Source organism: Camellia sinensis, chromosome 1, assembly GCF_055761805.1.
Source record: "Camellia sinensis isolate YWXY chromosome 1, ASM5576180v1, whole genome shotgun sequence".
NCBI classification, from domain to species: domain Eukaryota; kingdom Viridiplantae; phylum Streptophyta; class Magnoliopsida; order Ericales; family Theaceae; genus Camellia; species Camellia sinensis.
Window position 1 is genome coordinate 247609820 of NC_138961.1, and position 144179 is coordinate 247753998.

General features: G+C 33.0%; 7 protein-coding genes, 4 long non-coding RNA genes, 1 other non-coding gene and 1 pseudogene across 15 annotated transcripts; 3 read left to right on the forward strand and 10 right to left on the reverse strand.

The window, feature by feature from the left end:
* The first annotated feature begins 3115 nt into the window (after positions 1 to 3115).
* On the forward strand, positions 3116 to 11313 carry LOC114309249 (uncharacterized). 2 transcript variants are annotated; one of them, XR_014347932.1, is made up of 4 exons: positions 3116 to 3477; positions 8856 to 8966; positions 9039 to 9264; positions 9413 to 11313. It is a non-coding gene; the product is annotated as an uncharacterized LOC114309249 (transcript). The 2 variants fall into 2 exon arrangements; XR_014347931.1 differs by lacking the exon at positions 3116 to 3477 and having other exon boundaries at positions 8766 to 8966.
* Positions 3473 to 7167, forward strand: LOC145790870 (protein FAR1-RELATED SEQUENCE 5-like). The gene is made up of 3 exons (XM_082869819.1): positions 3473 to 6769; positions 6856 to 7038; positions 7093 to 7167. The coding sequence occupies exons 1-3, from the start codon at positions 4451 to 4453 to the stop codon at positions 7165 to 7167; spliced, it is 2577 nt and encodes an 858-aa protein (XP_082725945.1). The 5' UTR covers positions 3473 to 4450.
* On the reverse strand, positions 8177 to 11650 carry LOC114259177 (uncharacterized). The gene is made up of 3 exons (XR_014347930.1): positions 11322 to 11650; positions 8613 to 8766; positions 8177 to 8526 (listed from the first exon to the last, which is right to left on the reverse strand). It is a non-coding gene; the product is annotated as an uncharacterized LOC114259177 (long non-coding RNA).
* A 42-nt stretch (positions 11651 to 11692) lies between these two features.
* On the forward strand, positions 11693 to 22519 carry LOC114300491 (SAGA-associated factor 29 homolog A). Of its 2 annotated transcripts, none has more exons than XM_028245357.2 (10): positions 11693 to 11908; positions 11994 to 12134; positions 18495 to 18588; positions 18823 to 18914; positions 19685 to 19794; positions 19993 to 20078; positions 21090 to 21146; positions 21638 to 21788; positions 21935 to 21948; positions 22224 to 22519. In XM_028245357.2, the coding sequence occupies exons 2-10, from the start codon at positions 12017 to 12019 to the stop codon at positions 22327 to 22329; spliced, it is 828 nt and encodes a 275-aa protein (XP_028101158.1). In that variant the 5' UTR covers positions 11693 to 11908; positions 11994 to 12016; the 3' UTR covers positions 22330 to 22519. The 2 variants fall into 2 exon arrangements, with proteins under 2 accessions (XP_028101158.1, XP_028101166.1); XM_028245365.2 differs by having other exon boundaries at positions 11773 to 11908; positions 19688 to 19794.
* Positions 22520 to 22655: 136 nt separating this feature from the next.
* LOC114300484 (GDSL esterase/lipase At5g14450-like) lies at positions 22656 to 25912 on the reverse strand. Its single transcript, XM_028245351.2, has 5 exons — positions 25344 to 25912; positions 25026 to 25235; positions 24737 to 24909; positions 24377 to 24650; positions 22656 to 23115 (listed from the first exon to the last, which is right to left on the reverse strand). Exons 1-5 carry the CDS (start codon positions 25588 to 25590, stop codon positions 22874 to 22876), a joined length of 1146 nt encoding a protein of 381 aa, XP_028101152.1. The 5' UTR covers positions 25591 to 25912; the 3' UTR covers positions 22656 to 22873.
* Positions 25913 to 26683: 771 nt separating this feature from the next.
* LOC114300442 (GDSL esterase/lipase At5g14450) lies at positions 26684 to 29165 on the reverse strand. 2 transcript variants are annotated; one of them, XM_028245317.2, is made up of 5 exons: positions 28491 to 29165; positions 27885 to 28094; positions 27630 to 27784; positions 27239 to 27512; positions 26684 to 27145 (listed from the first exon to the last, which is right to left on the reverse strand). In XM_028245317.2, exons 1-5 carry the CDS (start codon positions 28777 to 28779, stop codon positions 26889 to 26891), a joined length of 1185 nt encoding a protein of 394 aa, XP_028101118.2. In that variant the 5' UTR covers positions 28780 to 29165; the 3' UTR covers positions 26684 to 26888. The 2 variants fall into 2 exon arrangements, with proteins under 2 accessions (XP_028101118.2, XP_028101124.2); XM_028245323.2 differs by having other exon boundaries at positions 27885 to 28010; positions 28491 to 28972.
* Positions 29166 to 32149: 2984 nt separating this feature from the next.
* On the reverse strand, positions 32150 to 41051 carry LOC114300827 (U1 small nuclear ribonucleoprotein C-like; annotated as a pseudogene).
* Positions 41052 to 52722: 11671 nt separating this feature from the next.
* Positions 52723 to 53308, reverse strand: LOC145790749 (uncharacterized). Its single transcript, XR_014329867.1, has 3 exons — positions 53267 to 53308; positions 52931 to 53162; positions 52723 to 52899 (listed from the first exon to the last, which is right to left on the reverse strand). It is a non-coding gene; the product is annotated as an uncharacterized LOC145790749 (long non-coding RNA).
* A 1849-nt stretch (positions 53309 to 55157) lies between these two features.
* Positions 55158 to 58190, reverse strand: LOC114323126 (U1 small nuclear ribonucleoprotein C-like). The gene is made up of 4 exons (XM_082922060.1): positions 58131 to 58190; positions 57832 to 57873; positions 57490 to 57748; positions 55158 to 55800 (listed from the first exon to the last, which is right to left on the reverse strand). Exons 1-4 carry the CDS (start codon positions 58188 to 58190, stop codon positions 55538 to 55540), a joined length of 624 nt encoding a protein of 207 aa, XP_082778186.1. The 3' UTR covers positions 55158 to 55537.
* A 16792-nt stretch (positions 58191 to 74982) lies between these two features.
* LOC145790751 (uncharacterized) lies at positions 74983 to 75737 on the reverse strand. Its single transcript, XR_014329875.1, has 3 exons — positions 75523 to 75737; positions 75187 to 75418; positions 74983 to 75155 (listed from the first exon to the last, which is right to left on the reverse strand). It is a non-coding gene; the product is annotated as an uncharacterized LOC145790751 (long non-coding RNA).
* A 1746-nt stretch (positions 75738 to 77483) lies between these two features.
* LOC145823068 (U1 small nuclear ribonucleoprotein C-like) lies at positions 77484 to 80516 on the reverse strand. The gene is made up of 4 exons (XM_082922066.1): positions 80457 to 80516; positions 80158 to 80199; positions 79816 to 80074; positions 77484 to 78126 (listed from the first exon to the last, which is right to left on the reverse strand). Exons 1-4 carry the CDS (start codon positions 80514 to 80516, stop codon positions 77864 to 77866), a joined length of 624 nt encoding a protein of 207 aa, XP_082778192.1. The 3' UTR covers positions 77484 to 77863.
* Positions 80517 to 97053: 16537 nt separating this feature from the next.
* Positions 97054 to 97808, reverse strand: LOC145790753 (uncharacterized). The gene is made up of 3 exons (XR_014329888.1): positions 97594 to 97808; positions 97258 to 97489; positions 97054 to 97226 (listed from the first exon to the last, which is right to left on the reverse strand). It is a non-coding gene; the product is annotated as an uncharacterized LOC145790753 (long non-coding RNA).
* A 30392-nt stretch (positions 97809 to 128200) lies between these two features.
* On the reverse strand, positions 128201 to 130851 carry LOC145823072 (U1 small nuclear ribonucleoprotein C-like). Its single transcript, XM_082922072.1, has 4 exons — positions 130792 to 130851; positions 130493 to 130534; positions 130151 to 130409; positions 128201 to 128463 (listed from the first exon to the last, which is right to left on the reverse strand). The coding sequence occupies exons 1-4, from the start codon at positions 130849 to 130851 to the stop codon at positions 128201 to 128203; spliced, it is 624 nt and encodes a 207-aa protein (XP_082778198.1).
* Between the last annotated feature and the right edge of the window lie 13328 nt (positions 130852 to 144179).

The following is a 144179-nucleotide window of genomic DNA, read 5'->3' on the forward strand; positions in this document are numbered from 1 at the left end:
CATCTGGAGTTTGCCCATCGATGGCGGACTGTGGCAATTCTTCAATATGTGCCATTGTTTCTAGAGAGGTAAAGCTTGATCAAGAGGTTTTGTCCTGTCTATTTTTTCCACAGACGGCGCCAATTGTACGGGAAATAAATCAACCTTCTCGTATAATCCTGTTGACCAAGTCTGCGCTCCTCCGTACGACATCGCCTTATCACCTGAAAACACAAATGTGAGCTAGCCGGCGGGTGCGTGCCGGAAACCTCTCCGATGCCTGAGTCAGCAAACTTGACAAATAGACAAAGCTCTGTGTATTCAGAAAGCAAAGTTGTGTGTTATCTCTCCCAAGGTGATGTTTGTGAGCTTTTATAGGTTTTGTGTGGCACAATCCTAGTAGGACTTCTACTCCTCCATGCAGAGTCCTGCTAGGATTCATACTCCTAAAAGATAATGCTTATCCTTTAACACCCCCCTCACTGCTTAAACCAAGTGAGATGGTTTTTACCATAGCCGAACTCCATCATGACCGAAGTAATCATGGCTATGCTGAACCGCAGAGCAGGCTGAACTAACCTTAGTTCGGTTCTTCCTTTTACTCCTCCTTACCTCAGTCTTCTCATGTTCAACCCATGGCGCGTTCAGACCGAGCTACCGAGTAGCAAGATTGTAACCGTTCTAACCACAATACGCCATGACTGGACTAACTCTGAGTTGCTTCCGGGCCGGAGTAACTTTACATTTCTCTCGGGCCGGAGTAATCTTTTACCTTTCTTGGGCCGAAGTAATTTTACGGCCTTTTTACCGAGCCCTTCGTACTTTGGGCCATAACGTCCATCTCATAGCTCGGCCCAATTTTCACCAAAATTACCCTCTCACTTGAGAAATTATATTGAAATGAGAAATGAGAATTCTGATTACAATGGGAATATTGAAAGTGGAATAAATATTGCATTGTATTATTAATCATTGCATTGGCATATCAATTCATTTGATGATGATGAGCTTTGAAATTTGATTTGAAAACTTTGCATTGAGAAATGAATGTTGGGAAACAAATTTTCATGAAATGATTTTGGAGTAAATACGGTGGTAAGTCATGAAAGGTGGTGTAGATTATATGTGTCGAGCCTTTCAGTTAATACTGGTAAAAATGACAGATTACAGGTGTCGAGCCTTTCAATTAATATTGATAAAAATGACAAATTGGTAGTACTTGTATAATCTACTTGCAGACACCAGCCTAGGGATTACCTGAGTCGTATTTACTATATTGGAATTTTATTGAAATTATTGGATCAATGTGTTTTCAAAATGGCATTGTGCGTAAGATTTTCAAAAGATTAGAAAAATATTTTGAGTATGACATGGCATGTGCATTCATCTCATAAGACCGTATAAAATGAATTTGATGAATTGTTTAATTATTTGATTCAATTGATAATGAGATAATTGAATAAATTGAAAATGATGTCCTGTTGCTATTGAAACCTGTTTATTTATTTAAGTTAATTTGTTATGGTTAATTAAATAAATTGGATTTAAGAGATTATGTGTTAAAATCATATGGTTTTGATATGATATGATTTCACGTATATGTATGAGTATTTTGGTATCCGCATATCTTCTAATGTTTTAATATGAAATTGCTTTGTGAGCTAGTGGTTACTCACTTCCTGCCTGTACATGTGTACATGGAATGCTTTTCGGATTTGAAGATCAAACAATGATTTTTACCATTTCATAAATGTAATGTAGTGATGGATTGTACTACTTCATTTGTTGTTTGGCTAAGTGCTATTTTTTTTTGTAAAGAGTAGTGTCCTCTCTTTTATTGTAAACCTCAGGGCATTTCTTTTATTTGTATGTAAATGTTATTGTTGTGTAACGAGATATATATATATATATATATATATATATATATATATATATTTAATTAATTATTTAGCATTTCATCCAAGAATGAAATGTTATTTGTAAATGGACTTAATTGATGAATATTGGTAAGGTTATCTGTGGATAAGTGGTTTTGGGGATACTCTTCAGATCCTAGAGGACGCTTTTGATCCTCTTCTAGTCACCTGAAAAATAATGAACACTCCGGTCGGGGGTGCCGGAATTAGCACTTCGACGGGCAAGTCAGTCTTACACTCAAGATTGCTTGTATTCTAAGTTAAACACAATAATTTTCACATAACTTTCTCAGTTTGCTATTCCTCTATTTAAACTCGTTCCCTGTGCCTCAGGGCAAGGCCCACTTTTCACTCATTATCCTTCTGAATAGCCTCTTCTTTGGTTGTTGTTAGAAAGAGTGCAACCATTGTTAAGTTCGTCGAAGCTATTCAGAAGGTGTTTATGCATTAGTTGGTTTCGACCGTCGTATCTTGGGAGACAGATGCCGGCGTACCTCCAACACCCATCGGGAGGCGGTGAATCTGTTTTAAAGAAACTGTGATATCACACAGATTTCGATTCACATCTTTTATCTTTTGTTCTTTAAAGTTTTAAATTTAAATAATTTATCGTATTTTATTTTGTATGTCCATTAGAATCCATCTTATAATATGTTCTATGATGTAATATAATTCATTTTTGTATTTTTTTTAGTTCTATAGTTTATTGTATATTTCATTCTTTAATAATAATAATAATAATAATAATAATAATAATTACTTTGTCATTTCTATTTAATTTATTTTATATATTTTTTTAATATTTTTATAAAAAATACTAACAACATTATGATAAATGATTTGACGAATTCCACACATTTCAGAAGCAAGAAGCTCAGCTCATTAATGACTTTCTTGTGGGATCAAAGAATTCATCGATCTAGAGTGATTTTTAAGTAATTTTATAAGTATTATTATATATATATATATATATATATATATATATATATATATATATTTTGTGTAATATTAAATATCAAATCATATAAAGAGTTACTCTAAGTCATTTTAAGAAAAAATCATTTTGGAGAAATTTGGGATTCTTGTTGAGAGGCTTTGTGGGATTTGTTCCGAGGTTTTTTTTTTGAACGATCTTAGTCGTTTAAGGTTGGTTAAGTAAATATCCGTACATTAAAAAAAAAAAAAAATAATCCAAAACAGAGCCTTGGAGAGTGAGAATATGCGTCCGGATCCTCTAGAGTTAGTCTCTAGAGTGATCTCCTGAAGTGGATGATCGAACGGCTGTGCATCAGCCTCACCAAAACGACGTCGTTTTGGTGAGGATTTTCCAAAAAAAAAAAAAAAAAAAAAATTTTCGATTTCAAAATTCCCCCCCAGGCTGAAGAACGCGAACACAGATGGCGGGAAGAAGCAGAGCCGTGAAAGAAGGAGAGAGGGAAGAAGACTGAGAGAGCCTGCTACTTCGTGCATCCCGTCGCTCCACCGTCGCAGTCGCCCCGCTATCGCCGCCGTCGTGCCGTTGCCACTGTCCTGCCGCCGCCGTGGCCGTCGCCCCTGTTCCAACCGTGTGAAGAAAATATAGGTATTTAGAATGTTTAAATATATGTTTTAAGTTCAATTTTTTTTTTTTCTGGTCTCCTCCAAATCAATCCCAGATGATAGGCCTATGGTTGAGAACAAAAAATTTTTTTGCAATATCTGTGTTGTGCTGAATATTGTTCAATCCGTGGATTAAATCCATTAAATCTATTCATTTCAAATCCATGTATCGAAATGGAGCCTCAAGTGGTAGGGGGTTTGAACTATGAAGATATATGCCAATGTTGAGTTCTGGGTTAGGTGGACCAAAACAGGACCTGATCCTATACTTGAAGCTGGATTCTTACTTGTTGACAGACGAAGCAATATCTGTGTTGATTATTTAGAAAAATAGTTTAGATATATATATATATATATATAGATAGATTTAGAACAGTGAACAGTGGAGATTAAAAACTTCCAAATCCAGCTTCTTATAGTATTCTTATGCAACTAATTAAATTTCCACAATCCAATCAAAGCCCCCTTGTTGCTTGATATCCTTTAAAACTTGGCTTACTAAAACGGCATTCATGAATTAAATTTTAGCAATCCTTAGGGATTTGATATTAATTCCTCAATCATGCAAAACACAAAATTAGACTGATCAGTGCTGCAAAGCAAGTAACCCAGGGCTTTGTATTATTGTACAGTCATAAGAACACAAGGTCACAAATTAAAATTGACAACATATTACCTAAGAGTGCAAATGCTGGATGGTCATGTATATTAAGCAACATATAGTGCATGAATGCTTCAAAGGACTCATTTATATTTTTTTCTTTTGAATACCTGCTGTAGTGCACATCTTAAAACCACACTGTGGTACATAACAAAGACCATAATTTAGTTTGTATTATTCAGTTTGTTTTTCGTTGATTATCTTATTCAGTTTGTATTATTTTGCAAACATAATGTACAGTTTTTGTGCTAATATTGAGCACTTCTTTATTTTTTAAGTGACTTGCCACATTGATATGGAACCTAACAATCATGAGAATGACGGGGGTCAGTGTGATTGGAAGCCTAGAGTTCGCATGACATTTGATACAGAACAAGAAGTATATGATTTCTATAATAGTTATGGAGGAAGGTTGGGCTTCAGTATTAGAAGGGGTTATGTAAACAAGAGCAAAGAGGGGCAAATCACTTCAAGGCAATTTGTTTGTAATAAGGAGGGATTTCGGGTTGTCGACAAGCGAGATTCATTAACAAAAAATCCTAGGCAGGAAGTGAGGACTGGTTGTCAAGCCCGACTTGTTATTAAGTGGGATAGGAACATACAGAAATTTTTTGTTAGTGATTTTGTTGAACAACATAATCATATCTTTGTACCAACAGAATGTACGCATATGTTACCATCCCAAAGGAAGATATCTGCATCACAGGCAACCGAAATAGATTTAGCTGAAAAATCTGGAATCCGTCTTAATGCTGCATTTGAGCTCATGGGTAATGAAGTTGGTGGAAGGGAGTCACTTGGGTTCACAAAACTAGACCAAAAAAATTATTTGAGAACGAAGAGGCAAAACAGTTTAGCATATGGGGAGGCAGGTAGCATTTTGCAATATTTTCGTGACAAATCATTAGAGAATCCATCTTTTTTTTACTCGGTCCAATTAGATAACGAGGAGCAGATTACAAACATATTTTGGGCCGATGCTCAGATGATCATGGATTATGGCCAATTTGGTGATGTTGTGACTTTCGACACTACTTACAAGTTAAATAGTGCACATAGACCATTTGCGTCTTTTGTTGGATTTAACCATCATAGGGAAACTGTGATATTTGGTGCAGCTTTGATGTATGATGAGACCGCCGATTCTTTTGTATGGCTTTTTAGAAGATTCTTGGAGGCAATGTCAAGTAAGGCTCCAAAAACAATTTTTACAGATCAGGATGCTGCAATGGCTAAGGCCATACCTGTTGTCATGCCTAACACAACCCACCGCCTTTGCACTTGGCATTTGATGCAAAATGCATTAAGGCATGCAAATTCTATCTTCAAGGATAAGGCGACGGTGAAGGATAAGGGGATCAAGAGTGTTTTATCCACGTTTATGTACGACATTGAGGATGAGGAAGAGTTTACGTTAAAATGGGAGGAAATGCTTGACAAGTATGAAGTAAGAGATAATCATTGGTTGAAGTTAACATTTGGGGTGAAGGAAAAGTGGGGTTGGCCATATGTTAGAAATGCATGGGGTGCGGGCATGAGTAGCACCCAACTTAGTGAATCCTTTAATGCTTTCTTGAAGGATTTCATTCAGTCTGATCATAACTTAATGCAATTTTTCATGCATTTTGATCGAGTTCTGTCTGAGAAGAGGTACAAAGAGTTACAAGCCGAATATGCTCTATGCCAAAAGTTGCCAAGGGTGAATATTAAGGTGAAGATTATGGAGCAAGCTGCAGATGTTTACACAAATAAAATTTTTGAAGAATTTCAGGATGAGTATGTCAAGTCCCTTGAAGTAAACATTGAAGAAATTGAAAATGATGGTGACAGTACCGTTTATACGGTTCTTGATAGTGATGGTATAAAGGTGAGGAAGGTGAGACAGGAGTGTGATGATTTAGTCACTTGCAGTTGTAGAAAGTTTGAAATGAAGGGCATTTTGTGTAGTCATTGTTTGAAGATCCTTAGAGAAAGACTCAAATTCAAAGAGATTCCTTCACAATATATTCTGAAGAGATGGACTAAAAAAGCAAGATCTGAAAATGTGAAAGATAGGTGTGGACATGATATTCAAGTTGATGTAAGATTGCATCAAACTTCACGTTATAGGTCATTGATGGCAATATTCAGATCAGTAGCGTGTAGAGCTTCGGAAAGTGAGGAAACATATAATTTGACGGTTGAGAAAGCGGATGAATTAATTGCAGACATTGAAACCATGTTAAGCGCAAAATTCAACATGCCTTGTTCAGATACTATTCAAGAAAGCCCCCCCGAAAGCTTTGAAGTGGATGGTGTAGCGGATAACAATGTAGTTCAAGCAAAAGGACTCAAGAGAAGAGAGTGCACTAGCAAGGGACGAAGGCGGATAAAAGGTGGTTTGGAGCTTGCGTTGGCAAAGAAAAATAAAACAAGTTCATATAATGCTTCTCAAACTTCCATGTCTGTTACTCCTCAAACTCCTCCCTTATTTTCGACAAGTGCTCCTGAAGCACCTCCCTTATTTCATCAGTCGGCTCCTTTATTTTCAAGTGCTCCTCAACTTCCTCCATTCTCGCCGAGTGTTCCTGAAGTTAGAGTTTCTTCGTCTCAATTTATGTATCCCGCCTATGATGTAAGTTAGTTTAATAAGAAGTTTTAGTACAGATTTGTAGGTGACTATTATCATTTGAAATTGATATGTGTTTGTTATTGTTGCAGCCAAGTTTTCCTCATCACAATATGCATTTTTCCATGCCATCAATGTATTCCGTCCATGGAACCTATCAAGCATTGCTTAACAATGCAAGTAGTTATCACTCGCAAGCCTCAAATAGTCCCGCATGTAGTGAAGTAATTTATTTTTCACCTTTCCTCTTTTATTTTGTCTTCCATTCATTTAAAGTTACAATTTATTTTATGGTTCCTTTGATGTAATTTTATTTTATTTTTTTTTAGGTACTATATGCTCGTGGTCGTGGGCGTGGGCGTGGGCATGGACATGGGCATATGGATCACACGTCAACATCTTAGCATTCTTTTGTTTTGGGAATTTTTGTGAATTTTTTGTTGGATATGTAATATTGAAAACCTTTCATGAAACTGTTGCTGAAATGTTGCTGTAATGGAGTTTAAATGCTCCTGAATTTGTTGCTGAAATAGAGTTGAAATATTGCTGAAATGTTGCTGTAATGGAGTTTAAATGTTCCTGAAATAAATGTTCCTGAATATTGCTGAAATGTTGCTGTTATGGAGTTAAAATGTTGCTGAAATGTTGCTGTAATGGAGGTAGCATGTTGCTGAATTTGTTGCTGAAATGTTGCTGTAATGGAGTTAAAATGTTGCTGAATTTGTTGTTGAAAAATTGCTAAAATAGAGTTCAAATGTTGCAGATTTTTTGGTTGAATAATGCTCAAATGTTGCTGAAATAGAGTTGATGAAATCTTGCTGAAATGTTGATGAAACTGTTGCAGATTTTTTTGGTCAAATAGAGTTAGAGTTGTAGTATCTCTGTTTGCAGCTTTGATGGATTAAAATTCTGCTTTTGTAATGCTTAAATTCTTGCTTAAATTCTGTTTGGATGATGCAAGGCAATACAAATTTTTGGTTAAATACTTGACCGATTTTTTGCTTCAATTCTGTTTGCAGATTTCATTCTGTGTGGATGATGCTAGGCAAGACTTAGAATAAGGTTTTATAATTCGAAAGATTTAAAATTCTGCTTTGGGAAACCTATTATACAACATTGAACATTTCATATGACATTGAACATTTCAGAAACCTGTTATATAACATTCAACATTTCAACACTATTCAACATTTCAGAAACCTGTTATATAACATTCAACATTTCAACAGTATTCAACATTTCAGAAACCTGTTATATAACATTCAACATTTCAACACTATTCAACATTTCAGAAACCTGTTATATAACATTCAACATTTCAACACTATTCAACATTTCAGAAACCTGTTATATAACATTCAACATTTCAACACTATTCAACATTTCAGAAACCTGTTATATAACATTCAACATTTCAACACTGTTCAACATTTCAGAAACCTGTTATATAACATTCAACATTTCCAAACCATCACATATAATACACATTGTTAAGCAACCAAGTACAAAAGTAGATTACATTCATAAGATGTTCGAAAACCTAAGAACTGAGTCATTTACATGAAAAAGTACAAAAATACACAAAATACAATGACATAAGTCACTGCCTTCAAGATGTTCTCAATCCTTTGAAGCCTTCTATCATGCTCACCAAGCCTTGAAGTAATGTCGTCGTCGTCAGCATTGCCACGGATTGATGAGGTAATGTCGTCCTCGTCATCATCTGCGAACCACCTGAAGTAATTGCAGTGGTCGTTCGAATCCTACAATGGACAAGAATCAATTAATCAATGGAGGACAAATGAAATTTGTAAAAAGTAACAGATTCATTTATATAACAGGTACTTACATATTTTCTTGGGCAAACAAAATAGACACGTCCTTTATTTCCATTCGCATTGGTTCGTACAATACGCATGGAAGCTATTCTTCCACAATTACAAAACCTTTGCTTTAATCTTAAGTTCGTATTATCAATAGAAGATGAAGCCATTTTTTTTTTCCTGCATAAAAAAACAAGTTATTAACAAGTGTGTTAGGAAAGTCAAGTTATCACAGTATAATTCTACAGATTTTCTTGAAACTGTTGCAGACCATTCCATCCCATAGCATTAATGCACCTCAACAATATAGCATCATGGCAAGGAATAAAAGTTGCTGTGAAAAAACTTGGGGAGGAAGTGACTGCTGATGAGGATAAAGTGTGAGTTGTCCATATGATGGCATTTTCATTTTGTTTTACATTATGTTCTGAATTTTTGCTGATTTTGTGCAGGAGGGCTTTCAGAGATGAGCTTGAATTGCTTCAGAAGATAAGACATGATCCTTTCACTCAACTGACATGATCCTTTCACTCAACTGACATGATCCTTCTCGTTTTCATAGACTTGTTCTCTTATCCTAGTGCTATGTAAATTGCAGGGTGATCTTTGTGATTTCTTAAAGAGAAAAGGAGCCCTAAAACCTACAACAGCAGTGATATTTGCTCTTGATATTGCAAGGTTCATTTTATGTTTTGTACTGGATTACCATTGCTCAACATGCCTTGTTTAGAAGATTTTGTCAAATGGTTTGAGCTTGTTGAACTTGACTAATAGTACTAATAGGTTGCAACAGTATGTTTAGAATTTTATGTAATTTTTTTTGTAGGGGAAAACAATGCTGAGTAATGATCCTGCAACTGAAGACTGGATCTTGGATTTATGAAAGAAAAGAAAAGAAAAGGGAACAACAGTCTGTGAAAAAAAAAATTTACTTTTTTCTTTTTTTCTGAAACTTGAGGTGATGTTTACCCTATTATAATAAATTGCTAGTTGCCTAACCTGATGGAACCTTAGAAGATATGATAAAGCAGTTCACATATGCATGCTGTATATATATAAAAAGGCGATGAAATCTGGTTATATATATATTGGTGGCAGGAGTATATTGTTGGCAGTTCACAGTTCACATATATTGGTGGCAGTTCACAGTTCACATATGCATGCTGTATATATATATTGGTGGCAGGAGTATATTGTTCTCCTTTCTCTTAATTACAGTTTTACAAACCATTATGATTCCTGTATGTTCTGCCCATGAAATCTGGTTACAATAATACAAAAGAAAGAGCATTGAGGAATTTTCTTGCTCATCCTTGAGCAATAGATGGCTTAAAGGATTAATGTGTTTTTAATAACTAGTGTATTATAAACAGAACGCCAAAAATGGGGTGAAACATTTGCACACCCAAAATCCTGAATCCTATAAGCTATACAACCACTGGCATATACATATCTCTAATAAACAGAATTGAACTCAATCAGCGTTTCTCTCATCCAATTACGTAGGGTTGGGTACGTAGATCTATTTCCTCCATTTGGTTGTTTCACAATCATATCCTCAGTTTACTTCAACATAGTAATGTTTGTTCTTATCACCTCAATTAATAGGACTGGAAAGTGGTCAAAAATTGATCTAGGAAATCCCCATTGTTTGAAAGAAAACTCCTCGACCCAGCTATTATCCAATAGGAATCTGTCTATCCTACTACATCTCTCCCCATCTTGTGCATTACACTAGGTAAAGCTTCTACCCCTCATTGGCAAATCAACTAGGCTCAGTTGATCAATCATATCATTGAAGTCATTCATGCCTCTCTCCCTTCTTCAGCATCCCTTCATTTCACTTAGAAATCTAATTTTGTTGAAATCTCCACCTATGCACCATGGATTAGGAAAGGAAAGTTCAATCTCCTTAATACTTCCCAAAGCTGCCTTCTCTTGCTAACATCACTTGGAGCATAGACATTCACCACATAACACTCAAAAGATACACCAGCATACCATGTCATTATCTTCATAAACAGATCTGTATAACACCCATACTCCTCCATTGGTAGTTCAGACTTCAGCTACCCGTGCGCCTGCAGCAATCCTCTCCAAATTACTACATTCTAGCTGGATTATCTTCTCTACCACGTTAGCCTCATTTCCACCAAAATCTATTCTAAGTGATTTCCCCATCTGGACAGTTGCTTTAGCCTCCTTAATCAGCCTTCCCCTTCTTCTATTCGATTCATTATTAAATGATAATGAATTTCAGATTGTAGCAGTAGTTGCTCTAAAGATGGGAAAATTCTATGAAGTAGTAGAACAACTGAGATGGGAACAGAAGAGTTCATTTAACAGCTAATGGACTAGAACAAATAGTGAAAGTAAGGTACGATTGGGCGTGATGTGTGCACAGTTCGAAGGAGCAAATTATCAAACAGTTGGTGTGTGAACATTCCAACTGAGTGAGTAAGACAACAATGTTGGTGTTTCCCTTCTTTTTTTTCGTTTTCCAGGTAACCAAACAGAAATAAAGGGTGCAAATCAATGAACAAACTCATATACCAATTTCCGAGAGATTATTGAGTGTAAAATCTACAAGCAAAACTGAAATAAGATTGAAATACATATATATGTGTATAAAGGGTGCAAATCAACGATTTAAGCAATACATGAAATACAAAACCCTAACTTCTTAGCAAGATGGGGCGACGGGATAGGGAATGAAATGAGGGATCGAAGCTTACGGCAGAGAGAGAGAACGAAGCTTACGGCAGGACAGTGGCGACTGCGACGGTGGGGCGACGGGACGGCGACGGGACGACTGCGGGACGGCTAGAGGATCCGGACGCGCCTCTCTCAGTCTTCTTCCCTCTCTCCTTTAACGGCTCTGCTTCTTCCCGTTCGTCTGATATACCTCTTCAGCCTGGGGGGGAATTTTGAAATCGAAATTTTTTTTTTTTTTTTTTTTTTTGGAAAATCCTCACCAAAACGACGTCGTTTTGGTGAGGCTGATGCACAGCCGTTCGATCATCCACTTCAGGAGATCACTCTAGAGACTAACTCTAGAGGATCCGGACGCTGAGAATATAGACTTGTGATCGAAAAGTTACAACCTACTTGTTCTTTTGCCACGTGGAAATATCAGGTGCCGATAACACGATCAGATCAGAGGCACACGCTATCCTCGGTTCCCCCGATTAAATTCCATGATTTAAAAAAGTTGATTAAAAAAATAAAGAAAAGGAAAATATCATTCCGTTCTTCAGAAACAGAACGAGAAGTTACCAAATCATCATTCAACTCAAACTCATACAAATACAATTATTTCCAGGTAATATCAATTATTTATTTTTGTTTATTCTTTCTTCCGCAACAACGTTCCAAAAGCCTGATCACTATTTCAACTCTCGGAGAAGGTTCTAGAAGGATCCACCCAATCATGTCGTCTCCCGACATTGCCGTTATTTTGGAAACATCCAAAGAGCTCGATCGGTTAAGGAAAGAGGAAGAGGATGTTCTCTTCGAGATCAATAAGATGCACAAGAAGCTCCAATCCAGTCAGTCTCTCTCTCTCTCTCTCTCTCTCTCATCAATTTTATCACTTACCCTAGATTTATGTTATGGTATTCATGAACATGTGTAGTACATTTATGAAATATTACTTGAATTGGATGTTTAATTGTGCTGGAAATATTATTATTATTATTGGGTATACTTCATGGGTTTGTTTCTATTTGAGAAGAATATTGCTAAACAAATTAACAGATCTTATATTATTGAAGTGGGTCATGTTTGAGATTATAAAACATTTTTCTATTCAGAACATGCATGGGTTTTGAAATGATGTCAGATTAGTTTCATCAGCATGGAGTTTGTGTATTTAATGTCCTTGGGGTTTCGACATTTGGCAGGCCCAGATAGATTTTTTGTTAGGTTTCAAGATGTCGTGTTTTGAATTGAAGTAAATAAGGAACATGGTTGATCTAGTGCACCTTGGCTGTTACATTGTGGGTTTGAGGAGCCTAGATTGGTTGATTGACTGTAGTTGCAAAGTTCCACAATTTGTTACTGTTTACAGAAATTTTTAGTTATGCAGAATTGAGAGACAAGTGCTGAAATAAGGCAATGATTTGATCATGAGATGTTCATTAGCGATGGGTTTGTTAGTTTCTTTCAATTAACGTGAAAGGAATCAAAGATCTGGTGAAGATCTGCCACCCACTTATTTTTCAATATCCAGAGTGGTTAGCATTAATCATTGTTGTTAAATCACTAATCGAATCGCAAATCGTTTTGCTAAAATGGTAAATCTTGAATCGTATTGAATTGTGAATCGTAAGATTCACTTTTATTTAATATACTATATAATTTTATAGGATCTTGCTAATGACAGCCCTTAAGACTGTTCACATTGTAAGATTTCTGAAAGCTTTTCTGTATATTCAACTTAAGTATGTTTACAAAGAGTGCATCAGTTATATAGTCCTAATCTATGACAGAAAAAGGAAATACAAAGAAAAAGAATTTTCTAATTCGTAATATACAATATATATTTTTACACCCTCGCTCAAACTCAAGGTGTTTTAGCAGAAAATACTGAGAGTTTGCTAAGAAGAAATTGAAACCAAGCGGTAGTGTGAGTCTTGGTGAAGAAGTCCGCAAGTTGTAATGTCGATGAGACAAAAGGAAGTGAGATAGAGCCAGATTGCAGATGCTATCGGACAAAATAACAATCAATCTCAATGTGTTTCGTCCGTTCATGAAAGACAGTATTGTGGGCAATCTAAATAGCATTGCGGTTGTCACAATAGAGGGAGGTTGGAGAAGATTGAGGTATACCCAAATTAGAGAGAAGATAACGAAGCCAAACAAGCTTAGCAGTAGCCTGAGCCATAGCACAGTACTCAGTTTCGGCAGTAGAGTGAGTAACAACAATTTGTTTCTTGCTTTTCCAAGAGATCAAGGAATCGCCAAGAAACGTACAAAAATTAGAGGTGGACTTGCGATCAGTAACATCACCAGCCCAATCAGAATAAGCATAGGCCACCAAGTTTAAAGAGGAAGTAGACGACAACAGCAAGCCCTGAAAGATGGTATCCCGGAGATAGCGAAGAATGCCAACCAAAGCAGACGAGGAGCAGAAACGAACTGACTAACCACATGAACAGCATAAGTAAGATCAGGGCGAGTGACAGTCAAATAAACTAAATAACCCACCAGCTCGCGATAGACCGTGGGATCATCCAGAAGGACACCATCAGTAGCGTTGAGCTTCACATTAGGCACAATAGGTGTATCAGAAACCTTAGTATCAGTAAGACCGGCATGGTAAATAACCTCCTTAGCATACTTGGCCTGAGACAGAAAATAGCCCTTTGGAGAAGAGGCAACCTAAATATCAAGAAAATATCGCAATAGACCAAGATCCTTCATTTCGAAAGTGCGGAAGAGATGTTGCTTGACCTCAGAGATAACATAAGAGTCAGAATCAGTGATGATCATATCATCCACATAGAGTAGGAGACCAACAAAACTAGCCGAGATATATCTCAAAAACAAAGCAGACTCGGAAGCAAAAGGATGAAACCCAAGTTCGGTAACGGCAGTCTGAAAGCGATCATACCAAGCATGAGGAGACTGCTTCAAACCATACAGAGCACGCCGAAGACGACAAACCTTCCCAAAGGAGTGGAGAAGACCAGGGGGAGGACGCATGTAGACCCCCTTAGTGAGATAACCGTTAAGAAAAACATTCTTAATGTCCATCTGATAGAGAGGCTAATGTCGAACAACAGCAACAAAAATCAAGGTACGAACAGTAGTTATCTTGGCAATAGGGACAAAGGTCTCCTCCTAATCAATACCATGCTCCTGTGAGAAACCCTTGGCAACCAAACGAGCTTTGTGGCGCTCGAGAGAACCATCAGAATGAGTCTTGACTTTATAGACCCATTTGCAGCCAACTATATTCTTGCCAGCAGGTAAAGGAACCAACTTCCAAGTGTTAGTCTTCTGTAAAGCAAACAACTCATTCTCCATAGCGTGAACCCAATTAGGATCCTAACAGGCCTCCTTGTAAGACTCTGGTTTTGAAAAAGAATGAATAACAGACAAAAAAGTATGATAGGAAGCAGAAAAACATGTATTAGACCAATCTGACCTGTTTGAAGGACGACGCTCACGAGTAGGATGTTGATGTGCAGCAGGATCAGAGTCGTTAGAAGTAGAAGGAGCAGCAACAGGAGTGGAGACAACTGGTGGTAGGGGAGCCTGATGACGAGAATAGACCAACAACGGAGGGGAAGAAGAAGCTGAAGGATGAGAAGGAGCCATGGGTGACGCAGATGGAGAAGTAGGAATGGCCTCAGGAGGAACAGTGAAGATGTACTCATCAGACGGGACCTTGGAAGGAAATGGGTCAATGTGAACCAAATCTTCTTTGGAAACGGGAGCAGTAAGAGGGGGAAGCTAAAAGTAAGATAGACGTTTGAGAAAGGCAACATGACGGGAGACATAAAGGCGACGAGAGACAGGGTCATAACAACAGTAGCCTTTTTGAGTAGGACTATAACCTAAAAAGACACAGAGGACAGACCGGACACTAAGTTTGGTCCTATCTTTGCGGGAAAGAAGGACAAAACAGGCAGATCTAAACACACGAAGGAGGGAGTAGTTAGGAATTTGGGAGAACAAAGCCTCATAAGGAGACTGACCAGAAAGAGTGGGAGTAGGCATGCGGTTGAGAAGAAAAGCAGCAGTAAGAACTATCTCTCCACAGAATGGAGCCGGAACTGAGGTAGAGAGAAGAAGAGACCTAGTTGTCTCGATGAGATGATGGTGTTTACGCTCGGTTCGACCATTTTGAGCAGGTGTATCTGTACAGGAAGTTTGGTGAATGGTACCTAAATTGGCCAAATACTCACAGAACTCATTTTAAAATATTCTCCACCCAAGTCAGACCGTAATACTTTAATTGTAGACCCAAATTGAGTAGTAATCATAGACTGAAAGGTACGGTAGATCTGATAGAAATTGGACTTATGAGTCATAAGATAAACCCAAGTGTAACAGGTGCAGTTATCAACAAATAACACATTGTATGCAGAACCCCTTTTGGTGAGAACAGGAGAAGGACCCCAAACATCAGTATGAACGAAAGAAAACGGTGTATCAGATATAAAAGTACTTTTACGAAAATGTAAGGCTGTCATTTTGGCTAGTTTACACCCCCGACATTCAGTAAGTTCACTAGGAGAAACTTTACCTAATATACGTGACTGAGTTAAAGACTGTAAACGGTCAGCAAACAAATGCCCTAATTTAGAAAGCCACAAGTAGAAAGGATTGAATAGAGAATCTAACTGAAAAGAGGAAAATGCAATTGGAGAAGTTGTCATAGGTAGATGCAAGCTCTCCACCACATAGAGGTCTCCAATTCTGCGGCCAGTCCCAATCTGCTGCTTGGACATCCGATCCTGCACAGAATAGATAGAAGAAGAAAAGATAACATCAAAATTGGAGGCATCAAACTGACTGATAGATAATAAACTGACAGAAAACTGAGGAACATAAAGGATAGATGGAATAGAGACAATAGACATAGCAGACGGTAAGACAGATCCAACGGATATAACAGATATACTAGACCCATTAGCAGTATTAACAGTAATGGGTAAGGGAGGGGGAATTCAATTTTGTAGTAAGGAGAGATGATGAGTCATATGATGAGAAACACCCGAGTCAAAAAGCCAAACAGATGAAGAGATACATGAAGAAGGCCTAAGCAAACTTGAATGAAGAGAGGAAACAACCGAAGCAGACGAGGAGGGCTGGGAGGTAGACAGTATATACTGAAGTTGACTAATCTGAGCCCTCAAGGAAGCTAAGTCAGGATTAGGAGTTGGAGCAGATGCAGTGGTACTAACGGAGGGACGGAAAGTACTCAAAGGAAGGGCTCAGGATTGGGTTTGAGACTGTTGAGAAGATGTGGCAGGCAGACGTCCCTTCTTGGGACAGTGGTACTTCCAATGGCCCCTTTGATGGCAGAAGGCACACTCATCATAATCCAAACAATCACCAAATCACCGTAATATAATACAAACGCTTGCACTGATGTGGTCAAAGTATAATAAAGACAAAACCTGGTGTACTAAGATCAGAGAACTAATACGAAAAGATAGAGCTTTCTGATCAGAGACCAGAGACGAAGAGAGAGATAACTTCGTCCACACCAACAATGAAACTGTGAGAATATATATTGTATATATTGTATATTACGAATTAGAAAATTCCTTTTCTTTGTATTTCCTTTTTTTGTCATAGATTAGGGCTATATAACTTAGGCACTCTTTGTAAACATACTTAAGTTGAATATACAGAAAAGCTTTCAGAAATTTACATGGTATCAGAGCCGTGTTCAAAAACCTAAGGTCGCAATCAGTCTTTGCGAACCCTAGCACCGTTGCCTCTCTCAGCCGTTGCCACTTCTCAGCCGTTGTCGTTGTCGCTTCTCACGCCGTCGCCTCACTCAGTCTGCTTCAGCATCGTGATTGATTCGCGACCTATCTCCCTCTCTGGTTCTCTCTGGTTCCGCTAATCGACCACACCTCGTGGTTTGTTGGGCTGATTCGATCGACAGTCTCTGGCTTGATCGCGATCACAAGTTTTTGACTCTCTGATTTTCTAATTCGTAATATACAACATATACAATATATATTCTCACACACATATCCCAAAACACTTACACACATCACACTTTTTCAATACTAACAACTGTCCTAAGGGCTGTTTTTGGCATTTCCCTTTTTATATATTTATATACATATTTGTCAATCAAAAAAATAAATAAATTATATACATATAAAAATTCATTCATAGTGTTAAAATTCATTCACAGCATTTCCCTTGTGCATTGAGTCACCTTCTTTTTCATATATATATATAAATTATTGTGGAGAACCTTGGAGACCATGTATAAGATATCAAGCACGCTCAGTGGCCAGCTACCATTTGATTTATAGCACATTTATTCACATTTTAATTTCTCTTTGGTGGCAAGAATACAATAAATTTCTATAATTTAGAGAGTTGTGTTTCTACTTAAATCATTTTTTCATCCTTTAGCTAGATTATCAAGAATCATTTCAAGGGGTTAACTTCAACAGTGTGTTTTCTCTTTCAATGACTTTCTCCGTTTTGAGTTCACTGTAAGTATGATTGACTAAAGTGTTTAATCAATATTAAATGTTTATACCATTAAATGAAACACATTGAATTTTGAACCGTGTTTTGCCTATTCAACCATATACAAGGCGGGAATGAGGATTGTACGTATGTACCATGATTACTTGCGTATAGAAGTTGATTGGCCATTCACATCACTATGGTTGCTTCTTGTAGACTGTCGAGAAAATTATAGATGAGACAAAAAGAATACGAATACGCTTTTGTGGTAAATCTCCATTCTTTGTATAGAGTTTTATTGGCCTATTTCTTGTTCTTATTATTTTATTTTGAGTTCAAAAAAGGGAAAAAAAACTAGATAATGGTGGGACTCAATCCTAGGCCTCTGGTAAAATCATGAAGAGATTGCTAGCTATCTAGCTGGCAATCTTCAACTGTTTTTTAAACTTCTTTCTCCTATCACTTGATGGATTCATGGCCTTGAAATAAACAGTTAGGCTTTTAATTTTCTTACTACTTTTGGCACTTTCTATTCTCTACGTGTGCTGTTGACTGCTAACTAGAGCTTCTGATTAGCTTTAAAAGTTTTTAGCATTTGGTCAGCATCATTGAGTGCAATGCCTGTTTCTTCTATATATATTTATGAACAGATTTTCTTTTCACATCTCCTTGTATGCTCTTGCTTAACTGATATAGCTGGGTTTTTTCTCTGTATGATTTGCATGCTGATGCAGCTCCTGAGGTGGTTGAGAAGCCTGGCGATAATTCTTTGTTGAGGCTTAAGATGTTGTATACACAAGCCAAAGAACTTTCAGAAAGTGAAGTGAAGTATGTCCATTCATATCTTTGATGAAGTTGATGACTTACACCTTCTGTTCTATTTTGAATTTTTCTTTTTTCATCTCCACTTAATTGGATGTGGTAAGGAACATAGTTTGAAGCTGGGGTCAGGAGCTCATCTGGAAGCTAAAATGGGGTCTAACCCTTAAGTTTTCATTATATATGTTTGCAATTTTTATTTTTTTTTAAACTCACCATGCCAGTTGCTTTGATTGGCTGCAGCATTTCAAATCAGTTATTAGTCCAACTGGATGCTCTGATTCCTTCTGGACCTCGGCAACAACGAAGAAGGATAGGTGTATGCAAGAACTTAGGTAGGGAATTATGTCTTATAAAAAAACTGGGTATAAGCATTTATGTTAAGCTTTTTACACATTATAATTTATGTGATGTATGTACAATTCATTGTCCTTGGCTCTTGGAAAGTTGGTTTTTTTGTGCATGGTTATCTATGCATATTCATCTGCTCCTTGTGCTTCTGTTTCATTTAATTGTAGCGTTTTCCACTTTAATTTTTCCTTTTTCCATTTTTTTGAGCAACATACCTTGGAACTTGACATTATAAACAATTACCAGAAAAAAGACACTCTAAGCTAGCTGAATGAGTTAAACAAGTTTTAACTAAAACAGTCAGACAGTTATTGTCTCAAATACCTCAGGAACTTGACAATTTACATGTTTTTTTTTTCCCTTCAGTATTTTTTTGTCTTTTCTCGTCCTCCCTCCCTTCCATGGACTCTACGTCTTCCTTTCCATTTTGCTTGTCCAAAGGTATTGAAGGGTAATATCATAACAGACAGACACTACATAATTATTTTATGATGTATCTTGTGAGCTGTCTTACCTTGAACTGTATTTTTATTTAGTTTGTTGGAAATGATTGATAGTTAATGCAGTGAATATGTTTTACCAGTCACAAAAGGTAACGAATTTAAGCAACCTTGTACATCTAGGCCAATGAGTAGAAAAATGCACTTTTCATGCCTTAAATTCTGATTGTTATGAGTGAAGTTTTCATACTTAATGGTCATGTTGCTCTGTTTAATTTTGTTGGAGTGTTAAATTGGGTATTATGTACATGCAGAAGGTAATGAGCAGAAAAAGAAACGAATGAAGGCTGATTCAGATATCCTGAGGCTCTCTCCATCAATGCGAAACCAACTGGATGCTCTTGCTAGTCTGAAGGGTGAACAAGTAATAATCTAGCTCTGAAGTGATTTCTTTCAACATTTGTTGCTCTATATAGTGCCTCCTATTCTTTTCTTGCCCTTGGTGTTAACATTTATCTGTTTTTTTTTTTCCTCATCAAGTTGTTCTTTAGGCAGTTCCACTGTTCTCTTTTATGCTGGATGCACATTTAAATCTCTTTCTAATGCCTACTACAATTTTCAGGTAGCAGCTAGGGTCACACAAGAAAATGCTGAGAAAGATGAGTGGTTCGTTGTTAAAGTTATTCATTTTGACAGGGAAACTAAAGAGTAAGTTTAGTTCTATTCCACCTAACATGAGTTTGTGCTTCGGGTGCCTCTCCTTCTCTGATATCCCACCCCCCACCCACATACACAGACTTACACCCCTTATCTTTGTTTTTTTTAATTCTTTTGGACCAAGGAAAATTAGAATTCCAAAGTTTAATTTGAAGACCTATGGAGAATGAATCACATTGCAGCATATTCTATTTTTGCTTTTCTGTTGATAGGACAGTCTGGTTTAATATGTTTTGTTGAGGAAGCCGTGACTACTGCTGCTTGTTATATAGTGTTTTCTTCGTGAAGTATTTGTTATATAATTTAATGAATCCAGATTGATTGACTTTCTTTGTGAGTGACTAGTTTAATTTTGTCTGCAGTAGTGCTGGCTTCTTCAAGAAAATACTTCTAATCATATTGGTAACACATATATATCATATCAGCGAACCAGTTTAGTATCTCTCATTCAAGAAGCAGTCATCACTATTTTTTTTATATATAATTACTGGAGTGAAAGTAAGAGCTCTGTTTAAGCTCGGTTGACGTTGTCAATTACTGGTCTTCTTCTATTTGTATGGCTTCTAGAGGGGACATTTTTTCATCTTATTGATGAGACATGCTTGATATATCATCCTGACAAATAGCTTGCAGTAAAGATCACTACTATGGACCACTCAGATCGGATATGGACTAGTACACCTTATCCCTTATAATTTGGGGTAAATTATATATAAAACACTATTATTTGAGTGTGTTCTATAGCTTTCTTTGATCTTGTCAGCCTTTAAATCATGCAATACATTAGTAGGATGTAAAATAAAGAAAAGTGGAGGCTTTGGTTGTTTGTGTTCATACTATTTGATGGCGAGAAGGAAAATGATCTTTCTTATGCTGGTTGTGGACTGTGGACTTTAGCATGACTGGATATGGTTTTTGGATTTACCATTTTTTGTTGTTTGTCAATTGTTTCTTTTATCTTATGACACATTCAATCCTTGTCTAACATATCTCCATGTGCAGATTTGAAGTACTTGATGAGGAGCCTGGTGATGATGAAGAAGGTGGTGGCGGCCAGAGGTAATGTTTGTTTGACTTCCTAGATTTTTCTCTAAATTACTACACATTAACCACCTCGCTCTTCCATATAATTGTTTGTGAGGTTTTACATACCTACAAATCACTTGGTACTCATGCAGTCAGGTACTTCAAAACAATAATTTTTTTAATTAGCGATCATGCAATATATTCTTAGCTGACTACAATGTTGTTCCTTCTATTTGGAAATTCAGTAAATCCTACAAGTTTGTTACACTGATTCTAGTAGGTGTTTGGCATGTACTAAAAAATTGTACTTTTTTTGCATACATACACTTACTTGGGTTACATCTATCAACATCTCCTCTCTACTTCCCTATTTTCTCTACTTTTTTACACATTTTTTTTTTTTATAAAAAGTCAAAAAGTGCACTTATTTAAAACATTACAAACCACCCTCATTGTTAATTTGATCAAATGTGGGCTCTATTGCTTCATCTGATTTTGTGATTCTCTTGTATTGATCATTTCAGAAAGTACAAGTTGCCCGTGTCGCATATAATACCTTTTCCAAAGCAGAATGACTCCACAAGTGCTCAAGATTTCCCTACTGGGAAGCAAGTTTTGGCCGTATATCCGGGAACAACCGCATTGTATAGAGCAACTGTAGTCCAACCTCGCAAGGTAAACAGTTCATCCATGCGTGTTGTATGCAGATTGTTACTCTTGTGTTCTTGCATTCAATTTTTCCTGCTTCTTGAAACCGAAACTGATTACTTTTGCATTTTGCATGTCTCTTGACGTTCTCAACTATTTTCACACATTTTCAGAGGAAGACTGATGAGTAAGTAGCTTTCCCTTTTTTTCCATTTGAATATTGCAGAGTATAAATGCCAAATGACGTGATTATGTATTTAGTTAAAAAAGTAGCCAGTTTTTATTTTTATTTTCTTTCCATTGGATTAGTTTAAACTTTTCTGACCTTGATTAACTGGCACTATCTTAAATGCTTTGAAAACAAATAAGCTAAAACAGTTGGGCTACGTTTGGATTTTAGATTTGTAAACCGCATGGAAATTATTCCATCCTCATGATCAAAAGTTTTTATAACTGTGGCAGGTATGTCTTGGAATTTGACGACGATGAGGAGGAAGATGGATCTATGCCTCAAAGGGTTGTATCCTTCGACAGGGTGGTAGGTCTCCCTGAAGGACATAGGCAGTGAATATACATACATATACATTGTTCATACACGTTTGTAAATTTATTCTTGAGCCACAGATTATGCATTTGATATATTAGGCAATCTGTGTCAGGGACGGTAGTGCTAGTATTTTCTCAGTTTGGCGTTGTTGTATAGCAGTTCATCCTTGCTCTATTGTTCACTTTTATTTACTAGTTTTCTTGTAGCTAAAGCTTATTTTCTCTTGCTTGCATAATGATTTTCTGCACTCAAAAGCAAAATTATGAAATGAAATTGATAGGAACATGATTAAACAATTTATCAAAAACAAAAAATTGAAAGAAAAAAAATACTCGAAAACACACAAATTTCGAGAATGAAATTGACAATATTAAAACTTGAAAGGTGGAAAGTGACGCTGCTTATTCTTCTTGTAATGATATTGTATTCATTAGGCCTAAAACATATGCTTTACTTTACAGCCAAGATGCTTATTGTAAAAATTACACAATGATTTCAGATGAGGGATAGCAGACTTGTTCTTCTTCTGCATTATGAACCAAGTAGTAAACCAACCAGGTTCCATTTAATATGGTTGCTGAGTAATTGAAATGGGTGGGTCTGAAAGTGAACCATTGAGGATATGATTAGCAACCCAAAAATTTGCAGCCTCAGTGTAGTGTACACCATCCCAGCTTATGATTGTTGAAGGATCTGGACATGAACCACTGTAGATTTCAGTACCATTTATGATTCCTTTGTTTCCGCACCATATGCTGACTCCCCTTTCGTGATGCCCGCAGCATATCTTGTGTGCCTCCTCAAACCCTGTCCTCATGTCCATATCATACATATAATTAAAAACGTGTTTAAAATGGTGAGATTCGAATCGGAAATCACGTTTCTCATTCACCCTTTGTCTCCAACCAATCATGTTACTCTAGGCTTAACTCGTATTTGGTTGGTTAAAAGTTCATTACAAATCAACTCATTAAAGTTTATAACTCATTTTAAATTGGTTTAAGTTTTTCAAGAAAGATTAAGTAACTTACTATTGCTTAGCTCGAAAAACATACATGCACTATAAAAAACTAAGCTACTCGAGTTTGACTTGTTAAAAACTAATTTAAGATTGATTAGTTATGTAATTAAATATGTTTTGAAATTTGTTAAGTTTTTAAAATCAAATTTGAACAATTTAATAATTGGCTCAACTTGACTTGTTTGCAGCTCTATGGGTAATTTTTTTGTAGTCTTGAAATATCATGTGATATTGTCAACATAGTGCTCCAAACTAAAACTAAAGACGTAAAAAACTTTACAGATTAAATGATACTGACCTACTTCTTTCTGTTTAGTTGATAGTGTTGTTGTGTAGTTCCTCATTTGTTAGAAATATTACATAAATAATATTATATGATATTCCAAAACTATTTAATAATTTTTCTAAACTAACAAGTTTTTGTTAATGAACACGTTTATTTTTATTTTTATTTTTTGAATTCTAGTCACAACTGGCCAGGTTGAGTCCAGGGAATAAGATTTTTTTTGACTTCACAACCGATATGTTGTATCTAACTTAATTTAAGGTCAATTTAATCATACTAAGATAAGAGACTCACGTGGACTGTTTTTTTTGTTAACGACAAGAACAAAGATTTATTATTTAATATTCAGAGTGTGATCTTTGAACCCAGACTGATGTTTCTGAGTTTGTCTGATTTGTGGACTAAAACAATTTCTTTACAATCCTACTAATTTAAAAAAAAAATAAAAAATCAACCCCCACTCAATTTGTGGCATGAAATTGCACCAAGTAAATGGTATCGCCACTTTGATAATGGGGATTACACTGCTGTCCATCATGCATTTGTGTCAATACACTTACAACTATTAAATAATATTTCAAGATTATGATATCTTAAAATTTGAACATGATTTAATAATTGAAAGTATATTGAAACAGAAAGGATAGTGAATTTTAGGAAAGGATAGTGAATTTTAGGACAGAGAATCGGTGACCATGATGTTAATGGTTGAAATTATAACTTGGAATATTGGTTTAAGTGGATAAATAATAAAGAATCACCTTGACTCTTTGCATTGCTGATTAATCCATACTTTGCAGCATAAACATCCACATATGTTAGTGCAGCTTGTGGTAGCTCTGTTCTTAGTTGGACCACTCTGTTATTGAGCTGTTTATTGAACTCTATTGCAATCTCATTCTGACTTCTGACACAGCCATTCTCATCTAGATACCCTGGCACTGGATTATGAACACTCACAGTGGTTACTGGTAAACATCCAATAGGTCCTGTGTTATGTATCCAGAACACTCTTGCCCCTTCTTTATATAATTGCTGTCACAACACACCCCAAAAAAAAAAAAAAAGATTCATGTTTGATTTTTGTTTTTTTAATTTAAAAACACAACTTCATGACTTACTTGGAGTGATGCAGCAAACTGGTTAACAATGTTTGGTATGGCAGCTCGAAGCTGTTCGTCGGTCATCTTCCTAAAACCAGTAGCAATATCATTTTGTCCAATATCGAACGTGTAAAGAGCCTTTGAGAAGTCCTCGGGCTTTGGGAGACGGCTTTTCAGGGATGTTTCGTTCGCTGAAGATTATAAACACAATTAGTTTTTTTCTTTTTCTTTTTTGTATCAAAACAAAATTTAAACATGTTTTTTTTTTTTTTTTTTTTCTTTCTTTTGAAAGAATTTTTAGGATCACCATTGTTGTAGAGATAAGTCGATCGCGCTTTGAACTGGACGTAATGCTCGACCTGAATATCCAGAGGGAATGGGCTTGCACCATTCTCAAACCATGACTCGTTCTGTCGCCTAATTGTTGCCCCTCCTGTTGCAAAATTTGCACCGTGCTGGAAATTGGTTCCAACAGAATCCAAGTATGCACTCAAGTATGGCAACTTTAGGTGCTCAGCTGCATATTGATAATTCTGTTAGATGCATAGCAAAGATCTAGTCGTGCACGGTTCTGCGATTTTTTTATTTATTTCTGTGCACCTAGAGTTAAATGAAAGTTTCTTACCAATAAAGTCGATGATGAGGCGGCCGTCACTGCCCCTGCCAGACGGCCTGTGGAAGAAAGTTTCACCGCATGGAGCTGCCATGGGAAAAAATGCCGCTGCTATGCCACCAGTGTCTGAGTTTGAGTCGCCAAAGTTGTATATGGCCGGGACGTCACCGGGGGCTAAAGTCATCGGTTCCTCACTTCCCACCCTCAAAACCGATGAAACCAACAGAGTCCAAGCAACCACAAATCTCAAAATCTCCATTTTTATTCCTGAAATAAAACTGTACCTTCTGCTACTTGTTTATGCAGACACAAGGCTTGTTATTGAGGAGGGTGATTGAATTTATTTCCTCTTATAGTAGTGGGTATGTACTATTCTCACAGTAGATGATTTATGTTTTAGATAACAAAACTTACTTATTAATTGTGTAATCTTGACGTGAGATCTGTATGATTCAATTTGTTTTTGGTTTAATGGCTGAAAATATAAAAAGGGTAGTCTTGGAGGCTAATATAAAAACAATAATGATGTAATAAATTTACTTATTTTGAAGTTTTAAAAGATGATTAATCAGAGATATGACAAAGACTCACTAACAGCAAGAAATTTGCTCACTAGACTCCATCAAAAAGTAGTCAAATAATTTGAAAGTTGTAGGTTTCCTTTCCCCTGCTGGTAGGGCCCTATTCTAGCTATAGGAGAGAGAGAGAGAGAGAGAGAGAGAGAGAGAGAGAGAGAGAGAGAGAGTAGCATGATGATGGGAGCAATCACAAACAAATGGAACTAGCAATTTCTTGTCTTCCTTCTCCTCCAAAACAAGCAAAGCACACAAATTCTTTATCTTCTTCTCTGATAAGCGATTCAGGCTCCTCTTATGGAATGCCTTCCTGGGATTCTATTCATCCAGACAATAATCTGATTGATTTCAGCATAAATTCTAGGAGATTTCATTCCTAATATCAGTTGGTGGAAATATCTTCTTGTTCAATTCATACACGAAATGGCGAGTTTAAGAAGCTTGTCATTATCAGAACAATAACAGTGAGAGAATGTTGCAGACAAAACAAGCCATGGATGTGGGGGGACACTTTATTTTTTATTACAAAAAGGGCAAATGCAATTGAATACTTCAATCTGATTATGATGTTACATCTGTTCTTCAATTGAGTCCATGAATGGTGAACTCATGGAACATTTCAGCCTGGTTTTGCCATGACATCAGGGAATGCTAATTTATCCGCTGGTACATGTCAGCCTTCACCAAGCTTTCTTATTCTAACACGAGGTCTGTTAAGACACTGATTTGAGGTGATGCAAGTAATACAACTCAATTGCAAACCATCAAGGCACAGACTTGAAAACAGAATAATTCATGTTCAACGAGTTTTTTGGCATTTTGCTCTATTAAGTAGGTAGCAATGATCATACAACAAGAACCAAAAGAGAGATCATTATATAATTATCTCAAATAATCGTAGAAACAGTGCTTCCACAGGTTCAAAACATCTGATACTAAGTTTTCCCTAGTGAGATTCTATTACTCCCATATACCGCTAGCATTACAGGCCTGGCTGCTTATAACAGGCATGGGTAATGGGAACAGGTGGTTCAGACAATGAGCCATTGAGTATATGATTGGCAACCCAATGATTTGCAGCCTCTGAATAGTGCACTCCATCCCAGCTTATGTATGTGGAAGGAGTTGTACATGAAGCACCATAGATTTCAGTACCATTTATGCTCGCCTTCTGCCCACACCATACGTGGACATAATTCTCGTGATGCCCACAACAGACCTTAATTGGGTCAGTGAATCCTGTTCAGAAAAAAAAAAGCATAGTAGTCGACAATTAGAATCATTCATGACAAAGTAAATTGGTGAGATCAATTCAACAATGTTGGTTGTTACCTTGGCTCTTGGTGTTGCTAATTAAACCATACTTTGCGGCATAAACATCAACATATGTCAAGGCGGCATGTGGGAGCTCTGTCCTCAGTTTGTTGACTCTGTCCTTGAGCTGTTTGTTGAATTCCACGGCCATGTCATTCTGGCCCTTGATACAGCCATACTGGTCTAGAAAACCAGGTTGTGGATTTTGGATATAGAATGTGCCTACTGGCAAGCACCCGATAGGGCCTGTGTTATGTATCCAGAATGTCCTCGCCCCTTTTTCATACAGATGCTGACATACACACACACACACAAATGTAACAATTAATTGATAATTATTTGTAGTAGCAGTCTTTATATATCGTACATTAACAAGCAAGTCAATTGTAATAGAGATAGTGAAACATACTTGGACTGCCGAGGCTAACTGGTTGACTATATCTGTCATTGCAGCTCGAAGTTGTTCATTACTCAGCTTTCGAAAACCAACAGAAAGATCATTCTGCCCAATATCAAACGTGTAGAGAGCCTTGGAGAAGTCCTCAGGTTTGGGGAGTTTGGGATCTGTCAGAAATCACTGAAAATCATTAAAAACCAGAAAAGAAACAAAAAAAAAAAAAAACTTTATTGTCAGACAAACACATTTGATAAGAGAAACAGTGACCTTTGCTGTAGAGATCATGGGTTCGGGATTTGAACTGATCATACTGCACAATCTGCATATCAAGCGCGAAGGGGCTTATACCATACTCAAATATAGTCTCATTCGGACGCCTAATAGTTGAACCACCTGTAGCAAAATTGGCACCATGCCTGTAATTGGTTCCTATTGAATTCAGGTATGCACTCAAATATGGTAGTTTCAACTCCTCAGCTGCATACACAGTAACACTCATAGCATTATGCAAACAAAGAGAAACATTTACATATATATATATATATATATATATTAGTCCCCAAGTACAAGTTTTGTGTCATTTGATAATCAATATTTAAATTGGATCAATTTGTTTATTAAGATATAAAAATGTTTCGATTTGATCCCAACCTAACTCGGCCATTAAAGTAGGAATAAATACATAATTATCAAAAACCAAAATGACACATACTATAGTGAATTTTCACACTAAACGTGTAATTTTTAAGTGAGTTTATGGCGAATCAAAATAATTCTGATACATTAGAGACTAAATTGATATAATTACTAAAATAACACAAATTACATACTTTATGCATATATATATATATTGTGTGGATATGTAGTACTTACCTATGAAGTCAATGATAAGGCGTCCATCGCAATCTCGGCCGACGGGCTTTCGAAAGTAATTGAGGCCGTACGGTGGGGGAATAGGGTCAAATGCAGCTGAAATACCGCCGGTGTCAGAATTGGAGTCGCCGAAGTTGTAAATCGCCGGAAAATCACACGGCGGCGAACCCCTAACCTCCACTCCTCCCACCCTCACAACCAACGCCCACACCACTATCCCAACCGCCATACTCCTTAAAAACTCCATTTTCATTTGCAGCAACAATGCAGCAACCCGACTCATATACATAGATAAATTTGTATATACACAGAGAGAGAGAGAGAGAGAGAGAGAGAGAGAGAGAGAGGCTTAAGGTGAAGTGAAGTGAAGATAATTGTCGGTTTGTGTGTGTATAGGAAAGAATGCAAAAAGACAAAAACAAAGGTAGAGGCATTTCATGACAATCATGTGCTCTGAAATCTGACTCTGTTTTACCTTTCCCAATTTAAGAGAGGAAGATAGGCTTTTTATGGTTGCTCTCTTTATTGTGCTTTTTATTTTTTACCTGTTTTATTCGCTCAAATTTCTCTCTTAAATCTCCAGAATGTAATAAGTAAAATCTTAAAAAAATTAATCTATACTTCAATATTATCTTAAAATTTACATTCTATCTGATCACTTCATTCAGCAGATTCGGAAAATAAATGTGTAACACTACTGTCATTTTATAGGACAAAAATTACACTTATCTCACTTTACACTTAGAAAAAATATAATAATTTTATAATATTAATACTATTTTTAATATAAACTAGTAATACAAATAAAATTTCTTTTTAAAGTAAAGTTAACGTTATGGGCCCACAAACCACAAATATCAATGACGGTGATCCTCCAAAGTCCAACCTATCAACGTCCACTTTATTTTAGAGGGCCGCTATTAGTATTCATAAAAAATTTTTGACCTTGTATTTCTTTGAATCCTAACCATAAATTTTAAATTTTAATAATATTTTTTTGAGTATCCCACTTATTACCAAACCTACTTATATTCATAATATTTTCACAATGAAATACACATTTACCTAATTTTTCATCCCTCTCCTTCCCTGACTCACTCAATCTTCAAAGTTTGAAGCTTTGGTCCAGTATAGAATTCTTGGATCCCAACCCTTCATTACTCTCGTCGTCGTTCGGCCGTCAACGGAGCATTCCGACGACTCTCATCTTCTCTAAACGCTCTCCGTATCGCCGAATTAGTAACCTCTCTCATCCTCTCATCATTATCTTCTTTTTTGTTGCTTTTTGTATCTTCGTCATCGCTGAGATCGATCGAAGATACTCCAATTTCTATGGGATTTGTATAACCGTTTGCAAGATGAGGAAAAACAGAATCATCATCTGAATCGCCATCAGAATCATCGTCTGAATTGCCATCAGAATTCTGAATGTAGCCCAAAACAATTTGTTCACCATTGTGTAGCCAAAAAAATGTATTTTGTTCAGAACTGTTTTGTCGAACAATAATGATCATGCCAGCACTGTATGTCCGAACAAAATTTGTTCATCACTGTGTAACTTAAATCCATTCCAATTCACAACTTAAAATAAGATGAATTAAATCCATTCAAAATACATAACTCAAATCCATTCCAATTCACTCTTTTCCATTCTAAGTTAGTTTAACAAAGAAAATTACATAACTGACTATCTGCATTAATGTTCAGAACCTATGTATTGAATGAAAGGATTATGTTCAGTACTGTATTACCGAACATAATTCTAACAGTCAGCAAACCAGTACCGAACAGCTCGAACGAAACAAGAACGACCGAAAACGACCGAGAATGTTAATGCAAGATAGATAAATTTATAAGATGATGAAGTATACGTTATACTTGAAGCAAAACTTTCAAGTTCAATAGCGTTGATGATGGTAATGAAGATGACACATTCAAGATTTAAGATGATTATGAAAAATAATAGATTTAGGGTTTATGTTAGTTGGTTATGAAAAGTAATAGGATTAGGATTTACAAACATAGAATATGTATAGTTGGAGTTGGAGTTGGAGTTGGAGTTGGGGGTGGGGGTGGGGGTGGGGGTGGGGGTGGGTGTCCAATATTATAGAGTATTAGTTCTTATTGATGTAATTTTACTTTAGGGCATAATTGTAATAAAAAAAAATTATAAAATGGAGGGTCCAAAGAATTTTGGTAGGTGCTAATAGCAGCACTCTTATTTTATTTTAATGATATGATATGCAGGTGTCTGCTAGATAAACCGAATTTCGAGGCCCATTTGTGTATGTTAGATAGAAACGCCAGCAATGATGAATCTCTCTAATTTTATAATTCTAATTAAATTTTAAAGATGTGATAAGAAATAAAAAAAATTTAAAAAAATAAAATCAAAACCAAAACATCAAGGTAGCGTTTGGTAACGTTTACGTTTTTGGTTTATGTTTATAAAAATTTTATAAACTGGTTTTTATTTATTTTTAGAAAAACATAAATTACAAACGCGTTTGGTTTGAACAAAATGTTTAAAAAATTTTAAAAACATAAACTAAAAAATATGTTTGTTCAGGCCTAAAATATTTATATTTATTTTTATTATTTATCACAATAGGATCACACACATTATAATTGAAAAAAATAATTGAAAAAAAAATTAATTGAAAAGAAAATCATTGAAAAAAAAAATATCTAAAAAAAATTAATTAAAAAAAACTTATTTGAAAAAAAATTAATTAAAAAAATAATTGAAAAAAAATTTAATTGGGAAAAAATATTTGAAAAAAATATTAATTGAGAAAAAATTATTTAAAAAAAATTAATTGAAAAAAAAATTATATGAAAAAAAAAATTATTTGAAAAAAAAAATTGAAAATAAATTATTTGAAAAACAATTAATTGAAAAAAAATTGAAAATTGAAAACGTAAACTCATTTTTGGAGTTTACGTTTTTTCCTGAAATTTATAAACTGAGGCAACCATTTATAAACCAAAAATATTATCAAACAAGTTTTTATGATAGTTTTTTAAGTTTTTGTAAATATAAACTGAAAACTAAAAACGGAATGGTTACCGACAACAAGTACCTCTTAACTACATACCCAAAAGATTTTCTTTTTCTTTTTCTTTTTCTTTTTCTTTTTTTCCTCACAAGCTCTGTAACTTCGGCAACTGTAAAGCCAACTTCCCGCTCAAAAGGGAATCAATCTCTAAAACACAACCAGAGTTCTGTTGACTTGGATATCTGTTGATGATATTTTTTCATCTGAGAAAAAGGAAAAGACAGTGGAGAGGAAAAAGTTGAAGCAGCCTGATGATCATGATCCCCTAAAGGAGTAGAGTCAATGTGCTACCCATTTGAGAAACAAATCAGCATACATTACCCCAGAACCTTAAGACACAAACAATCCAAACAGATCCAGCAATGAAATGCATACCAAATGCATGTTGTCACTAGCGCAGGAAATGAAACAAGATAATTTTTTTAGAGATAAATGGTTGTAATTAATAGCCTAAAATGCTTTTAGAAAAAATGCAGTGATTTCTTACTATTTTGAGATGGCCAGATTTCCTTACACAATTTGTCATGTCCCATAAACAATGTACTGCTGCAATTACACAGTCAATTCTACAAGATTTAAAAACAAAAACCTAGTACCATACTAATGATCAGCCTCTGGAGCTTGAGCACTCATGTTGAAACTATCAAACCTCCACTTGTAGGTGGCGCTGAATTAGCCGCCTGATACATAGCCGGGGTAACCATTGAGGTGGAAACACTAGCAGGAGTCATAGTGGTCCCTGGAACTGCTGATGGAGCACCCATTGGTGGAGGCCTTGGGAGGTTGGTAATTTGACCAGGCAAAGCAGCAGCAGCAGCAGGTGGCCCCACCATTGGTGGCATCACTGGTGCAGACATATAACCTGATAACATAAACAGTGAGCAGATACAGAATATCCTTAGGGAAACAGGATAGATAATACATTGGGGCCGTTTGGTGCCACTCTACAGAACAGTGAATGAGATTTTCACCTCATTGGCTCCTCGTTCAATTCTTTCTAAGTCATTGGATCCTTTTCCACATTTGAGAATCTCCTCCTTTCTTCCACTCTGTCCCGAAGAGCAACTAGGACCAATTTAGTCACGTTTTCATGTTCCAATTGAACACTTCCCATTTTTCTTTTTGATTCTTCTCGAAGGAGAAGATTATTCTCGTTACCACAGCTCATGGAGCTGCTTATAGCTTTTTCTATTTTGGAAATATGAGCCATGGTGTTTGGTACAGCTTTTGTTTATAGCTTTTAAGGTAGAAGTAGCTCAAATAAGCTAAAAAAATTGATTACCAGGACGCAGGGGAGAGGTTTTTAGCTTCTATTTTCTTATTATCAACTTTCAACTAAGTAGAAGTTGTGCACCAAACAGCCCCATTAAATGGAGAGCCCCAGAAGTTCACCTAGGAATGCCATCACAAAGTGGGGGGGGTGGAAAACTACAGTTGTCAAAATTATACACAGCACGTTTCTCACTATTGAGGGAAGGCAATCCAATGTATCTATTAAGGTTGCCTTTGAATTTATAGATTTGAAATGAAAAGATTAGGCATCAATAATTTGAGGAGTATAGTCTTCAATTCAGTGTAATGTTTTATATTTAGACATTAAGAATGGATTTAAAAGGCTTTATATTGATGAATTTCAAATAGTTTGCTGAAAATAATTATTTAAAATCCTTTCATAAAAAATTCTACCTGTACAAGAATCTTAATAAAATACATGTCCCATACCTTTATTCAATCATCCACTTCAGAGTTATCAATCTACCTTCAATAGCCAATCTTCTTATAATTTTATAAAATTCAACTAAAATTCCTTTATTTGAAATCCACTTATCCAAAGCGAACTTAAGAAGATAGTGTGCTTTTTCATCTAAATAAATACCCTTGGTACAAAACCACTGAATGATAACAGTAATTAGAATCTATGCAAGAAAGACATTTTAGTTTTCTGCTACTGCATAAAATGACTTGTAATTCTAACTAGGATTAGAAATTTCATGAAACCCAAACAAAACTATATGGCTAGTCCTAAACATAATGTTTCACTAATGTTGATCAACAGTCCAAACCATATTACATTGCTAGGCTCCCAGCATGCGAGTGTTGTAAACAATGAAAATGACTGAACTATAAGCATACCACTGGTAGTACAATTAAGTATCCACACACAAGTCACTGCATCCACCAATAATTAGGACAAAATTAACACATAAGTTGGGTGTCAATGAAGAAGTGTTAAACACACATCCTACCTGGAAGTGGTCTTGGCAAGACTGGTGGCCTAGCTCCAGGGATTAATGGTGAATTGACAGGTAACTGGGTGTTCCCTGCCATTGGCATCATTGGAGTGGGAAGAATAGGCACACGGGGCCTCAGTGCATTGTAAGCAGCACCAACTTGCTGGTATGCAGAGTTTGCCCAAGATGTTCCTGGATCTTTTGGTGGATCAAACTTTGATTTTGTTGCGCCTCAAATTGCTGATAATAGGTTCTGACATTTGCCTTTATAGATTAAATGTGTAAGAAACATAATGATGTGATCTACACTTCTAAGAAAAAATAGACATGTGCCTATACAATAATACCTTATGTTTGTACCCTGCATTGTGCTGCTCTCTGACAGAAGGCTGAAATCATAAAAAAAGAGATAGTAATACATATAGAACTCAAAAATTACTATCCAATTACGGTTGCAGAAGGAAAAAGAACGGGAGGGAGATATATTTCAAACACGACAAACAACCAAGGCCTTGAAGCCCAAGTATTACACAGCAAAACCTCAAGGCTAGGGTCTTCTATTTTTTTTCTAGAAAATGTATGCTGTAATAATATTGTTGTCATCAGTTAACATAACTTGTTGGGTCTGGTGAGCAGTTCCCAGACAACAATGCTACCTTTGATAGATAACCAATGTTCTGTGAGGGTTAAAAATCTATCCCACATCGTTCATAATTTAATTAGAAAAGAGATAGTGTAAAGTTTAAATATTGGTAGTAGTATAATTGTAAACTTATCCCACATCGTTTAAAAGCAACGCAAAATGTCTGAATATAAGGGGTGATTGAGGCATCTAATAATTGCCGAGCTAAGTAGCGTTAGCTTACGACTCAAGCGAGGGCACCAAAGTGGTTGGATGATGGTAAAGTTGATAGTTGGCTTCAACGCTTGAACTCAGGCTAGACCAGTGAACCTGTAGGTTCTAGCTAGCTTAGTTGAACTTAGGCTAAAACGATTAAACCACTAGGTTCTAGCTAGCTTGGTTGAACTCAGGCTAGACCGAGTAAACCTCTAGGTTCTAGCTAGCTTAGTTGAACCCTGTAGGTTGTGGCCAGCTTAGTTGAACTCAAGCTAGACCAGTGAACCAACTGTGAGTTGTGCCCGGCCTAGTTGAACTTAGGCTAGACGGTGAACCTGTAGGTTCTCTGGCTATAGCTTTAGTTTAAGTCATCGGACAACCACTTCTTTTTTCTTTTTTTTTTTTTGTAATAGAATATTAAAAAAAATTATATTGTGATTATCAAGGACGGGCTTTTATTTTTTATGTATAAAATAAATAAATTAGTGTTGCTATGATCATGGACGGATCTTGAAAATTTGAAAATCTAAATATATACTTTCGCACCCTGTGGATCAGTCCTTGGTGATGATTACAAAACATAAAAATGATGATTTTTTCTATTTCAATCAATAACATTTGGTGGGTTTGCAACTAACCAAAAAAACTCTTTTTTCTTTTTCTTTTGAATATTATATTTTTTAAATTTGTGTTAAAGATTTTACATTTTTTGTGCATCGAGTGTAGAATGATCTAAAAACATCACCAACTTATTTTCACTTTTATTTTTAATGAATTGCTTTTCATTTTTTTATAACTTATTTGGTCCATGTAGTCAACTAGACTCTAAAACGCAAAGTTTTTTGAAATTTTTTGAAAAAAGTTCATTAAAAATGAATCCCAGTTCCACTAAATTTTCTAATTAGAAAAGGGATAGTGTAGAGTTTAAACACTGGTTGTAGTAGAATCATAACTCAATCCCACATCGTTCATAATCTCATTAGAAAAGAGATAGTGTAAAATTTCAACATTGGTAGTAGCAAAATCGTGAACCTCTCGCACATTGTTTAAAAACAACCCATAATGTTTGAATATAAGGTGTGATTGAGACATCTAATATTTGCCGAGCTGAGTAGCGTTAGCTGGTGACTTAAGCGAGTGCACCAAGGTGGTTGGATGATGGTAAAGTTGAAAGGTGGGTTCGACGCTTGAACTCTGGGTAGACCAGTGAACATGTTCGTTTTGGCTAGCCCAGGGTTTTTTTTTTTACATGTATACAATAAAAAATTAATATTGTGATGACCAAGGATGGATTTTTTTCAAGTATAAAATAAATAAATTAATATCGTTATGATCAAGGATGGATCCCCGAAATTTGAAAATCTAAATATACTATCCCACTCTTTGGATCTATCCTTGGTGATGATGTTCAACATAAAAATAATGGTTTTTTCTATTTCAATCAATAAAATTTGGTGGCTTTTGGCAAACCAACTAAAAACTCTATCTTTTTTTTTTTTTTTTGAATGTTATTATTATTTTTTTAATTTGCCTCTAAAATTTTACATTTTTTGTGTATCTAGTGTAGAATGATCTAAAAACATCACCAACTTATTTTCACTTTTTTTTTAGTCAATTATTTTCCATTTTAATTTTATAACTTATTTGGTCTATACAATCGAGTAGACGCTAAAATGCAAAGTTTTGTAATTTTATTTTTAAAAACCTCTAGTACAAATGAAAAAAAAAAAAAAAAAATCCAAATACTTACCCCAGTTCCACTAAATTTTCTTTACGAAAAATTACAACTCAATAGTATTTTGAAAAACTAATTACAAATTTTTAAATTTACCACTCTAATGTGGTTTTTTTTTTTTTTCTACACTTGCATTACTACCTACCTTTAAAATAATTCAAAATATATTCCAAGCAAAATAAACATTTAAAAGCTTTGAGCAGAGAGGATTTGGTGATGGTGGCGGTTGATGGTGGTTACGGGAGAGAAGGAAACATAATCTCATTAGAAAATAGATAGTGTAAAGTTTAAATATTGGTAGTAGTATAATCGTAAACTTATTAACAACCTAAAATAAAAAATAAAAAATAAAGAAAAAGAAAAACCTATTCATTTTCTTTTCATTTTTCTAACCCAACCATACAAAAGAAAAGAATTTAGCACCTTTCACTTCATTTTTTTTCCAAAGTAATTTAGTGCTTGAAAAATGGAACCACACCACATAAGGGATTTGAAGCAATTTTACTTAAACAAAAAGACAATGTGACATAAGTATGTAACATAACCATGTGGTATATAAACACATTAACAAACTATGGTATAAGAATTAGTCATGTTGAGTGAAGGATTAGATTTCTTACCAGAGAAAGGAAAGGGAGAGAGGGGATGGTGGTTGGTCCTTGTAGGTGGGGAAGACAAAAGACGGTTCAGTGATGGTGGCGGACGATGGCGGCTACTACAGAAGAGAAGGAAACATAATCTCATTAGAAAAAAGATAGTGTAAAGTTTAAATATTGGTAGTAGTAGAATCATAAATCTATCCCACATCGTTCATAATCTAATTAGAAGAGAGATAGTGTAAAGTTTAAATATTGGTAAACTTATCCCACATCGTTTAAAAGCAACGCAAAATGTCTGAATATAAGGGGTGATTGAGGCATCTAATAATTGCCGAGCTAAGTAGCGTTAGCTTACGACTCAAGCGAGGGCACCAAAGTGGTTGGATGATGGTAAAGTTGATAGTTGGCTTCAACGCTTGAACTCAGGCTAGACCAGTGAACCTGTAGGTTCTAGCTAGCTTAGTTGAACTTAGGCTAAAACGATTAAACCACTAGGTTCTAGCTAGCTTGGTTGAACTCAGGCTAGACCGAGTAAACCTCTAGGTTCTAGCTAGCTTAGTTGAACCCTGTAGGTTGTGGCCAGCTTAGTTGAACTCAAGCTAGACCAGTGAACCTGTGAGTTGTGCCCGGCCTAGTTGAACTTAGGCTAGACGGTGAACCTGTAGGTTCTCTGGCTATAGCTTTAGTTTAAGTCATCGGACAACCACTTCTTTTTTCTTTTCTTTTTTTGTAATAGAATATTAAAAAAAATTATATTGTGATTATCAAGGACGGGCTTTTATTTTTCATGTATAAAATAAATAAATTAGTGTTGCTATGATCATGGACGGATCTTGAAAATTTGAAAATCTAAATATATACTTTCGCACCCTGTGGATCAGTCCTTGGTGATGATTACAAAACATAAAAATGATGATTTTTTCTATTTCAATCAATAACATTTGGTGGGTTTGGCAACTAACCAAAAAAACTCTTTTTCTTTTTCTTTTGAATATTATATTTTTTAAATTTGTGTTAAAGATTTTACATTTTTTGTGCATCGAGTGTAGAATGATCTAAAAACATCACCAACTTATTTTCACTTTTATTTTTAATAAATTGTTTTTTCATTTTTTTATAACTTATTTGGTCCATGTAGTCAACTAGACTCTAAAACGCAAAGTTTTTTGAATTTTTTTGAAAAAAGTACATTAAAAATGAACCCCAATTCCACTAAATTTTCTAATTAGAAAAGAGATGGTGTAGAGTTTAAACACTGGTTGTAGTAGAATCATAACTCAATCCCACATCGTTCATAATCTCATTAGAAAAGAGATAGTGTAAAATTTCAACATTGGTAGTAGCAAAATCGTGAACCCCTCGCACATTGTTTAAAAACAACCCATAATGTTTGAATATAAGGTGTGATTGAGACATCTAATAATTGCCGAGCTGAGTAGCGTTAGCTGGTGACTTAAGCGAGTGCCCCAAGGTGGTTGGATGATGGTAAAGTTGAAAGGTGGGTTCGACGCTTGAACTCTGGGTAGACCAGTGAACGTGTTCGTTCTGGCTAGCCCAAGGTTTTTTTTTTTTAACATGTATACATTAAAAAATTAATATTGTGATGACCAAGGATGGATTTTTTTCATGTATAAAATAAATAAATTAATATCGCTATGATCAAGGATGGATCCCCGAAATTTGAAAATCTAAATATACTATCGCACCCTTTGGATCTATCCTTGGTGATAATGTTCAACATAAAAATAATGGTTTTTTCTCTTTAAAAATAAAATTTGGTGGCATTTTCCAAGCCAACTAAAAACTCTATCTTTTTTTTTTTTTTTTCGATGTAATTATTTTTTTTTAATTTGCCACTATATTATTACATTTTTTGTGTATCTATTGTAGAATGATCAAAAAACATCACCAACTTATTTTCACTTTTTTTTTAGTCAATTATTTTCATTTTAATTTTATTACTTATTTGGTCTATACAATCGAGTAGATGCTAAAATGCAAAGTTTTGTAATTTTATTTTTAAAAACCTCTAGTACAAATGAAACAAAAAAAAAAAAAATCCAAATACTTACCCCAGTTCCACTAAATTTTCTTTACGAAAAATTACAACTCAATAGTATTTTGAAAAAATAATTACAAATTTTTAAATTTACCACTCTAATGTGGTTTTTTTTTTTTTTCTACACTTGCATTACTACCTACCTTTAAAATAATTCAAAATATATTCCAAGCAAAATAAACATTTAAAAGCTTCGACCAGAGAGGATTTGGTGATGGTGTCGGTTGATGGTGTTTACGAGAGAGAAGGAAACATAATCTCATTAGAAAATAGATAGTGTAAAATTTAAATATTGGTAGTAGTATAATCGTAAACTTATTAACAACCTAAAATAAAAAATAAAGAAAAAGAAAAACCTATTCATTTTCTTTTCATTTTTCTAACCCAACCATACAAAAGAAAAGAATTTAGCACCTTTCACTTCATTTTTTTTCCTTCTCTTTTCCTTTCCCTCCACAAATTCAAGATTCAAACATATTGAAAAAATACAAATAAAAATAAAAAAGGAATTCATAAAAGGCCACTTTGCAGCTTGGCAATCAAGTTTTTGTTGAGTTTTAAGTCTTATGTGAAGTTTGGCTATCCGCTTTCCAATAAATTTTTTTCAAGTTTGGATATCTGCTTCCCAATAAAACTAATTAATTTGGATGGGAACCCTGCAGTTCCGATTGATTAGCCACGTCTACTCCATTATCACAATGCATTCTAAGACTGAAATGACGTGAAGGAAATTTATTAATAAGAACAAAATGTGCAGCCATAATAGTTATAAAATACCATGTCACTTATCAGCCATTTCAATCTGTTATGATTTGATTTTAGCAGCTATGTTGTAAATACTTTAACAATCAAGACATCATTTTTCACATTTGATATACCTACTTCAGCACATTATTTTGCAAAGTAATTTAGTGCTTGAAAAATGGAACCACACCACATAAGGGATTTGAAGCAATTTTACTTAAACAAAAAGACAATGTGACATAAGTATGTAACATAACCACGTGGTATATAAACACATTAACGAACTATGGTATAAGAATTAGTCGTGTTGAGTGAAGGATTAGATTTCTTACCAGAGAAAGGAAAGGGAGAGAGGGGATGGCGGTTGGTCCTTGTAGGTGGGGAAGACAAAAGACGGTTCGGTGATGGTGGCGGACGATGGCGGCTACTACGGAAGAGAAGAAACATAATCTCATTAGAAAAAAGATAGTGTAAAGTTTAACTATTGGTAGTCAACCATTTATGAACACATCATGACTAGTTTTCTCATCATGGAAATGAAAGGAAAAGAAGTACCCTCCCATTGTCTTCAAATTCCTAATCTTTATATTCAGAAGCAATACAATTACATACTCACATTTTAAAGAAATGCCAAACTTATAATAGCAAACATAAGAAAACCCTTTACATGCAGATCCAGAACCAACTGACACCAAATTTCCATAAAACAGAACAATGTGCATGATTTAACAATATTATCATTTCCATTCCATATATTAGCATGATTTAACAATTTTTTTTGTCTTATCTATAGCAACAAACTAAGACCTTGTTCTATTTCTTCTGTGTACAACTACAAGTTACTGTTAAAGAATCAGAAGAACCCAAACTAAAACCTTCCAATAAGTTAACATGAACAACATATAAATGATGTGGTTTAATTTAATACAAGAAATGCTTGATATGCATACAACTGGGGGGAAAGATGAAACTGACCAAGTTCCCGAAAACCGCATGTGTGCATGTCTTGGAGATTTCGTCTGGTATACGGCGTCCCTATGATATACACCAATATCCTGCAAGGTCACTGCCCAGCAAGAACTTCCCTCCCAAGTCCCGCCTCGCCTCGGCTCTACCAACGCAACACCCAAAAGTGCTTCGTCGTCTCCAACAGATCCAATAATCTACGTATTCTATACAATACAAGTTCCAAATCTATACAACATATCCCAACTTAACAAATGAAAGACATACACAGATTATCACAAAAATTAGGAAAAGTGAGTCCTTCTCAAAAGGACTTTTTACCGTAAACATTTTACTACCGAAAGCTCCTTACAACAAAAAAGGCGGAAAAAACAAAATTTTAAGAAAATTATAATAATACAGATGGATGCCAATTTCCAGCCTCACAAGCAAGATAGATTTGGGAGAGCAGCTAAGTCCACCCGGCTTCATAAGATTTGACGATTCTCAATACTTCAGATCAATGAGCAAGAAGAGGCATTTAACTTCAACCAGAGAAACCCATCTCACAATAGCATTTCAAGTATACAATCTGGACACTCCAGTCCAAGTAGGCAACAAGTTGCTCAACAAATATGTGTACCATTCGAATTTGAGAAGACTAGTCCCTGCAAGCCAGAGACGAAAGATATTAGCATTCACAGTGATAACAGAACTGACAAGCAATAGCGGCAACACGTACCACAAAGTACATGAATACAAAAATATTTGTGTGCAAATGTACATGGAGAGAGAGAGAGAGGGGGGGGGGGGGGCTGCAGGCTCCTCCATGGTCAAAATCTTCCATTAAGCAATGGGAAAAATGAAGTCAAACACAAGTGGAGTTCGGCATGACACACATATTTACCTTTCCACAAGTTAAAAAGTGATGATGTAGACGAGCATCATGCGAGTGCAAGAAGAAATTGCAAATTTCAAAAGTACATTTCAGTTTCCATTCCAACATCTGAAAATATTTTCATAAAAAGCCAAATAACTGAAATTGTATTGTCCATTTAGGCTGCGAAGTTCAAAATGATTAAGCATATTCCCTCCCAAGTTTCAATGACATTATTCAGATCATGGGTTTGATCTCATTTTCACAATTCATTGGACCAGAGTAATTAGGAGTATGCATTCAAACCCCAATAAAGACTAAACCCTGGGTATGCAGTGTAAGTTTATGACCTACAAGAGACCTTCCCAACAAATGCCAACCTTTTATGCCGTATCCAACAGTAATCACTATTTAATTTCAGCTCCTACATGTGGAAAGGCAGGTATTATAGTTGGGTAGCACCAGTACAGCACCTTTTAATGATGAATGTGCAGGTAATATGATAAAGCAAAACAAAGACAATCAAGAACTAAATGATCGCACGGTTTGGCACCTAACCAAAAAAACTCATTACTGCAACTCTTCAATTTTTAAGCATTTACCCTCGCCACTCTGTTCGGTGTCTGCGTATGACCGTTGAAGATCCATGGTGACGCGGTTGGAGCTCTGGGAGATAGAGAGATAGTCATGAACGAACATTGCTTGTTCGATCCCCAAAAAAAACATTGTCCTTTGGTTTAACTTATATTTTAAAATATAAGTTACTGAAGAAAAATTTGAAAATTAAAAATTTGTTTGGTTATAAATTTTAAAAATAATTTTGAGCTGATTTATAATTTATTTATTTTTTTAGTTGAATAAATGAATGTAAGAGAAATTTGATTAATTGATGTGTAAAATGTGAGAAAACGAATAGATGAGAGGGAAAAAAATGGTTAATTGATTTATTAATAATAAAAGATAAAAAAAATAAAAAGAAGGATAGAGAAGAGAGAAAATTGATTTTTGAGTTGTATTTTAAAAATTTATTAACTAAACAAATTTTTTTTTTTATCCAAATCATGTTTAGGAATAGATTATTTTAATTGACTTTTTAATTTTTTTGATTATTTTAATCTGGCTTAAATTTTGGATGATAAGTTTTTTTTTTAGTTGATTTGATAGCTGTGAAAGAAAAAAAAAATTATAATTTAAATGTAATATTTTATCTTATTAATTATTTTAATATATTTTATTTTTATTAACTATTTTAACCTCCAACCCAACTTTCTAAACATCCCTATGCGATCCCAAAAAAAATATTTGCATGGCCTTCTTCTATTTTTTTCTAGATGAATAAAAAATAAATTTAAAAAATTATAAATCAGTTCAACTCAAACCAAATCATAACTTGATTTGATTTTTTCAATATACAATTGGATTTTATTTTTAAAATTGATGAATTATATTTTACAATTCAATTCATGGATTTGTTGTTATAGTTCTAATTTAGAGCTAAAGCAAGCCTAAATTTATTGATAAATTATGAAATCTAAATTTATTGAGAAAAGTATTTTAGTTTTCATTTCTAATTAATTTATTATATTACAAAAAATTTAATAATAAAACTGATACAACTAAAATTACAGTGATCAAATTGACACAATAAATAAATTACAGAAATTACATATATAATTTGATAAAAAAATGATCAAAGAAAATTGGGGCCAAAGGAAGCTAGAATGTGCAAAATTTTGGAAATATGCAATTTCAAAGTCTTACTCCATAAACATTGGAGGCAAGAACACATCGAGGGTATATTAGTTGCATTTTTTTGGCTAGAAAAGCATGGTCAGATTCAATGTCTAAGTGGTAGGACTGCAAACAAGCCGCCCAACTTATTTACAAAGTGCTTCAACTTATTTACAAAGTGTTCGAGCTCGGCTCGAGCTCCAAAAGAGCTACAATATCTAAACCTCGGCTCGTTTGAAATTCATATAACTTGAGCTCGACTGCTAATGGCTTGTTAAGCTAAGAAAGAACCATGGAAGCCAATAAGCTAACCCTTTGCACTTGCACTTAGATAGAAGTTTGTCCACCTTAAAATGTATTTTGTAATCGATGTGGGACTTCCAACAAACGCACCAAACAACGTCGTTTGGCACAACATTTTCGTCCACTCTGTAAGTCCCACATCGCTGAGAGAGGAAACACTTTTGTGTCCAAATGCTTATAAAGTGGTGAATTGTTGGCACACTAATCAACCAAAAAAAAGCAAAGGCAATCTTTGAATATTTTTTATATTAAAATAATAAGATATCAATATCATTGATGGACCAGTTAAAATATTTTAATTTAAAATAAATGTAATATAATATGTTAATATTTATTATAATATATAATATATAAAATATATATATATATATATATACTTTTAAAATATATATATATATATATATATATTTTTAAAATATAAAAATATAAAATTAATATTTATATTTTTGAGCTCGCGAGTTTATTCGGGTCAAGCAATATTAAGTTCGAGCTCGGTTTGTTTATTAATCGAGCTTGAAATTTAAGCACGAGCTCGGCTCGTTTATTAATTGAGCTATTAATTGAGTTGAGTTTGAACAAATTTTAACGAGCCGAACTCGAACTTGTTTATGAACAGTTCGATTCGTTTGCAGTCCTACTAAGTGGTTTATTTTGATAATTGTTTGTTCAAACAAATTTAAAAATATAAGTTCCCAAAAAAAATTTAAAAATATAAAATATTTAAGATAAAATCAAGTTTTGAAATATGATTTAGGCCAATTGATGAATTCAAAACTCCATCAACCTCTTTTACTTGCTTCTTGTGTTGTGTATTTAATCTATATATTATAAATTACATCCAGAGTCAATAATATAAATAAATATATGAATCTCTTCCACTTTTTTTTAGTCAACGTGAGATTCTTTATCTTGATAAGTATTAACTCGATAATGTGCATTACTCTCACTAACTCATCATTCATGGACTATGCAATAAGTCATGAGTCTCAAATAAATAGTAAATAACAAATATTAAAATACACCAACAATAATCAATTATATTTATTCTTTAAGCCCATGTGTGTGAATTATTCAAATAAATATGAGATTATAAATTTAACAATCACAATCGCACGGTTTGCATCATATTTATTTTGTAATGCATTCGCAAATTTTTGTGACTCATTTCTATGAAAAATTGGATAAATACAATTTTGACTTAGAAAATAAATGAAGCTTATCAAAATAATTCACGTGATCCTGCACAATATCGAATTGGATGGTTGAATTCATTTTAGAAATGGTCAAGCCTGTCCTAAAAGAAAAATGTTATATAAATTAATAAATTTTATAAATATTTGTATTAACTAATGTAAAATGTTACATTAGGATCCACTTCATTAATATGTCATCAATTAGTCGAATTTGTTTTATAAAATTTATTAATTTGTTTAATATCACTCTTTTAAAATTGAAGAGAAGTCAATCATATCCATCTACTTATTTCAATTATTTCAGTCGGGTTTCAGCTAGGTATGGACTTGAGAACACAGTCTCATCTTTAAGGATGTGCTATATTAACACTTTTTGTAAATCAAAGGTTTGCATATTGTCTACCCATTAATCCGGTGAATAGTGAATAACTTCACATCAGTGAATATTAGAAAAATTATTTTTAAATTAGTTATAAATTTTAGGATAAATTACAAATATACCCCTTGAGGTTTGCTTGAAGTACAGATTGCCCCCTATAATTTGAAAAATTACAAATACCTCATTATTAGTATTTTTTATTTACCAGAATTAACTAAAAAAATAAAATTCATATTTGCACTCCTATACAATAATAAAATTACCTAAATTATTAATTGAAACATATTTATAACATCATTAAAAACTGTTAATTGAGTTGATAATTTATTAATAAAAGAGGCGATTTGTTATGAAATTCGAAACCTCAGGGGGTGGAATGTAATTTCCAAAATTACAGGGGGCGATTCGTATTTTAATCAAACATCAGGAGTGTATTTGTAATTTATCTTAAATTTTATAAACATTAAAAAATAAAATTATAAATATCTTTATGAATTTGTAATTAATTTTTGAAGATACAATCCCTTAACTTTTTTTTGAATTTAATATTGAGTTTATAAATAGGTGAATAAGGTTTTGTATGGGATGTCATTTTTTTGGCTGAAAAAAATTTAATATTTGGGTTGCACCAAAAAATTTTTTTTGAAAAAAGTTAGAGAATCTTTATACCAATTTAAAAAGACCAAACTATTCTCATGAATGCATATGTGTTTATCTTTGGAAAAGTAAAACGAAATTTTTTGGCAAAATACAAAAATATTATATATAAACCAACAAGTGCATACTATGTAGCTCTGAAATTTCGTTTCATTGTATACATCTGAACATTAAGTGCAATGAATCTGACACATTGCTTTTCCAGGCAAGAGAACTCATGCTTGTAGATGCACTGCCAAAAACAAATGGTTATTTTGGATTTGCAACAAGCATTCAGGATCCGGCTGAATACTGGAAGGTTTGATAATCTTTTAATATAAAAAAAAACCTCCAATTTGATATGGTTGGGTTGTATTTCTTAAGCTATTGTGTAATCCATTTGCTAAAAATTGTAGCTAGACGACTCGACAATAAAAAAAATTGAAACTTCTTCCAACCAAGAGCTCAAGGAGTCTACAGATCTGATCCTCCAGATTCGGAGAAGGGATCTGTACCGTGTATGTGAATACTTAACATGAGAGTAAATGTAATTCAAAAGCTTGTTATATGCATACTTTAATTATTTTGATAAATTTGTGTAATGAGTTTGTTGTTCCCAAGGAAAAGCTTGAGCACTTCAAAAACGTCACTCCCCAAGACATCATTTGTTCTCAGATCCTTTTAAATCTTATTCTAATAAATTTGCGTATTTTTGCCTAGGGAAATAGAATCGCTTACAATTAATTTTTTTCCAAGCTTCAAACATATTGCAAAACTCAGTTTCCCCAGCAACGAAACAATTGCTTTCTGTGCTCAGTCAATAGTAACCAACATAAACTTCTCAATCAAAATTCATCATCTATTTTTGTTGATTTCCAAAATGATTTACTAAGATGAGAGCATTTTTAAATTTTTCTATGTGGCTGGCTAGGACAAAGAAAGGGAAGGGAGAGAGGGGATGGCGGTTGGTCCTTGTAGGTGGGGAAGACAAAAGACGGTTCGGTGATGGTGGCGGACGATGGCGGCTACTACGGAAGAGAAGGAAACATAATATCATTAGAAAAAAGATAGTGTAAAGTTTAAATATTTGTAGTAGTAGAATCGTAAATATATCCCACATCGTTCATAATCTAATTAGAAAAGAGATAGTGTAAAATTTAAATATTCGTAGTAGTATAATTGTAAACTTATCCCACATCATTTAAAAACAACGCATAATGTTTGAATATAAGGGGTGATTGAGACATCTAATAATTGCCGAGCTATGTAGCGTTAGCTTATGACTCAAGCGAGGGCACCAAAGTGTTTGGATGATGGTAAAGTTGATAGATGGCTTTAACGCTTGAACTCTGGCTAGACCAGCGAACCTGTAGGTTCTACCTAGCTTAGTTGAACTCAGGCTAAAACGATTAAACCACTAGGTTCTAGGTAGCTTGGTTGAACTCAGGCTAGACCGAGTAAACCTCTAGGTTCTAGCTTGTAACGCCCTCAAAATAAAAACAATAAACCCATCAACAAAGACATTCATTAACATATGAAATAACCACATTCTTCTATTCATCAGAGTTTCATTACAAAAGTATTACATGTTAACAACAAAAGCAAATGCCCTATGGGCTTACAGCTTTCCAAGTTAACACTTGGTTACAACAAAAGAGTACTAACTCATTTACATATTTAGCCCTTGGCTTGAATTTACATGTAATACATCAAAAATAAAACGACAAAAGTATGTCCGCCACTAGCCTCCCAAGCTATGTCCTTGGAGGTGGCATGCTACCTGTACCTGAAAATGATATTCCCATATAGGGTGAGCCACAACCCAGTAGAAATACACTAAACCAACCATGAACAATGACTAAAAGATTAGCAATTGATAGATGGCCAACACTGATACATTCACATAAATCTCAAATTTATGTCATACGACTTACGAGTCCAAGTTACTTTCCATTTTCCCTTTTTGTTTTTAACCGATAAGCATGTTAGCTCTATCATTAACCCAACAGATATGTATAACAACAATATCTCACATTCACAGATAAGCATATTAGCTATATCCACATTCTCAACAGATATGTATAACAACAATATCCCGCATTCACAGATAAGCATATTAGCTATATCTATACTTCACAAAGATAAGCATATAAGCTCTATCTTCACTTCTCTAGACAAGCATAAGAGCTGTATCTACGGAGTTCATCCCTTATCTTCTCCCAACACTATCCGGTTTAGAGGTACATCCCCTATCTTCCCCTAAACCGCGGAGTACATCCCCCATCTCCTCCTCTACACACAACGTATACAAACACATTGGTTCTATATACAATCACTCAATACATACAGTTAATGTATTCTATAAACCGTCAAATTTCATGACACATTCCATTGATTAGTTTCCGTTTGCCTAATCATCATGCATTGTCTACAACAATCACGACTATCCTCCACCGATAGCCCCAAGCAGTTATTTCTAAACAGAAAATAAATGCACAAATGGATATTCAATCAACATTTCATTTCGGTGAGCGATAAATAATTCAACTACACCCTTTAACCCTTTACATTCCCAATCTCCGCAATCTCATTTCATTTCCTCATTTCTCACAATTAATTATCTCAATTAATCAAACAATGTAATTAGGTCATTTCCATAATTACCATTACAACCCTTAGGTCCCATCTTCATCAATGATTCAACATTTATTCCATTTCTCTATACCAAGCATACATCTAGGTTTATTATAAATAAAACCCCAACTTTTGTAAAATAACACAAAAGCCCCAAACTTTCACCAAATTACCAAACCAACCCCAACATCTCAAAATACTAAAATTTAAAGACAAAATCCATAGAGAGGAGTAGGATATCCCTACCTCAAATTCGGAGCCCCAAAGGAGAAGATGACAAAACCCAACGTGCTCCAAATCCCGAAATTTTCAGATTAAAATATAGCCCTTGACGATCAACAACTTTTTTGTAAAGGCCAAAGATGAGCAAATCACTCCTACTAGATCAAAACCTAGAGAGAAGGTTGAGTTCTAGAGTGAGAGGCTCAACAATGGTGTTTTTGGAAAAGTAGGAGAGAGAAGAGAAAGGGAAAAAGTGATTTGAAAAGTCAAAACACGGAACTTAAACCCAGTCGACCCGCTCGAGCGTCAAACACCCCGCTCGAGCGTCACTCACAGACTCTCGCTCGAGCGCCAACAATCCCGCTCGAGCGGCGGATGCACACTCCCAGAACTTTTTACAGAACCAGGTCTCCGCTCGAGCTTCCAACTCCCCGCTCGAGCGGCACTCACACAACTCCGCTCGAGCGGCCAACTCCACGCTCGAGCATCCAACGCTGCACAGGAAATACTGGATGGGTGCAATTCCCGCTCGAGCGCCAAAACCCCCGCTCGAGCGGACAGGTAAAAATCAGGGCAACTAGTTTTGGTTTCTAAACTCAACCAACCTGTAACAAACCTGCTCAACACATCCTATAACCCAAATACAAAGTAAAAAGGATGTAAACAAGATAATAATCAACTACCAACATCCACGGACACATGTCCGGATCACTGTTCAACAAGGGCAAACCCGGGATCACTATATAGCTATAGCTTTAGTTTAAGTCATTGGACAACCACTTTTTTTTTTCTTTTTTTTTTGTAATAGAAAATAAAAATAATAATATTGTGATTATCAAGGATGGACTTTTATTTTTCATGTATAAAATAAATAAATTAGTATTGTTATGATCATGGATGGATCTTGAAAATTTGAAAATCTAAATATTCTTTTGCACCCTGTGGATCGGTCCTTGGTGATGATTACAAAACATAAAATTGATGATTTTTTCTATTTCAATCAATAACATTTGGTGGGTTTAGCAACTAACCAAATAAACTCATTACTGCAACTCTTCAATTTTTAAGCATTTACCCTCGCCACTCTGTTCGGTGTCTGCGTATGACTGTAGAAGATCCATGGTGACGCGGTTGGAGTTCAGGGAGAGAGAGAGAGTGATAGTCATGACCGAACTTTGCTTGTTCCCCCAAAAAAAAAAACACTCTCCTTTGGTTTAACTTATATTTTAAAAAATAAGTTATTGAAAAAAAAAATTGAAAATTGAAAATTTGTTTGGTTTTAAATTTTAAAAATAATTTTGAGCTGATTTATAATTTATTTTTATTTTTATTTTAGTTAAATAGATGAATGTAAGAGAAAATTTAATTAATTGATGTGTAAAATGTGAGAGAATGAATAGATGAGAGGGGAAAAAATGGATAATTGATTTATTAATAATAAAAGATAAAAAATAAAATAAAAAGAAGGATAGAGAAGAGAGAAAATTGAGTATTGAGTTTTGAGTTGTATTTTAAAAATTTATTAACCAAACAATTTTTTTTTATTTTTTTATGCAAATCATGTTTAGGAATAGATTATTTTAATTGACTGTTTAATTTTTTGATTATTTTAATCTGGTTTAAATTTTGGATGATAAGTTTTTTTTTTTTTTAGTTAATTTGATAGCTGTGAAAGAAAAAAAAATAATTATAATTTAAATATAATATTTTATCTTATTAATTTTTTTGATATATTTTATTTTTATTAACTATTTTAACCTCCAACCCAACTTTCTAAACATCCCTATGCGATCCCAAAAAAAATATTTGCATGGCCTTCTTCTATTTTTTTTTCTAGATGAATAAAAAATAAATTAAAAAAATTATAAATCAGTTCGATTCAAATCAAATCATGACTTGATTTGATTTTTTCAATATACAATTGGATTTTATTTTCAAAATAGATTAATTATATTTTACAATTCAGTTCATGGATTTGTTGTTATAGTTCTGATTTAGAGCTAAAGCAAGCCTAAATTTATTGATAAATTATGAAATCTAAATTTAAGTTAGATTTCTTGAATAGTTAATGTTAAATTCATGTATTTTAAATCTACAACTATCCGAATAGACACATTCGTATTAGTTTGTCTCTTGTATCAAGTTGATGATTTGATTATATCAATTTTATAATTGAATTTTTCATATCGTGTTAATTTAGTCAAAATAATGTCACTTTAGTAATGAGCTGCTTTTTTTGGCTAGAAAAGCATGGTCAGATTCAATGATAAGTTTTGTGGGATTGTCTAAGTGGTCTATTTTGATAATTGTTTGTTCAAACAAATTTAAAAATATAAGTTCCCAAAAAAAATTTAAAAATATAAAATATTCAAGATAAAATCAAGTTTTGAAATATGATTTAGGCCAATTGATGAATTCAAAACTCCATCAACCTCTTCTACTTGCTTCTTGTGTTGTGTATTTAATCTATATATTATAAATTACATCCAAAGTCAATAACATAGATAAATATATGAATCTCTTATACTTTTTTTTAGTCAACGCCAGATTCTTTATCTTGATAAGTACTAACTCGATAATGTCCATTACTCTCAGTGACTCATCATTCATGAACTATGTAATAAGTCATGAGTCTCAAATAAATAGTAAATAACAAATATTAAAATACACCAACAATAATCAATTATATTTATTCTTTAAGCCCATGTGTGTGAATTATTCAAATAAATATGAGATTATAAATTTAACAATCACAATCGCACGGTTTGCATCATATTTATTTTGTAATGCATTCGCAAATTTTTGTGACTCATTTCTATGAAAAATTGGATAAATACAATTTTGACTTAGAAAATAAATGAAGCTTATCAAAATAATTCACGTGATCCTGCACAATATCGAATTGGATGGTTGAATTCATTTTAGAAATGGTCAAGCCTGTCCTAAAAGAAAAATGTTATATAAATTAATAAATTTTATAAATATTTGTATTAACTAATGTAAAATGTTACATTAGGATCCACTTCATTAATATGTCGTCAATTAGTCGAATTTTTTTTATAAAATTTATTAATTTGTTTAATATCACTGTTTTAAAAATGGAGAGAAGTCAATTATATCCATCTCCTCATTTGGATTATCTGGATTATCTCAGTCGGGTTTCAGCTGGGTATGGACTTGAGAACATAGTCTCATCTTTAAGGATGTGCTATATTAACACTTTTTGTAAATCAAAGGTTTGCATATTGTCTACCCATTAATCTGGTGAATAATGAATAATTTCACATCAGTGAATATTTGAAAATTTATTTTAAAATTAGTTATAAATTTTATAAACATTTAAAAATAAAATTATAAATATCCTTATGAATTTGTAATTAATTTTTGAAGATACAATCCCCTAACTTTTTTTTTGAATTTAATATTGAGTTTATAAATAGGTGAATAAGGCCTTGTATGAGACGTCAGTTTTTTGACACCCTGTTAAGGCAACATGACCATAATTATATATCGTCCTCTTGCAGTTCTGTAATGAGTTTGCAGCTCCTAAGGAAAAGCTTGAGCACTTCAAAAACGTCACTCCCCAAGATATCATTTGTTCTCAGGTCCTTTTAAATCTTATTCTAATAAATTTGTGTATTTTTGCCTAGAGAAACAGAATCGCTTACAATTAATTTTTTTCCAAGCTTCAAACATATTGTAAAACTCACTTTCCCGAGCAACGAAACAATTGCTTTCTGCACTCAGTCAATAGTAACCAACATGAGTCCAACATCAAAATTACTACTCTTTTACATAGAGGAAAAAAAATCCTTTCAAAACTATGAGAAGTTAACCAAACTGCAATCATTAGCATCTACATTTAGCAAAAAGTGGGGTATATTTAGATTCAAGTTGTAAAAGTCTGGAATAAATACATTCAGCACGAAGTTAAAATATTTAAAAAGCAAAGTGGACTCTAAATCTAGAAAAGTAGATGTAATTACATAATTCACAGTTTGTTGAATCAAGGCCAAATCAATATGATTTCGAACCAAGATACAAGGTAAAACATGTTTGACTGCAAGAGTGTTAATACAAGACCAACCATCCCAACCAACAAGTTCAGCATAGAAACATAATAAAGGTTTGAGTTCAGACATATCAACAAAATGCCTAAATATTCTCTTATAAACCCTTGCATTCTACAATTCATTTGACCATATGTTTCAAACAACATAATACCTTTGACCATATGTTTCAAACGACATAATACCTGATCAAGGAAGCAATTCATATTCTATTGGAGTTCATTCGCCCAATGAAGATTCTTTCTGCCAGAGACCTAAATTGGTTTCCATGATCTAAATACAAAACTATTTTCCTGGAATTAGCACACTGACAAACATGCCTAGCACATTGCATACTGAATTACTCATGGCCAAGAATCACAAAATCGAACACTGGACTTGCACAGTAAGTAATGTTTCTGGTTCGCACTCTAGTTCCTGTAAAAACAACAGTCATGACAATAACATATCAATACCATTCACAATTATGAGACACCCAAAAACCAAAAAGCAAAAAACAGAGAAACAACAAAATAACAAACTCATTCTTTTGATTGTTGCCATTCTTGTATAGTCAAAATTCATATGTTAAAACAAACGAACGTACAAAACAAAACAAAACAAAAGGCCAAGACACTTTATGCTCTAAATGTCTTAGCACTAGATGCATAGAACAGATGGCATGGAAAAACTACAATATTCATCAACATAATTCAATGTTAAATTAGAAAATTAAAATAAAATTAATTAGTTTACGTTTTTGGTTTATGTCTATCAAAATTTTATAAACTGGTTTTTATTTATTTTTAAAAAAACATAAATTACAAACGCGTTTGGTTTGAACAAAATGTTTAAAAAATTTTAAAAACATAAACTAAAAAATATGTTTGTTCAGGCCTAAAATATTTATATTTATTTTTATTATTTATCACAATGGGATCACACACATTATAATTGAAAAAAATTAATTAAAAAAAATAATTGAAAAAAAAAATTAATTGGAAAAAAAATTAATTGAAAAGAAAATCATTGAAAAAAAAAATATCTAAAAAAAAATTAATTAAAAAAAATTATTTGAAAAAAAATGAAAAAAAATAATTGAAAAAAAATTTAATTGGGAAAAAATATTTGAAAAAAATATTAATTGAAAAAAAATTGTTTTAAAAAAATTAATTGAAAAAAAAATTATATGAAAAAAAAAATTATTTGAAAAAAAAATAGAAAATTGAAAACGTAAACTCATTTTTGGAGTTTACGTTTTTTCCTGAAATTTATAAACTGAGACAACCATTTATAAACCAAAAATATTATCAAACAAATTTTTATGATAGTTTTTTAAGTTTTTGTAAATATAAACTGAAAACTAAAAACGGAATGGTTACCAAACAGGCGCCAGAGTTCTGTTGACATTCTCCAACAAGTACCTCTTAACTACATACCCAAAAGATTTTCTTTTTCTTTTTCTTTTTCTTTTTTTCCTCACAAGCTCTGTAACTTCGGCAACTGTAAAGCCAACTTCCCGCTCAAAAGGGAATCAATCTCTAAAACACAACCAGAGTTCTGTTGACTTGGATATCTATTGATGATATTTTTTCATCTGCGAAAAAGGAAAAGACAGTGGGGAGGAAAAAGTTGAAGCAGCCTGATGATCATGATCCCCTAAAGGAGTAGAGTCAATGTGCTACCCATTTGAGAAACAAATCAGCATACATTACCCCAGAACCTTAAGACACAAACAATCCAAACAGATCCAGCAATGAAATGCATACCAAATGCATGTTGTCACTAGCGCAGGAAATGAAACAAGATAATTTTTTTAGAGATAAATGGTTGTAATTAATGGCCTAAAATGCTTTTAGAAAAAATGCAGTGATTTCTTACTATTTTGAGATGGCCAGATTTCCTTACACAATTTGTCATGTCCCATAAACAATGTACTGCTGCAATTACACAGTCAATAGCATTCCAATTGTGATGCATCTGAGGCACCTCATCCCACCAGTTACAGCTCAACTTCCACTTCTGATGCAATTGGGCTGGTTGAGATGGAGTCAAATATCATTTGGGTGAGTCAGTTCATCTGGACCTGCTGTTCTATTTGTGATGGATTAAACAAAATTGGGGCGTGGATTGCTTGAAGGGCTGCTGGAATGGATGCTGGTTGCTGGTGATATTTGATGGACACAATGGGTCTGCTGCTGCTATATACCCCAAGGAGAATCTATTGAATAATGTTTTGGCTGCTATTCCATCAGATCTCAACAGAGATGAGTGGGTTGCAGCATTGCCAGGGGCTTTGGTTGCAGGGTTTGTAAAAACTGATAAGGATTTTCAAGAGAAAGGTCTGTTTGAGTGCTGGTGTGCTGGGTTGCTTGAGTGCTTGGGTGCATTTCTGTTGGTGCTGTTCTGTTTGAGTACTGGTCTGCTTTGCATGGTGTCTTGGAAATGCCCTGGGTGGTGGTTTGCAGTGTTTAAACTGGGACCTCTGCTTTGGAGTGCTTGCTGTGATGGGGTTGTGGAGGCACTCTGCTGGTTGCTTCTCTGATCTGGTGCATAACTTCCAGCAGTCATCCACCTCTCGGAGTGGCAGCTGCTCTCCACTCTTGGAAGGGCTGTCTGATCTGTCTATTTTTTTTTCTCCATGCTTTTGTTCTTTTCTTTGTGCGTTGGTTTCTCACCAACTAGGAGGTTGGAGCTTGTTTTAGCTCCAAGCTCCTCTTTATTGATGTAAATTTTCCTTTCCATCAATAAAGTTTTTTTGCCGATCAAAAAAAAAATTCTACAAGATTTAAAAACAAAAACCTAGTACCATACTAATGATCAGCCTCTGGAGCTTGAGCACTCATGTTGAAACTATCAAAACCTCCACTTGTAGGTGTCGCTGAATTAGCCGCCTGATACATAGCCGGGGTAACCATTGAGGTGGAAACACTAGCAGGAGTCATAGTGGTCCCTGGAACTGCTGATGGAGCACCCATTGGTGGAGGCCTTGGGAGGTTGGTAATTTGACCAGGCAAAGCAGCAGCGGCAGCAGGTGGCCCCACCATTGGTGGCATCACTGGTGCAGACATATAACCTGATAACATAAACAGTGATCAGATACAGAATATCCTTAGGGAAACAGGATAGATAATACATTGGGGCCGTTTGGTGCCACTCTACAGAACAGTGAATCAGATTTTCACCTCATTGGCTCCTCGTTCAATTCTTTCTAAGTCATTGGATCCTTTTCCACATTTGAGAATTTCCTCCTTTCTTCCACTCTGTCCCGAAGAGCAACTAGGATCAATTTAGTCACGTTTTCATGTTCCAATTGAACACTTCCCATTTTTCTTTTTGATTCTTCTCGAAGGGGAAGATTATTCTCGTTACCACAGCTCATGGAGCTGCTTATAGCTTTTTCTATTTTGGAAATATGAGCCATGGTGTTTGGTACAGCTTTTGTTTATAGCTTTTAAGGTAGAAGTAGCTCAAATAAGCTAAAAAAATTGATTACCAAGACGCAGGGAAGAGGTTTTTAGCTTCTATTTTCTTATTATCAACTTTCAACTAAGTAGAAGTTGTGCACCAAACAGCCCCATTAAATGGAGAGCCCCAGAAGTTCACCTAGGAATGCCATCACAAAGTGGGGGGAGGGGGGGTGGAAAACTACAGTTGTCAAAATTATACACAGCACGTTTCTCACTATTGAGGGAAGGCAATCCAATGTATCTATTAAGGTTGCCTTTGAATTTATAGATTTGAAATGAAAAGATTAGGCATCAATAATTTGAGGAGTATAGTCTTCAATTCAGTGTAATGTTTTATATTTAGACATTAAGAATGGATTTAAAAGGCTTTATATTGATGAATTTCAAATAATTTGCTGAAAATAATTATTTAAAATCCTTTCATAAAAAATTCTACCTGTACAAGAATCTTAATAAAATACATGTCCCATACCTTTATTCAATCATCCACTTCAGAGTTATCAATCTACCTTCAATAGCCAATCTTCTTATAATTTTATAAAATTCAACTAAAATTCCTTTATTTGAAATCCACTTATCCAAAGCGAACTTAAGAAGATAGTGTGCTTTTTCATCTAAATAAATACCCTTGGTACAAAACCACTGAATGATAACAGTAATTAGAATCTATGCAAGAAAGACATTTTAGTTTTCTGCTACTGCATAAAATGACTTGTAATTCTAACTAGGAATTTCATGAAACCCAAACAAAACTATATGGCTAGTCCTAAACATAATGTTTCACTAATGTTGATCAACAGTCCAAACCATATTACATTGCTAGGCTCCCAGCATGCGAGTGTTGTAACCAATGACAATGACTGAACTATAAGCATACCACGGGTAGTACAATTAAGTATCACAAAAATCTGAGGAAAATGCATAGACAAAAAGACCCTGCACACACCAAAGTATTAGCAAGAAATTTATATAGGTGTCAAGGAATAAGTACACAGATACGTATATAAATATGTTCATGGTTGGACCTAAACAAATGGTCCGATCCCTGACATAAATATTCACCTGAAGCGTAAATCCACACCATGAACACGGCAATACCCTTACATGCCAGCCTAGTCTACAGTGAAAATAAATTATAAGCACGCAGGTAGTGATGAAATTAAATACCAACAAATTTGCGGGTTTAGATGCAAATTTTTTTTTGCAAATGCATCCACACACAAGTCACTGCATCCACCAATAATTAGGACAAAATTAACACATAAGTTGGGTGTCAATGAAGAAGTGTTAAACACACATCCTACCTGGAAGTGGTCTTGGCAAGACTGGTGGCCTAGCTCCAGGGATTAATGGTGAATTGACAGGTAACTGGGTGTTCCCTGCCATTGGCATCATTGGAGTGGGAAGAATAGGCACACGGGGCCTCAGTGCATTGTAAGCAGCACCAACTTGCTGGTATGCAGTAGTTTGCCCAAGATGTTCCTGGATCTTTTGGTGGATCAAACTTTGATTTTGTTGCGCCTCAAATTGCTGATAATAGGTTCTGACATTTGCCTTTATAGATTAAATGTGTAAGAAACATAATGATGTGATCTACACTTCTAAGAAAAAATAGACATGTGCCTATACAATAATACCTTATGTTTGTACCCTGCATTGTGCTGCTCTCTGACAGAAGGCTGAAATCATAAAAAAAGAGATAGTAATACATATAGAACTCAAAAATTACTATCCAATTACGGTTGCAGAAGGAAAAAGAACGGGAGGGAGATATATTTCAAACTCGACAAACAACCAAGGCCTTGAAGCCCAAGTATTACACAGGAAAACCTCAAGGCTAGGGTCTTCTTTTTTTTTTTCTAGAAAATGTATGCTGTAATAATATTGTTGTCATCAGTTAACATAACTTGTTGGGTCTGGTGAGCAGTTCCCAGACAACAATGCTACCTTTGATAGATAACCAATGTTCTGTGAGGGTTAAAAATCTATCCCACATCGTTCATAATCTAATTAGAAAAGAGATAGTGTAAAGTTTAAATATTGGTAGTAGTATAATTGTAAACTTATCCCACATCGTTTAAAAGCAACGCAAAATGTCTGAATATAAGGGGTGATTGAGACATCTAATAATTGCCAAGCTAAGTAGCATTAGCTTACGACTCAAGCGAGGGCACCAAAGTGGTTGGATGATGGTAAAGTTGATAGTTGGCTTCAACGCTTGAACTCAGGCTAGACCAGTGAACCTGTAGGTTCTAGCTAGCCTAGTTGAACTTAGGCTAAAACGATTAAACCACTAGGTTCTAGCTAGCTTGGTTGAACTCAGGCTAGACCGAGTAAACCTCTAGGTTCTTAGTTGAACCCTGCAGGTTGTGGCCAGCTTAGTTGAACTCAAGCTAGACCAGTGAACCTGTGAGTTGTGCCCGGCCTAGTTGAACTTAGGCTAGACAGTGAACCTGTAGGTTCTCTGGCTATAGCTTTAGTTTAAGTCATTGGACAACCACTTCTTTTTTCATTTCTTTTTGTAATAGAAAATTAAAAAAAAAATAATATTGTGATTATCAAGGACGGGCTTTTATTTTTCATGTATAAAATAAATAAATTAGTGTTGTTATGATCATGGACGGATCTTGAAAATTTGAAAATCTAAATATATACTTTCGCACCCTGTGGATCAGTCCTTGGTGATGATTACAAAACATAAAAATGATGATTTTTTCTATTTCAATCAATAACATTTGGTGGGTTTGGCAACTAACCAAAAAAACTCTTTTTCTTTTTCTTTTGAATATTATATTTTTTAAATTTGTGTCAAAGATTTTATATTTTTTGTGCATCGAGTGTAGAATGATCTAAAACATCACCAACTTATTTTCACTTTTATTTTTAATGAATTGATTTTCATTTTTTTATAACTTATTTGGTCCATGTAGTTGAGTAGACTCTAAAACGCAAAGTTTTTTGAAATTTTTTGAAAAAAGTTCATTAAAAATGAACCCCAGTTCCACTAAATTTTCTAATTAGAAAAGAGATAATGTAGAGTTTAAACACTGGTTGTAGTAGAATCATAACTCAATCCCACATCGTTCATAATCTCATTAGAAAAGAGATAGTGTAAAATTTCAACATTGGTAGTAGCAAAATCGTGAACCCCTCGCACATTATTTAAAAACAACCCATAATGTTTGAATATAAGGTGTGATTGAGACATCTAATAATTGCCGAGCTGCGTAGCGTTAGCTGGTGACTTAAGCGAGTGCACCAAGGTGGTTGGATGATGGTAAAGTTGAAAGGTGGGTTCGACGCTTGAACTCTGGGTAGACCAGTGAACGTGTTCATTCTGGATAGCCCAAGGTTTTTTTTTTTAACATGTATACAATAAAAAATTAATATTGTGATGACCAAGGATGGATTTTTTTCATGTATAAAATAAATAAATTAATATCGTTATGATCAAGGATGGATCCCCGAAATTTGAAAATCTAAATATACTATCGCACCCTTTGGATCTATCCTTGGTGATGATGTTCAACATAAAAATAATGATTTTTTCTATTTCAATCAATAAAATTTGGTGGCTTTTGGCAAACCAACTAAAAACTCTATCTTTTTTTTTTTTTTTTTTGAAATGTAATTATTTTTTTTTAATTTGCCTCTATATTCTTACATTTTTTGTGTATCTAGTGTAGAATGATCTAAAAACATCACCAACTTATTTTCATTTATTTTTTAGTCAATTATTTTCCATTTTAATTTTATAACTTATTTGGTCTATACAATCGAGTAGATGCTAAAATGCAAAGTTTTTTAAATTTTTTTTTGAAAAACCTCTAGTACAAATGAAACAAAAAAAAAAAAAGAAAAATCCAAATACTTACCCCAGTTCCACTAAATTTTCTTTACGAAAAATTACAACTCAATAGTATTTTGGAAAAATAATTACAAATTTTTAAATTTACCACTCTGATGTGGTTTTTTTTTTCTACACTTGCATTACTACCTACCTTTTAAATAATTCAAAATATATTCCAAGCAAAATAAACATTTAAAAGCTTTGACCAGAGAGGATTTGGTGATGGTGTCGGTTGATGGTGTTTACGGGAGAGAAGGAAACATAATCTCATTAGAAAATAGATAGTGTAAAGTTTAAATATTGGTAGTAGTATAATCGTAAACTTATTAACAACCTAAAATAAAAAATAAAAAATAAAGAAAAAGAAAAACCTATTCATTTTCTTTGCATTTTTCTAACCCAACCATACAAAAGAAAAGAATTTAGCACCTTTCACTTCATTTTTTTTCCTTCTCTTTTCCTTTCCCTCCACAAATTCAAGATTCAAACATATTGAAAAAATACAAATAAAAATAAAAAAGGAATTCGTAAAAGGCCACTTTGCAACTTGGCAATCAAGTTTTTGTTGAGTTTTAAGTCTTATTTGAAGTTTGGCTATCCGCTTTCCAATAATTTTTTTTGAAGTTTGGATATCAGCTTCCCAATAAAACTAATTAATTTGGATGGGAACCCTGCAGTTCCGATTGATTAGCCACGTTTACTCCATTATCACAATGCATTCTAAGACTGAAATGACCTGAAGGAAATTTATTAATAAGAAGAAACTGTGCAGCCATAATGGTTATAAAATACCATGTCACTTATCAGCCATTTCAATCTGTTATGATTTGATTCTAGCAGCTACGTTGTAAATACTTTAACAATCAAGACGTCATTTTTCACATTTGATATACCTACTTCAGCACATTATTTTGCAAAGTAATTTAGTGCTTGAAAAATGGAACCACACCACATAAGGGATTTGAAGCAATTTTACTTAAACAAAAAGACAATGTGACATAAGTATGTAACATAACCATGTGGTATATAAACACATTAACAAACTATGGTATAAGAATTAGTCATGTTGAGTGAAGGATTAGATTTCTTACCAGAGAAAGGAAAGGGAGAGAGGGGATGGCGGTTGGTCCTTGTAGGTGGGGAAGACAAAAGACGGTTCAGTGATGGTGGCAGACGATGGCGGCTACTACAGAAGAGAAGGAAACATAATCTCATTAGAAAAAAGATAGTGTAAAGTTTAAATATTGGTAGTAGTAGAATCGTAAATCTATCCCACATCGTTCATAATCAAATTAGAAGAGAGATAGTGCAAAGTTTAAATATTGGTAAACTTATCCCACATCGTTTAAAAGCAACGCAAAATGTCTGAATATAAGGGGTGATTGAGACATCTAATAATTGCCAAGCTAAGTAGCGTTAGCTTACGACTCAAGCGAGGGCACCAGAGTGGTTGGATGATGGTAAAGTTGACAGTTGGCTTCAACGCTTGAACTCAGGCTAGACCAGTGAACCTGTAGGTTCTAGCTAGCTTAGTTGAACTTAGGCTAAAACGATTAAACCACTAGGTTCTAGCTAGCTTGGTTGAACTCAGGCTAGACCGAGTAAACCTCTAGGTTCTTAGTTGAACCCTGTAGGTTGTGGCCAGCTTAGTTGAACTCAAGCTAGACCAGTGAACCTGTGAGTTGTGCCCGGCCTAGTTGAACTTAGGCTAGACAGTGAACCTGTAGGTTCTCTGGCTATAGCTTTAGTTTAAGTCATTGGACAACCACTTCTTTTTTCTTTTTCTTTTTTTTTTGTTTAATAGAAAATTAAAAAAAATAATATTGTAATTATCAAGGACGGGCTTTTATTTTTCATGTATAAAATAAATAAATTAGTGTTGTTATGATCATGGACGGATCTTGAAAATTTGAAAATCTAAATATATATACTTTCGCACCCTGTGGATCAGTCCTTGGTGATGATTACAAAACATAAAAATGTTGATTTTTTCTATTTCAATCAATAACATTTGGTGGGTTTGGCAACTAACCAAAAAAACTCTTTTTCTTTTTCTTTTGAATATTATATTTTTTAAATTTGTGTCAAAGATTTTACATTTTTTGTGCATCGAGTGTAGAATGATCTTAAAACATCACCAACTTATTTTCACTTTTATTTTTAATAAATTGTTTTTCATTTTTTTATAACTTATTTGGTCCATGTAGTCGAGTAGACTCTAAAACGCAAAGTTTTTTGAAATTTTTTGAAAAAAGTACATTAAAAATGAACCCCAGTTCCACTAAATTTTCTAATTAGAAAAGAGATGGTGTAGAGTTTAAACACTGGTTGTAGTAGAATCATAACTCAATCCCATATCGTTCATAATCTCATTAGAAAAGAGATAGTGTAAAATTTCAACATTGGTAGTAGCAAAATCGTGAACCCCTCGCACATTGTTTAAAAACAACTCATAATGTTTGAATATAAGGTGTGATTGAGACATCTAATAATTGCCGAGCTGAGTAGCGTTAGCTGGTGACTTAAGCGAGTGCCCCAAGGTGGTTGGATGATGGTAAAGTTGAAAGGTGGGTTCGACGCTTGAACTCTGGGTAGACTAGTGAACGTGTTCGTTCTGGCTAGCCCAAGGTTTTTTTTTTTTTAACATGTATACATTAAAAAATTAATATTGTGATGACCAAGGATGGATTTTTTTCATGTATAAAATAAATAAATTAATATCGTTATGATCAAGGATGGATCCCCGAAATTTGAAAATCTAAATATACTATTGCACCCTTTGGATCTATCCTTGGTGATGATGTTCAACATAAAAATAATGGTTTTTTCTATTTCAATCAATAAAATTTGGTGGCTTTTGGCAAACCAACTAAAAACTCTATCTTTTGTTTTTTTTTTTTTGAAATGTAATTATTTTTTTTTAATTTGCCTCTATATTCTTACATTTTTTGTGTATCTAGTGTAGAATGATCTAAAAACATCACCAACTTATTTTCACTTTTTTTTTAGTCAATTATTTTCCATTTTAATTTTATAACTTATTTGGTCTATACAATCGAGTAGATGCTAAAATGCAAAGTTTTTTAAATTTTTTTTTGAAAAACCTCTAGTACAAATGAAACAAAAAAAAAAAAAAAAATCCAAATACTTACCCCAATTCCACTAAATTTTCTTTACGAAAAATTACAACTCAATAGTATTTTGAAAAAATAATTACAAATTTTTAAATTTACCACTCTAATGTGGTTTTTTTTTTTTTTTTCTACACTTGCATTACTACCTACCTTTAAAATAATTCAAAATATATTCCAAGCAAAATAAACATTTAAAAGCTTCGACCAGAGAGGATTTGGTGATGGTGGCGGTTGATGGTGTTTACGAGAGAGAAGGAAACATAATCTCATTAGAAAATAGATAGTGTAAAATTTAAATATTGGTAGTAGTATAATCGTAAACTTATTAACAACCTAAAATAAAAAATAAAAAATAAAGAAAAAGAAAAACCTATTCATTTTCTTTTCATTTTTCTAACCCAACCATACAAAAGAAAAGAATTTAGCACCTTTCACTTCATTTTTTTTCCTTCTCTTTTCCTTTCCCTCCACAAATTCAAGATTCAAACATATTGAAAAAATACAAATAAAAATAAAAAAGGAATTCGTAAAAGGCCACTTTGCAGCTTGGCAATCAAGTTTTTGTTGAGTTTTAAGTCTTATGTGAAGTTTGGCTATCCGCTTTCCAATAATTTTTTTTCAAGTTTGGATATCAGCTTCCCAATAAAACTAATTAATTTGGATGGGAACCCTGCAGTTCCGATTGATTAGCCACGTCTACTCCATTATCACAATGCATTCTAAGACTGAAATGACGTGAAGGAAATTTATTAATAAGAACCAAATGTGCAGCCATAATAGTTATAAAATACCATGTCACTTATCAGCCATTTCAATCTGTTATGATTTGATTCTAGCAGCTACGTTGTAAATACTTTAACAATCAAGACGTCATTTTTCACATTTGATATACCTACTTCAGCACATTATTTTGCAAAGTAATTTAGTTACTTGAACAATGGAACCACACCACATAAGGGATTTGAAGCAATTTTACTTAAACAAAAAGACAATGTGACATAAGTATGTAACATAACCATGTGGTATATAAACACATTAACAAACTATGGTATAAGAATTAGTCATGTTGAGTGAAGGATTAGATTTCTTACCAGAGAAAGGAAAGGGAGAGAGGGGATGGCGGTTGGTCCTTGTAGGTGGGGAAGACAAAAGACGGTTCGGTGATGGTGGCGGACGATGGCGGCTACTACGGAAGAGAAGGAAACATAATCTCATTAGAAAAAAGATAGTGTAAAGTTTAACTATTGGTAGTCAACCATTTATGAACACATCATGACTAGTTTTCTCATCATGGAAATGAAAGGAAAAGAAGTACCCTCCCATTGTCTTCAAATTCCTAATCTTTATATTCATAAGCAATACAATTACATACTCACATTTTAAAGAAATGCCAAACTTATAATAGCAAACATAAGAAAACCCTTTACATGCAAATCCAGAACCAACTGACACCAAATTTCCATAAAACAGAACAATGTGCATGATTTAACAATATTATCATTTCCATTCCATATATTAGCATGATTTAACGATTTTTTTTGTCTTATCTATAGCAACAAACTATGACCTTGTTCTATTTCTTCTGTGTACAACTACAAGTTACTGTTAAAGAATCAGAAGAACCCAAACTAAAACCTTCCAATAAGTTAACATGAACAACATATAAATGATGTGGTTTAATTTAATACAAGAAATGCTTGATATGCATACAACTGGGGGGAAAGATGAAACTGACCAAGTTCCTGAAAACCGCATGTGTGCATGTCTTGGAGATTTCGTCTGGTATACGGCGTCCCTATGATATACACCAATATCCTGCAAGGTCACTGCCCAGCAAGAACTTCCCTCCCAAGTCCCGCCTCGCCTCAGCTCCACCAACGCAACACCCAAAAGTGCTTCGTCGTCTCCAACAGATCCAATAATCTACGTATTCTATACAATACAAGTTCCAAATCTATACAACATATCCCAACTTAACAAATGAAAGACATACACAGATTATCACAAAAATTAGGAAAAGTGAGTCCTTCTCAAAAGGACTTTTTACTGTAAACATTTTACTACCGAAAGCTCCTTACAACAAAAAAGGCGGAAAAAACAAAATTTTAAGAAAATTATAATAATACAGATGGATGCCAATTTCCAGCCTCACAAGCAAGATAGATTTGGGAGAGCAGCTAAGTCCACCCGGCTTCATAAGATTTGAGGATTCTCAATACTTCAGATCAATGAGCAAGAAGAGGCATTTAACTTCAACCAGAGAAACCCATCTCACAATAGCATTTCAAGTATACAATCTGGACACTCCAGTCCAAGTAGGCAACAAGTTGCTCAACAAATATGTGTACCATTCGAATTTGTGAAGACTAGTCCCTGCAAGCCAGAGACGAAAGATATTAGCATTCACAGTGATAACAGAACTGACAAGCAATAGCGGCAACACGTACCACAAAGTACATGAATACAAAAATATTTGTGTGCAAATGTACATGGAGAGAGAGAGGGGGGGGGGGCTGCAGGCTCCTCCATGGTCAAAATCTTCCATTAAGCAATGGGAAAAATGAAGTCAAACACAAGTGGAGTTCGGCATGACACACATATTTACCTTTCCACAAGTTAAAAAGTGATGATGTAGACGAGCATCATGCGAGTGCAAGAAGAAATTGCAAATTTCAAAAGTACATTTCAGTTTCCATTCCAACATGTGAAAGTATTTTCATAAAAAGCCAAATAACTGAAATTGTATTGTCCATTTAGGCTGCGAAGTTCAAAATGATTAAGCATATTCCCTCCCAAGTTTCAATGACATTATTCAGATCATGGGTTTGATCTCATTTTCACAATTCATTGGACCAGAGTAATTAGGAGTATGTATTCAAACCCCAATAAAGACTAAACCCTGGGTATGCAGTGTAAGTTTATGACCTACAAGAGAACTTCCCAACAAATGCCAAGCTTTTATGCCGTATCCAACAGTAATCACTATTTAATTTCAGCTCCTACATGTGGAAAGGCAGGTATTATCGTTGGGTAGCACCAGTACAACACCTTTTAATGATGAATGTGCAGGTAATATGATAAAGCAAAACAAAGACAATCAAGAACTAAATGAAATTTGAGCAATCACATACAGGAGTAGAGATGAAGTAAAGGTATAAAAATAAGCGAATTGATCATAGTTATTACTACAAAAGTTCCAACTTGGAAGATAGAAATCGCACGGTTTGGCACCTAACCAAAAAAACTCATTACTGCAACTCTTCAATTTTTAAGCATTTACCCTCGCCACTCTGTTCGGTGTCTGCGTATGACCGTAGAAGATCCACGGTGACACGGTTGGAGCTCTGGGAGATAGAGAGATAGTCATGAACGAACATTGCTTGTTCGATCCCCCAAAAAAACATTGTCCTTTGGTTTAACTTATATTTTAAAATATAAGTTACTGAAGAAAAATTTGAAAATTAAAAATTTGTTTGGTTATAAATTTTAAAAATAATTTTGAGCTGATTTATAATTTATTTATTTTTTTAGTTGAATAAATGAATGTAAGAGAAATTTGATTAATTGATGTGTAAAATGTGAGAAAACGAATAGATGAGAGGGAAAAAAATGGTTAATTGATTTATTAATAATAAAAGATAAAAAAAATAAAAAGAAGGATAGAGAAGAGAGAAAATTGATTTTTGAGTTGTATTTTAAAAATTTATTAACTAAACAAATTTTTTTTTATTTTTTTATCCAAATCATGTTTACGAATAGATTATTTTAATTGACTTTTTAATTTTTTTGATTATTTTAATCTGGTTTAAATTTTGGATGATAAGTTTTTTTTTTTAGTTGATTTGATAGCTGTGAAAGAAAAAAAAATAATTATAATTTAAATATAATATTTTATCTTATTAATTATTTTAATATATTTTATTTTTATTAACTATTTTAACCTCCAACCCAACTTTCTAAACATCCCTATGCGATCCCAAAAAAAATATTTGCATGGCCTTCTTCTATTTTTTTCTAGATGAATAAAAAATAAATTTAAAAAATTATAAATCAGTTCAACTCAAACCAAATCATAACTTGATTTGATTTTTTCAATATACAATTGGATTTTATTTTTAAAATAGATGAATTATATTTTACAATTCAATTCATGGATTTGTTGTTATAGTTCTAATTTAGAGCTAAAGCAAGCCTAAATTTATTGATAAATTATGAAATCTAAATTTATTGAGAAAAGTATTTTACTTTTCATTTCTAATTAATTTATTATATTACAAAAAATTTAATAATAAAACTGATACAACTAAAATTACAGTGATCAAATTGACACAATAAATAAATTACAGAAATTACATATATAATTTGATAAAAAAATGATCAAAGAAAATTGGGGCCAAAGGAAGCTAGAATGTGCAAAATTTTGGAAATATGCAATTTCAAAGTCTTACTCCATAAACATTGGAGGCAAGAACACATCGGGGGTATATTAGCTGCATTTTTTTGGCTAGAAAAGCATGGTCAGATTCAATGTCTAAGTGGTAGGACTGCAAACAAGCCGAGTCAAATTTTATAACATTCGAGCTCGGCCCAACTTATTTACAAAGTGCTTCAACTTATTTACAAAGTGTTCGAGCTCGGCTCGAGCTCCAAAAGAGCTACAATATCTAAACCTCGGCTCGTTTGAAATTTATATAACTCGAGCTCGGCTCCTAATGGCTTGTTAAGCCAAGAAAGAACCATGGAAGCCAATAAGCTAACCCTCTGCACTTGCACTTAGATAGAAGTTTGTCTACCTTAAAATGTATTTTGTAATCGATGTGGGACTTCCAACAAACGCACCAAACAACGTCGTTTGGCACAACATTTTCGTCCACTCTGTAAGTCCCACATCGCTGAGAGAGGAAACACTTTTGTGTCCAAATGCTTATAAAGTGGTGAATTGTTGGCACACTAATCAACCAAAAAAAAGCAAAGGCAATCTTTGAATATTTTTTATATTAAAATAATAAGATATCAATATCATTGATGGACCAGTTAAAATATTTTAATTTAAAATAAATGTAATATAATATGTTAATATTTATTATAATATATAATATATAAAAAATATATATATATTTTTTTAAAATATAAAAATATAAAATTAATATTTATATTTTTGAGCTCGCGAGCTTATTCGGGTCAAGCAATATTAAGTTCGAGCTCGGTTTGTTTATTAATTGAGCTTGAAATTTAAGCACGAGCTCGGCTCGTTTATTAATTGAGCTATTAATCGAGCTGAGTTCGAACGAATTTTAACGAGCCGAACTCGAACTTGTTTATGAACAGTTCGATTCGTTTGCAGTCCTACTAAGTGGTTTATTTTGGTAATTGTTTGTTCAAACAAATTTAAAAATATAAGTTCCCAAAAAAAATTTAAAAATATAAAATATTTAAGATAAAATCAAGTTTTGAAATATGATTTAGGCCAATTGATGAATTCAAAACTCCATCAACCTCTTTTACTTGCTTCTTGTGTTGTGTATTTAATCTATATATTATAAATTACATCCAGAGTCAATAATATAAATAAATATATGAATCTCTTCCACTTTTTTTTAGTCAACGTGAGATTCTTTATCTTGATAAGTATTAACTCGATAATGTGCATTACTCTCACTAACTCATCATTCATGGACTATGTAATAAGTCATGAGTCTCAAATAAATAGTAAATAACAAATATTAAAATACACCAACAATAATCAATTATATTTATTCTTTAAGCCCATGTGTGTGAATTATTAAAATAAATATAAGATTAATTTAATAATAACAATAGCACGGTTTGCATCATATTTATTTTGTAATGCATTCTCAAAATTTTGTGACTCATTTCTATGAAAAATTGGATAAATACAATTTTGACTTAGAAAATAAATGAAGCTTATCAAAATAATTCACGTGATCCTGCACAATATCGAATTGGATGGTTGAATTCATTTTAGAAATGGTCAAGCCTGTCCTAAAAGAAAAATGTTATATAAATTAATAAGTTTTATAAATATTTGTATTAACTAATGTAAAATGTTACATTAGGATCCACTTCATTAATATGTCATCAATTAGTCGAATTTGTTTTATAAAATTTATTAATTTGTTTAATATCACTCTTTTAAAAATGAAGAGAAGTCAATCATATCCATCTACTTATTTCAATTATTTCAGTCGGGTTTCAGCTGGGTATGGACTTGAGAACACAGTCTCATCTTTAAGGATGTGCTATATTAACACTTTTTGTAAATCAAAGGTTTGCATATTGTCTACCCATTAATCCGGTGAATAATGAATAACTTCACATCAGTGAATATTAGAAAAATTATTTTTAAATTAGTTATAAATTTTAGGATAAATTACAAATATACCCCTTGAGGTTTGCTTGAAGTACAGATTGCCCCCTATAATTTGAAAAATTACAAATACCTCATTATTAGTATTTTTTATTTATCAGAATTAACTAAAAAAATAAAATTCATAATTGCACTCCTATACAATAATAAAATTACTTAAATTATTAATTGAATCATATTTATAACATCATTAAAAACTGTTAATTTAGTTGATAATTTATTAATAAAAGAGGCGATTTGTTATGAAATTCGAAACCTCAGGGGGTGGAATGTAATTTCCAAAATTACAGGGGGCGATTCGTATTTTAATCAAACATCAGGAGTGTATTTGTAATTTATCTTAAATTTTATAAACATTAAAAAATAAAATTATAAATATCTTTATGAATTTGTAATTAATTTTTGAAGATACAATCCCTTAACTTTTTTTTGAATTTAATATTGAGTTTATAAATAGGTGAATAAGGTTTTGTATGGGATGTCATTTTTTTGGCTGAAAAAAATTTAATATTTGGGTTGCACCCAAAAAAAATTTTTGAAAAAAGTTAGAGAATCTTTATACCATTCAGGATCCGGCTGAATACTGGAAGGTTTGATAATCTTTTAATATAAAAAAAAAACCTCCAATTTGATATGGTTGGGTTGTATTTCTTAAGCTATTGTGTAATCCATTTGCTAAAAATTGTAGCTAGACGACTCGACAATAAAAAAAATTGAAACTTCTTCCAACCAAGAGCTCAAGGAGTCTACAGATCTGATCCTGCAGATTCGGAGAAGGGATCTGTACCGTGTATGTGAATACATAACATGAGAGTAAATGTAATTCAAAAGCTTGTTATATGCATACTTTAATTATTTTGATAAATTTGTGTAATGAGTTTGCTGTTCCCAAGGAAAAGCTTGAGCACTTCAAAAACGTCACTCCCCAAGACATCATTTGTTCTCAGATCCTTTTAAATCTTATTCTAATAAATTTGCGTATTTTTGCCTAGGGAAATAGAATCGCTTACAATTAATTTTTTTCCAAGCTTCAAACATATTGCAAAACTCAGTTTCCCCAGCAACGAAACAATTGCTTTCTGTGCTCAGTCAATAGTAACCAACATAAACTTCTCAATCAAAATTCATCATCTATTTTTGTTGATTTCCAAAATGATTTACTAAGATGAGAGCATTTTTAAATTTTTCTATGTGGCTGGCTGGGACAGAGAAAGGGAAGGGAGAGAAGGGATGGCGGTTGGTCCTTGTAGGTGGGGAAGACAAAAGACGGTTCGGTGATGGTGGCGGACGATGGCGGCTACTATGGAAGAGAAGGAAACATAATATCATTAGAAAAAAGATAGTGTAAAGTTTAAATATTTGTAGTAGTAGAATCGTAAATATATCCCACATCGTTCATAATCTAATTAGAAAAGAGATAGTGTAAAATTTAAATATTCGTAGTAGTATAATTGTAAACTTATCCCACATCATTTAAAAACAACGCATAATGTTTGAATATAAGGGGTGATTGAGACATCTAATAATTGCCGAGCTAAGTAGCGTTAGCTTATGACTCAAGCGAGGGCACCAAAGTGTTTGGATGATGGTAAAGTTGATAGATGGCTTTAACGCTTGAACTCTGGCTAGACCAGCGAACCTGTAGGTTCTACCTAGCTTAGTTGAACTCAGGCTAAAACGATTAAACCACTAGGTTCTAGGTAGCTTGGTTGAACTCAGGCTAGACCGAGTAAACCTCTAGGTTCTAGCTAGCTTAGTTGAACCCTGTAGGTTGTGGCCAACTTAGTTGAACTCAGGCTAGACCAGTGAACCTGTGAGTTGTGCCCAACTTAGTTGAACTTTGGCTAGACAGTGAACCTGTAGGTTCTCTGGCTATAGCTTTAGTTTAAGTCATTGGACAACTACTTTTTTTTTTTTTGTAATAGAAAATAAAAATAATAATATTGTGATTATCAAGGATGGACTTTTATTTTTCATGTATAAAATAAATAAATTAGTATTGTTATGATCATGGATGGATCTTGAAAATTTGAAAATCTAAATATTCTTTTGCACCCTGTGGATCGGTCCTTGGTGATGATTACAAAACATAAAATTGATGATTTTTTCTATTTCAATCAATAACATTTGGTGGGTTTAGCAACTAACCAAATAAACTCATTACTGCAACTCTTCAATTTTTAAGCATTTACCCTCGCCACTCTGTTCGGTGTCTGCGTATGACTGTAGAAGCTCCATGGTGACGCGGTTGGAGTTCAGGGAGAGAGAGAGAGTGATAGTCATGACCGAACTTTGCTTGTTCCCCAAAAAAAAAACACTCTCCTTTGGTTTAACTTATATTTTAAAAAATAAGTTATTGAAAAAAAAAATTGAAAATTGAAAATTTGTTTGGTTTTAAATTTTAAAAATAATTTTGAGCTGATTTATAATTTATTTTTATTTTATTTTTAGTTAAATAGATGAATGTAAGAGAAAATTTAATTAATTGATGTGTAAAATGTGAGAGAATGAATAGATGAGAGGGAAAAAAATGGATAATTGATTTATTAATAATAAAAGATAAAAAATAAAATAAAAAGAAGGATAGAGAAGAGAGAAAATTGAGTATTGAGTTTTGAGTTGTATTTTAAAAATTTATTAACCAAACAATTTTTTTTATTTTTTTATGCAAATCATGTTTAGGAATAGATTATTTTAATTGACTGTTTAATTTTTTGATTATTTTAATCTGGTTTAAATTTTGGATGATAATTTGTTTTTTTTTAGTTAATTTGATAGCTGTGAAAGAAAAAAAAAATTATAATATAAATATAATATTTTATCTTATTAATTTTTTTAATATATTTTATTTTTATTAACTATTTTAACCTCCAACCCAACTTTCTAAACATCCCTATGTGATCCCCAAAAAAATATTTGCATGGCCTTCTTCTATTTTTTTTCTAGATGAATAAAAAATAAATTAAAAAAAATTATAAATCAGTTCGATTCAAATCAAATCATGACTTGATTTGATTTTTTCAATATACAATTGGATTTTATTTTCAAAATAGATTAATTATATTTTACAATTCAGTTCATGGATTTGTTGTTATAGTTCTGATTTAGAGCTAAAGCAAGCCTAAATTTATTGATAAATTATGAAATCTAAATTTAAGTTAGATTTCTTGAATAGTTAATGTTAAATTCATGTATTTTAAATCTACAACTATCCGAATAGACACATTCGCATTAGTTTGTCTCTTGTATCAAGTTGATGATTTGATTATATCAATTTTATAATTGAATTTTTCATATCGTGTTAATTTAGTCAAAATAATGTCACTTTAGTAATGAGCTGCTTTTTTTGGCTAGAAAAGCATGGTCAGATTCAATGATAAGTTTTGTGGGATTGTCTAAGTGGCCTATTTTGATAATTGTTTGTTCAAACAAATTTAGGCTTGGTTTGGGAAGTGGGTTGGCTTTTTGGCTTTTTGACTTTTTTGGCTATTTTAGCCTGGGCTAAAAAGTTTGGTTTGGGAAGGGCTTTTTGGCTTTTTGGCTTTTTTGACTTTTTTTGTGAGAGAAGAGTGTAATGATTATGGGTTAGATGTGATGTTTTGTTTTTTATGGCTAAAATAGCCTATTTTGTCTTTTGTGGCTAAAATAGCCAAAAAAGCCCCCAACCCAACTTGCCAAACGGAGCCTTAAAAATATAAGTTCCCAAAAAAAATTTTAAAATATAAAATATTCAAGATAAAATCAAGTTTTGAAATATGATTTAGGCCAATTGATGAATTCAAAACTCCATCAACCTCTTCTACTTGCTTCTTGTGTTGTGTATTTAATCTATATATTATAAATTACATCCAAAGTCAATAACATAGATAAATATATGAATCTCTTATACTTTTTTTTAGTCAACGCGAGATTCTTTATCTTGATAAGTACTAACTCGATAATGTCCATTACTCTCACTGACTCATCATTCATGAACTATGTAATAAGTCATGAGTCTCAAATAAATAGTAAATAACAAATATTAAAATACACCAACAATAATCAATTATATTTATTCTTTAAGCCCATGTGTGTGAATTATTCAAATAAATATGAGATTATAAATTTAACAATCACAATTGCACGGTTTGCATCATATTTATTTTGTAATGCATTCGCAAATTTTTGTGACTCATTTCTATGAAAAACTGGATAAATACAATTTTGACTTAGAAAATAAATGAAGCTTATCAAAATAATTCACGTGATCCTGCACAATATCGAATTGGATGGTTGAATTCATTTTAGAAATGGTCAAGCCTGTCCTAAAAGAAAAAATGTTATATAAATTAATAAATTTTATAAATATTTGTATTAACTAATGTAAAATGTTACATTAGGATCCACTTCATTAATATGTCATCAATTAGTCGAAATTTTTTTATAAAATTTATTAATTTGTTTAATATCATTGTTTTAAAAATGGAGAGAAGTCAATTATATCCATCTCCTCATTTGGATTATCTGGATTATCTCAGTCGGGTTTCAGCTGGGGATGGACTTGAGAACATAGTCTCATCTTTAAGGATGTGCTATATTAACACTTTTTGTAAATCAAAGGTTTGCATATTGTCTACCCATTAATCTGGTGAATAATGAATAATTTCACATCAGTGAATATTTGAAAATTTATTTTAAAATTAGTTATAAATTTTATAAACATTTAAAAATAAAATTATAAATATCCTTATGAATTTGTAATTAATTTTTGAAGATACAATCCCCTAACTTTTTTTTTGAAATTAATATTGAGTTTATAAATAGGTGAATAAGGCCTTGTATGAGACGTCAGTTTTTTGACACCCTGTTAAGGCAACATGACCATAATTATATATCGTCCTCTTGCAGTTCTGTAATGAGTTTGCAGCTCCTAAGGAAAAGCTTGAGCACTTCAAAAACGTCACTCCCCAAGATATCATTTGTTCTCAGGTCCTTTTAAATCTTATTCTAATAAATTTGTGTATTTTTGCCTAGAGAAATAGAATCGCTTACAATTAATTTTTTTCCAAGCTTCAAACATATTGTAAAACTCACTTTCCCGAGCAACGAAACAATTGCTTTCTGTACTCAGTCAATAGTATAACCAACATGAGTCCAACATCAAAATTACTACTCTTTTACATAGAGGAAAAAAAATCCTTTCAAAACTATGAGAAGTTAACCAAACTGCAATCATTAGCATCTACATTTAGCAAAAAGTGGGGTATATTTAGATTCAAGTTGTAAAAGTCTGGAATAAATACATTCAGCACGAAGTTAAAATATTTAAAAAGCAAAGTGGACTCTAAATCTAGAAAAGTAGATGTAATTACATAATTCACAGTTTGTTGAATCAAGGCCAAATCAATATGATTTCGAACCGAGATACAAGGTAAAACATGTTTGACTGCAAGAGTGTTAATACAAGACCAACCATCCCAACCAACAAGTTCAGCATAGAAACATAATAAAGGTTTGAGTTCAGACATATCAACAAAATGCCTAAATATTCTCTTATAAACCCTTGCATTCTACAATTCATTTGACCATATGTTTCAAACAACATAATACCTTTGACCATATGTTTCAAACAACATAATACCTGATCAAGGAAGCAATTCATATTCTATTGGAGTTCATTCGCCCAATGAAGATTCTTTCTGCCAGAGACCTAGATTGGTTTCCATGATCTAAATACAAAACTATTTTCCTGGAATTAGCACACTGACAAACATGCCTAGCACATTGCATACTGAATTACTCATGGCCAAGAATCACAAAATCGAACACTGGACTTGCACAGTAAGTAATGTTTCTGGTTCGCACTCTAGTTCCTGTAAAAACAACAGTCATGACAATAACATATCAATACCATTCACAATTATGAGACACCCAAAAACCAAAAAGCAAAAAACAGAGAAACAACAAAATAACAAACTCATTCTTTTGATTGTTGCCATTCTTGTATAGTCAAAATTTCTTTGCTGCATATGCACAAAATTCATATGTTAAAACAAACGAACGTACAAAACAAAACAAAACAAAAGGCCAAGACACTTTATGCTCTAAATGTCTTAGCACTAGATGCATAGAACAGATGGCATGGAAAAACTACAATATTCATCAACATAATTCAATGTTAAATTAGAAAATTAAAATAAAATTAATTAGTTTACGTTTTTGGTTTATGTCTATCAAAATTTTATAAACTGGATTTTATTTATTTTTAAAAAAACATAAATTACAAACGCGTTTGGTTTGAACAAAATGTTTAAAAAATTTTAAAAACATAAACTAAAAAATATGTTTGTTCAGGCCTAAAATATTTATATTTATTTTTATTATTTATCACAATGGGATCACACACATTATAATTGAAAAAAATTAATTAAAAAAAATAATTGAAAAAAAAAATTAATTGGAAAAAAAATTAATTGAAAAGAAAATCATTGAAAAAAAAAATATCTAAAAAAAAATTAATTAAAAAAAACTTATTTGAAAAAAAATGAAAAAAAATTAATTAAAAAAATAATTGAAAAAAAATTTAATTGGGAAAAAATATTTGAAAAAAATATTAATTGAAAAAAAATTGTTTTAAAAAAATTAATTGAAAAAAAAATTATATGAAAAAAAAAATTATTTGAAAAAAAAATTGAAAATAAATTATTTGAAAAAAAATTGAAAATTGAAAACGTAAACTCATTTTTGGAGTTTACGTTTTTTCCTGAAATTTATAAACTGAGACAACCATTTATAAACCAAAAATATTATCAAACAAATTTTTATGATAGTTTTTTAAGTTTTTGTAAATAGAAACTGAAAACTAAAAACGGAATGGTTACCAAACAGGCGCCAGAGTTCTGTTGACATTCTCCAACAAGTACCTCTTAACTACATACCCAAAAGATTTTCTTTTTCTTTTTCTTTTTCTTTTTCTTTTTTTCCTCACAAGCTCTGTAACTTCGGCAACTGTAAAGCCAACTTCCCGCTCAAAAGGGAATCAATCTCTAAAACACAACCAGAGTTCTGTTGACTTGGATATCTATTGATGATATTTTTTCATCTGCGAAAAAGGAAAAGACAGTGGGGAGGAAAAAGTTGAAGCAGCCTGATGATCATGATCCCCTAAAGGAGTAGAGTCAATGTGCTACCCATTTGAGAAACAAATCAGCATACATTACCCCAGAACCTTAAGACACAAACAATCCAAACAGATCCAGCAATGAAATGCATACCAAATGCATGTTGTCACTAGCGCAGGAAATGAAACAAGATAATTTTTTTAGAGATAAATGGTTGTAATTAATGGCCTAAAATGCTTTTAGAAAAAATGCAGTGATTTCTTACTATTTTGAGATGGCCAGATTTCCTTACACAATTTGTCATGTCCCATAAACAATGTACTGCTGCAATTACACAGTCAATAGCATTCCAATTGTGATGCATCTGAGGCACCTCATCCCACCAGTTACAGCTCAACTTCCACTTCTGATGCAATTGGGCTGGTTGAGATGGAGTCAAATATCATTTGGGTGAGTCAGTTCATCTGGACCTGCTGTTCTATTTGTGATGGATTAAACAAAATTGGGGCGTGGATTGCTTGAAGGGCTGCTGGAATGGATGCTGGTTGCTGGTGATATTTGATGGACACAATGGGTCTGCTGCTGCTATATACCCCAAGGAGAATCTATTGAATAATGTTTTGGCTGCTATTCCATCAGATCTCAACAGAGATGAGTGGGTTGCAGCATTGCCAGGGGCTTTGGTTGCAGGGTTTGTAAAAACTGATAAGGATTTTCAAGAGAAAGGTCTGTTTGAGTGCTGGTGTGCTGGGTTGCTTGAGTGCTTGGGTGCATTTCTGTTGGTGCTGTTCTGTTTGAGTACTGGTCTGCTTTGCATGGTGTCTTGGAAATGCCCTGGGTGGTGGTTTGCAGTGTTTAAACTGGGACCTCTGCTTTGGAGTGCTTGCTGTGATGGGGTTGTGGAGGCACTCTGCTGGTTGCTTCTCTGATCTGGTGCATAACTTCCAGCAGTCATCCACCTCTCGGAGTGGCAGCTGCTCTCCACTCTTGGAAGGGCTGTCTGATCTGTCTATTTTTTTTTCTCCATGCTTTTGTTCTTTTCTTTGTGCGTTGGTTTCTCACCAACTAGGAGGTTGGAGCTTGTTTTAGCTCCAAGCTCCTCTTTATTGATGTAAATTTTCCTTTCCATCAATAAAGTTTTTTTGCCGATCAAAAAAAAAATTCTACAAGATTTAAAAACAAAAACCTAGTACCATACTAATGATCAGCCTCTGGAGCTTGAGCACTCATGTTGAAACTATCAAAACCTCCACTTGTAGGTGTCGCTGAATTAGCCGCCTGATACATAGCCGGGGTAACCATTGAGGTGGAAACACTAGCAGGAGTCATAGTGGTCCCTGGAACTGCTGATGGAGCACCCATTGGTGGAGGCCTTGGGAGGTTGGTAATTTGACCAGGCAAAGCAGCAGCGGCAGCAGGTGGCCCCACCATTGGTGGCATCACTGGTGCAGACATATAACCTGATAACATAAACAGTGATCAGATACAGAATATCCTTAGGGAAACAGGATAGATAATACATTGGGGCCGTTTGGTGCCACTCTACAGAACAGTGAATCAGATTTTCACCTCATTGGCTCCTCGTTCAATTCTTTCTAAGTCATTGGATCCTTTTCCACATTTGAGAATTTCCTCCTTTCTTCCACTCTGTCCCGAAGAGCAACTAGGATCAATTTAGTCACGTTTTCATGTTCCAATTGAACACTTCCCATTTTTCTTTTTGATTCTTCTCGAAGGGGAAGATTATTCTCGTTACCACAGCTCATGGAGCTGCTTATAGCTTTTTCTATTTTGGAAATATGAGCCATGGTGTTTGGTACAGCTTTTGTTTATAGCTTTTAAGGTAGAAGTAGCTCAAATAAGCTAAAAAAATTGATTACCAAGACGCAGGGAAGAGGTTTTTAGCTTCTATTTTCTTATTATCAACTTTCAACTAAGTAGAAGTTGTGCACCAAACAGCCCCATTAAATGGAGAGCCCCAGAAGTTCACCTAGGAATGCCATCACAAAGTGGGGGGAGGGGGGGTGGAAAACTACAGTTGTCAAAATTATACACAGCACGTTTCTCACTATTGAGGGAAGGCAATCCAATGTATCTATTAAGGTTGCCTTTGAATTTATAGATTTGAAATGAAAAGATTAGGCATCAATAATTTGAGGAGTATAGTCTTCAATTCAGTGTAATGTTTTATATTTAGACATTAAGAATGGATTTAAAAGGCTTTATATTGATGAATTTCAAATAATTTGCTGAAAATAATTATTTAAAATCCTTTCATAAAAAATTCTACCTGTACAAGAATCTTAATAAAATACATGTCCCATACCTTTATTCAATCATCCACTTCAGAGTTATCAATCTACCTTCAATAGCCAATCTTCTTATAATTTTATAAAATTCAACTAAAATTCCTTTATTTGAAATCCACTTATCCAAAGCGAACTTAAGAAGATAGTGTGCTTTTTCATCTAAATAAATACCCTTGGTACAAAACCACTGAATGATAACAGTAATTAGAATCTATGCAAGAAAGACATTTTAGTTTTCTGCTACTGCATAAAATGACTTGTAATTCTAACTAGGAATTTCATGAAACCCAAACAAAACTATATGGCTAGTCCTAAACATAATGTTTCACTAATGTTGATCAACAGTCCAAACCATATTACATTGCTAGGCTCCCAGCATGCGAGTGTTGTAACCAATGACAATGACTGAACTATAAGCATACCACGGGTAGTACAATTAAGTATCACAAAAATCTGAGGAAAATGCATAGACAAAAAGACCCTGCACACACCAAAGTATTAGCAAGAAATTTATATAGGTGTCAAGGAATAAGTACACAGATACGTATATAAATATGTTCATGGTTGGACCTAAACAAATGGTCCGATCCCTGACATAAATATTCACCTGAAGCGTAAATCCACACCATGAACACGGCAATACCCTTACATGCCAGCCTAGTCTACAGTGAAAATAAATTATAAGCACGCAGGTAGTGATGAAATTAAATACCAACAAATTTGCGGGTTTAGATGCAAATTTTTTTTTGCAAATGCATCCACACACAAGTCACTGCATCCACCAATAATTAGGACAAAATTAACACATAAGTTGGGTGTCAATGAAGAAGTGTTAAACACACATCCTACCTGGAAGTGGTCTTGGCAAGACTGGTGGCCTAGCTCCAGGGATTAATGGTGAATTGACAGGTAACTGGGTGTTCCCTGCCATTGGCATCATTGGAGTGGGAAGAATAGGCACACGGGGCCTCAGTGCATTGTAAGCAGCACCAACTTGCTGGTATGCAGTAGTTTGCCCAAGATGTTCCTGGATCTTTTGGTGGATCAAACTTTGATTTTGTTGCGCCTCAAATTGCTGATAATAGGTTCTGACATTTGCCTTTATAGATTAAATGTGTAAGAAACATAATGATGTGATCTACACTTCTAAGAAAAAATAGACATGTGCCTATACAATAATACCTTATGTTTGTACCCTGCATTGTGCTGCTCTCTGACAGAAGGCTGAAATCATAAAAAAAGAGATAGTAATACATATAGAACTCAAAAATTACTATCCAATTACGGTTGCAGAAGGAAAAAGAACGGGAGGGAGATATATTTCAAACTCGACAAACAACCAAGGCCTTGAAGCCCAAGTATTACACAGGAAAACCTCAAGGCTAGGGTCTTCTTTTTTTTTTTCTAGAAAATGTATGCTGTAATAATATTGTTGTCATCAGTTAACATAACTTGTTGGGTCTGGTGAGCAGTTCCCAGACAACAATGCTACCTTTGATAGATAACCAATGTTCTGTGAGGGTTAAAAATCTATCCCACATCGTTCATAATCTAATTAGAAAAGAGATAGTGTAAAGTTTAAATATTGGTAGTAGTATAATTGTAAACTTATCCCACATCGTTTAAAAGCAACGCAAAATGTCTGAATATAAGGGGTGATTGAGACATCTAATAATTGCCAAGCTAAGTAGCGTTAGCTTACGACTCAAGCGAGGGCACCAAAGTGGTTGGATGATGGTAAAGTTGATAGTTGGCTTCAACGCTTGAACTCAGGCTAGACCAGTGAACCTGTAGGTTCTAGCTAGCCTAGTTGAACTTAGGCTAAAACGATTAAACCACTAGGTTCTAGCTAGCTTGGTTGAACTCAGGCTAGACCGAGTAAACCTCTAGGTTCTTAGTTGAACCCTGCAGGTTGTGGCCAGCTTAGTTGAACTCAAGCTAGACCAGTGAACCTGTGAGTTGTGCCCGGCCTAGTTGAACTTAGGCTAGACAGTGAACCTGTAGGTTCTCTGGCTATAGCTTTAGTTTAAGTCATTGGACAACCACTTCTTTTTTCATTTCTTTTTGTAATAGAAAATTAAAAAAAAAATAATATTGTGATTATCAAGGACGGGCTTTTATTTTTCATGTATAAAATAAATAAATTAGTGTTGTTATGATCATGGACGGATCTTGAAAATTTGAAAATCTAAATATATACTTTCGCACCCTGTGGATCAGTCCTTGGTGATGATTACAAAACATAAAAATGATGATTTTTTCTATTTCAATCAATAACATTTGGTGGGTTTGGCAACTAACCAAAAAAACTCTTTTTCTTTTTCTTTTGAATATTATATTTTTTAAATTTGTGTCAAAGATTTTATATTTTTTGTGCATCGAGTGTAGAATGATCTAAAACATCACCAACTTATTTTCACTTTTATTTTTAATGAATTGATTTTCATTTTTTTATAACTTATTTGGTCCATGTAGTTGAGTAGACTCTAAAACGCAAAGTTTTTTGAAATTTTTTGAAAAAAGTTCATTAAAAATGAACCCCAGTTCCACTAAATTTTCTAATTAGAAAAGAGATAATGTAGAGTTTAAACACTGGTTGTAGTAGAATCATAACTCAATCCCACATCGTTCATAATCTCATTAGAAAAGAGATAGTGTAAAATTTCAACATTGGTAGTAGCAAAATCGTGAACCCCTCGCACATTATTTAAAAACAACCCATAATGTTTGAATATAAGGTGTGATTGAGACATCTAATAATTGCCGAGCTGCGTAGCGTTAGCTGGTGACTTAAGCGAGTGCACCAAGGTGGTTGGATGATGGTAAAGTTGAAAGGTGGGTTCGACGCTTGAACTCTGGGTAGACCAGTGAACGTGTTCATTCTGGATAGCCCAAGGTTTTTTTTTTTAACATGTATACAATAAAAAATTAATATTGTGATGACCAAGGATGGATTTTTTTCATGTATAAAATAAATAAATTAATATCGTTATGATCAAGGATGGATCCCCGAAATTTGAAAATCTAAATATACTATCGCACCCTTTGGATCTATCCTTGGTGATGATGTTCAACATAAAAATAATGATTTTTTCTATTTCAATCAATAAAATTTGGTGGCTTTTGGCAAACCAACTAAAAACTCTATCTTTTTTTTTTTTTTTTTTGAAATGTAATTATTTTTTTTTAATTTGCCTCTATATTCTTACATTTTTTGTGTATCTAGTGTAGAATGATCTAAAAACATCACCAACTTATTTTCATTTATTTTTTAGTCAATTATTTTCCATTTTAATTTTATAACTTATTTGGTCTATACAATCGAGTAGATGCTAAAATGCAAAGTTTTTTAAATTTTTTTTTGAAAAACCTCTAGTACAAATGAAACAAAAAAAAGAAAAGAAAAATCCAAATACTTACCCCAGTTCCACTAAATTTTCTTTACGAAAAATTACAACTCAATAGTATTTTGGAAAAATAATTACAAATTTTTAAATTTACCACTCTGATGTGGTTTTTTTTTTCTACACTTGCATTACTACCTACCTTTTAAATAATTCAAAATATATTCCAAGCAAAATAAACATTTAAAAGCTTTGACCAGAGAGGATTTGGTGATGGTGTCGGTTGATGGTGTTTACGGGAGAGAAGGAAACATAATCTCATTAGAAAATAGATAGTGTAAAGTTTAAATATTGGTAGTAGTATAATCGTAAACTTATTAACAACCTAAAATAAAAAATAAAAAATAAAGAAAAAGAAAAACCTATTCATTTTCTTTGCATTTTTCTAACCCAACCATACAAAAGAAAAGAATTTAGCACCTTTCACTTCATTTTTTTTCCTTCTCTTTTCCTTTCCCTCCACAAATTCAAGATTCAAACATATTGAAAAAATACAAATAAAAATAAAAAAGGAATTCGTAAAAGGCCACTTTGCAACTTGGCAATCAAGTTTTTGTTGAGTTTTAAGTCTTATTTGAAGTTTGGCTATCCGCTTTCCAATAATTTTTTTTGAAGTTTGGATATCAGCTTCCCAATAAAACTAATTAATTTGGATGGGAACCCTGCAGTTCCGATTGATTAGCCACGTTTACTCCATTATCACAATGCATTCTAAGACTGAAATGACCTGAAGGAAATTTATTAATAAGAAGAAACTGTGCAGCCATAATGGTTATAAAATACCATGTCACTTATCAGCCATTTCAATCTGTTATGATTTGATTCTAGCAGCTACGTTGTAAATACTTTAACAATCAAGACGTCATTTTTCACATTTGATATACCTACTTCAGCACATTATTTTGCAAAGTAATTTAGTGCTTGAAAAATGGAACCACACCACATAAGGGATTTGAAGCAATTTTACTTAAACAAAAAGACAATGTGACATAAGTATGTAACATAACCATGTGGTATATAAACACATTAACAAACTATGGTATAAGAATTAGTCATGTTGAGTGAAGGATTAGATTTCTTACCAGAGAAAGGAAAGGGAGAGAGGGGATGGCGGTTGGTCCTTGTAGGTGGGGAAGACAAAAGACGGTTCAGTGATGGTGGCAGACGATGGCGGCTACTACAGAAGAGAAGGAAACATAATCTCATTAGAAAAAAGATAGTGTAAAGTTTAAATATTGGTAGTAGTAGAATCGTAAATCTATCCCACATCGTTCATAATCAAATTAGAAGAGAGATAGTGCAAAGTTTAAATATTGGTAAACTTATCCCACATCGTTTAAAAGCAACGCAAAATGTCTGAATATAAGGGGTGATTGAGACATCTAATAATTGCCAAGCTAAGTAGCGTTAGCTTACGACTCAAGCGAGGGCACCAGAGTGGTTGGATGATGGTAAAGTTGACAGTTGGCTTCAACGCTTGAACTCAGGCTAGACCAGTGAACCTGTAGGTTCTAGCTAGCTTAGTTGAACTTAGGCTAAAACGATTAAACCACTAGGTTCTAGCTAGCTTGGTTGAACTCAGGCTAGACCGAGTAAACCTCTAGGTTCTTAGTTGAACCCTGTAGGTTGTGGCCAGCTTAGTTGAACTCAAGCTAGACCAGTGAACCTGTGAGTTGTGCCCGGCCTAGTTGAACTTAGGCTAGACAGTGAACCTGTAGGTTCTCTGGCTATAGCTTTAGTTTAAGTCATTGGACAACCACTTCTTTTTTCTTTTTCTTTTTTTTTTGTTTAATAGAAAATTAAAAAAAATAATATTGTAATTATCAAGGACGGGCTTTTATTTTTCATGTATAAAATAAATAAATTAGTGTTGTTATGATCATGGACGGATCTTGAAAATTTGAAAATCTAAATATATATACTTTCGCACCCTGTGGATCAGTCCTTGGTGATGATTACAAAACATAAAAATGTTGATTTTTTCTATTTCAATCAATAACATTTGGTGGGTTTGGCAACTAACCAAAAAAACTCTTTTTCTTTTTCTTTTGAATATTATATTTTTTAAATTTGTGTCAAAGATTTTACATTTTTTGTGCATCGAGTGTAGAATGATCTTAAAACATCACCAACTTATTTTCACTTTTATTTTTAATAAATTGTTTTTCATTTTTTTATAACTTATTTGGTCCATGTAGTCGAGTAGACTCTAAAACGCAAAGTTTTTTGAAATTTTTTGAAAAAAGTACATTAAAAATGAACCCCAGTTCCACTAAATTTTCTAATTAGAAAAGAGATGGTGTAGAGTTTAAACACTGGTTGTAGTAGAATCATAACTCAATCCCATATCGTTCATAATCTCATTAGAAAAGAGATAGTGTAAAATTTCAACATTGGTAGTAGCAAAATCGTGAACCCCTCGCACATTGTTTAAAAACAACTCATAATGTTTGAATATAAGGTGTGATTGAGACATCTAATAATTGCCGAGCTGAGTAGCGTTAGCTGGTGACTTAAGCGAGTGCCCCAAGGTGGTTGGATGATGGTAAAGTTGAAAGGTGGGTTCGACGCTTGAACTCTGGGTAGACTAGTGAACGTGTTCGTTCTGGCTAGCCCAAGGTTTTTTTTTTTTAACATGTATACATTAAAAAATTAATATTGTGATGACCAAGGATGGATTTTTTTCATGTATAAAATAAATAAATTAATATCGTTATGATCAAGGATGGATCCCCGAAATTTGAAAATCTAAATATACTATTGCACCCTTTGGATCTATCCTTGGTGATGATGTTCAACATAAAAATAATGGTTTTTTCTATTTCAATCAATAAAATTTGGTGGCTTTTGGCAAACCAACTAAAAACTCTATCTTTTGTTTTTTTTTTTTTGAAATGTAATTATTTTTTTTTAATTTGCCTCTATATTCTTACATTTTTTGTGTATCTAGTGTAGAATGATCTAAAAACATCACCAACTTATTTTCACTTTTTTTTTAGTCAATTATTTTCCATTTTAATTTTATAACTTATTTGGTCTATACAATCGAGTAGATGCTAAAATGCAAAGTTTTTTAAATTTTTTTTTGAAAAACCTCTAGTACAAATGAAACAAAAAAAAAAAAAAATCCAAATACTTACCCCAATTCCACTAAATTTTCTTTACGAAAAATTACAACTCAATAGTATTTTGAAAAAATAATTACAAATTTTTAAATTTACCACTCTAATGTGGTTTTTTTTTTTTTTTTCTACACTTGCATTACTACCTACCTTTAAAATAATTCAAAATATATTCCAAGCAAAATAAACATTTAAAAGCTTCGACCAGAGAGGATTTGGTGATGGTGGCGGTTGATGGTGTTTACGAGAGAGAAGGAAACATAATCTCATTAGAAAATAGATAGTGTAAAATTTAAATATTGGTAGTAGTATAATCGTAAACTTATTAACAACCTAAAATAAAAAATAAAAAATAAAGAAAAAGAAAAACCTATTCATTTTCTTTTCATTTTTCTAACCCAACCATACAAAAGAAAAGAATTTAGCACCTTTCACTTCATTTTTTTTCCTTCTCTTTTCCTTTCCCTCCACAAATTCAAGATTCAAACATATTGAAAAAATACAAATAAAAATAAAAAAGGAATTCGTAAAAGGCCACTTTGCAGCTTGGCAATCAAGTTTTTGTTGAGTTTTAAGTCTTATGTGAAGTTTGGCTATCCGCTTTCCAATAAATTTTTTTCAAGTTTGGATATCAGCTTCCCAATAAAACTAATTAATTTGGATGGGAACCCTGCAGTTCCGATTGATTAGCCACGTCTACTCCATTATCACAATGCATTCTAAGACTGAAATGACGTGAAGGAAATTTATTAATAAGAACCAAATGTGCAGCCATAATAGTTATAAAATACCATGTCACTTATCAGCCATTTCAATCTGTTATGATTTGATTCTAGCAGCTACGTTGTAAATACTTTAACAATCAAGACGTCATTTTTCACATTTGATATACCTACTTCAGCACATTATTTTGCAAAGTAATTTAGTTACTTGAACAATGGAACCACACCACATAAGGGATTTGAAGCAATTTTACTTAAACAAAAAGACAATGTGACATAAGTATGTAACATAACCATGTGGTATATAAACACATTAACAAACTATGGTATAAGAATTAGTCATGTTGAGTGAAGGATTAGATTTCTTACCAGAGAAAGGAAAGGGAGAGAGGGGATGGCGGTTGGTCCTTGTAGGTGGGGAAGACAAAAGACGGTTCGGTGATGGTGGCGGACGATGGCGGCTACTACGGAAGAGAAGGAAACATAATCTCATTAGAAAAAAGATAGTGTAAAGTTTAACTATTGGTAGTCAACCATTTATGAACACATCATGACTAGTTTTCTCATCATGGAAATGAAAGGAAAAGAAGTACCCTCCCATTGTCTTCAAATTCCTAATCTTTATATTCATAAGCAATACAATTACATACTCACATTTTAAAGAAATGCCAAACTTATAATAGCAAACATAAGAAAACCCTTTACATGCAAATCCAGAACCAACTGACACCAAATTTCCATAAAACAGAACAATGTGCATGATTTAACAATATTATCATTTCCATTCCATATATTAGCATGATTTAACGATTTTTTTTGTCTTATCTATAGCAACAAACTATGACCTTGTTCTATTTCTTCTGTGTACAACTACAAGTTACTGTTAAAGAATCAGAAGAACCCAAACTAAAACCTTCCAATAAGTTAACATGAACAACATATAAATGATGTGGTTTAATTTAATACAAGAAATGCTTGATATGCATACAACTGGGGGGAAAGATGAAACTGACCAAGTTCCTGAAAACCGCATGTGTGCATGTCTTGGAGATTTCGTCTGGTATACGGCGTCCCTATGATATACACCAATATCCTGCAAGGTCACTGCCCAGCAAGAACTTCCCTCCCAAGTCCCGCCTCGCCTCAGCTCCACCAACGCAACACCCAAAAGTGCTTCGTCGTCTCCAACAGATCCAATAATCTACGTATTCTATACAATACAAGTTCCAAATCTATACAACATATCCCAACTTAACAAATGAAAGACATACACAGATTATCACAAAAATTAGGAAAAGTGAGTCCTTCTCAAAAGGACTTTTTACTGTAAACATTTTACTACCGAAAGCTCCTTACAACAAAAAAGGCGGAAAAAACAAAATTTTAAGAAAATTATAATAATACAGATGGATGCCAATTTCCAGCCTCACAAGCAAGATAGATTTGGGAGAGCAGCTAAGTCCACCCGGCTTCATAAGATTTGAGGATTCTCAATACTTCAGATCAATGAGCAAGAAGAGGCATTTAACTTCAACCAGAGAAACCCATCTCACAATAGCATTTCAAGTATACAATCTGGACACTCCAGTCCAAGTAGGCAACAAGTTGCTCAACAAATATGTGTACCATTCGAATTTGTGAAGACTAGTCCCTGCAAGCCAGAGACGAAAGATATTAGCATTCACAGTGATAACAGAACTGACAAGCAATAGCGGCAACACGTACCACAAAGTACATGAATACAAAAATATTTGTGTGCAAATGTACATGGAGAGAGAGAGGGGGGGGGGCTGCAGGCTCCTCCATGGTCAAAATCTTCCATTAAGCAATGGGAAAAATGAAGTCAAACACAAGTGGAGTTCGGCATGACACACATATTTACCTTTCCACAAGTTAAAAAGTGATGATGTAGACGAGCATCATGCGAGTGCAAGAAGAAATTGCAAATTTCAAAAGTACATTTCAGTTTCCATTCCAACATGTGAAAGTATTTTCATAAAAAGCCAAATAACTGAAATTGTATTGTCCATTTAGGCTGCGAAGTTCAAAATGATTAAGCATATTCCCTCCCAAGTTTCAATGACATTATTCAGATCATGGGTTTGATCTCATTTTCACAATTCATTGGACCAGAGTAATTAGGAGTATGTATTCAAACCCCAATAAAGACTAAACCCTGGGTATGCAGTGTAAGTTTATGACCTACAAGAGAACTTCCCAACAAATGCCAAGCTTTTATGCCGTATCCAACAGTAATCACTATTTAATTTCAGCTCCTACATGTGGAAAGGCAGGTATTATCGTTGGGTAGCACCAGTACAACACCTTTTAATGATGAATGTGCAGGTAATATGATAAAGCAAAACAAAGACAATCAAGAACTAAATGAAATTTGAGCAATCACATACAGGAGTAGAGATGAAGTAAAGGTATAAAAATAAGCGAATTGATCATAGTTATTACTACAAAAGTTCCAACTTGGAAGATAGAAATCGCACGGTTTGGCACCTAACCAAAAAAACTCATTACTGCAACTCTTCAATTTTTAAGCATTTACCCTCGCCACTCTGTTCGGTGTCTGCGTATGACCGTAGAAGATCCACGGTGACACGGTTGGAGCTCTGGGAGATAGAGAGATAGTCATGAACGAACATTGCTTGTTCGATCCCCCAAAAAAACATTGTCCTTTGGTTTAACTTATATTTTAAAATATAAGTTACTGAAGAAAAATTTGAAAATTAAAAATTTGTTTGGTTATAAATTTTAAAAATAATTTTGAGCTGATTTATAATTTATTTATTTTTTTAGTTGAATAAATGAATGTAAGAGAAATTTGATTAATTGATGTGTAAAATGTGAGAAAACGAATAGATGAGAGGGAAAAAAATGGTTAATTGATTTATTAATAATAAAAGATAAAAAAAATAAAAAGAAGGATAGAGAAGAGAGAAAATTGATTTTTGAGTTGTATTTTAAAAATTTATTAACTAAACAAATTTTTTTTTATTTTTTTATCCAAATCATGTTTACGAATAGATTATTTTAATTGACTTTTTAATTTTTTTGATTATTTTAATCTGGTTTAAATTTTGGATGATAAGTTTTTTTTTTTAGTTGATTTGATAGCTGTGAAAGAAAAAAAAATAATTATAATTTAAATATAATATTTTATCTTATTAATTATTTTAATATATTTTATTTTTATTAACTATTTTAACCTCCAACCCAACTTTCTAAACATCCCTATGCGATCCCAAAAAAAATATTTGCATGGCCTTCTTCTATTTTTTTCTAGATGAATAAAAAATAAATTTAAAAAATTATAAATCAGTTCAACTCAAACCAAATCATAACTTGATTTGATTTTTTCAATATACAATTGGATTTTATTTTTAAAATAGATGAATTATATTTTACAATTCAATTCATGGATTTGTTGTTATAGTTCTAATTTAGAGCTAAAGCAAGCCTAAATTTATTGATAAATTATGAAATCTAAATTTATTGAGAAAAGTATTTTACTTTTCATTTCTAATTAATTTATTATATTACAAAAAATTTAATAATAAAACTGATACAACTAAAATTACAGTGATCAAATTGACACAATAAATAAATTACAGAAATTACATATATAATTTGATAAAAAAATGATCAAAGAAAATTGGGGCCAAAGGAAGCTAGAATGTGCAAAATTTTGGAAATATGCAATTTCAAAGTCTTACTCCATAAACATTGGAGGCAAGAACACATCGGGGGTATATTAGCTGCATTTTTTTGGCTAGAAAAGCATGGTCAGATTCAATGTCTAAGTGGTAGGACTGCAAACAAGCCGAGTCAAATTTTATAACATTCGAGCTCGGCCCAACTTATTTACAAAGTGCTTCAACTTATTTACAAAGTGTTCGAGCTCGGCTCGAGCTCCAAAAGAGCTACAATATCTAAACCTCGGCTCGTTTGAAATTTATATAACTCGAGCTCGGCTCCTAATGGCTTGTTAAGCCAAGAAAGAACCATGGAAGCCAATAAGCTAACCCTCTGCACTTGCACTTAGATAGAAGTTTGTCTACCTTAAAATGTATTTTGTAATCGATGTGGGACTTCCAACAAACGCACCAAACAACGTCGTTTGGCACAACATTTTCGTCCACTCTGTAAGTCCCACATCGCTGAGAGAGGAAACACTTTTGTGTCCAAATGCTTATAAAGTGGTGAATTGTTGGCACACTAATCAACCAAAAAAAAGCAAAGGCAATCTTTGAATATTTTTTATATTAAAATAATAAGATATCAATATCATTGATGGACCAGTTAAAATATTTTAATTTAAAATAAATGTAATATAATATGTTAATATTTATTATAATATATAATATATAAAAAATATATATATATTTTTTTAAAATATAAAAATATAAAATTAATATTTATATTTTTGAGCTCGCGAGCTTATTCGGGTCAAGCAATATTAAGTTCGAGCTCGGTTTGTTTATTAATTGAGCTTGAAATTTAAGCACGAGCTCGGCTCGTTTATTAATTGAGCTATTAATCGAGCTGAGTTCGAACGAATTTTAACGAGCCGAACTCGAACTTGTTTATGAACAGTTCGATTCGTTTGCAGTCCTACTAAGTGGTTTATTTTGGTAATTGTTTGTTCAAACAAATTTAAAAATATAAGTTCCCAAAAAAAATTTAAAAATATAAAATATTTAAGATAAAATCAAGTTTTGAAATATGATTTAGGCCAATTGATGAATTCAAAACTCCATCAACCTCTTTTACTTGCTTCTTGTGTTGTGTATTTAATCTATATATTATAAATTACATCCAGAGTCAATAATATAAATAAATATATGAATCTCTTCCACTTTTTTTTAGTCAACGTGAGATTCTTTATCTTGATAAGTATTAACTCGATAATGTGCATTACTCTCACTAACTCATCATTCATGGACTATGTAATAAGTCATGAGTCTCAAATAAATAGTAAATAACAAATATTAAAATACACCAACAATAATCAATTATATTTATTCTTTAAGCCCATGTGTGTGAATTATTAAAATAAATATAAGATTAATTTAATAATAACAATAGCACGGTTTGCATCATATTTATTTTGTAATGCATTCTCAAAATTTTGTGACTCATTTCTATGAAAAATTGGATAAATACAATTTTGACTTAGAAAATAAATGAAGCTTATCAAAATAATTCACGTGATCCTGCACAATATCGAATTGGATGGTTGAATTCATTTTAGAAATGGTCAAGCCTGTCCTAAAAGAAAAATGTTATATAAATTAATAAGTTTTATAAATATTTGTATTAACTAATGTAAAATGTTACATTAGGATCCACTTCATTAATATGTCATCAATTAGTCGAATTTGTTTTATAAAATTTATTAATTTGTTTAATATCACTCTTTTAAAAATGAAGAGAAGTCAATCATATCCATCTACTTATTTCAATTATTTCAGTCGGGTTTCAGCTGGGTATGGACTTGAGAACACAGTCTCATCTTTAAGGATGTGCTATATTAACACTTTTTGTAAATCAAAGGTTTGCATATTGTCTACCCATTAATCCGGTGAATAATGAATAACTTCACATCAGTGAATATTAGAAAAATTATTTTTAAATTAGTTATAAATTTTAGGATAAATTACAAATATACCCCTTGAGGTTTGCTTGAAGTACAGATTGCCCCCTATAATTTGAAAAATTACAAATACCTCATTATTAGTATTTTTTATTTATCAGAATTAACTAAAAAAATAAAATTCATAATTGCACTCCTATACAATAATAAAATTACTTAAATTATTAATTGAATCATATTTATAACATCATTAAAAACTGTTAATTTAGTTGATAATTTATTAATAAAAGAGGCGATTTGTTATGAAATTCGAAACCTCAGGGGGTGGAATGTAATTTCCAAAATTACAGGGGGCGATTCGTATTTTAATCAAACATCAGGAGTGTATTTGTAATTTATCTTAAATTTTATAAACATTAAAAAATAAAATTATAAATATCTTTATGAATTTGTAATTAATTTTTGAAGATACAATCCCTTAACTTTTTTTTGAATTTAATATTGAGTTTATAAATAGGTGAATAAGGTTTTGTATGGGATGTCATTTTTTTGGCTGAAAAAAATTTAATATTTGGGTTGCACCCAAAAAAAATTTTTGAAAAAAGTTAGAGAATCTTTATACCATTCAGGATCCGGCTGAATACTGGAAGGTTTGATAATCTTTTAATATAAAAAAAAAACCTCCAATTTGATATGGTTGGGTTGTATTTCTTAAGCTATTGTGTAATCCATTTGCTAAAAATTGTAGCTAGACGACTCGACAATAAAAAAAATTGAAACTTCTTCCAACCAAGAGCTCAAGGAGTCTACAGATCTGATCCTGCAGATTCGGAGAAGGGATCTGTACCGTGTATGTGAATACATAACATGAGAGTAAATGTAATTCAAAAGCTTGTTATATGCATACTTTAATTATTTTGATAAATTTGTGTAATGAGTTTGCTGTTCCCAAGGAAAAGCTTGAGCACTTCAAAAACGTCACTCCCCAAGACATCATTTGTTCTCAGATCCTTTTAAATCTTATTCTAATAAATTTGCGTATTTTTGCCTAGGGAAATAGAATCGCTTACAATTAATTTTTTTCCAAGCTTCAAACATATTGCAAAACTCAGTTTCCCCAGCAACGAAACAATTGCTTTCTGTGCTCAGTCAATAGTAACCAACATAAACTTCTCAATCAAAATTCATCATCTATTTTTGTTGATTTCCAAAATGATTTACTAAGATGAGAGCATTTTTAAATTTTTCTATGTGGCTGGCTGGGACAGAGAAAGGGAAGGGAGAGAAGGGATGGCGGTTGGTCCTTGTAGGTGGGGAAGACAAAAGACGGTTCGGTGATGGTGGCGGACGATGGCGGCTACTATGGAAGAGAAGGAAACATAATATCATTAGAAAAAAGATAGTGTAAAGTTTAAATATTTGTAGTAGTAGAATCGTAAATATATCCCACATCGTTCATAATCTAATTAGAAAAGAGATAGTGTAAAATTTAAATATTCGTAGTAGTATAATTGTAAACTTATCCCACATCATTTAAAAACAACGCATAATGTTTGAATATAAGGGGTGATTGAGACATCTAATAATTGCCGAGCTAAGTAGCGTTAGCTTATGACTCAAGCGAGGGCACCAAAGTGTTTGGATGATGGTAAAGTTGATAGATGGCTTTAACGCTTGAACTCTGGCTAGACCAGCGAACCTGTAGGTTCTACCTAGCTTAGTTGAACTCAGGCTAAAACGATTAAACCACTAGGTTCTAGGTAGCTTGGTTGAACTCAGGCTAGACCGAGTAAACCTCTAGGTTCTAGCTAGCTTAGTTGAACCCTGTAGGTTGTGGCCAACTTAGTTGAACTCAGGCTAGACCAGTGAACCTGTGAGTTGTGCCCAACTTAGTTGAACTTTGGCTAGACAGTGAACCTGTAGGTTCTCTGGCTATAGCTTTAGTTTAAGTCATTGGACAACTACTTTTTTTTTTTTTGTAATAGAAAATAAAAATAATAATATTGTGATTATCAAGGATGGACTTTTATTTTTCATGTATAAAATAAATAAATTAGTATTGTTATGATCATGGATGGATCTTGAAAATTTGAAAATCTAAATATTCTTTTGCACCCTGTGGATCGGTCCTTGGTGATGATTACAAAACATAAAATTGATGATTTTTTCTATTTCAATCAATAACATTTGGTGGGTTTAGCAACTAACCAAATAAACTCATTACTGCAACTCTTCAATTTTTAAGCATTTACCCTCGCCACTCTGTTCGGTGTCTGCGTATGACTGTAGAAGCTCCATGGTGACGCGGTTGGAGTTCAGGGAGAGAGAGAGAGTGATAGTCATGACCGAACTTTGCTTGTTCCCCAAAAAAAAAACACTCTCCTTTGGTTTAACTTATATTTTAAAAAATAAGTTATTGAAAAAAAAAATTGAAAATTGAAAATTTGTTTGGTTTTAAATTTTAAAAATAATTTTGAGCTGATTTATAATTTATTTTTATTTTATTTTTAGTTAAATAGATGAATGTAAGAGAAAATTTAATTAATTGATGTGTAAAATGTGAGAGAATGAATAGATGAGAGGGAAAAAAATGGATAATTGATTTATTAATAATAAAAGATAAAAAATAAAATAAAAAGAAGGATAGAGAAGAGAGAAAATTGAGTATTGAGTTTTGAGTTGTATTTTAAAAATTTATTAACCAAACAATTTTTTTTATTTTTTTATGCAAATCATGTTTAGGAATAGATTATTTTAATTGACTGTTTAATTTTTTGATTATTTTAATCTGGTTTAAATTTTGGATGATAATTTGTTTTTTTTTAGTTAATTTGATAGCTGTGAAAGAAAAAAAAAATTATAATATAAATATAATATTTTATCTTATTAATTTTTTTAATATATTTTATTTTTATTAACTATTTTAACCTCCAACCCAACTTTCTAAACATCCCTATGTGATCCCCAAAAAAATATTTGCATGGCCTTCTTCTATTTTTTTTTCTAGATGAATAAAAAATAAATTAAAAAAAATTATAAATCAGTTCGATTCAAATCAAATCATGACTTGATTTGATTTTTTCAATATACAATTGGATTTTATTTTCAAAATAGATTAATTATATTTTACAATTCAGTTCATGGATTTGTTGTTATAGTTCTGATTTAGAGCTAAAGCAAGCCTAAATTTATTGATAAATTATGAAATCTAAATTTAAGTTAGATTTCTTGAATAGTTAATGTTAAATTCATGTATTTTAAATCTACAACTATCCGAATAGACACATTCGCATTAGTTTGTCTCTTGTATCAAGTTGATGATTTGATTATATCAATTTTATAATTGAATTTTTCATATCGTGTTAATTTAGTCAAAATAATGTCACTTTAGTAATGAGCTGCTTTTTTTGGCTAGAAAAGCATGGTCAGATTCAATGATAAGTTTTGTGGGATTGTCTAAGTGGCCTATTTTGATAATTGTTTGTTCAAACAAATTTAAAAATATAAGTTCCCAAAAAAAATTTTAAAATATAAAATATTCAAGATAAAATCAAGTTTTGAAATATGATTTAGGCCAATTGATGAATTCAAAACTCCATCAACCTCTTCTACTTGCTTCTTGTGTTGTGTATTTAATCTATATATTATAAATTACATCCAAAGTCAATAACATAGATAAATATATGAATCTCTTATACTTTTTTTTAGTCAACGCGAGATTCTTTATCTTGATAAGTACTAACTCGATAATGTCCATTACTCTCACTGACTCATCATTCATGAACTATGTAATAAGTCATGAGTCTCAAATAAATAGTAAATAACAAATATTAAAATACACCAACAATAATCAATTATATTTATTCTTTAAGCCCATGTGTGTGAATTATTCAAATAAATATGAGATTATAAATTTAACAATCACAATTGCACGGTTTGCATCATATTTATTTTGTAATGCATTCGCAAATTTTTGTGACTCATTTCTATGAAAAACTGGATAAATACAATTTTGACTTAGAAAATAAATGAAGCTTATCAAAATAATTCACGTGATCCTGCACAATATCGAATTGGATGGTTGAATTCATTTTAGAAATGGTCAAGCCTGTCCTAAAAGAAAAAATGTTATATAAATTAATAAATTTTATAAATATTTGTATTAACTAATGTAAAATGTTACATTAGGATCCACTTCATTAATATGTCATCAATTAGTCGAAATTTTTTTATAAAATTTATTAATTTGTTTAATATCATTGTTTTAAAAATGGAGAGAAGTCAATTATATCCATCTCCTCATTTGGATTATCTGGATTATCTCAGTCGGGTTTCAGCTGGGGATGGACTTGAGAACATAGTCTCATCTTTAAGGATGTGCTATATTAACACTTTTTGTAAATCAAAGGTTTGCATATTGTCTACCCATTAATCTGGTGAATAATGAATAATTTCACATCAGTGAATATTTGAAAATTTATTTTAAAATTAGTTATAAATTTTATAAACATTTAAAAATAAAATTATAAATATCCTTATGAATTTGTAATTAATTTTTGAAGATACAATCCCCTAACTTTTTTTTTGAAATTAATATTGAGTTTATAAATAGGTGAATAAGGCCTTGTATGAGACGTCAGTTTTTTGACACCCTGTTAAGGCAACATGACCATAATTATATATCGTCCTCTTGCAGTTCTGTAATGAGTTTGCAGCTCCTAAGGAAAAGCTTGAGCACTTCAAAAACGTCACTCCCCAAGATATCATTTGTTCTCAGGTCCTTTTAAATCTTATTCTAATAAATTTGTGTATTTTTGCCTAGAGAAATAGAATCGCTTACAATTAATTTTTTTCCAAGCTTCAAACATATTGTAAAACTCACTTTCCCGAGCAACGAAACAATTGCTTTCTGTACTCAGTCAATAGTATAACCAACATGAGTCCAACATCAAAATTACTACTCTTTTACATAGAGGAAAAAAAATCCTTTCAAAACTATGAGAAGTTAACCAAACTGCAATCATTAGCATCTACATTTAGCAAAAAGTGGGGTATATTTAGATTCAAGTTGTAAAAGTCTGGAATAAATACATTCAGCACGAAGTTAAAATATTTAAAAAGCAAAGTGGACTCTAAATCTAGAAAAGTAGATGTAATTACATAATTCACAGTTTGTTGAATCAAGGCCAAATCAATATGATTTCGAACCGAGATACAAGGTAAAACATGTTTGACTGCAAGAGTGTTAATACAAGACCAACCATCCCAACCAACAAGTTCAGCATAGAAACATAATAAAGGTTTGAGTTCAGACATATCAACAAAATGCCTAAATATTCTCTTATAAACCCTTGCATTCTACAATTCATTTGACCATATGTTTCAAACAACATAATACCTTTGACCATATGTTTCAAACAACATAATACCTGATCAAGGAAGCAATTCATATTCTATTGGAGTTCATTCGCCCAATGAAGATTCTTTCTGCCAGAGACCTAGATTGGTTTCCATGATCTAAATACAAAACTATTTTCCTGGAATTAGCACACTGACAAACATGCCTAGCACATTGCATACTGAATTACTCATGGCCAAGAATCACAAAATCGAACACTGGACTTGCACAGTAAGTAATGTTTCTGGTTCGCACTCTAGTTCCTGTAAAAACAACAGTCATGACAATAACATATCAATACCATTCACAATTATGAGACACCCAAAAACCAAAAAGCAAAAAACAGAGAAACAACAAAATAACAAACTCATTCTTTTGATTGTTGCCATTCTTGTATAGTCAAAATTTCTTTGCTGCATATGCACAAAATTCATATGTTAAAACAAACGAACGTACAAAACAAAACAAAACAAAAGGCCAAGACACTTTATGCTCTAAATGTCTTAGCACTAGATGCATAGAACAGATGGCATGGAAAAACTACAATATTCATCAACATAATTCAATGTTAAATTAGAAAATTAAAATAAAATTAATTAGTTTACGTTTTTGGTTTATGTCTATCAAAATTTTATAAACTGGATTTTATTTATTTTTAAAAAAACATAAATTACAAACGCGTTTGGTTTGAACAAAATGTTTAAAAAATTTTAAAAACATAAACTAAAAAATATGTTTGTTCAGGCCTAAAATATTTATATTTATTTTTATTATTTATCACAATGGGATCACACACATTATAATTGAAAAAAATTAATTAAAAAAAATAATTGAAAAAAAAAATTAATTGGAAAAAAAATTAATTGAAAAGAAAATCATTGAAAAAAAAAATATCTAAAAAAAAATTAATTAAAAAAAACTTATTTGAAAAAAAATGAAAAAAAATTAATTAAAAAAATAATTGAAAAAAAATTTAATTGGGAAAAAATATTTGAAAAAAATATTAATTGAAAAAAAATTGTTTTAAAAAAATTAATTGAAAAAAAAATTATATGAAAAAAAAAATTATTTGAAAAAAAAATTGAAAATAAATTATTTGAAAAAAAATTGAAAATTGAAAACGTAAACTCATTTTTGGAGTTTACGTTTTTTCCTGAAATTTATAAACTGAGACAACCATTTATAAACCAAAAATATTATCAAACAAATTTTTATGATAGTTTTTTAAGTTTTTGTAAATAGAAACTGAAAACTAAAAACGGAATGGTTACCAAACAGGCGCCAGAGTTCTGTTGACATTCTCCAACAAGTACCTCTTAACTACATACCCAAAAGATTTTCTTTTTCTTTTTCTTTTTCTTTTTCTTTTTTTCCTCACAAGCTCTGTAACTTCGGCAACTGTAAAGCCAACTTCCCGCTCAAAAGGGAATCAATCTCTAAAACACAACCAGAGTTCTGTTGACTTGGATATCTATTGATGATATTTTTTCATCTGCGAAAAAGGAAAAGACAGTGGGGAGGAAAAAGTTGAAGCAGCCTGATGATCATGATCCCCTAAAGGAGTAGAGTCAATGTGCTACCCATTTGAGAAACAAATCAGCATACATTACCCCAGAACCTTAAGACACAAACAATCCAAACAGATCCAGCAATGAAATGCATACCAAATGCATGTTGTCACTAGCGCAGGAAATGAAACAAGATAATTTTTTTAGAGATAAATGGTTGTAATTAATGGCCTAAAATGCTTTTAGAAAAAATGCAGTGATTTCTTACTATTTTGAGATGGCCAGATTTCCTTACACAATTTGTCATGTCCCATAAACAATGTACTGCTGCAATTACACAGTCAATAGCATTCCAATTGTGATGCATCTGAGGCACCTCATCCCACCAGTTACAGCTCAACTTCCACTTCTGATGCAATTGGGCTGGTTGAGATGGAGTCAAATATCATTTGGGTGAGTCAGTTCATCTGGACCTGCTGTTCTATTTGTGATGGATTAAACAAAATTGGGGCGTGGATTGCTTGAAGGGCTGCTGGAATGGATGCTGGTTGCTGGTGATATTTGATGGACACAATGGGTCTGCTGCTGCTATATACCCCAAGGAGAATCTATTGAATAATGTTTTGGCTGCTATTCCATCAGATCTCAACAGAGATGAGTGGGTTGCAGCATTGCCAGGGGCTTTGGTTGCAGGGTTTGTAAAAACTGATAAGGATTTTCAAGAGAAAGGTCTGTTTGAGTGCTGGTGTGCTGGGTTGCTTGAGTGCTTGGGTGCATTTCTGTTGGTGCTGTTCTGTTTGAGTACTGGTCTGCTTTGCATGGTGTCTTGGAAATGCCCTGGGTGGTGGTTTGCAGTGTTTAAACTGGGACCTCTGCTTTGGAGTGCTTGCTGTGATGGGGTTGTGGAGGCACTCTGCTGGTTGCTTCTCTGATCTGGTGCATAACTTCCAGCAGTCATCCACCTCTCGGAGTGGCAGCTGCTCTCCACTCTTGGAAGGGCTGTCTGATCTGTCTATTTTTTTTTCTCCATGCTTTTGTTCTTTTCTTTGTGCGTTGGTTTCTCACCAACTAGGAGGTTGGAGCTTGTTTTAGCTCCAAGCTCCTCTTTATTGATGTAAATTTTCCTTTCCATCAATAAAGTTTTTTTGCCGATCAAAAAAAAAATTCTACAAGATTTAAAAACAAAAACCTAGTACCATACTAATGATCAGCCTCTGGAGCTTGAGCACTCATGTTGAAACTATCAAAACCTCCACTTGTAGGTGTCGCTGAATTAGCCGCCTGATACATAGCCGGGGTAACCATTGAGGTGGAAACACTAGCAGGAGTCATAGTGGTCCCTGGAACTGCTGATGGAGCACCCATTGGTGGAGGCCTTGGGAGGTTGGTAATTTGACCAGGCAAAGCAGCAGCGGCAGCAGGTGGCCCCACCATTGGTGGCATCACTGGTGCAGACATATAACCTGATAACATAAACAGTGATCAGATACAGAATATCCTTAGGGAAACAGGATAGATAATACATTGGGGCCGTTTGGTGCCACTCTACAGAACAGTGAATCAGATTTTCACCTCATTGGCTCCTCGTTCAATTCTTTCTAAGTCATTGGATCCTTTTCCACATTTGAGAATTTCCTCCTTTCTTCCACTCTGTCCCGAAGAGCAACTAGGACCAATTTAGTCACGTTTTCATGTTCCAATTGAACACTTCCCATTTTTCTTTTTGATTCTTCTCGAAGGGGAAGATTATTCTCGTTACCACAGCTCATGGAGCTGCTTATAGCTTTTTCTATTTTGGAAATATGAGCCATGGTGTTTGGTACAGCTTTTGTTTATAGCTTTTAAGGTAGAAGTAGCTCAAATAAGCTAAAAAAATTGATTACCAAGATGCAGGGAAGAGGTTTTTAGCTTCTATTTTCTTATTATCAACTTTCAACTAAGTAGAAGTTGTGCACCAAACAGCCCCATTAAATGGAGAGCCCCAGAAGTTCACCTAGGAATGCCATCACAAAGTGGGGGGAGGGGGGGTGGAAAACTACAGTTGTCAAAATTATACACAGCACGTTTCTCACTATTGAGGGAAGGCAATCCAATGTATCTATTAAGGTTGCCTTTGAATTTATAGATTTGAAATGAAAAGATTAGGCATCAATAATTTGAGGAGTATAGTCTTCAATTCAGTGTAATGTTTTATATTTAGACATTAAGAATGGATTTAAAAGGCTTTATATTGATGAATTTCAAATAATTTGCTGAAAATAATTATTTAAAATCCTTTCATAAAAAATTCTACCTGTACAAGAATCTTAATAAAATACATGTCCCATACCTTTATTCAATCATCCACTTCAGAGTTATCAATCTACCTTCAATAGCCAATCTTCTTATAATTTTATAAAATTCAACTAAAATTCCTTTATTTGAAATCCACTTATCCAAAGCGAACTTAAGAAGATAGTGTGCTTTTTCATCTAAATAAATACCCTTGGTACAAAACCACTGAATGATAACAGTAATTAGAATCTATGCAAGAAAGACATTTTAGTTTTCTGCTACTGCATAAAATGACTTGTAATTCTAACTAGGAATTTCATGAAACCCAAACAAAACTATATGGCTAGTCCTAAACATAATGTTTCACTAATGTTGATCAACAGTCCAAACCATATTACATTGCTAGGCTCCCAGCATGCGAGTGTTGTAAACAATGAAAATGACTGAACTATAAGCATACCACTGGTAGTACAATTAAGTATCACAAAAATCTGAGGAAAATGCAGTAGTTTGCCCAAGATGTTCCTGGATCTTTTGGTGGATCAAACTTTGATTTTGTTGCGCCTCAAATTGCTGATAATAGGTTCTGACATTTGCCTTTATAGATTAAATGTGTAAGAAACATAATGATGTGATCTACACTTCTAAGAAAAAATAGACATGTGCCTATACAATAATACCTTATGTTTGTACCCTGCATTGTGCTGCTCTCTGACAGAAGGCTGAAATCATAAAAAAAGAGATAGTAATACATATAGAACTCAAAAATTACTATCCAATTACGGTTGCAGAAGGAAAAAGAACGGGAGGGAGATATATTTCAAACTCGACAAACAACCAAGGCCTTGAAGCCCAAGTATTACACAGGAAAACCTCAAGGCTAGGGTCTTCTTTTTTTTTTCTAGAAAATGTATGCTGTAATAATATTGTTGTCATCAGTTAACATAACTTGTTGGGTCTGGTGAGCAGTTCCCAGACAACAATGCTACCTTTGATAGATAACCAATGTTCTGTGAGGGTTAAAAATCTATCCCACATCGTTCATAATCTAATTAGAAAAGAGATAGTGTAAAGTTTAAATATTGGTAGTAGTATAATTGTAAACTTATCCCACATCGTTTAAAAGCAACGCAAAATGTCTGAATATAAGGGGTGATTGAGACATCTAATAATTGCCAAGCTAAGTAGCGTTAGCTTACGACTCAAGCGAGGGCACCAAAGTGGTTGGATGATGGTAAAGTTGATAGTTGGCTTCAACGCTTGAACTCAGGCTAGACCAGTGAACCTGTAGGTTCTAGCTAGCCTAGTTGAACTTAGGCTAAAACGATTAAACCACTAGGTTCTAGCTAGCTTGGTTGAACTCAGGCTAGACCGAGTAAACCTCTAGGTTCTTAGTTGAACCCTGCAGGTTGTGGCCAGCTTAGTTGAACTCAAGCTAGACCAGTGAACCTGTGAGTTGTGCCCGGCCTAGTTGAACTTAGGCTAGACAGTGAACCTGTAGGTTCTCTGGCTATAGCTTTAGTTTAAGTCATTGGACAACCACTTATTTTTTCATTTCTTTTTGTAATAGAAAATTAAAAAAAAATAATATTGTGATTATCAAGGACGGGCTTTTATTTTTCATGTATAAAATAAATAAATTAGTGTTGTTATGATCATGGACGGATCTTGAAAATTTGAAAATCTAAATATATACTTTCGCACCCTGTGGATCAGTCCTTGGTGATGATTACAAAACATAAAAATGATGATTTTTTCTATTTCAATCAATAACATTTGGTGGGTTTGGCAACTAACCAAAAAAACTCTTTTTCTTTTTCTTTTGAATATTATATTTTTTAAATTTGTGTCAAAGATTTTATATTTTTTGTGCATCGAGTGTAGAATGATCTAAAACATCACCAACTTATTTTCACTTTTATTTTTAATGAATTGCTTTTCATTTTTTTATAACTTATTTGGTCCATGTAGTCGAGTAGACTCTAAAACGCAAAGTTTTTTGAAATTTTTTGAAAAAAGTTCATTAAAAATGAACCCCAGTTCCACTAAATTTTCTAATTAGAAAAGAGATAATGTAGAGTTTAAACACTGGTTGTAGTAGAATCATAACTCAATCCCACATCGTTCATAATCTCATTAGAAAAGAGATAGTGTAAAATTTCAACATTGGTAGTAGCAAAATCGTGAACCCCTCGCACATAGTTTAAAAACAACCCATAATGTTTGAATATAAGGTGTGATTGAGACATCTAATAATTGCCGAGCTGCGTAGCGTTAGCTGGTGACTTAAGCGAGTGCACCAAGGTGGTTGGATGATGGTAAAGTTGAAAGGTGGGTTCGACGCTTGAACTCTGGGTAGACCAGTGAACGTGTTCATTCTGGATAGCCCAAGGTTTTTTTTTTTAACATGTATACAATAAAAATTAATATTGTGATGACCAAGGATGGATTTTTTTCATGTATAAAATAAATAAATTAATATCGTTATGATCAAGGATGGATCCCCGAAATTTGAAAATCTAAATATACTATCGCACCCTTTGGATCTATCCTTGGTGATGATGTTCAACATAAAAATAATGATTTTTTCTATTTCAATCAATAAAATTTGGTGGCTTTTGGCAAACCAACTAAAAACTCTATCTTTTTTTTTTTTTTTTTGAAATGTAATTATTTTTTTTTAATTTGCCTCTATATTCTTACATTTTTTGTGTATCTAGTGTAGAATGATCTAAAAACATCACCAACTTATTTTCATTTATTTTTTAGTCAATTATTTTCCATTTTAATTTTATAACTTATTTGGTCTATACAATCGAGTAGATGCTAAAATGCAAAGTTTTTTAAATTTTTTTTTGAAAAACCTCTAGTACAAATGAAACAAAAAAAAAAAAGAAAAATCCAAATACTTACCCCAGTTCCACTAAATTTTCTTTACGAAAAATTACAACTCAATAGTATTTTGGAAAAATAATTACAAATTTTTAAATTTACCACTCTGATGTGGTTTTTTTTTTCTACACTTGCATTACTACCTACCTTTTAAATAATTCAAAATATATTCCAAGCAAAATAAACATTTAAAAGCTTTGACCAGAGAGGATTTGGTGATGGTGTCGGTTGATGGTGTTTACGGGAGAGAAGGAAACATAATCTCATTAGAAAATAGATAGTGTAAAGTTTAAATATTGGTAGTAGTATAATCGTAAACTTATTAACAACCTAAAATAAAAAATAAAAAATAAAGAAAAAGAAAAACCTATTCATTTTCTTTGCATTTTTCTAACCCAACCATACAAAAGAAAAGAATTTAGCACCTTTCACTTCATTTTTTTTCCTTCTCTTTTCCTTTCCCTCCACAAATTCAAGATTCAAACATATTGAAAAAATACAAATAAAAATAAAAAAGGAATTCGTAAAAGGCCACTTTGCAACTTGGCAATCAAGTTTTTGTTGAGTTTTAAGTCTTATTTGAAGTTTGGCTATCTGCTTTCCAATAATTTTTTTTGAAGTTTGGATATCAGCTTCCCAATAAAACTAATTAATTTGGATGGGAACCCTGCAGTTCCGATTGATTAACCACGTTTACTACATTATCACAATGCATTCTAAGACTGAAATCACCTGAAGGAAATTTATTAATAAGAAGAAACTGTGCAGCCATAATGGTTATAAAATACCATGTCACTTATCAGCCATTTCAATCTGTTATGATTTGATTCTAGCAGCTACGTTGTAAATACTTTAACAATCAAGACGTCATTTTTCACATTTGATATACCTACTTCAGCACATTATTTTGCAAAGTAATTTAGTGCTTGAAAAATGGAACCACACCACATAAGGGATTTGAAGCAATTTTACTTAAACAAAAAGACAATGTGACATAAGTATGTAACATAACCATGTGGTATATAAACACATTAACAAACTATGGTATAAGAATTAGTCATGTTGAGTGAAGGATTAGATTTCTTACCAGAGAAAGGAAAGGGAGAGAGGGGATGGCGGTTGGTCCTTGTAGGTGGGGAAGACAAAAGACGGTTCAGTGATGGTGGCAGACGATGGCGGCTACTACAGAAGAGAAGGAAACATAATCTCATTAGAAAAAAGATAGTGTAAAGTTTAAATATTGGTAGTAGTAGAATCGTAAATCTATCCCACATCGTTCATAATCAAATTAGAAGAGAGATAGTGCAAAGTTTAAATATTGGTAAACTTATCCCACATCGTTTAAAAGCAACGCAAAATGTCTGAATATAAGGGGTGATTGAGACATCTAATAATTGCCAAGCTAAGTAGCGTTAGCTTACGACTCAAGCGAGGGCACCAGAGTGGTTGGATGATGGTAAAGTTGACAGTTGGCTTCAACGCTTGAACTCAGGCTAGACCAGTGAACCTGTAGGTTCTAGCTAGCTTAGTTGAACTTAGGCTAAAACGATTAAACCACTAGGTTCTAGCTAGCTTGGTTGAACTCAGGCTAGACCGAGTAAACCTCTAGGTTCTTAGTTGAACCCTGTAGGTTGTGGCCAGCTTAGTTGAACTCAAGCTAGACCAGTGAACCTGTGAGTTGTGCCCGGCCTAGTTGAACTTAGGCTAGACAGTGAACCTGTAGGTTCTCTGGCTATAGCTTTAGTTTAAGTCATTGGACAACCACTTCTTTTTTCTTTTTCTTTTTTTTTTGTTTAATAGAAAATTAAAAAAAAATAATATTGTAATTATCAAGGACGGGCTTTTATTTTTCATGTATAAAATAAATAAATTAGTGTTGTTATGATCATGGACGGATCTTGAAAATTTGAAAATCTAAATATATATACTTTCGCACCCTGTGGATCAGTCCTTGGTGATGATTACAAAACATAAAAATGTTGATTTTTTCTATTTCAATCAATAACATTTGGTGGGTTTGGCAACTAACAAAAAAAAACTCTTTTTCTTTTTCTTTTGAATATTATATTTTTTAAATTTGTGTCAAAGATTTTACATTTTTTGTGCATCGAGTGTAGAATGATCTTAAAACATCACCAACTTATTTTCACTTTTATTTTTAATAAATTGTTTTTCATTTTTTTATAACTTATTTGGTCCATGTAGTCGAGTAGACTCTAAAACGCAAAGTTTATTGAAATTTTTTGAAAAAAGTACATTAAAAATGAACCCCAGTTCCACTAAATTTTCTAATTAGAAAAGAGATGGTGTAGAGTTTAAACACTGGTTGTAGTAGAATCATAACTCAATCCCATATCGTTCATAATCTCATTAGAAAAGAGATAGTGTAAAATTTCAACATTGGTAGTAGCAAAATCGTGAACCCCTCGCACATTGTTTAAAAACAACTCATAATGTTTGAATATAAGGTGTGATTGAGACATCTAATAATTGCCGAGCTGAGTAGCGTTAGCTGGTGACTTAAGCGAGTGCCCCAAGGTGGTTGGATGATGGTAAAGTTGAAAGGTGGGTTCGACGCTTGAACTCTGGGTAGACTAGTGAACGTGTTCGTTCTGGCTAGCCCAAGGTTTTTTTTTTTTTTAACATGTATACATTAAAAAATTAATATTGTGATGACCAAGGATGGATTTTTTTCATGTATAAAATAAATAAATTAATATCGTTATGATCAAGGATGGATCCCCGAAATTTGAAAATCTAAATATACTATCGCACCCTTTGGATCTATCCTTGGTGATGATGTTCAACATAAAAATAATGGTTTTTTCTATTTCAATCAATAAAATTTGGTGGCTTTTGGCAAACCAACTAAAAACTCTATCTTTTGTTTTTTTTTTTTTTGAAATGTAATTATTTTTTTTTAATTTGCCTCTATATTCTTACATTTTTTGTGTATCTAGTGTAGAATGATCTAAAAACATCACCAACTTATTTTCACTTTTTTTTTAGTCAATTATTTTCCATTTTAATTTTATAACTTATTTGGTCTATACAATCGAGTAGATGCTAAAATGCAAAGTTTTTTAAATTTTTTTTTGAAAAACCTCTAGTACAAATGAAACAAAAAAAAAAAAAAAATCCAAATACTTACCCCAATTCCACTAAATTTTCTTTACGAAAAATTACAACTCAATAGTATTTTGAAAAAATAATTACAAATTTTTAAATTTACCACTCTAATGTGGTTTTTTTTTTTTTTCTACACTTGCATTACTACCTACCTTAAAATAATTCAAAATATATTCCAAGCAAAATAAACATTTAAAAGCTTCGACCAGAGAGGATTTGGTGATGGTGGCGGTTGATGGTGTTTACGAGAGAGAAGGAAACATAATCTCATTAGAAAATAGATAGTGTAAAATTTAAATATTGGTGGTAGTATAATCGTAAACTTATTAACAACCTAAAATAAAAAATAAAAAATAAAGAAAAAGAAAAACCTATTCATTTTCTTTTCATTTTTCTAACCCAACCATACAAAAGAAAAGAATTTAGCACCTTTCACTTCATTTTTTTTCCTTCTCTTTTCCTTTCCCTCCACAAATTCAAGATTCAAACATATTGAAAAAATACAAATAAAAATAAAAAAGGAATTCGTAAAAGGCCACTTTGCAGCTTGGCAATCAAGTTTCTGTTGAGTTTTAAGTCTTATGTGAAGTTTGGCTATCCGCTTTCCAATAAATTTTTTTCAAGTTTGGATATCAGCTTCCCAATAAAACTAATTAATTTGGATGGGAACCCTGCAGTTCCGATTGATTAGCCACGTCTACTCCATTATCACAATGCATTCTAAGACTGAAATGACGTGAAGGAAATTTATTAATAAGAACCAAATGTGCAGCCATAATAGTTATAAAATACCATGTCACTTATCAGCCATTTCAATCTGTTATGATTTGATTCTAGCAGCTACGTTGTAAATACTTTAACAATCAAGACGTCATTTTTCACATTTGATATACCTACTTCAGCACATTATTTTGCAAAGTAATTTAGTTACTTGAACAATGGAACCACACCACATAAGGGATTTGAAGCAATTTTACTTAAACAAAAAGACAATGTGACATAAGTATGTAACATAACCATGTGGTATATAAACACATTAACAAACTATGGTATAAGAATTAGTCATGTTGAGTGAAGGATTAGATTTCTTACCAGAGAAAGGAAAGGGAGAGAGGGGATGGCGGTTGGTCCTTGTAGGTGGGGAAGACAAAAGACGGTTCGGTGATGGTGGCGGACGATGGCGGCTACTACGGAAGAGAAGGAAACATAATCTCATTAGAAAAAAGATAGTGTAAAGTTTAACTATTGGTAGTCAACCATTTATGAACACATCATGACTAGTTTTCTCATCATGGAAATGAAAGGGAAAGAAGTACCCTCCCATTGTCTTCAAATTCCTAATCTTTATATTCATAAGCAATACAATTACATACTCACATTTTAAAGAAATGCCAAACTTATAATAGCAAACATAAGAAAACCCTTTACATGCAAATCCAGAACCAACTGACACCAAATTTCCATAAAACAGAACAATGTGCATGATTTAACAATATTATCATTTCCATTCCATATATTAGCATGATTTAACGATTTTTTTTGTCTTATCTATAGCAACAAACTATGACCTTGTTCTATTTCTTCTGTGTACAACTACAAGTTACTGTTAAAGAATCAGAAGAACCCAAACTAAAACCTTCCAATAAGTTAACATGAACAACATATAAATGATGTGGTTTAATTTAATACAAGAAATGCTTGATATGCATACAACTGGGGGGAAAGATGAAACTGACCAAGTTCCTGAAAACCGCATGTGTGCATGTCTTGGAGATTTCGTCTGGTATACGGCGTCCCTATGATATACACCAATATCCTGCAAGGTCGCTGCCCAGCAAGAACTTCCCTCCCAAGTCCCGCCTCGCCTCGGCTCCACCAACGCAACACCCAAAAGTGCTTCGTCGTCTCCAACAGATCCAATAATCTACGTATTCTATACAATACAAGTTCCAAATCTATACAACATATCCCAACTTAACAAATGAAAGACATACACAGATTATCACAAAAATTAGGAAAAGTGAGTCCTTCTCAAAAGGACTTTTTACTGTAAACATTTTACTACCGAAAGCTCCTTACAACAAAAAAGGCGGAAAAAACAAAATTTTAAGAAAATTATAATAATACAGATGGATGCCAATTTCCAGCCTCACAAGCAAGATAGATTTGGGAGAGCAGCTAAGTCCACCCGGCTTCATAAGATTTGAGGATTCTCAATACTTCAGATCAATGAGCAAGAAGAGGCATTTAACTTCAACCAGAGAAACCCATCTCACAATAGCATTTCAAGTATACAATCTGGACACTCCAGTCCAAGTAGGCAACAAGTTGCTCAACAAATATGTGTACCATTCGAATTTGTGAAGACTAGTCCCTGCAAGCCAGAGACGAAAGATATTAGCATTCACAGTGATAACAGAACTGACAAGCAATAGCGGCAACACGTACCACAAAGTACATGAATACAAAAATATTTGTGTGCAAATGTACATGGAGAGAGAGGGGGGGGGCTGCAGGCTCCTCCATGGTCAAAATCTTCCATTAAGCAATGGGAAAAATGAAGTCAAACACAAGTGGAGTTCGGCGTGACACACATATTTACCTTTCCACAAGTTAAAAAGTGATGATGTAGACGAGCATCATGCGAGTGCAAGAAGAAATTGCAAATTTCAAAAGTACATTTCAGTTTCCATTCCAACATCTGAAAGTATTTTCATAAAAAGCCAAATAACTGAAATTGTATTGTCCATTTAGGCTGCGAAGTTCAAAATGATTAAGCATATTCCCTCCCAAGTTTCAATGACATTATTCAGATCATGGGTTTGATCTCATTTTCACAATTCATTGGACCAGAGTAATTAGGAGTATGTATTCAAACCCCAATAAAGACTAAACCCTGGGTATGCAGTGTAAGTTTATGACCTACAAGAGAACTTCCCAACAAATGCCAAGCTTTTATGCCGTATCCAACAGTAATCACTTTTTAATTTCAGCTCCTACACGTGGAAAGGCAGGTATTATCGTTGGGTAGCACCAGTACAACACCTTTTAATGATGAATGTGCAGGTAATATGATAAAGCAAAACAAAGACAATCAAGAACTAAATGAAATTTGAGCAATCACATACAGGAGTAGAGATGAAGTAAAGGTATAAAAATAAGCGAATTGATCATAGTTATTACTACAAAAGTTCCAACTTGGAAGATAGAAATCGCACGGTTTGGCACCTAACCAAAAAAACTCATTACTGCAACTCCTCAATTTTTAAGCATTTACCCTCGCTACTCTGTTCAGTGTCTGCGTATGACCGTAGAAGATCCACGGTGACACGGTTGGAGCTCTGGGAGATAGAGAGATAGTCATGAACGAACATTGCTTGTTCGATCCCCCAAAAAAACATTGTCCTTTGGTTTAACTTATATTTTAAAATATAAGTTACTGAAGAAAAATTTGAAAATTAAAAATTTGTTTGGTTATAAATTTTAAAAATAATTTTGAGCTGATTTATAATTTATTTATTTTTTTAGTTGAATAAATGAATGTAAGAGAAATTTGATTATTTTTTTTTTTTTTTGATCGGCAAAGAAAAATTTTATTGATGAAACAAACGAGGAACGAAAGATTACATCAATAAAAAGGAGTTTGGGGCTTAAAAGCACCCAGCTCCCAGTTGGTGAGAAACCAACAGAAAGAGGAAAAGAAAAGGCAACAACAGAAGGCAATACCCAATTCTGATCAAAACACTAAACATCATAGCCTACACTACTGATGAAGGCAAAAACAGACCAACAACCTTCCCATTCTGATGAAAGCAGACCAATCTGTTGAAACAGACCAAACGACCTTCCCATACTGATGAAAACAGATAGCCAGCCTTCCCATTTCTGAAGCATGAGACAGATGACTATCCCACAGCAACCACTAACAGAGGACTAACCCACCAACAGCAAAAACACAGCAAAAACCAGCTAGAAGATGACTAAAAAACAGCACACACCGCCAAACAACTTCACGCCTACAAACAGCCTAACAGCACACACAAACTTGCAAGCCCCGGACAACCAGAACTCCAGCAACCACTACAAACTTGCAAGCCCCGGACAACCAGAACTCCAGCATCACAGCAACCATCCTCTATTCTTTCCAGAGTACTTTCTTGAACTACCTTCTTTTCTCTGGACTGCCAATCCCTCTTATACTCCATGATTGAATCCTCATGAAAACAAATTAAACACTTTTGGACCCCTGACAGTATTAGCCTAGTTGGCATCCCCACCCCGTGTTCTAACTTTCTCCAAATCGTTGGCTTCTAGCTGCAGCAATTTGCTAATAACCTCCTCATCCTTGCCTTCAAAATCAATGCCGAGAGTTTTACCCAATTCCAAAGTTGCTTCCGCCTCAGACAGATCAACCCTCCCTCTACTGGATTTACTTGCCATGGATAGAGACATGGTAGCTGCTGCTGATCTAAAGACAGCTCCCTTACGCAGGTTCAGAGTAGATTTCCCGAATCGATAAGATCCAATCTGTAAGCTTTTCATCTGCCGATGCTTTTTGCTAGTTGCTTTCCTCTGAAAGTTTAAAGAAGTGAAACTATTTGGGGGTGAGCTACCCCCAATTTGCTGGGGATGAAGATGACCCAAAACCCCATCACTTTGAAATATCGGAGCAGCAGGTAAGTTTGGGTTACAAATATCTATAGGAGCCAACCCAACAGTGAGAGGAGCTAGCTTACTTGGGCCGACAACCGAATGGTCCAAAACTGAGCCCACATCAGATCCATTATACTCATGGTTTGATTTCAGATCCACTACTAACTTAATCCCGCGGCCCATATTATCAGGCCCGCACAAGGTTTTGATCACTCCAGAAGTTTGAATTTCTCCTTCGAACCTCCCACCTCCATCAACGGCTCTCTTCTTGGGACTCACCAGCAGTCTTGCAGGGCTATCCTGGCCTGCGTAGCCGATATCTTCTGACAAACCTATTTGCAGATCTGATTCAGCCACCACCGAAGTGACCCTGAGCTGGTCATCCTCCACCATGACGCTGCTGCTAACATGTGCTTCCACAGCTGCTATTCGTTCCACCTCAGCTCTCGAGTCCACCTCATTGCCATCAAAGATAGCCACATGGACATCATCTTCCTCATGCTTACTCCCTCTATCTGCAATCTGATTGTCCTCTTTTACAAGAACATCATTTCGGATACCATCAAAATGTCCTTCAGATGAATTGGTGAGGCCACACATCTTCGTATCTTTGATGAAAATGATTTGCTCCTCACACACCCTAACTGGGTAGAGAGCACCCTTGCATTCTAAATTGAGGATTTGATTAATGGGTTCCATAAAGCTTGTCGCAATCTTCACTTTCCCATATTGAAAATGGTTTAAGTTCTGAGTATCCTCATCTAAAGCAGACACAACACCCCATGCCTTGCCAATGTTAATGAAAGTGTTACAATTCCAAAGATTTAGTGGAACACCATAGCAATTAAGCCAGACATGCCGTTCTTGGGCCATGGACATCCCCTGTTTCCATTCGAGGATTGAATCGCACCATTCATTGAGCCAACTCTTCATTAACATAAGTTTTTCCTTCATGGCCTCCTTTGATTGGAATGATAGTACCAGATCTCGACCACCACCGACTCTAACTTGAACTTCCCCAAGATCTCTTACTGCTATTTCTTTCTGAAAGTCTTCCACGGCGTGAATTGGTTTTAACCTGGCTATGACACTTTCATATAGCCATCCATTGCCTTCCTCATAGGCTTTGATGGTGTAGGTGGTATTGGACCCTGCTACCTTACCGCTCACCACCTCCGCAAAAGATCTCTTAGCTTGGTAGCCAACATGGGTTCTAATGGGTTTCTCTGCAAACTTTCTAGACTGCGTTGTTGATCTAGCCTTATACTTCATACCATAGTCCTTCGCAAAATCCGCCATTTTTACCTTTAATGCTTTATCATCACACCAGAGTCCATTAGCTTTTTGGACAGCCATGTCTGCTGCAACAGAGCAATTGTACCTAACAAAACCAAAACGGGACCTTGACATTTTCCTCCTCTTGTTCGGAATGAAAGTATCTACCACTACACCGTAGTTAGAGAATATTGAGTACAACCCTTTAGCTCGCATGTCTTCCGGTAGATTATCCACAAAAACAGAGTAGATAGACACATTCGACCAACTATTCCAAACTCCTCTTCTTCCGCTATGACGTCGAACCACCGGCTGCCATCCTCCATCACTTTGATTTGCCATCAGTTAAGACTCCATGTCTAGTAGTTTACTCCATAGTGGCCGATGAATTTGAAAATTTCCATCCTTTATTACAAAGTGTTTACTTAACAGTATAACCAAATTACAGAGCATATAATAAGATGAGGCTGTTCATCTCCTCCTCGGAGATGAATCCATTGCCATTGGCATCAGCGTTGCAAAGTCCACGCAAAGCTCTCCAGTCGGGAATCCAAGCTCCAAGTTCTTCAAAGGCTTTTTTTAGCTCTTTCCTCGACAGACGTCCATCGCCATTTTTGTCGTGCTTCTTGAATATACCCTTCAGTTGTTCTTCATTCAGGGGAGAAATTTGATTAATTGATGTGTAAAATGTGAGAAAACATTTGAGAGGGAAAAAAATGGTTAATTGATTTATTAATAATAAAAGATAAAAAAAATAAAAAGAAGGATAGAGAAGAGAGAAAATTGATTTTTGAGTTGTATTTTAAAAATTTATTAACTAAACAATTTTTTTTTTATTTTTTTATCCAAATCATGTTTAGGAATAGATTATTTTAATTGACTTTTTAATTTTTTTGATTATTTTAATCTGGTTTAAATTTTGGATGATAAGTTTTTTTTTTTAGTTGATTTGATAGCTGTGAAAGAAAAACAAATAATTATAATTTAAATGTAATATTTTATCTTATTAATTATTTTAATATATTTTATTTTTATTAACTATTTTAACCTCCAACCCAACTTTCTAAACATCCCTATGCGATCCCAAAAAAAATATTTGCATGGCCTTCTTCTATTTTTTTCTAGATGAATAAAAAATAAATTTAAAAAATTATAAATCAGTTCAACTCAAACCAAATCATAACTTGATTTGATTTTTTCAATATACAATTGGATTTTATTTTTAAAATAGATGAATTATATTTTACAATTCAATTCATGGATTTGTTGTTATAGTTCTAATTTAGAGCTAAAGCAAGCCTAAATTTATTGATAAATTATGAAATCTAAATTTATTGAGAAAAGTATTTTACTTTTCATTTCTAATTAATTTATTATATTACAAAAAATTTAATAATAAAACTGATACAACTAAAATTACAGTGATCAAATTGACACAGTAAATAAATTACAGAAATTACATATATAATTTGATAAAAAAATGATCAAAGAAAATTGGGGCCAAAGGAAGCTAGAATGTGCAAAATTTTGGAAATATGCAATTTCAAAGTCTTACTCCATAAACATTGGAGGCAAGAACACATCGGGGGTATATTAGCTGCATTTTTTTGGCTAGAAAAGCATGGTCAGATTCAATGTCTAAGTGGTAGGACTGCAAACAAGCCGAGTCAAATTTTATAACATTCGAGCTCGGCCCAACTTATTTACAAAGTGCTTCAACTTATTTACAAAGTGTTCGAGCTCGGCTCGAGCTCCAAAAGAGCTACAATATCTAAACCTCGGCTCGTTTCAAATTTATATAACTTGAGCTCGGCTCCTAATGGCTTGTTAAGCCAAGAAAGAACCATGGAAGCCAATAAGCTAACCTCTGCACTTGCACTTAGATAGAAGTTTGTTTACCTTAAAATGTATTTTGTAATCGATGTGGGACTTCCAACAAACGCACCAAACAACGTCGTTTGGCACAACATTTTCGTCCACTCTGTAAGTCCCACATCGCTGAGAGAGGAAACACTTTTGTGTCCAAATGCTTATAAAGTGGTGAATTGTTGGCACACTAATCAACCAAAAAAAAGCAAAGGCAATCTTTGAATATTTTTTATATTAAAATAATAAGATATCAATATCATTGATGGACCAGTTAAAATATTTTAATTTAAAATAAATGTAATATAATATGTTAATATTTATTATAATATATAATATATAAAAAATATATATATTTTTTTTTAAAATATAAAAATATAAAATTAATATTTATATTTTTGAGCTCGCGAGCTTATTCGGGTCAAGCAATATTAAGTTCGAGCTCGGTTTGTTTATTAATTGAGCTTGAAATTTAAGCACGAGCTCGGCTCGTTTATTAATTGAGCTATTAATCGAGCTGAGTTCGAACGAATTTTAACGAGCCGAACTCGAACTTGTTTATGAACAGTTCGATTCGTTTGCAGTCCTACTAAGTGGTTTATTTTGGTAATTGTTTGTTGAAACAAATTTAAAAATATAAGTTCCCAAAAAAAATTTAAAAATATAAAATATTTAAGATAAAATCAAGTTTTGAAATATGATTTAGGCCAATTGATGAATTCAAAACTCCATCAACCTCTTTTACTTGCTTCTTGTGTTGTGTATTTAATCTATATATTATAAATTACATCCAGAGTCAATAATATAAATAAATATATGAATCTCTTCCACTTTTTTTTAGTCAACGTGAGATTCTTTATCTTGATAAGTATTGTAACGCCCTCAAAATAATAACATTAAACCCATCATATAAGACATTCGTTGACATATGAAATAACCACGTTCTTTTATTCATCAGAGTTTCATTACAAAAGTATTACATGTTAACAACAAAAGCAAAATGCCCTACAGGCTTACAGCTTTCCAAGTTAACACTTGGTTACAACAAAAGAGTACTAACTCGCTTACACATTAAGCCCTTGGCTTGAAATTACATGTAATACATCAAAAGAAAACGACAAAAATATGTCCGCCTCTAGCCTCCCAAGCTAAGTCCTTGGAGGTGGCATGCTACCTGTTCCTGAAAATGATATTCCCATATAGGGTGAGCCACAACCCAGTAGAAATACACTAAACCAACCATGAACAATGACTAAAAGATTAGCAATTGATAGATGGCCAACACTGATACATTCACAAAAAATCACATTTTATGTCATACGACTTATGAGTCCAAGTTACTTTTCATTTTCCATTTTTCAACAGATAAGCATATAAGCTCTATCCACATTCTCAACAGATATGTATAACAACAATATCCCACATTCACAGATAAGCATATGAGCTATATCCACACTTCACAAAGATAAGCATATGAGCTCTATCTTCACTTCTCTAGACAAGCATATGAGCTGTATCTACGGAGTTCAACCCCTATCTTCTCCCAACATTATCCGGTTTAGAGGTACATCCCCTATCTTCCCCTAAACCGCGGAGTACATCCCCCATCTCCTCCTCTACACATAACGTATACAAACACATTGGTTCTATATACAATCACTCAATACATACAGATAATGTATTCTATCAACCGTCAAATTCCATGACACATTCCATTGATTAGTTTCCGTTTGCCTAATCATCATGCATTGTCTACAACAATCACGACTATCCTCCACCGATAGCCCAAAGCAGTTATCTCTAAACAGAAAATAAATGCACAATGGATATTCAATCAACATTTCATTCCGGTGAGTGACAAATAATTCAACTACACCCTTTAACCCCATACATTCCCACTCTCAACAATTCCATTTCATTTCCTCATTTCTCACAATTAATTATCCCAATTAATCAAACAATGTAATTAGGTCATTTTCCATAATTAACATTTCAACCCTTAGGTCCCATTTTCATCAATGATTCAACAATTATTCCATTTCTCTATGCCAAACATGCATCTAGGTTTATTATGAATAAAACCCCAACTTTTGTAAAATAACACAAAAGCCCCAAACTTTCACCAAATTACCAAACCAACCCCAAAATCTCAAAATACTAAAATTTAAAGACAAAACCCATAGAGAGGAGTAGGATATCCCTACCTCGAAGTTTGAGCCAAAAAGGAGATGAAGACTCGAAGATCAACGTGCTCCAAATCCAAACTTTTTCAGATTAAGTCGAAGCTCTCAACGCCCTCTATCTTTTTAACAAAGGCCTTAGGCTAGATTCACACTCTAGGGAGATCAAATCTTAGAGAGAGTGTAAGTTTAGAGAGAGAGAGAGTCTCGGATCTAGGGTTTGAAAGAAAAAGAAAGTGAAAAACTCAAGTTCAAAAACGCTACTGTCCGCTGATATAAAACACGCTCGCTCGAGCGAAGCCTTTGTCGCTCGAGCGACCAGACACAGAAAACTCTCACTCGAGCCAAGAGGTTCTCGCTCGAGCCTAAAACTCAGAAGTGCGCTCGAGCGAAAGAATGCTCGCTCGAGCCAACAACTCAAACCCTCAGGTCTGCAACCAGAAGCACGCTCGAGCGACAGACTCCTCGCTCGAGCGAAGAACAAGCCAGACCGCTCGAGCGAAGAAAACTCGCTCGAGCCAAGAAATGCAACTCTCAGGTCCAGAACCAGACGCAATCGCTCGCTCGAGCGAAGCCACTCTGGCTCGATCCACCAGACACGAACTCAACTCTCGCTCGAGCGACCAACTCCTCGCTCGAGCGAAGGTTCAAAAATCTGGGCAGCAGCACTAGGCTCCCAAACACAACCAACCTGTAACAAACCTGCCCAACACATCCTATAACTCAATATACAAAGTAAAAAGGATGCAAACAAGATAATAAACAACTACCAACATCCACGGACACATGTCCGGATCACTGTACAACAAGGGTAAACCCGGGATCACTATAAGTATTAACTCGATAATGTGCATTACTCTCACTAACTCATCATTCATGGACTATGTAATAAGTCATGAGTCTCAAATAAATAGTAAATAACAAATATTAAAATACACCAACAATAATCAATTATATTTATTCTTTAAGCCCATGTGTGTGAATTATTAAAATAAATATAAGATTAATTTAATAATAACAATAGCACGGTTTGCATCATATTTATTTTGTAATGCATTCTCAAAATTTTGTGACTCATTTCTATGAAAAATTGGATAAATACAATTTTGACTTAGAAAATAAATGAAGCTTATCAAAATAATTCACGTGATCCTGCACAATATCGAATTGGATGGTTGAATTCATTTTAGAAATGGTCAAGCCTGTCCTAAAAGAAAAATGTTATATAAATTAATAAGTTTTATAAATATTTGTATTAACTAATGTAAAATGTTACATTAGGATCCACTTCATTAATATGTCATCAATTAGTCGAATTTGTTTTATAAAATTTATTAATTTGTTTAATATCACTCTTTTAAAAATGAAGAGAAGTCAATCATATCTATCTACTTATTTCAATTATTTCAGTCGGGTTTCAGCTGGGTATGGACTTGAGAACACAGTCTCATCTTTAAGGATGTGCTATATTAACACTTTTTGTAAATCAAAGGTTTGCATATTGTCTACCCATTAATCCGGTGAATAATGAATAACTTCACATCAGTGAATATTAGAAAAATTATTTTTAAATTAGTTATAAATTTTAGGATAAATTACAAATATACCCCTTGAGGTTTGCTTGAAGTACAGATTGCCCCCTATAATTTGAAAAATTACAAATACCTCATTATTAGTATTTTTTATTTATCAGAATTAACTAAAAAAATAAAATTCATAATTGCACTCCTATACAATAATAAAATTACCTAAATTATTAATTGAATCATATTTATAACATCATTAAAAACTGTTAATTGAGTTGATAATTTATTAATAAAAGAGGCGATTTGTTATGAAATTCGAAACCTCAGGGGGTGGAATGTAATTTCCAAAATTACAGGAGGCGATTCGTATTTTAATCAAACATCAGGAGTGTATTTGTAATTTATCTTAAATTTTATAAACATTAAAAAATAAAATTATAAATATCTTTATGAATTTGTAATTAATTTTTGAAGATACAATCCCTTAACTTTTTTTTGAATTTAATATTGAGTTTATAAATAGGTGAATAAGGTTTTGTATGGGATGTCATTTTTTTGGCGGAAAAAAATTTAATATTTGGGTTGCACCCAAAAAAAAATTTTGAAAAAAGTTAGAGAATCTTTATACCATTCAGGATCCGGCTGAATACTGGAAGGTTTGATAATCTTTTAATATAAAAAAAAAACCTCCAATTTGATATGGTTGGGTTGTATTTCTTAAGCGATTGTGTAATCCATTTGCTAAAAATTGTAGCTAGACGACTCGACAATAAAAAAAATTGAAACTTCTTCCAACCAAGAGCTCAAGGAGTCTACAGATCTGATCCTGCAGATTCGGAGAAGGGATCTGTACCGTGTATGTGAATACATAACATGAGAGTAAATGTAATTCAAAAGCTTGTTATATGCATACTTTAATTATTTTGATAAATTTGTGTAATGAGTTTGCTGTTCCCAAGGAAAAGCTTGAGCACTTCAAAAATGTCACTCCCCAAGACATCATTTGTTCTCAGATCCTTTTAAATCTTATTCTAATAAATTTGCGTATTTTTGCCTAGGGAAATAGAATCGCTTACAATTAATTTTTTTCCAAGCTTCAAACATATTGCAAAACTCAGTTTCCCCAGCAACGAAACAATTGCTTTCTGTGCTCAGTCAATAGTAACCAACATAAACTTCTCAATCAAAATTCATCATCTATTTTTGTTGATTTCCAAAATGATTTACTAAGATGAGAGCATTTTTAAATTTTTCTATGTGGCTGGCTGGGACAGAGAAAGGGAAGGGAGAGAGGGGATGGCGGTTGGTCCTTGTAGGTGGGGAAGACAAAAGACGGTTCGGTGATGGTGGCGGACGATGGCGGCTACTACGGAAGAGAAGGAAACATAATATCATTAGAAAAAAGATAGTGTAAAGTTTAAATATTTGTAGTAGTAGAATCGTAAATATATCCCACATCGTTCATAATCTAATTAGAAAAGAGATAGTGTAAAATTTAAATATTCGTAGTAGTATAATTGTAAACTTATCCCACATCATTTAAAAACAACGCATAATGTTTGAATATAAGGGGTGATTGAGACATCTAATAATTGCCGAGCTAAGTAGCGTTAGCTTATGACTCAAGCGAGGGCACCAAAGTGTTTGGATGATGGTAAAGTTGATAGATGGCTTTAACGCTTGAACTCTGGCTAGACCAGCGAACCTGTAGGTTCTACCTAGCTTAGTTGAACTCAGGCTAAAACGATTAAACCACTAGGTTCTAGGTAGCTTGGTTGAACTCAGGCTAGACCGAGTAAACCTCTAGGTTCTAGCTAGCTTAGTTGAACCCTGTAGGTTGTGGCCAACTTAGTTGAACTCAGGCTAGACCAGTGAACCTGTGAGTTGTGCCCAACTTAGTTGAACTTTGGCTAGACAGTGAACCTGTAGGTTCTCTGGCTATAGCTTTAGTTTAAGTCATTGGACAACCACTTTAATTGAGTTGTGCCCAACTTAGTTGAACTTTGGCTAGCTTTAGTTTTATGCAAATCATGTTTAGGAATAGATTATTTTAATTGACTGTTTAATTTTTCGATTATTTTAATCTAGTTTAAATTTTGGATGATAAGTTTTTTTTTTTTTAGTTAATTTGATAGCTGTGAAAGAAAAAAAAAATTATAATTTAAATATAATATTTTATCTTATTAATTTTTTTAATATATTTTATTTTTATTAACTATTTTAACCTCCAACCCAACTTTCTAAACATCCCTATGTGATCCCCAAAAAAATATTTGCATGGCCTTCTTCTATTTTTTTTCTAGATGAATAAAAAATAAATTAAAAAAAATTATAAATCAGTTCGATTCAAATCAAATCATGACTTGATTTGATTTTTTCAATATACAATTGGATTTTATTTTCAAAATAGATTAATTATATTTTACAATTCAGTTCATGGATTTGTTGTTATAGTTCTGATTTAGAGCTAAAGCAAGCCTAAATTTATTGATAAATTATGAAATCTAAATTTAAGTTAGATTTCTTGAATAGTTAATGTTAAATTCATGTATTTTAAATCTACAACTATCCGAATAGACACATTCGCATTAGTTTGTCTCTTGTATCAAGTTGATGATTTGATTATATCAATTTTATAATTGAATTTTTCATATCGTGTTAATTTAGTCAAAATAATGTCACTTTAGTAATGAGCTGCTTTTTTTGGCTAGAAAAGCATGGTCAGATTCAATGATAAGTTTTGTGGGATTGTCTAAGTGGCCTATTTTGATAATTGTTTGTTCAAACAAATTTAAAAATATAAGTTCCCAAAAAAAATTTTAAAATATAAAATATTCAAGATAAAATCAAGTTTTGAAATATGATTTAGGCCAATTGATGAATTCAAAACTCCATCAACCTCTTCTACTTGCTTCTTGTGTTGTGTATTTAATCTATATATTATAAATTACATCCAAAGTCAATAACATAGATAAATATATGAATCTCTTATACTTTTTTTTAGTCAACGCGAGATTCTTTATCTTGATAAGTACTAAATCGATAATGTCCATTACTCTCATTGACTCATCATTCATGAACTATGTAATAAGTCATGAGTCTCAAATAAATAGTAAATAACAAATATTAAAATACACCAACAATAATCAATTATATTTATTCTTTAAGCCCATGTGTGTGAATTATTCAAATAAATATGAGATTATAAATTTAGCAATCACAATCGCACGGTTTGCATCATATTTATTTTGTAATGCATTCGCAAATTTTTGTGACTCATTTCTATGAAAAACTGGGAAAATACAATTTTGACTTAGAAAATAAATGAAGCTTATCAAAATAATTCACGTGATCCTGCACAATATCGAATTGGATGGTTGAATTCATTTTAGAAATGGTCAAGCCTGTCCTAAAAGAAAAATGTTATATAAATTAATAAATTTTATAAATATTTGTATTAACTAATGTAAAATGTTACATTAGGATCCACTTCATTAATATGTCATCAATTAGTCGAAATTTTTTTATAAAATTTATTAATTTGTTTAATATCATTGTTTTAAAAATGGAGAGAAGTCAATTATATCCATCTCCTCATTTGGATTATCTGGATTATCTCAGTCGGGTTTCAGCTGGGGATGGACTTGAGAACATAGTCTCATCTTTAAGGATGTGCTATATTAACACTTTTTGTAAATCAAAGGTTTGCATATTGTCTACCCATTAATCTGGTGAATAATGAATAATTTCACATCAGTGAATATTTGAAAATTTATTTTAAAATTAGTTATAAATTTTATAAACATTTAAAAATAAAATTATAAATATCCTTATGAATTTGTAATTAATTTTTGAAGATACAATCCCCTAACTTTTTTTTTGAAATTAATATTGAGTTTATAAATAGGTGAATAAGGCCTTGTATGAGACGTCAGTTTTTTGACACCCTGTTAAGGCAACATGACCATAATTATATATCGTCCTCTTGCAGTTCTGTAATGAGTTTGTAGCTCCTAAGGAAAAGCTTGAGCACTTCAAAAACGTCACTCCCCAAGATATCATTTGTTCTCAGGTCCTTTTAAATCTTATTCTAATAAATTTGTGTATTTTTGCCTAGAGAAATAGAATCGCTTACAATTAATTTTTTTCCAAGCTTCAAACTGTTGGCTAAAATGTTGGCTTATTTTTCCTACGAAGGAAAATATCATAAATGCGAGCGTGCCAGCAAGGATTGAAAAATCCTTACAGATTAAATTCAAACCAATTATCAAGCGATTGTGTTGACGGTTCTTTTGCCTCAACGAAGAGGACTTCAAGATTGCCAAGTGTAAAGAAAAGAAAAATTAAAAGAAGAATGGGGAACGGAGAAAGATGATTGAGTGAACAATCAAAGTAATAATTACTTACCTCTACTCCTATGCTTCGAAAAGAAAGTGCATAAAATGCTTCGAAATGGAAATGCTGAAAATAAATGCTTCGAAATATAAATCTATGTTAAACTACTCCTAAGATAAGGAAAATAACAAGAAATATTGAAATCAAGTGTCTTTGATTATGAATTCTGGATCCTTTACAATGTAGCCATTAATGGCTATTTATAGAAGAAAAAATACAGCAATAACTACTTAGTAACTACCCATTTCTTCCATCTTCATTCTTGTCTTGCCATGTGTCCTTCCACTCATCCACTTTGTCCTCCCACTCATCCACTTTGTCCTTCATTTTCTCCATTATCTCTATAACTTCTTTTAACTTCCAAATGAATAAGAGGATGCCACGTGTCCTGCAATTATATAAATAATAAATAATAATAAAAATTGCAGATTTATGGTGTTAACATTACCCCCCGCGGCCCTTAAAAATGATGTTTATTTAAATTTTTGAAGGGCCGAACCAAGCACATGACTAACCTAAGCAGCAAAGTGCTTCGAATGATGTAACAACACCAATAAAGTGCTTCGAATGAGTATGAAATTATGACAAGATGACTCGAATTATTACTAGTAACAAGCTTCGAAAGTGATATAAAGGACCAAAATCATTCTTCGAAGGTCGATGGAACCGACCAAAGACGAATTACATCCTCAAAAATACTCGACAAAGCTTCGAAGGTTCACAACCACCATTATTATTTCTTCGAAGCTGTTGTTGATGCAAGATAGAGTGCTTCGAAGCTTACAAAATTATGGCAAAACGGCTTTCGAAGCAACTTATGGCAAAACGGCTTTCGAAGCTGTTTTTGGCCAACATTGTGGTTATTCAAAACTTGTATGTTCTGGTTCACACATAATTAATGAAAATATTAATTTTGTGCTTTGAACCAATTATTAATTCTTCGAAGACACCAAAACTGTTGTTCTTCGAGCCAACTTATGATGGCAAAAACAGGCATTATTCGACAACTAATTAATTGTCATTTTACATATATTTGAAGAAATGTACACATTTCGAAAGTTTTCAAAGTTTTATACAGTTTCGAAGGTGAAGTAATCAACCTTCGAAACAACTCTTGATGTTTCGAATGTATCTTCAAAGCTTTATACAGCTTCGAATGTGAAGTAATCAACCTTCGAAACAACTCTTGATGCTTCGAATGTATCTTCGATGCTTTGATTGTGTACATACAAACAATTGGCCATCAATTTGAAAAGATAAGCCATTCTCAGCCATTTATTTAAATGCACAGGCTTTTTCTAGCCAAGTTCATGCATTTTAAATGGCCATCCCTTGTTCTTAGTGCTTCGAACTCATAAGAACAATTTGTTAATTTTATTAGCCACATCATCATAATTATATTTTGATGTGAACCACAAATCCAAAAAGGATTTTGAACACCAAAAGTCATGGTATAGTGTGACCATGAAAATTTATACTTTTTGACATTTTGAAAAATGTCAAAAATTTTGAATTCATGAACAGTGGTTTGTTCATTATTCTTGACCATGTTTGGTTTGAAAACATGACTTTCGCCGAATTGATTTTCATAATTCTTTGGCAAAGTAGGTTGTTTTTCCATGTTAGCCATTAATGGCTTATGAAAATCCCCCATAAGAATGTTATTTTCATGACTTGACTCTCTAAAAATTGATTTTTGGACCCCCCGAGCCATGTATGAAACATCGTTCTTAGCCAAATTTGGCTCAAAAACATGCTCTTTCGTTATGTTAATTTCATAATTTGGCTCTTTAAAAACGGATTCTTGAACCCCCCGAGCCATTGATGAAATCAATTCTTTGCTTTTGCTATTTTTAACCATGGAAAAATTCTGAAAAAATTCACCAAGTCCGGCCATTAAGGCCTCAGTTAAAGACTTGGTAGTGAGAGTTGATAACTCATCTTTCCATTGGCGAATTTCCATATCAAGTTGATGAATTTCTCCAATTAAATGGTGTCTTTTTTCTTCCACCAAATAATATTGTAAGGGATGAAAATTTATTTCATCAAGAAAATGGATCTCTTCTTGAAGATCCAAAATTTCTTGTTTACGCCAATAAATTTCATCTAGACTATTCGAAATGGACAAATCCAATTCATTTTCCATTTATTACACTTGACGTCCCACCGGGCGTGCCAAAAAATGTTGGCTAAAATGTTGGCTTATTTTTCCTACAAAGGAAAATATCATAAATGCGAGCGTGCCAGCAAGGATTGAAAAATCCTTACAGATTAAATTCAAACCAATTATCAAGCGATTGTGTTGACGGTTCTTTTGCCTCAACGAAGAGGACTTCAAGATTGCCAAGTGTAAAGAAAAGAAAAATTAAAAGAAGAATGGGGAACGGAGAAAGATGATTGAGTGAACAATCAAAGTAATAATTACTTACCTCTACTCCTATGCTTCGAAAAGAAAGTGCATAAAATGCTTCGAAATGGAAATGCTGAAAATAAATGCTTCGAAATATAAATCTATGTTAAACTACTCCTAAGATAAGGAAAATAACAAGAAATATTGAAATCAAGTGTCTTTGATTATGAATTCTGGATCCTTTACAATGTAGCCATTAATGGCTATTTATAGAAGAAAAAATACAGCAATAACTACTTAGTAACTACCCATTTCTTCCATCTTCATTCTTGTCTTGCCATGTGTCCTTCCACTCATCCACTTTGTCCTCCCACTCATCCACTTTGTCCTTCATTTTCTCCATTATCTCTATAACTTCTTTTAACTTCCAAATGAATAAGAGGATGCCACGTGTCCTGCAATTATATAAATAATAAATAATAATAAAAATTGCAGATTTATGGTGTTAACACAAACATATTGTAAAACTCACTTTGCCGAGCAACGAAACAATTGCTTTCTGTACTCAGTCAATAGTATAACCAACATGAGTCCAACATCAAAATTACTACTCTTTTACATAGAGGAAAAAAAATCCTTTCAAAACTATGAGAAGTTAACCAAACTGCAATCATTAGCATCTACATTTAGCAAAAAGTGGGGTATATTTAGATTCAAGTTGTAAAAGTCTGGAATAAATACATTCAGCACGAAGTTAAAATATTTAAAAAGCAAAGTGGACTCTAAATCTAGAAAAGTAGATGTAATTACATAATTCACAGTTTGTCGAATCAAGGCCAAATCAATATGATTTCGAACCGAGATACAAGGTAAAACATGTTTGACTGCAAGAGTGTTAATACAAGACCAACCATCCCAACCAACAAGTTCAGCATAGAAACATAATAAAGGTTTGAGTTCAGACATATCAACAAAATGCCTAAATATTCTCTTATAAACCCTTGCATTCTACAATTCATTTGACCATATGTTTCAAACAACATAATACCTTTGACCATATGTTTCAAACAACATAATACCTGATCAAGGAAGCAATTCATATTCTATTGGAGTTCATTCGCCCAATGAAGATTCTTTCTGCCAGAGACCTAGATTGGTTTCCATGATCTAAATACAAAACTATTTTCCTGGAATTAGCACACTGACAAACATGCCTAGCACATTGCATTCTGAATTACTCATGGCCAAGAATCACAAAATCGAACACTGGACTTGCACAGTAAGTAATGTTTCTGGTTCGCACTCTAGTTCCTGTAAAAACAACAGTCATGACAATAACATATCAATACCATTCACAATTATGAGACACCCAAAAACCAAAAAGCAAAAAACAGAGAAACAACAAAATAACAAACTCATTCTTTTGATTGTTGCCATTCTTGTATAGTCAAAATTTCTTTGCTGCATATGCACAAAATTCATATGTTAAAACAAACGAACGTACAAAACAAAACAAAACAAAAGGCCAAGACACTTTATGCTCTAAATGTCTTAGCACTAGATGCATAGAACAGATGGCATGGAAAAACTACAATATTCATCAACATAATTCAATGTTAAATTAGAAAATTAAAATAAAATTAATTAGTTTACGTTTTTGGTTTATGTCTATCAAAATTTTATAAACTGGTTTTTATTTATTTTTAAAAAAACATAAATTACAAACGCGTTTGGTTTGAACAAAATGTTTAAAAATTTTTAAAAACATAAACTAAAAAATATGTTTGTTCAGGCCTAAAATATTTATATTTATTTTTATTATTTATCACAATGGGATCACACACATTATAATTGAAAAAAATTAATTAAAAAAAATAATTGAAAAAAAAAATTAATTGGAAAAAAAATTAATTGAAAAGAAAATCATTGAAAAAAAAAATATCTAAAAAAAAATTAATTAAAAAAAACTTATTTGAAAAAAAATTAATTAAAAAAATAATTGAAAAAAAATTTAATTGGGAAAAAATATTTGAAAAAAATATTAATTGAAAAAAAATTGTTTTAAAAAAATTAATTGAAAAAAAAATTATATGAAAAAAAAAATATTTGAAAAAAAAATTGAAAATAAATTATTTGAAAAAAAATTGAAAATTGAAAACGTAAACTCATTTTTGGAGTTTACGTTTTTTCCTGAAATTTATAAACTGAGACAACCATTTATAAACCAAAAATATTATCAAACAAATTTTTATGATAGTTTTTTAAGTTTTTGTAAATATAAACTGAAAACTAAAAACGGAATGGTTACCAAACAGGCGCCAGAGTTCTGTTGACATTCTCCAACAAGTACCTCTTAACTACATACCCAAAAGATTTTTTTTTTCTTTTTCTTTTTCTTTTTCTTTTTTTCCTCACAAGCTCTGTAACTTCGGCAACTGTAAAGCCAACTTCCCGCTCAAAAGGGAATCAATCTCTAAAACACAACCAGAGTTCTGTTGACTTGGATATCTATTGATGATATTTTTTCATCTGCGAAAAAGGAAAAGACAGTGGGGAGGAAAAAGTTGAAGCAGCCTGATGATCATGATCCCCTAAAGGAGTAGAGTCAATGTGCTACCCATTTGAGAAACAAATCAGCATACATTACCCCAGAACCTTAAGACACAAACAATCCAAACAGATCCAGCAATGAAATGCATACCAAATGCATGTTGTCACTAGCGCAGGAAATGAAACAAGATAATTTTTTTAGAGATAAATGGTTGTAATTAATGGCCTAAAATGCTTTTAGAAAAAATGCAGTGATTTCTTACTATTTTGAGATGGCCAGATTTCCTTACACAATTTGTCATGTCCCATAAACAATGTACTGCTGCAATTACACAGTCAATTCTACAAGATTTAAAAACAAAAACCTAGTACCATACTAATGATCAGCCTCTGGAGCTTGAGCACTCATGTTGAAACTATCAAAACCTCCACTTGTAGGTGTCGCTGAATTAGCCGCCTGATACATAGCCGAGGTAACCATTGAGGTGGAAACACTAGCAGGAGTCATAGTGGTCCCTGGAACTGCTGATGGAGCACCCATTGGTGGAGGCCTTGGGGGGTTGGTAATTTGACCAGGCAAAGCAGCAGCGGCAGCAGGTGGCCCCACCATTGGTGGCATCACTGGTGCAGACATATAACCTGATAACACAAACAGTGATCAGATACAGAATATCCTTAGGGAAACAGGATAGATAATACATTGGGGCCGTTTGGTGCCACTCTACAGAACAGTGAATCAGATTTTCACCTCATTGGCTCCTCGTTCAATTCTTTCTAAGTCATTGGATCCTTTTCCACATTTGAGAATCTCCTCCTTTCTTCCACTCTGTCCCGAAGAGCAACTAGGACCAATTTAGTCACGTTTTCATGTTCCAATTGAACACTTCCCATTTTTCTTTTTGATTCTTCTCGAAGGAGAAGATTATTCTCGTTACCACAGCTCATGGAGCTGCTTATAGCTTTTTCTATTTTGGAAATATGAGCCATGGTGTTTGGTACAGCTTTTGTTTATAGCTTTTAAGGTAGAAGTAGCTCAAATAAGCTAAAAAAATTGATTACCAAGACGCAGGGGAGAGGTTTTTAGCTTCTATTTTCTTATTATCAACTTTCAACTAAGTAGAAGTTGTGCACCAAACAGCCCCATTAAATGGAGAGCCCCAGAAGTTCACCTAGGAATGCCATCACAAAGTGGGGGGGGGGGGTGGAAAACTACAGTTGTCAAAATTATACACAGCACGTTTCTCACTATTGAGGGAAGGCAATCCAATGTATCTATTAAGGTTGCCTTTGAATTTATAGATTTGAAATGAAAAGATTAGGCATCAATAATTTGAGGAGTATAGTCTTCAATTCAGTGTAATGTTTTATATTTAGACATTAAGAATGGATTTAAAAGGCTTTATATTGATGAATTTCAAATAATTTGCTGAAAATAATTATTTAAAATCCTTTCATAAAAAATCCTACCTGTACAAGAATCTTAATAAAATACATGTCCCATACCTTTATTCAATCATCCACTTCAGAGTTATCAATCTACCTTCAATAGCCAATCTTCTTATAATTTTATAAAATTCAACTAAAATTCCTTTATTTGAAATCCACTTATCCAAAGCGAACTTAAGAAGATAGTGTGCTTTTTCATCTAAATAAATACCCTTGGTACAAAACCACTGAATGATAACAGTAATTAGAATCTATGCAAGAAAGACATTTTAGTTTTCTGCTACTGCATAAAATGACTTGTAATTCTAACTAGGAATTTCATGAAACCCAAACAAAACTATATGGCTAGTCCTAAACATAATGTTTCACTAATGTTGATCAACAGTCCAAACCATATTACATTGCTAGGCTCCCAGCATGCGAGTGTTGTAACCAATGACAATGACTGAACTATAAGCATACCACGGGTAGTACAATTAAGTATCACAAAAATCTGAGGAAAATGCATAGACAAAAAGACCCTGCACACACCAAAGTATTAGCAAGAAATTTATATAGGTGTCAAGGAATAAGTACACAGATACGTATATAAATATGTTCATGGTTGGACCTAAACAAATGGTCCGATCCCTGACATAAATATTCACCTGAAGCGTAAATCCACACCATGAACACGGCAATACCCTTACATGCCAGCCTAGTCTACAGTGAAAATAAATTATAAGCACGCAGGTAGTGATGAAATTAAATACCAACAAATTTGCGGGTTTAGATGCAAATTTTTTTTTGCAAATGCATCCACACACAAGTCACTGCATCCACCAATAATTAGGACAAAATTAACACATAAGTTGGGTGTCAATGAAGAAGTGTTAAACACACATCCTACCTGGAAGTGGTCTTGGCAAGACTGGTGGCCTAGCTCCAGGGATTAATGGTGAATTGACAGGTAACTGGGTGTTCCCTGCCATTGGCATCATTGGAGTGGGAAGAATAGGCACACGGGGCCTCAGTGCATTGTAAGCAGCACCAACTTGCTGGTATGCAGTAGTTTGCCCAAGATGTTCCTGGATCTTTTGGTGGATCAAACTTTGATTTTGTTGCGCCTCAAATTGCTGATAATAGGTTCTGACATTTGCCTTTATAGATTAAATGTGTAAGAAACATAATGATGTGATCTACACTTCTAAGAAAAAATAGACATGTGCCTATACAATAATACCTTATGTTTGTACCCTGCATTGTGCTGCTCTCTGACAGAAGGCTGAAATCATAAAAAAAGAGATAGTAATACATATAGAACTCAAAAATTACTATCCAATTACGGTTGCAGAAGGAAAAAGAACGGGAGGGAGATATATTTCAAACTCGACAAACAACCAAGGCCTTGAAGCCCAAGTATTACACAGGAAAACCTCAAGGCTAGGGTCTTCTTTTTTTTTTTCTAGAAAATGTATGCTGTAATAATATTGTTGTCATCAGTTAACATAACTTGTTGGGTCTGGTGAGCAGTTCCCAGACAACAATGCTACCTTTGATAGATAACCAATGTTCTGTGAGGGTTAAAAATCTATCCCACATCGTTCATAATCTAATTAGAAAAGAGATAGTGTAAAGTTTAAATATTGGTAGTAGTGTAATTGTAAACTTATCCCACATCGTTTAAAAGCAACGCAAAATGTCTGAATATAAGGGGTGATTGAGACATCTAATAATTGCCAAGCTAAGTAGCGTTAGCTTACGACTCAAGCGAGGGCACCAAAGTGGTTGGATGATGGTAAAGTTGATAGTTGGCTTCAACGCTTGAACTCAGGCTAGACCAGTGAACCTGTAGGTTCTAGCTAGCCTAGTTGAACTTAGGCTAAAACGATTAAACCACTAGGTTCTAGCTAGCTTGGTTGAACTCAGGCTAGACCGAGTAAACCTCTAGGTTCTTAGTTGAACCCTGCAGGTTGTGGCCAGCTTAGTTGAACTCAAGCTAGACCAGTGAACCTGTGAGTTGTGCCCGGCCTAGTTGAACTTAGGCTAGACAGTGAACCTGTAGGTTCTCTGGCTATAGCTTTAGTTTAAGTCATTGGACAACCACTTATTTTTTCATTTCTTTTTGTAATAGAAAATTAAAAAAAAAAATAATATTGTGATTATCAAGGACGGGCTTTTATTTTTCATGTATAAAATAAATAAATTAGTGTTGTTATGATCATGGACGGATCTTGAAAATTTGAAAATCTAAATATATACTTTCGCACCCTGTGGATCAGTCCTTGGTGATGATTACAAAACATAAAAATGATGATTTTTTCTATTTCAATCAATAACATTTGGTGGGTTTGGCAACTAACCAAAAAAACTCTTTTTCTTTTTCTTTTGAATATTATATTTTTTAAATTTGTGTCAAAGATTTTATATTTTTTGTGCATCGAGTGTAGAATGATCTAAAACATCACCAACTTATTTTCACTTTTATTTTTAATGAATTGCTTTTCATTTTTTTATAACTTATTTGGTCCATGTAGTCGAGTAGACTCTAAAACGCAAAGTTTTTTGAAATTTTTTGAAAAAAGTTCATTAAAAATGAACCCCAGTTCCACTAAATTTTCTAATTAGAAAAGAGATAATGTAGAGTTTAAACACTGGTTGTAGTAGAATCATAACTCAATCCCACATCGTTCATAATCTCATTAGAAAAGAGATAGTGTAAAATTTCAACATTGGTAGTAGCAAAATCGTGAACCCCTCGCACATTGTTTAAAAACAACCCATAATGTTTGAATATAAGGTGTGATTGAGACATCTAATAATTGCCGAGCTGCGTAGCGTTAGCTGGTGACTTAAGCGAGTGCACCAAGGTGGTTGGATGATGGTAAAGTTGAAAGGTGGGTTCGACGCTTGAACTCTGGGTAGACCAGTGAACGTGTTCATTCTGGATAGCCCAAGGTTTTTTTTTAACATGTATACAATAAAAAATTAATATTGTGATGACCAAGGATGGATTTTTTTCATGTATAAAATAAATAAATTAATATCGTTATGATCAAGGATGGATCCCCGAAATTTGAAAATCTAAATATACTATCGCACCCTTTGGATCTATCCTTGGTGATGATGTTCAACATAAAAATAATGGTTTTTTCTATTTCAATCAATAAAATTTGGTGGCTTTTGGCAAACCAACTAAAAACTCTATCTTTTTTTTTTTTTTTTTTTGAAATGTAATTATTTTTTTTTAATTTGCCTCTATATTCTTACATTTTTTGTGTATCTAGTGTAGAATGATCTAAAAACATCACCAACTTATTTTCATTTATTTTTTAGTCAATTATTTTCCATTTTAATTTTATAACTTATTTGGTCTATACAATCGAGTAGATGCTAAAATGCAAAGTTTTTTAAATTTTTTTTGAAAAACCTCTAGTACAAATGAAACAAAAAAAAAAAAAGAAAAATCCAAATACTTACCCCAGTTCCACTAAATTTTCTTTACGAAAAATTACAACTCAATAGTATTTTGGAAAAATAATTACAAATTTTTAAATTTACCACTCTAATGTGGTTTTTTTTTTCTACACTTGCATTACTACCTACCTTTAAAATAATTCAAAATATATTCCAAGCAAAATAAACATTTAAAAGCTTTGACCAGAGAGGATTTGGTGATGGTGTCGGTTGATGGTGTTTACGGGAGAGAAGGAAACATAATCTCATTAGAAAATAGATAGTGTAAAGTTTAAATATTGGTAGTAGTATAATCGTAAACTTATTAACAACCTAAAATAAAAAATAAAAAATAAAGAAAAAGAAAAACCTATTCATTTTCTTTGCATTTTTCTAACCCAACCATACAAAAGAAAAGAATTTAGCACCTTTCACTTCATTTTTTTTCCTTCTCTTTTCCTTTCCCTCCACAAATTCAAGATTCAAACATATTGAAAAAATAAAAATAAAAATAAAAAAGGAATTCGTAAAAGGCCACTTTGCAACTTGGCAATCAAGTTTTTGTTGAGTTTTAAGTCTTATGTGAAGTTTGGCTATCCGCTTTCCAATAATTTTTTTGAAGTTTGGATATCAGCTTCCCAATAAAACTAATTAATTTGGATGGGAACCCTGCAGTTCCGATTGATTAGCCACGTTTACTCCATTATCACAATGCATTCTAAGACTGAAATGACCTGAAGGAAATTTATTAATAAGAAGAAACTGTGCAGCCATAATGGTTATAAAATACCATGTCACTTATCAGCCATTTCAATCTGTTATGATTTGATTCTAGCAGCTACGTTGTAAATACTTTAACAATCAAGACGTCATTTTTCACATTTGATATACCTACTTCAGCACATTATTTTGCAAAGTAATTTAGTGCTTGAAAAATGGAACCACACCACATAAGGGATTTGAAGCAATTTTACTTAAACAAAAAGACAATGTGACATAAGTATGTAACATAACCATGTGGTATATAAACACATTAACAAACTATGGTATAAGAATTAGTCATGTTGAGTGAAGGATTAGATTTCTTACCAGAGAAAGGAAAGGGAGAGAGGGGATGGCGGTTGGTCCTTGTAGGTGGGGAAGACAAAAGACGGTTCAGTGATGGTGGCAGACGATGGCGGCTACTACAGAAGAGAAGGAAACATAATCTCATTAGAAAAAAGATAGTGTAAAGTTTAAATATTGGTAGTAGTAGAATCGTAAATCTATCCCACATCGTTCATAATCAAATTAGAAAAGAGATAGTGTAAAGTTTAAATATTGGTAAACTTATCCCACATCGTTTAAAAGCAACGCAAAATGTCTGAATATAAGGGTGATTGAGACATCTAATAATTGCCAAGATAAGTAGCGTTAGCTTACGACTCAAGCGAGGGCACCAGAGTGGTTGGATGATGGTAAAGTTGACAGTTGGCTTCAACGCTTGAACTCAGGCTAGACCAGTGAACCTGTAGGTTCTAGCTAGCTTAGTTGAACTTAGGCTAAAACGATTAAACCTCTAGGTTCTCAGTTGAACCCTGTAGGTTGTGGCCAGCTTAGTTGAACTCAAGCTAGACCAGTGAACCTGTGAGTTGTGCCCGGCCTAGTTGAACTTAGGCTAGACAGTGAACCTGTAGGTTCTCTGGCTATAGCTTTAGTTTAAGTCATTGGACAACCACTTCTTTTTTCTTTTTCTTTTTTTTTTTGTTTAATAGAAAATTAAAAAAAATAATATTGTAATTATCAAGGACGGGCTTTTATTTTTCATGTATAAAATAAATAAATTAGTGTTGTTATGATCATGGACGGATCTTGAAAATTTGAAAATCTAAATATATATACTTTCGCACCCTGTGGATCAGTCCTTGGTGATGATTACAAAACTTCTATTTCAATCAATAACATTTGGTGGGTTTGGCAACTAACAAAAAAAAACTCTTTTTCTTTTTCTTTTGAATATTATATTTTTTAAATTTGTGTCAAAGATTTTACATTTTTTGTGCATTGAGTGTAGAATGATCTTAAAACATCACCAACTTATTTTCACTTTTATTTTTAATAAATTGTTTTTCATTTTTTTATAACTTATTTGGTCCATGTAGTCGAGTAGACTCTAAAACGCAAAGTTTTTTGAAATTTTTTGAAAAAAGTACATTAAAAATGAACCCCAGTTCCACTAAATTTTCTAATTAGAAAAGAGATGGTGTAGAGTTTAAACACTGGTTGTAGTAGAATCATAACTCAATCTCATATCGTTCATAATCTCATTAGAAAAGAGATAGTGTAAAATTTCAACATTGGTAGTAGCAAAATCGTGAACCCCTCGCACATTGTTTAAAAACAACTCATAATGTTTGAATATAAGGTGTGATTGAGACATCTAATAATTGCCGAGCTGAGTAGCGTTAGCTGGTGACTTAAGCGAGTGCCCCAAGGTGGTTGGATGATGGTAAAGTTGAAAGGTGGGTTCGACGCTTGAACTCTGGGTAGACTAGTGAACGTGTTCGTTCTGGCTAGCCCAAGGTTTTTTTTTTTTAACATGTATACATTAAAAAATTAATATTGTGATGACCAAGGATGGATTTTTTTCATGTATAAAATAAATAAATTAATATCGTTATGATCAAGGATGGATCCCCGAAATTTGAAAATCTAAATATACTATCGCACCCTTTGGATCTATCCTTGGTGATGATGTTCAACATAAAAATAATGGTTTTTTCTATTTCAATCAATAAAATTTGGTGGCTTTTGGCAAACCAACTAAAAACTCTATCTTTTGTTTTTTTTTTTTTGAAATGTAATTATTATTTTTTAATTTGCCTCTATATTCTTACATTTTTTGTGTATCTAGTGTAGAATGATCTAAAAACATCACCAACTTATTTTCACTTTTTTTTTAGTCAATTATTTTCCATTTTAATTTTATAACTTATTTGGTCTATACAATCGAGTAGATGCTAAAATGCAAAGTTTTTAAAATTTTGTTTTGAAAAACCTCTAGTACAAATGAAACAAAAAAAAAAAAAAAAAAATCCAAATACTTACCCCAATTCCACTAAATTTTCTTTACGAAAAATTACAACTCAATAGTATTTTGAAAAAATAATTACAAATTTTTAAATTTACCACTCTAATGTGGTTTTTTTTTTTTTTTCTACACTTGCATTACTACCTACCTTTAAAATAATTCAAAATATATTCCAAGCAAAATAAACATTTAAAAGCTTCGACCAGAGAGGATTTGGTGATGGTGGCGGTTGATGGTGTTTACGAGAGAGAAGGAAACATAATCTCATTAGAAAATAGATAGTGTAAAATTTAAATATTGGTAGTAGTATAATCGTAAACTTATTAACAACCTAAAATAAAAAATAAAAAATAAAGAAAAAGAAAAACCTATTCATTTTCTTTTCATTTTTCTAACCCAACCATACAAAAGAAAAGAATTTAGCACCTTTCACTTCATTTTTTTTCCTTCTCTTTTCCTTTCCCTCCACAAATTCAAGATTCAAACATATTGAAAAAATACAAATAAAAATAAAAAAGGAATTCGTAAAAGGCCACTTTGCAACTTGGCAATCAAGTTTTTGTTGAGTTTTAAGTCTTATGTGAAGTTTGGCTATCCGCTTTCCAATAAATTTTTTTCAAGTTTGGATATCAGCTTCCCAATAAAACTAATTAATTTGGATGGGAACCCTGCAGTTCCGATTGATTAGCCACGTCTACTCCATTATCACAATGCATTCTAAGACTGAAATGACGTGAAGGAAATTTATTAATAAGAACCAAATGTGCAGCCATAATAGTTATAAAATACCATGTCACTTATCAGCCATTTCAATCTGTTATGATTTGATTCTAGCAGCTACGTTGTAAATACTTTAACAATCAAGACGTCATTTTTCACATTTGATATACCTACTTCAGCACATTATTTTGCAAAGTAATTTAGTTACTTGAACAATGGAACCACACCACATAAGGGATTTGAAGCAATTTTACTTAAACAAAAAGACAATGTGACATAAGTATGTAACATAACCATGTGGTATATAAACACATTAACAAACTATGGTATAAGAATTAGTCATGTTGAGTGAAGGATTAGATTTCTTACCAGAGAAAGGAAAGGGAGAGAGGGGATGGCGGTTGGTCCTTGTAGGTGGGGAAGACAAAAGACGGTTCGGTGATGGTGGCGGACGATGGCGGCTACTACGGAAGAGGAGGAAACATAATCTCATTAGAAAAAAGATAGTGTAAAGTTTAACTATTGGTAGTCAACCATTTATGAACACATCATGACTAGTTTTCTCATCATGGAAATGAAAGGAAAAGAAGTACCCTCCCATTGTCTTCAAATTCCTAATCTTTATATTCATAAGCAATACAATTACATACTCACATTTTAAAGAAATGCCAAACTTATAATAGCAAACATAAGAAAACCCTTTACATGCAAATCCAGAACCAACTGACACCAAATTTCCATAAAACAGAACAATGTGCATGATTTAACAATATTATCATTTCCATTCCATATATTAGCATGATTTAACGATTTTTTTTGTCTTATCTATAGCAACAAACTATGACCTTGTTCTATTTCTTCTGTGTACAACTACAAGTTACTGTTAAAGAATCAGAAGAACCCAAACTAAAACCTTCCAATAAGTTAACATGAACAACATATAAATGATGTGGTTTAATTTAATACAAGAAATGCTTGATATGCATACAACTGGGGGGAAAGATGAAACTGACCAAGTTCCTGAAAACCGCATGTGTGCATGTCTTGGAGATTTCGTCTGGTATACGGCGTCCCTATGATATACACCAATATCCTGCAAGGTCACTGCCCAGCAAGAACTTCCCTCCCAAGTCCCGCCTCGCCTCGGCTCCACCAACGCAACACCCAAAAGTGCTTCGTCGTCTCCAACAGATCCAATAATCTACGTATTCTATACAATACAAGTTCCAAATCTATACAACATATCCCAACTTAACAAATGAAAGACATACACAGATTATCACAAAAATTAGGAAAAGTGAGTCCTTCTCAAAAGGACTTTTTACTGTAAACATTTTACTACCGAAAGCTCCTTACAACAAAAAAGGCGGAAAAAACAAAATTTTAAGAAAATTATAATAATACAGATGGATGCCAATTTCCAGCCTCACAAGCAAGATAGATTTGGGAGAGCAGCTAAGTCCACCCGGCTTCATAAGATTTGAGGATTCTCAATACTTCAGATCAATGAGCAAGAAGAGGCATTTAACTTCAACCAGAGAAACCCATCTCACAATAGCATTTCAAGTATACAATCTGGACACTCCAGTCCAAGTAGGCAACAAGTTGCTCAACAAATATGTGTACCATTCGAATTTGTGAAGACTAGTCCCTGCAAGCCAGAGACGAAAGATATTAGCATTCACAGTGGTAACAGAACTGACAAGCAATAGCGGCAACACGTACCACAAAGTACATGAATACAAAAATATTTGTGTGCAAATGTACATGGAGAGAGAGAGGGGGGGGCTGCAGGCTCCTCCATGGTCAAAATCTTCCATTAAGCAATGGGAAAAATGAAGTCAAACACAAGTGGAGTTCGACATGACACACATATTTACCTTTCCACAAGTTAAAAAGTGATGATGTAGACGAGCATCATGCGAGTGCAAGAAGAAATTGCAAATTTCAAAAGTACATTTCAGTTTCCATTCCAACATGTGAAAGTATTTTCATAAAAAGCCAAATAACTGAAATTGTATTGTCCATTTAGGCTGCGAAGTTCAAAATGATTAAGCATATTCCCTCCCAAGTTTCAATGACATTATTCAGATCATGGGTTTGATCTCATTTTCACAATTCATTGGACCAGAGTAATTAGGAGTATGTATTCAAACCCCAATAAAGACTAAACCCTGGGTATGCAGTGTAAGTTTATGACCTACAAGAGAACTTCCCAACAAATGCCAAGCTTTTATGCCGTATCCAACAGTAATCACTATTTAATTTCAGCTCCTACATGTGGAAAGGCAGGTATTATCGTTGGGTAGCACCAGTACAACACCTTTTAATGATGAATGTGCAGGTAATATGATAAAGCAAAACAAAGACAATCAAGAACTAAATGAAATTTGAGCAATCACATACAGGAGTAGAGATGAAGTAAAGGTATAAAAATAAGCGAATTGATCATAGTTATTACTACAAAAGTTCCAACTTGGAAGATAGAAATCGCACGGTTTGGCACCTAACCAAAAAAACTCATTACTGCAACTCTTCAATTTTTAAGCATTTACCCTCGCCACTCTGTTCGGTGTCTGCGTATGACCGTAGAAGATCCACGGTGACACGGTTGGAGCTCTGGGAGATAGAGAGATAGTCATGAACGAACATTGCTTGTTCGATCCCCCAAAAAAACATTGTCCTTTGGTTTAACTTATATTTTAAAATATAAGTTACTGAAGAAAAATTTGAAAATTAAAAATTTGTTTGGTTATAAATTTTAAAAATAATTTTGAGCTGATTTATAATTTATTTATTTTTTAAGTTGAATAAATGAATGTAAGAGAAATTTGATTAATTGATGTGTAAAATGTGAGAAAACGAATAGATGAGAGGGAAAAAAATGGTTAATTGATTTATTAATAATAAAAGATAAAAAAAATAAAAAGAAGGATAGAGAAGAGAGAAAATTGATTTTTGAGTTGTATTTTAAAAAGTTATTAACTAAACGAACATTGCTTGTTCGATCCCCCAAAAAAACATTGTCCTTTGGTTTAACTTATATTTTAAAATATAAGTTACTGAAGAAAAATTTGAAAATTAAAAATTTGTTTGGTTATAAATTTTAAAAATAATTTTGAGCTGATTTATAATTTATTTATTTTTTAAGTTGAATAAATGAATGTAAGAGAAATTTGATTAATTGATGTGTAAAATGTGAGAAAACGAATAGATGAGAGGGAAAAAAATGGTTAATTGATTTATTAATAATAAAAGATAAAAAAAATAAAAAGAAGGATAGAGAAGAGAGAAAATTGATTTTTGAGTTGTATTTTAAAAAGTTATTAACTAAACAAATTTTTTTTATTTTTTTATCCAAATCATGTTTAGGAATAGATTATTTTAATTGACTTTTTAATTTTTTTGATTATTTTAATCTGGTTTAAATTTTGGATGATAAGTTTTTTTTTTTAGTTGATTTGATAGCTGTGAAAGAAAAAAAAATAATTATAATTTAAATGTAATGTTTTATCTTATTAATTATTTTAATATATTTTATTTTTATTAACTATTTTAACCTCCAACCCAACTTTCTAAACATCCGTATGCGATCCCAAAAAAAATATTTGCATGGCCTTCTTCTATTTTTTTCTAGATGAATAAAAAATAAATTTAAAAAATTATAAATCAGTTCAACTCAAACCAAATCATAACTTGATTTGATTTTTTCAATATACAATTGGATTTTATTTTTAAAATAGATGAATTATATTTTACAATTCAATTCATGGATTTGTTGTTATAGTTCTAATTTAGAGCTAAAGCAAGCCTAAATTTATTGATAAATTATGAAATCTAAATTTATTGAGAAAAGTATTTTACTTTTCATTTCTAATTAATTTATTATATTACAAAAAATTTAATAATAAAACTGATACAACTAAAATTACCGTGATCAAATTGACACAATAAATAAATTACAGAAATTACATATATAATTTGATAAAAAAATGATCAAAGAAAATTGGGGCCAAAGGAAGCTAGAATGTGCAAAATTTTGGAAATATGCAATTTCAAAGTCTTACTCCATAAACATTGGAGGCAAGAACACATCGGGGGTATATTAGCTGCATTTTTTTGGCTAGAAAAGCATGGTCAGATTCAATGTCTAAGTGGTAGGACTGCAAACAAGCCGAGTCAAATTTTATAACATTCGAGCTCGGCCCAACTTATTTACAAAGTGCTTCGACTTATTTACAAAGTGTTCGAGCTCGGCTCGAGCTCCAAAAGAGCTACAATATCTAAACCTCGGCTCGTTTGAAATTTATATAACTCAAGCTCGGCTCCTAATGGCTTGTTAAGCCAAGAAAGAACCATGGAAGCCAATAAACTAACCCTCTGCACTTGCACTTAGATAGAAGTTTGTCCACCTTAAAATGTATTTTGTAATCGATGTGGGACTTCCAACAAAAGCACCAAACAACGTCGTTTGGCACAACATTTTCGTCCACTCTGTAAGTCCCACATCGCTGAGAGAGGAAACACTTTTGTGTCCAAATGCTTATAAAGTGGTGAATTGTTGGCACACTAATCAACCAAAAAAAAGCAAAGGCAATCTTTGAATATTTTTTATATTAAAATAATAAGATATCAATATCATTGATGGACCAGTTAAAATATTTTAATTTAAAATAAATGTAATATAATATGTTAATATTTATTATAATATATAATATATAAAAAATATATATATATTTTTTTTTAAATATAAAAATATAAAATTAATATTTATATTTTTGAGCTCGCGAGCTTATTCGGGTCAAGCAATATTAAGTTCGAGCTCGGTTTGTTTATTAATTGAGCTTGAAATTTAAGCACGAGCTCGGCTCGTTTATTAATTGAGCTATTAATCGAGCTGAGTTCGAACGAATTTTAACAAGCCGAACTCGAACTTGTTTATGAACAGTTTGATTCGTTTGCAGTCCTACTAAGTGGTTTATTTTGGTAATTGTTTGTTCAAACAAATTTAAAAATATAAGTTCCCAAAAAAAATTTAAAAATATAAAATATTTAAGATAAAATCAAGTTTTGAAATATGATTTAGGCCAATTGATGAATTCAAAACTCCATCAACCTCTTTTACTTGCTTCTTGTGTTGTGTATTTAATCTATATATTATAAATTACATCCAGAGTCAATAATATAAATAAATATATGAACCTCTTCCACTTTTTTTTAGTCAACGTGAGATTCTTTATCTTGATAAGTATTAACTCGATAATGTGCATTACTCTCACTAACTCATCATTCATGGACTATGTAATAAGTCATGAGTCTCAAATAAATAGTAAATAACAAATATTAAAATACACCAACAATAATCAATTATATTTATTCTTTAAGCCCATGTGTGTGAATTATTAAAATAAATATAAGATTAATTTAATAATAACAATAGCACGGTTTGCATCATATTTATTTTGTAATGCATTCTCAAAATTTTGTGACTCATTTCTATGAAAAATTGGATAAATACAATTTTGACTTAGAAAATAAATGAAGCTTATCAAAATAATTCACGTGATCCTGCACAATATCGAATTGGATGGTTGAATTCATTTTAGAAATGGTCAAGCCTGTCCTAAAAGAAAAATGTTATATAAATTAATAAGTTTTATAAATATTTGTATTAACTAATGTAAAATGTTACATTAGGATCCACTTCATTAATATGTCATCAATTAGTCGAATTTGTTTTATAAAATTTATTAATTTGTTTAATATCACTCTTTTAAAAATGAAGAGAAGTCAATCATATCCATCTACTTATTTCAATTATTTCAGTCGGGTTTCAGCTGGGTATGGACTTGAGAACACAGTCTCATCTTTAAGGATGTGCTATATTAACACTTTTTGTAAATCAAAGGTTTGCATATTGTCTACCCATTAATCCGGTGAATAATGAATAACTTCACATCAGTGAATATTAGAAAAATTATTTTTAAATTAGTTATAAAATTACAGATTGCCCCCTATAATTTGAAAAATTGCAAATACCTCATTATTAGTATTTTTTATTTATCAGAATTAACTAAAAAAATAAAATTCATAATTGCACTCCTATACAATAATAAAATTACCTAAATTATTAATTGAAACATATTTATAACATCATTAAAAACTGTTAATTGAGTTGATAATTTATTAATAAAAGAGGCGATTTGTTATGAAATTCGAAACCTCAGGGGGTGGAATGTAATTTTCAAAATTACAGGGGCGATTCGTATTTTAATCAAACATCAGGAGTGTATTTGTAATTTATCTTAAATTTTATAAACATTAAAAAATAAAATTATAAATATCTTTATGAATTTGTAATTAATTTTTGAAGATACAATCCCTTAACTTTTTTTTGAATTTAATATTGAGTTTATAAATAGGTGAATAAGGTTTTGTATGGGATGTCATTTTTTTGGCTGAAAAAATTTAATATTTGGGTTGCACCCAAAAAAAAATTTTGAAAAAAGTTAGAGAATCTTTATACGATTCAGGATCCGGCTGAATACTGGAAGGTTTGATAATCTTTTAATATAAAAAAAAAACCTCCAATTTGATATGGTTGGGTTGTATTTCTTAAGCTATTGTGTAATCCATTTGCTAAAAATTGTAGCTAGACGACTCGACAATAAAAAAAATTGAAACTTCTTCCAACCAAGAGCTCAAGGAGTCTACAGATCTGATCCTGCAGATTCGGAGAAGGGATCTGTACCGTGTATGTGAATACTTAACATGAGAGTAAATGTAATTCAAAAGCTTGTTATATGCATACTTTAATTATTTTGATAAATTTGTGTAATGAGTTTGCTGTTCCCAAGGAAAAGCTTGAGCACTTCAAAAACGTCACTCCCCAAGACATCATTTGTTCTCAGATCCTTTTAAATCTTATTCTAATAAATTTGCGTATTTTTGCCTAGGGAAATAGAATCGCTTACAATTAATTTTTTTCCAAGCTTCAAACATATTGCAAAACTCAGTTTCCCCAGCAACGAAACAATTGCTTTCTGTGCTCAGTCAATAGTAACCAACATAAACTTCTCAATCAAAATTCATCATCTATTTTTGTTGATTTCCAAAATGATTTACTAAGATGAGAGCATTTTTAAATTTTTCTATGTGGCTGGCTGGGACAGAGAAAGGGAAGGGAGAGAGGGGATGGCGGTTGGTCCTTGTAGGTGGGGAAGACAAAAGACGGTTCGGTGATGGTGGCGGACGATGGCGGCTACTACGGAAGAGAAGGAAACATAATATCATTAGAAAAAAGATAGTGTAAAGTTTAAATATTTGTAGTAGTAGAATCGTAAATATATCCCACATCGTTCATAATCTAATTAGAAAAGAGATAGTGTAAAATTTAAATATTCGTAGTAGTATAATTGTAAACTTATCCCACATCATTTAAAAACAACGCATAATGTTTGAATATAAGGGGTGATTGAGACATCTAATAATTGCCGAGCTAAGTAGCGTTAGCTTATGACTCAAGTGAGGGCACCAAAGTGTTTGGATGATGGTAAAGTTGATAGATGGCTTTAACGCTTGAACTCTGGCTAGACCAGCGAACCTATAGGTTCTACCTAGCTTAGTTGAACTCAGGCTAAAACGATTAAACCACTAGGTTCTAGGTAGCTTGGTTGAACTCAGG

Excerpts from the sequence above, each read along its gene's own strand:
- LOC145790870 (XM_082869819.1), top strand. The coding sequence starts at position 4,451 with ATGGAACCTAACAATCATGAGAATGACGGGGGTCAGTGTGATTGGAAG. Across the intron at positions 6,770-6,855 it reads TTATGTATCCCGCCTATGAT|CCAAGTTTTCCTCATCACAA; the intron begins GTAAGTTAGTTT and ends TTATTGTTGCAG. Across the intron at positions 7,039-7,092 it reads TTGTCTTCCATTCATTTAAA|GTACTATATGCTCGTGGTCG; the intron begins GTTACAATTTAT and ends ATTTTTTTTTAG.
- LOC114300491 (XM_028245357.2), top strand. The coding sequence starts at position 12,017 with ATGTCGTCTCCCGACATTGCCGTTATTTTGGAAACATCCAAAGAGCTC. Across the intron at positions 12,135-18,494 it reads GCACAAGAAGCTCCAATCCA|CTCCTGAGGTGGTTGAGAAG; the intron begins GTCAGTCTCTCT and ends ATGCTGATGCAG. Across the intron at positions 20,079-21,089 it reads TTTGACAGGGAAACTAAAGA|ATTTGAAGTACTTGATGAGG; the intron begins GTAAGTTTAGTT and ends CTCCATGTGCAG.
- LOC114300484 (XM_028245351.2), bottom strand. The coding sequence starts at position 25,590 with ATGGAGATTTTGAGATTTGTGGTTGCTTGGACTCTGTTGGTTTCATCG. Across the intron at positions 24,910-25,025 it reads GACTTATCTCTACAACAATG|CGAACGAAACATCCCTGAAA; the intron begins GTGATCCTAAAA and ends TATAATCTTCAG. Across the intron at positions 23,116-24,376 it reads CAGCAATGCAAAGAGTCAAG|GGTTTGAGGAGGCACACAAG; the intron begins GTGATTCTTTAT and ends ACATGAGGACAG.
- LOC114300442 (XM_028245317.2), bottom strand. The coding sequence starts at position 28,779 with ATGTATATGAGTCGGGTTGCTGCATTGTTGCTGCAAATGAAAATGGAG. Across the intron at positions 28,095-28,490 it reads CCTTATCATTGACTTCATAG|CTGAGGAGTTGAAACTACCA; the intron begins GTAAGTACTACA and ends CTGTGTATGCAG. Across the intron at positions 27,146-27,238 it reads TAGCAACACCAAGAGCCAAG|GATTCACTGACCCAATTAAG; the intron begins GTAACAACCAAC and ends TTTTCTGAACAG.
- LOC114323126 (XM_082922060.1), bottom strand. The coding sequence starts at position 58,190 with ATGTGGGATAGATTTTTAACCCTCACAGAACATTGGTTATCTATCAAA. Across the intron at positions 57,874-58,130 it reads CTATCAAAGGTAGCATTGTT|CCTTCTGTCAGAGAGCAGCA; the intron begins GTCTGGGAACTG and ends TTATGATTTCAG. Across the intron at positions 55,801-57,489 it reads ACCACTTCCAGGTAGGATGT|GTTATATGTCTGCACCAGTG; the intron begins GTGTTTAACACT and ends TTATGTTATCAG.
- LOC145823068 (XM_082922066.1), bottom strand. The coding sequence starts at position 80,516 with ATGTGGGATAGATTTTTAACCCTCACAGAACATTGGTTATCTATCAAA. Across the intron at positions 80,200-80,456 it reads CTATCAAAGGTAGCATTGTT|CCTTCTGTCAGAGAGCAGCA; the intron begins GTCTGGGAACTG and ends TTATGATTTCAG. Across the intron at positions 80,075-80,157 it reads ATGCAGGGTACAAACATAAG|GCAAATGTCAGAACCTATTA; the intron begins GTATTATTGTAT and ends TAATCTATAAAG.
- LOC145823072 (XM_082922072.1), bottom strand. The coding sequence starts at position 130,851 with ATGTGGGATAGATTTTTAACCCTCACAGAACATTGGTTATCTATCAAA. Across the intron at positions 130,535-130,791 it reads CTATCAAAGGTAGCATTGTT|CCTTCTGTCAGAGAGCAGCA; the intron begins GTCTGGGAACTG and ends TTATGATTTCAG. Across the intron at positions 128,464-130,150 it reads ACCACTTCCAGGTAGGATGT|GTTATATGTCTGCACCAGTG; the intron begins GTGTTTAACACT and ends TTGTGTTATCAG.